This window comes from Gymnoscopelus microlampas (genome assembly GCF_963454915.1).
Source record: "Gymnoscopelus microlampas genome assembly, chromosome: 5".
Lineage (NCBI taxonomy): Eukaryota > Metazoa > Chordata > Actinopteri > Myctophiformes > Myctophidae > Gymnoscopelus > Gymnoscopelus microlampas.
The window spans coordinates 10386245-10523306 of NC_139942.1; the positions used below are offsets into that span (position 1 = coordinate 10386245).

General features: G+C 42.0%; 3 protein-coding genes across 5 annotated transcripts in view; 2 read left to right on the top strand and 1 right to left on the bottom strand.

Moving 5' to 3' along the window:
- Positions 1–5786: 5786 nt before the first annotated feature.
- LOC311044898 (uncharacterized protein) lies at positions 5787–24707 on the bottom strand (the record flags this gene model as incomplete). Its single annotated transcript, XM_084056708.1, has 6 exons — positions 5787–6908; positions 6996–7248; positions 7830–7875; positions 21808–21847; positions 21979–22407; positions 23949–24707. 6 exons carry the CDS (start codon positions 24705–24707, stop codon positions 5787–5789), a joined length of 2649 nt encoding a protein of 882 aa, XP_083912834.1.
- Positions 24708–40783: 16076 nt separating this feature from the next.
- Positions 40784–120871, top strand: lamc1 (laminin, gamma 1). Its single transcript, XM_084056511.1, has 28 exons — positions 40784–41595; positions 81426–81730; positions 87963–88093; positions 89514–89680; positions 91392–91595; positions 92167–92284; positions 92412–92510; positions 96635–96771; positions 98937–99059; positions 99565–99754; positions 100320–100432; positions 101113–101340; positions 102633–102821; positions 103822–104067; positions 104703–104856; positions 105048–105190; positions 105577–105755; positions 106173–106329; positions 106616–106821; positions 108021–108100; positions 108539–108676; positions 111324–111468; positions 112341–112490; positions 112630–112744; positions 113233–113432; positions 114561–114719; positions 115992–116091; positions 116652–120871. Exons 1-28 carry the CDS (start codon positions 41214–41216, stop codon positions 116906–116908), a joined length of 4815 nt encoding a protein of 1604 aa, XP_083912637.1. The 5' UTR covers positions 40784–41213; the 3' UTR covers positions 116909–120871.
- A 5132-nt stretch (positions 120872–126003) lies between these two features.
- The window catches only part of lamc2 (laminin, gamma 2), a 26099-nt gene continuing 15040 nt past the window's right edge, over positions 126004–137062 (top strand). The window contains exons 1-10 of one of the 3 annotated variants that reach the window (XM_084056523.1): positions 126004–126202; positions 130219–130395; positions 132148–132268; positions 132951–133069; positions 133233–133364; positions 133651–133840; positions 134494–134606; positions 134763–134975; positions 135751–135921; positions 136221–136439. In XM_084056523.1, coding sequence (XP_083912649.1) covers positions 126127–126202; positions 130219–130395; positions 132148–132268; positions 132951–133069; positions 133233–133364; positions 133651–133840; positions 134494–134606; positions 134763–134975; positions 135751–135921; positions 136221–136439 — 1531 coding nt within the window. In that variant the 5' untranslated portion in view covers positions 126004–126126. The remainder of the gene's footprint in view (positions 126203–130218; positions 130396–132147; positions 132269–132950; positions 133070–133232; positions 133365–133650; positions 133841–134493; positions 134607–134762; positions 134976–135750; positions 135922–136220; positions 136440–137062) is intronic. The other 2 variants (XM_084056524.1, XM_084056525.1) reach the window with 2 other exon arrangements.

Below are 137062 nucleotides of genomic sequence, written 5' to 3' on the forward strand. Positions count from 1 at the left end.
GGCATAAGTCATGCCTCGTTTGGCCGAAAGTCGTGAAACTTGCTTACACTTGTGCCTTGACTCATGAGGAACACATGTATCGCTTTGACCAGTAAGCTCCGCCCTTAGATTGTCCGCAATTTTGAGCAGTTTGAAAAATACTTGTTTTTGGCAATTCTGGCTTAACCGTGCATACGCTTTTTACGAAACTCGGCCATATGGTAGATGCTCATGAAAAACTATCAAGAAATAATTCTCACACTCATTCGTCAAAGGGTGGCGCTATAGCACTCAATTGAAAGTGACAACTTTGAACAGGTACAACTCATGCCCTGTTTGACCTACAACCATGAAACTTTGATACACACATGCGTCTCTTCATGCCCGACAACTTTCGTGGTCTTACTTTTGACCTCTGACCTTTAGATCGCCCACCATTTTGAATTATATGAAAAACAGCCATTGGCTCATAACTTCTGCATTTTTTCACTTATGGAAAATCCGCCGCTTTTGTTTTGTCGGCAAAGGTCCTAAGTTCATGTGTAAAATGTTTCGTGCAGATTACTCAAAAATCCCGGGAGGAAATAGATTTTAACTATTGCAGTTTTATGAAAATTATTCATCTGCCCCTAACACATACATGCAAGACTCACATTTCTTTGAAACGTTGCAGTAATGTAGAGAGTCATTCCAAATATCACTGAAACCAATCTCACTCCAATTGGCCAAAGGGGGGCGCTATAGCAATTTTTTGAAAATGCAAACTTTAAACAGGCAAAAGTCATGCCTCGTTTGGCCGAAAGTCGTGAAACTTGCTTACACTTGTGCCTTGACTCATGAGGAACACATCTATCGCTTTGACCAGTAAGCTCCGCCCTTAGATTGTCCGCAATTTTGAGCAGTTTGAAAAACACTTAAACCCAGGATTTTTCAGCTATTTGCGTGAAACTGTATCATCTGTGTGGTCTCCTTTTTCACAGTTCCTTGTCTGTTGGTCCAATGGCGTCTCCCTTAAATGAGTGCCTCACAATCTCAAGGTCGCCAGTTCAAGCCTCACTTGATGCAGACTTCATTTAAGTTGAATTGCAAACAACATGACTGTATCAATGAATACATGTGCAAATGGTAAAGATAACCTGAAATGCTTATTTGAGAGTACGCTTTTTCAATGTATGACATACTTCATTCTGAAAATAGCCGATCTACAATCTCAAAACTTTTCAGATAGCAACGTGTTTCTGAGCTTGTAGATCAGCTGCTTTTCGGTTGCGAGGAGACATACAATTTCTCTATTGGTAAATGGTTTGTGAACGAGTGATCTTAGTGTTGGCTTGGTTCATGACAGAAGGCAAGAGTTTATGATCTTCAACAGACAACATCAGCCTGGACAAAGCTATAGCACTATAGGTAATGTTGAAGCCTATTAGTCCGAAGGTTGAGAATTCGATTCCTGTCAATGGCAATAGGTTGAGATGTCCAATCAATCCATTCTGTTTCCATCTCTCTCTCTCTCTGTCTCTCTCTCTCTCTCTCTCTCTCTCTCTCTCTCTCTCTCTCTCTCTCTCTCTCTCTCTCTCCAGTTTCCATCTCTCTCTCTCCCCAGTTTCCATCTCTCTCTCTCTCTCTCTCTCTCTCTCTCTCTCTCTCTCTCTCCAGTTTCCACGTCTCTCTCTCTCTCCAGTTTCCATCTCTCTCTCTCTCTCTCTCTCTCTCTCTCTCTCTCTCTCTCTCTCTCTCTCTCTCTCTCTCTCTCTCTCCTCTCTCTCTGTCTCTTTCCCTCCCTCTCTCTCCAGTTTCCATCTCTCTCTCTCTCTCTCTCTCTCTCTCTCTCTCTCTCTCTCTCCAGTTTCCACGTCTCTCTCTCTCTCCAGTTTCCATCTCTCTCTCTCTCTCTCTCTCTCTCTCTCTCTCTCTCTCTCTCTCTCTCTCTCTCTCTCTCTCTCTCTCTCTCCCCCTCTCTCTCCAGTTTCCATCTCTCTCTCTCTCTCTCTCTCTCTCTCTCTCTCTCTCTCTCTCTCTCTCTCTCTCTCTCTCTCTCTCTCTCTCTCCCAGTTTCCATTACTCTCTCTCTCTCTCCAGTTTCCATGTCTGTCTGTCTCTCTCTCACTGGCCCTGTATTATCGCTGCTTGCAGCTATATTTATTTTTGCTATTTTATCATTTTCCCAATTTGTTCTATTTTTAACCGTACTTCTATTTTAGGCAAATACACTCTCATATTGTACTTTGGAACTATAATGTAATTTTGACCTGAGTACTATTTTGTCAAATAAACAGTGCTCTCTCCTGATTGGCTTAAATTGGACCGAACAAACGCTCTGTAGCAATGATGATCAGAATATAGTACTTTAACCTTTTTAATAAAAAGAAGAATATATATATATATATATATATATATATATATATATATATATATATATATATATATATATATATATATATATATATATATATATATATATATATATATATACACCTTTTTAACCCAGAACCAGTTTGATGACTGAATATTGCAATGCAACTAATTATATCTCCTCTTGTAAAAAAATGACAAACGCAGCAATAACACCCTGGTAACTAGCAACACTGGCGCATGTGTGGAACACTTTGTCCTGTTTAGTGAGCATACACTGTATTTATATGGGTTTGGTCTACCCATATGGATGTATCCTTCTGTTGGTTAATCATGTGACTTAAATGTGCAAACACAGGCTTTAGCACTGCAGTAGCCACGTACTTCATCTGACCTAATCAATCAACAGGCCCTCATGTGACACTCAGGTGACATCTCTAAAGTCCACTGCTCTGCTGTGGCTTTTAGAATTTGTATATTTGTACCTTCAGATTATAACTTCAGTTTATAACTCCAACCTTCATATAAGCATGTATCAACTCCTAGAATAATAACTTGGCCTATCACTCCGGTATAAGATCCTAAATAAGCAGGAAATACACAAATAATAATAATCACAATAATAACCCCAAACTTCAGGCGCTGGAAGGCCCTGGATAATTCTACAAATATTGCCATCTTAAAGGGCAAGACCAGTTTGGTAGAGGTTTGGGTTGTGTAGTTAAGCTTGTCATGATGTAACTCCAAAGGTGGACAAGAAATCAAATTCCTCATTGACTTACATTGTACGTGAAACAGCTCTCAAACTATTTTAGCGCGTAAATGAACACAAACAAAGCTGATTCAGACAATATAGAACAGCAAAACAAATGTAAACTTCCTGCTGATTTGACTATTTTTACTATTTAATATTCAAATCCATTCCGGGTTTTCTTCTTAATAAAACTAGCAAAATCAACAGGAAGTTAACATTTTTATTAAAAAAACAAACTGTAATGGGTTTGGCGATGTTCTATAGTATCTGAATCAGCTTTGTTTGTGTTAATTTATGTGCTAAAAGAGTGACTTTGAGAGCTGTTTAACCATACAATGTAAGTCAATGAGGAGCATATTTTGAAATATCAATTTCTAATCAATGGAGCCATTATTTTTTCATGATATTTTGTCATTATTTTGTCATAAAAATGTTTCAAATATGATACAAATGTTATACATTTACATACTACACAATAAGAATAAATTAAAACAATGAGTGCAATTTGTTAAAGTCTTTGCACTACAGTGAGTTCAATCCGTTCACGGGCATTTGCTCATAATTCATTTCTTTATTGAAGAATCACATTTTTTTTAATCTTCTATAATTGTTAACATGTACACAACATGTAGCTACAATAAAGAAGCAATCATTAATCATGAAGAAAAGAATCATTGCATTCCTAATCTCTATTAACTCTCCTGTACAAGACTTATAGGCAGGAATAATGTTGCTTATTTTATTTTGTCATTTAAGTTGACATTGAACTTGACCGACATAAAATAAATCAAGTCATTGCACCAAGAAATAAATCTAGATTAGATATCAACACTCTCACATACAAGAAAAACATTTTAACCACTTTAACTCTGGTGTTTTGGGAATGTCATTATAGCAAACATTTTCTTTTCTTTTTTCAAAAACAAAAAATCATTCAAAATCTTTTGCCATTTTTCTCCGAATTATATACAAATTGAGAGCTTGTACATCAGCTATTTTTTCAGAATGTTCAACCCAGAATAAGGACGCTATGTTTCATGTGAAGATGAGGATTCAATTAGTCTAATCTGTGTGATTGACAGGAGAGATGATCAGAGGAGCAGAGTTTTTACCTCATTTTTTCAACCCCACAAAGATCATTTATCAGCTTGTGTTTCAGTTCAAGCTTTGCTCGTGTATTTGTTCCATCAATATCAATTTCACATGTTTATCCTGTAGGCCTATCATGTTTGATGTTTGGATGAGAGATGGGGAGACCCCTGTAACTAAACAAACTGGAGGAGGTGGAGGTGGTCTTCAGTAAGTGAGAGCTGCTTAAGCTAAACAATATATCACTTTATTATGGTACCTTTAAAATATTGCAGTTGCACATTGCTCTACAACGTGAGTCAAAAGAAGCAGTTCACAGGCATTTGCACATAATTACAATTAGTGATTTGTATTTAACAATCACATGTTCATATTATAATTGTTAGCATGCAGCTATATAAAATAACTAATCATAAACATTGGAATTAATACATTCCTATTTTCAATTAAAGCTTCTAAAGTACAAAATATTGTTGTTATTACTGTTAACCCGAACCTCATAGTAAAACCTTCCTGAGGAGAAGCTTTGATTTCCTAAGACAATGTGCTCTTGAGAGAATCTCTCTTTGTTGTCTGGGAGATTTTTCTCTATGTCTCCACTGCTCACTTGTTTTCCATCCTCAGAAAGGAGGAGACAGTGATGTGCTGTATCAGGGTCCAGAGTTACATCCACTGCATAATGCTTGCTTTTCCAAAGCTCATCACACAGCTTCTTCATCTCCTGGCTGAGTGTTTTCTCCAGCTGAGCCACAGCTGTCCTCACAGTCTCCACATATGAAGACAGATGAACATTGACCATGGTCCAGTCCTTGGTGGGTGGAGGGGTGTTGATGGGTGTGAAGTTCTGGAGGAGTTGGAGGTGGTCTTCAGTGTGTGAGAGCTGCTTCAGCTCAGAGCTTCTCTTCTTTAACTCAGTGATTTCCTGTTCCAGCTCTTTAATGAAGCCTTCAGACTTCAGTCTGTTTCTCTGTTGTTTTTTGGGTCCCTCAGGGCTCTAAGGCTTCGTCCACACGTACACGGGTATTTTCATAAACGTAGATATTTCGTTTTCGTTTTTGAAAACCTCCGCGTCTACACGGCCCTGTTTAAAAAAATCTCTCTGTCCACACGACAACGGCTAAGTCAGTCACGACCCATGCAAAAACTCCGTTTACCGTGTCCACACGGGAACACATAGCCGGAGTTTTAAAAAATCTACACTGTGGCAGGAGTTTTCCAAAAGATGCGTTTACATGGAGCAAAAACGCGTTTGCGTGTGGACGAACCCCCCAAAACGCATATAAAAAGCTACGTTTATGAAAATACCCGTGTACGTGTGGACGAAGCCTAAGTATGCTGGTATTTCCTTCTACATCAAATCTCCTCACCGAAAATCTACAAGCTCACAACGCGTCGTGTTGGGAGCGTTGGGAGCTTGTGGGACGACTATTTTCACAGAATATTCTGCCCAGAAAGGGATACTAGGGTTCATGTGGTTAAAAAAAACTAACATTTTCTTGTAAAGCTGAGGAATAAAATAGTCTTATGATTAGACTGTTTTAATCATCTTTACAAGAAAATGTTCGTTTTTTTTAGGAGATCATCTCTCCTGTCAAGACACACAGATTAGAGTCTAATCTGTGTGTCTGACAGGAGAGATGATCAGAGGAGCAGAGTTTTTACCAGCATCATTAAAATGAGGATTAAAGAATGGACAGAGTTTATCAGTGAATGTGCATCCAGTGAAAGAGTAGAGATGATCTCTGGTCTCCACATCATAAAAGGAGACCAGACCCTCCTCATAATCCACAAACACTCCCACTTTCTGGAGCTTCTCTCTTACAGGGATGGAGACATCAGGGTCAGCAGCAGCCCTGTATTCATTTCCGTTACCCATCCATATAGTCCAGTAACCATTGTTGGGGCATGTTGGGATTTGTTCCTTCCTGTTGGTGGACTCTCTGGCCACTCCTATACACCAAGTGGTCTTTGCTTTAACCTGAACCTCATAGTAAAACCTTCCTGAGGAGAAGCTTTGTTTTCCTAAGACATTAGAATATTGAGAGAATCTCTCTTTGTTGTCTGGGAGATTCTTCTTGACACCTCCATCATACACTTGTTTTCCATCCTTAGACAGGATGAGATTGCAGTGTGCTGTATCAAGGTTCAGAGTTACATCCACTGCATATCGCTGGATCCTCCTCAGATCATTATCAAACAGAGTCTCCATCTCTTTACAAAGTACCTTCTTCAGCTCAACCACAGCTATCCTCACAGTCTCCACATATGAAGGCTGATGTACTTTGACCTTTGTCCAGTCCTTGGTGGGTGGAGGGGTGTTGATGGATGTGAAGTTCTGGAGGAGGTGGAGGTGGTCTTCAGTGTGTGAGAGCTGCTTCAGCTCAAAGCTTCTCTTCTTTAACTCAGTGATTTCCTGTTCCAGCTCTTTAATAAAGCCATCAGCCTGTTTCTCTGTTGTTTTCTGTTTCTCTTCAATCACATCAATGAGTACAGCCTGGGTTCTCTCAATACAGCCTATGAGAGCAGTGAAGACCTGCACACTGTCTGCTATCTCTCTGTCTGCATCTTTCCTGCTGAGATCTACTGAGTGTTTGACCCCCTGAATCTTCACTTGTCTCTCCTGGATCATCTTCTGAACTTCAGCCTCTGTCTTTCCCAGCTCAGCCTTCTTTCCTTCACATTCTTCTTTCACAGATACAACTTTATGTGACTTGTGGTCTGACTCAGTGCAGCACTGACAAACACACATGTGGTCAGTCTTACAGAACAGCTCCAGAGGTCTGTCATGTTTTTCACATATATAGTCTGTCAGGTTCTTTACAGGGTTGATTAGTTTGTGAGGTTTTAACGCTGTGACTCTCTGATGAAGTTCCAGGTGAGTCACACAGTAGGAGGTCATACACATCAGGCAGGACTTCAGGGCTTTGACCTTGATCTCAGTACAGACGTCACAGGAGACTTCATGTGGTTTAGCAGGGTCTTGGTTTGTGCTGGAAGTTTGTTTCAGCTGCTTTGACTTCCTGAACTGATCGGCCATCTCTGAGAGAACTTTATTAACAGAGAATTCTGGTCTCCTGTAGAAGGTTTTATTACATACTGGACACCTACACACATCATTAGTGTCCCAGTGATGTGTGATACAGGTGTTGCAGTAGTTGTGTCCACATGGAGTGGTGATTGGATCAGTGAACACATCCAGACAGATAGAACACATTAACTCCTCTTCAGACAGATGAATGCTGGCGGACGCCATTTCTACACACTGGGAATAAAATTTATGTGATTTTTTAGTATCAAATGTTGTTCTTGAATTACATTAAACCTACAAAATGATTGCATATTGCATATACAGTGCATACATGGTATTGAGAAACGTAATGCAGATGATCCAAGAACAGTAACTTAGACGATAACTGTGTAAATATGTTTTAAAAGTTGTTGTAGTAGATAGCAAAGTTCAGACCACAACTGTAATGACAGTGGTGATATTGTTAGGATCACCTTCAGAATATTGGTGAAAAATAAACATTGACAGCCATGGACGGCCTTTATTCTAATGTTAATTCACACTTCATTCATATAAATAGAAGAACCGTGTAGTTTCATATAAATAGAAGAACGTGTAGTTTCAGTCAGTTAAATCATATGTACTCACCTGTCTATGTCCTTAAAGTCTTCTCTGTTGATGTTGGTTTTGGTATCTGAAATGAAGTAAAACATATACACAAAGGAATATTAGGAAAATGAATAAATTAGATACATAATGGATGCCAAGGACCTCAATGGAAACAAAACTGCAAGGACTTTTTTGTCAAAATGTTATTAACCGTATTTGTGCTTTTTTACATTATGCCTAATAAATATTCAATACAGCCTACTAATTGGAATATAACTTGGCTTTACATTCGGCAATAAACCAGTTTTAATGTTTACCACAGTATTTAAAAAATAATACGGGTGACATAAAAAATACCGTCCATACAGTACCGTCATATATGAATTAATATGTCATAATAAACGCCTATTTTGTGAAGCACTGTCTGTCTGTGTGATCAATCTACGACTTTATTTCAGCTTTACCTCTGAACTCCTTCGATTGAATATATATCCTCCTAAACATTCAAATATAACTTGTGTCGTTGCACCGTCCGTCCCGCAGTTTCTGTGGAAAGTGAAACTGAAAGCTTTCTGTTTACTTTCTGTGTGGAAACCTTGGTGATGCGAGGTTGTCATTTATTGCTATGTAGTTAGATCCGGTCTACAGCCCGCCTTTGTATCCGGTCATTTCCACAACCAACATACATATACACACAAACCGATTCCGTATCCTCTCTAAAAGGGATGGGTGTATAATATTGGCTGGTTCCAGCCGAAATTATAAGCTTGACTGTGTGTGCAAGCTTTGCATGAAAAAGGTGAAAGAAAAAGGAGGAAATACCAGTGAGTAATACATGTTGTTACGTTGGTACATCGTATATTTTGTCCTTAATTGTGTTTGATTATTTTAAAATGTTTTTCTACCGCTTATTGTGCTGCCTGGTGGTTCCTACAATGCCCGCTGCTGCCATCTAGTGGCGTTAAGAAATATAGGCTTACTGTTATAGGCTTACGGTTTCTGTGCTTCTTTTTTAAATAGGACGGTAGAATAAAAGGAACCATACCAGCGTTAAAACTAATCTATACCCAAACAATCAACTCACTTTGTCAAGAACACATTCTGCATGTACAGGTTGTCTGTGTGAAGCTACCATAAAGTTATATGCTGTACATTCATTCACTGGAGTGGGGTCCATTAAACTGGGAACTGCCAAACAGAAGCCAAAACTTTAATCAGGAAAAAAGTTGGTCCTCAGAATGACTAGAGACAGTGCCTGAAATAAGCCTGTACAAAATACAATTAAGCCAGAGCCTGCAGTACTTGGGAATTGTGTACAACGTTTATATTCCGTTTTTATTTAATTATTATTATGTCTTGCAGACACACCCAGAACAATGGGCCTCATTCACCAATATTCATTGTAAGTTCAGCACCAAACATTAATAATTAGCTATCCTTGTCTTAGGTATCCCGGTTAAGAACGCGTTTGTCGACACAGTTTTCATTGACGGGCCTATCAAAGGAATCCCTGCAACATGCTCATGTACTGTAATGAATTACAGGAGCTATAATATACAGTAAAGCCGTGTGTAATGGTTGCACCATACGCGTAATGACAGCGGGCTTATTGCAGGTGTAACAAAAAATAATCATGTTTAAACAAGAGGGAGAGACCGAGAGACATAGATATGGCCTTTACAGCACCACAGACAGAAACAGCTAGGCTTACTACTTGTAAGTAGATTTAAATAGATGCATTTTGTACTTTTGGGAACATTAATTGTTTCAAAATTACGTTCTCCTCTGCATTCAGCCATAAGATAAATGTGTTCATACTGTATCAAGCACAGCCAGATGTTCCAGGTGTGCACCAATATCTGGTTTATTGCAGGACGGCGTAGGTTTTTGTTTGTTTGTTTTTTTGACCGGCCATTCTCGCCCGCATGTTATTTAAAACTGCCAGATGCAAGATTTGCATCGACAAGGGGCGAGGCTGTGTGCTTGAGTCATTGGTGGCTCCCCCCAACACAACAAGATATAAGATAAGCTACGACTACTCCGAGTGCAACCAGAACTTATGACCCGAAACGCATGCGTCCCAAGAGTATTGCCATTTTATTTATTTTTTAAATACCCGGAGGTTGGCTGAGTCCTTCAGACAAACAGAAGAATTATGCAGCCTACTCACCTGTTTATTTCGTTAAGTCTTCTGTGTCAATAATAAAATCATTAATCATGTGAGGTTTATATACACAGTATGTATGATCTCTCACTGCTGTGGGTGGGTTTTATTTTTAAGTGTGATACATCACTGAGATGTCAGTCGACATTGTAAAAGTTAATCTTTCACTGGACTCATTTCATGTTGTCTGCATGTTCAAAGGTGCAGAATAAAATTATTACATTTAGGCCTACATTTATTTATTCTATTTTTATTTAATTATTGTCTATATGAGATGGTTAGACAATTGTCAAACTGTCATTTCCTGTGTGGTCATACTTTCATACCACTTTAAACATTAGTTTTAATTTTTCAGTGTGTTATCATCAACCATGTTTTTGATCAAAGTCCTTCAGATATTGTTTTATAACACGCTTGTTGTTAAGTGAATGGCCACCCCTCCCCCAACACCTCTGAAGTGCCCTTGAGCAAGGCACTGAACCCCCAAACTGCTTCAGTGGGGCTGCTCAGTGGCCAACAGTGAAAGACTTCCAGGTTTCAATTTCCAGGTTTTAATGTGTGTCTGTGTGAATGTGAAGCAAGGTTTTACTGAAAAGCCAACCTCCCCTGGGTAAATAAAGGTTAAAACATGTAGCCTATCTAGAGTGAATGGTTCTCAAAGTGTGGTCCGGGGACCTCCAGGGGTCCTTGAAGGGATTCCAGGGGTCCCCAGCAAAATGAATCACTATAGCATCAAAATCAGTTTAACCACTTTAACCCTAGTATATTATACATCGGCTATTTGAACATAGCCGATCTACAAATTACGTGTTGTGAGCTTGTAGCATTTCACTCTCCCTGTACCCCCTTGCTTCCTGCCACATTAAGTAAAACAAATACACAAAGGAATATTAGGAAAATGATTAAATGAGATAACTAATGGATACCAAGGACCTCAATGGAAACAAGACCTCAATGACTTTTTTGGTCGGACCTTTTAGTCAAAATGTTATTAACTGTACTTGTGCTGTTTTTAGTTTTTACATTATACCTAATAAATATTCACTACAGCCTTTATACTTATTGGAATATAACTTGGCTTCAGCAATAAACCAGTTTTAAGGGTTACCCCACAGTATCTAAAAATAATAGGGGGTGACTTAAAAAATACCGTCCATACAGTACCGTCATTATAATAATTCATAATAAATGCCTAAATTACTTTATTTTGTCAAGCACTACTGTCTGCGTGATAATCCTAGGACTTTATTTCAGCTTTACCTCTGAACTCTGTTGATTGAATATATATCCTAAACATTAAAGTATAACTTGTGTCGCACGTGCCCGTCCGTCCAGCAGTTTCTGTGGAAAGTGAAACTAAAGCTTTCTGTTTACTTTCTGTGTGGAAAGCCTGGTGATGTGAGGTGGCTATACTGGTCTGTGCTCAGATCCGGTCTAGAGCCCGCCTCTGTATCCGGTCATTTCCACAACAAACATATAAGCACACACAAACCGATTCCGTATCCTTTCTAATACGGATGGGTATGTAATATCGGCTGGTTCCAGACGATATTATAACTTATTGATTGATTGATTGATGTACTTTATTTAGTAAGACATGAGAACAGTACATGACAGTACATAACAGTACATGGAAGTACAAATTCACAATACAAGGTCTACTAAACTGGAAAGCTCATAAAGCACTAAGCTTGTTTAAAATGAGATCCCCATGCACACAAATCATGATGACATATAAGAGACAGCCAGATATACACACTACTATACAGAATGTATAGTAGTGTGTATAGTAGTGTGTAGTAAAAAGAAGAAAGAGAGAGGGGGGGGGGGGGGGGGGTAGGTTAGGTTAGGACATGGGGTAGGTTAGGACTTGGACAGGGGCCATTTTTCAATTGCAGCCTCCTGAAGGTGTATCTTTAGGGCAGTTTTGAAAGTGAGTAGGGTTTTACACTCCTTTACTCCTTTTGGTAGGGCATTCCACATTTTTGATGAATAGCATGAGAACGAGTTCATTCCCTTTGTTGAGCCAAATCTGGGTTGAACATGATTTGTGGAGCTGCCTCTGGTGTTATGGTCATGATTCACGTTTTGGAAGTATTTTGACAAATACAGGGGATCCCAATGTTGTGGCGTATCTTGAAGACCAGGCCCATAGCAAGTTGCTGTACTCTGTACTCGCGTTTTTGTTACCGGAGTAATCTCTCAAGAACAGATTCTGACCTGCGGTGGAATCTGTCGGAGCGGTTCGTCATAGTGTGTGGGCATTGGCTACAAGTGGGCGTGCCTTCAGATCAGGAAGCAGGCCGCGCTTTACCCAATCAAATGTAGTGGGCGGGATTCACGTGTCCATCCACCCTCCCCCCCTCGAAACTAGCCGAAACTAATTTAACAATAGCGTCCTCGGAGCGGACAAAACCACGGAAAGATATTCACATTTTAAATTACTCTTTCATCATAGAAACAAGTGGGCTTATAACCAAAACCATCCATGTTCTCTGGGAGAAGTGGTGTTAGTGTTCCGTGTAGAAATATTGTTAGTGGGAATGAAAACGTAGTCGCACCAACCGGAAGTGATGCGCTGAAGGCAGACATGAAACCGGCGTTTCCCTGCGCACTAGGCTTCCATTTGCCTCCGGCCAGATCCCACAGACAATATCAGAAACAGAGGTCGCTGTTTTTCATTTTCTGTGGGGTCTGGCTACGCGAGACTATTACCGGAGAGGTTTGCCTCCAAGATGGAACCCAGGTAGGTAATTTCCTCCTTTCTTGTGATAACATCATCACCCACTTTGATCGTGAAACTCTCAGCCTTGCTAAGGTTAGGACTGGACCCAAAGAGGATGGATTCAGTTTTACCCAGGTGTAAGGAAAGTTTGTTGTCGGAGAGCCAGATGCAGATCTTGTTGAGTTCAGTGCTGAGAGTTTTCTCAACCTGCAGCCTGTCCCTGTCCGAGACCTGCAGAGCCGAGTCATCTGCGAACAGGAACAATTTGCAGTCGCAAGCTGAAGACATATCATTCACATATATCAGGAACAGTAAAGGTCCTAGTATACTTCCTTGAGGAACTCCACAAGTCACTGGGAGGGGAGGGGACTGGGTGCCGTTTACTTCCACGACTTGCTCCCTCCCTTCCAGGTAGGATCTCATCCAGTTTACCGACGTATCATCAAAACCTATTGCTTAGAGCTTATCCTACTATAATTCTAGTAACCTCTGTCCGTCTGTAGTGGTGAGTAGGTGAGTACGTGAAGCTACCCGGTTCTCCTCAGTGGCTGGACCAATTGCTCTGATTTTGCACACAGCCATTGACCATTACCATCTGAACTTAACTGTGAAGCCCGTTTTTCAATTTCATCAAATCTCAGCTTCTTATTAGCGTTTTTGTGTAAAACACTGTCGCCATGGTTACGGGGCTGCCCAGCTATGGGACGAACTGCCTCCCGGGTTGCCAGATCATGTGCGTATATCCCCCCACGGATGCGTCGACCGGGTATGGTCTAGTTGATCATAATTGGGTGATTAACGGTGTCAAAGGCCTTCTGGAGGTCCAGCATGACCATGCCGCAATATTTGCCCTTGTTGACATCTTGTTTGATAGAGTCGTTCAAATAGAGAAGGCATGTGTCAGTGGAGTGGTTTGTTCTGAAACCAGATTGGAATTTGTAAATTAGATTGTTCTCGGCAAGGTACTTATCGACCTGTTCATAGACTATTTTTTCCATGACTTTCAAGATGGAGCTTAGAATAGAAATAGGGTGGTAGTTGCCTGGGTCTAATTGGTTCCCTTTTTTGTACAGAGGGGTCAGCCTTGCTTTTTTGAAGTCGTTAGGGACCCGTCCCTGTATGATGGAGAGGTTTATTATGTGAGTAATGATTGGAGCAATGGAGGCGGCTGAGTCTTTTCGAAATTTGGCGGGGATGTTGTCGAGTCCAGTGGCTCTGTGTTGTTGGAGTGCACTCAATTTTTTAAACACCTCATCTGTTGTCACAGGGGAAAGTTTAAAATCATCTTTGCGTACACCCTGTTTTTCGTAAAATGAGTCAACATACTCTCCACCATAGCTCCCAGAGTGCTCCAACTAAATCTGAGGCTACGGTTGTGAAGAATATGTTGAGGATTTTACTCACTTCCTGTTTGGTTGTAGTGAGAGAGCCATTAACCATGAGGTTTATGTTTGTAAACCTAGTTTTCAATTTCTTGCTGCAGCCTAGTAGGTTGTTGAATAGCTTCCAAAGCTCTCACACACACAAGGAGAAGCGTTTACAGCTGGTGTTATTGTTTTGCTCTGCAGGCCGAGGCTCTTAACTAACGCTGGTTATTCTATTAATGTTACACTGCGCGCGCGTGCATGTGTCCCGTGCATGTGCCCTTTTGAAATTCCAGCCCCTGCCTCTCCAAATCTCTCTGCACGTCTCTGCTCTCGTGGTTTGCTTTGATTTTCCTCAATTTTGTCATCGAGGTAACTTTTTTCTGCTAACGGCTTCTGGCTGTTACTGTGAATCTTCTTTTTTTAATTGGACGGTAAAATAAAAGGAACCATGCCGGCATTAAAAATAATCTGTACCCTTGCAACTCACTTTGTCAAGAACACGTTCGGCATGTAGGGCCTACAGGTTGTCTGTGTGAAGCTGCCATAAAGTTATAATAAACTGAACACTCTAAAATGGGAAAAAAATGGGCCCTCAGAATGACTAGAGTGCCTGAAATAAGCCTGTACTAAATAAAATTAAGCAAGAGCCTGCAGCGCCTGCAGTTACCCACATATGGGAATTCTGTACAACTTAGTGAGTGCCCAGGGCAAGAGGAGTCTTCAAGACCAGTATGTGTTGACATTTAAGTCATAATAGCGACTGGTTAAAGATAAAGCAATACAAAGAGAAGGGTCATTTGTATGTGTTTGGTCATTTTACATTAATTCTACATTTGCAAAAAAAAGATCACCAAAACATAACGTTTATATCCGTTTTTATTTCATTATTGTCTAGTATGAGTTGGATAGAATATTGTCTGAGAAGACCTGAAGAGTTCATATAGGCTAAGGTTCATTTCCTGTGTGGTCATAAGCTACTTTCATACCACTTTAAACATGTCATTGTCATTTTTCAGTTAGTTATCAAGCACATCTTCAATCAAAGTCTTTCAGATATTGTTTTATATCACACTTGCTGTTTACTCGGGAGACTGTCCTGTAACTGTGTAGTTTCACATGAAATAGTTGTGACAGGCAGGCCTCTAGCAGGCTTGTTTATCAGCAGCATCGTTGATGGGTTTGACACATCAAGTGTTGTTAACTTTTTAACATGTGACAGCTATGTTTTTAAAGTTGTTTGTCTGTTTTATTATTATTGTATTTGTATTTTTCTCTGTTATTTGTTGTTTTAAACTTTGTTCTGTACAGCACGTTGTAACTTTGTTTCAAAAAGCACTGTACAAATAAAGTAATTTGCATTACCTAAGTGCTAAAGATGTAGGGAAAAAAATAAAGAAAAAAAAAGTAGTGCTAGCAGGATAACACCAAAAAGCCCCAGGGGCTTGTTTCCATTGTGGTGTATTGTAACCATTTAGATTTTCATTATCCCCCATGTGTCCCCAGATCTCACATTGAGAAGCAGTACTCTATTATTTTAATACGTTAGAGCAGAGATTAGACACATCATTAGTAGGGGCTGCGAGTTATTGACAAATTTTAAAATGACCGCCTACAGTGTTATCGATTGACTCAAAAGACAACTAAAGAATCTCATAAAAGCATACAATTTGGCACACATGTCCCTTGGGTCATCCCAAGACATCCCAGAAGGGGTGCCCAAAAAAATCTTAAACAGGAAGTGAGTTATTGACAAAATTGAAAATGACCGCCTACAGTGTTGTCGATTGACTCAACAGACAACTAAAGAATCTCTTAAAAGCATACAATTTGGCATACATGTCCCTTGGGTCATCCTAAGACATCCTAGAAGGGGTGCCTGAAATGATCTGAAACAGGAAGTGAGTTATTGACTAAATTGAAAATGGCCGTGTACAGATGATGCAAAAGACACTCATGAAAAATAATCTCATAAAAGCATGACATTTGGTACAAATGTCCCTTGGGTGATCTGAATGCATCTTAAGGGGTGCCAAAAAAAAGTTTTAATAGTCTGTCAATGGAAAAGACTCCTCCCCCACGGGCTGCACTGCTACAACATTCAAATCAAGCAGTTTGCCAATCTGCACACCTTTATGGACACTCTTGCCAGAGGCTGCCAAAGTTTGTAGAGAACTCAAGTGTGGCTGCAAAGCTGAGCCCTTCTGTTCGAGAAAGTGTAGATGCCGGGATAATGGGTTACCTTGCAGAGCATTATGCCAATGTGCTGGTAATTGCGAAATGGCACACATGAATACATGTAGTTACTAAACAGTAATGATCAAGAAGAAAATACATAAGATAGAGTGTAAAACCAGCAAGAAGATGTAGAGTGCAAAATAAATAAGGTGCAGAGAGTAAAATAAGAATATGCAGAGTAAGATTAGATGCAGAGTAAAATAAATAAGAATATGCAGAGAGTTAGATAAATAAAGAAGATTCAAAGAGTAAAATAAAAAAATAATGCAGAAAGTAAAATAAATAAGATGACGTAGAAATGAAAACAGAAGGTAGACTACAAAATACGGCAGGTTATGCACTGCATAACCTGTCGTATTGAGTCTGCATAATATGCAGACTGCCGTGGTCAACTGTTTAAACAGCCATTTAGAATTTCTTCAACACGGTCCCTTCCTAAAAAGTTTAATAAACAAGCAAACAAACAAATAAATAACCCCTTCTAAGATATATTAAGAAGCACTCAATGTACGTACCAAATGGTACACTTTTATGACGTCCCTTTATGTTTTCTTTTGTGTCAACTGTTTAGGCGGTCACTTCCTGTTTAAAACCTCTTTGGGCACCCCTTGTAGGATGCGTTCAGATCACCCAAGGGACATTTGTACCACATTTCATGCTTTTATGAGATTCTTTAGTATCTTGCATCATCTTTCACACTGTAGGCGGCCATTTTCAATTTAGTCAATAACTCACTTCCTGTTTCAGATTATTTTGAGCACCCCTTCTAGGATGTGTTAGGATGACCCAAGGGACATATGTGCCAAATTGTATGCTTTTTGGAGATTCTATAGGCTTTTTGAGCCAATCGCCAACACTGTAGGTGGCCATTTTCAATTTTGTCAATAACTCACTTCCTGTTGAAGACTTTTTGGGCACCCCTTCTAGGATGTCTTATGATGACCCAAGGGACATGTGTGGCAAATTTTATGCTTTTTGGAGAATATTTAGTTGTCTTTTGAGTCAATCGACAACACTAGGCGGCCATTTTCAATTTGGTCAATAGCTCACTTCCTGTTTCAGATTTTTTTGGGCACCCCTTCTAGGATGTCTTAGGATGACCTAAGGGATATGTGTGCCAAATGTTATGCTTTTTGGAGATTCTTTTGGTGTCTTTTGAGTCAACGGTCAACAGTTTAGGTGGCCATTTTGGAATTTGTCCATAACTCACTTCCTGTTTAAGATTTTTTTGGGCACCCCTTCTAGGATGTTTTGGGATGACCCAAGGGACATCTGTAGCAAATGTCATGCTTTTATCCGCCGCGTAACGATTTTTCACTTAGCAGCCCCTACTAATAGGGGGGCCCACAGTGAACCTTTGTTCCCAGGGCCCAGAATTTGGTGCTACGCCCCTGGGTGAGTCACACAGGTGGAACCATGCAGTCTCTCATCAAGGGCAACAGGGGGAGGGGAGAGAGTGAGTGGCTTTTCCATAGCTTTTAAGTTATGTTGATAAGACAAAATCAGCAGGAATCACAGTGTTGTAAATGTATTTTCTGATAGATATTTCTATTCAAGGCTACCAATGTATGACTTTATTTTAAATGATGCTTTATTTTAACTTCAATCAATCAATTGTGTGGTCACCAAAAATGTTCGAGAACCCCTGGTCTAATGAGAAAAAAATGGATTTTGTTCCATTTGATTTCTCCCACTTGTTTTGTTTTTCCATCCAGTCTATGTATCCATCCATCCTACATAAAGGTGCAGAGAAATGTAATATTTGTTTACTGATTGTCTTGTAAACATGTGTATTAGTCGCAACTTGACCATTGTACACTTTGGGTGGAAGAATGGTGGCTATTTAGCTTGACAAGCCTTGCATCTAACAAGATATCAGCCCAGTGGGATAGATATCAGTCCAGTATGGTAGATATCAGACCAATAGGGTAGATATCAGTCCAGTATGGTAGATATCAGTCCAGTATGGTAGATATCAGACCAGTAGGGTAGATATCAGTCCAGTATGGTAGATATCAGACCAGAAGGGTAGATATCAGACCAGTATGGTAGATATCAGACCAGAAGGGTAGATATCAGTCTAGTTTACCAGTTTACTGACCTCAAACTAGACCATGGCATGGTATCATATTGCATGTATATTTTCCAGTGATGCAGTTTAACCAGGTGTAACAAAAAGTGTTTACAAGATGATGAAAGTATTTACATACAACCTAAGAATTTAAAAGAGAAAACAGCCGATCTACAAGCTCACAATGCCTCACTTCTTGTGAGCATAAACATCGGCTGTTTTCGCTATTTTTGAACGTTTTAGAAAAAACATTCAGATAAATGTAACAGGGAGACCTGCCTCCATTCAGGCTTCTGGGTCCACACCCCAATTACACATGTGTAGGTAATCGCTGATTAACCCCTCCCCTATAAATTCTAGTGCTCATGCACTCATTCTAGCTTGGCTCTCTGACTCTGTAGGTAGGCACTGGCTTGTCTGAGCAAGGTAGGCAATGGAGTGTTGTTTTGCTTTTAAACTGTTTACTGTTGTTTTGTATTTATTAATGGTATTAATGTTCCTCAGGCGCCCTCCTCTCTGCCTCACTGTTGAGTGCAGAGCAAAGGCCAAGAGGTGGTTTCTAGGCCAAGTAGGGCCCAAACCTCACTTAATCTGAGGTACGTTGTGTAAAGTTGCCTTTGTATTGATTGTGCCCTCCTACAGTATGGTGGTTATAACATTATTCTGTACTTATAGGCCCCTGTATTCTCCCGCCAGTATAGTGCTGCTTTGGTGCCCCTGTATGCTGCCATGCCCCTGCCCTAGACACAGACCTTGACTGTTGAGGTATTTAATGCTCTGTATTTTGATTTGAAAGTATTTTGATTTATAATTATAATGCCTGGTGGGGGCTAACTGTTGTCTTTTGTTTTATAGGCGCTCCTTAGCTCCATTGCTGCCTTTGCCCCTTTTCTTAGTTATTTATTTATTGTATTTTACTTTTGCATCGATCACCAACTGCCACTGATTATGCCACTGTTTATATATAATTATCTAATTGCCATTTCTGTACCCCATTAGTTGTTTTTTATATAAGTGGTGGCAACATTTTTGGACACCACACGGGTCTTCCCAACAATAGCGAAGATTGAAGTCAGTGTGAACATGGCCAAATAATAACTTAATAGCTGAACTAGGTCTAATGAAGCACGCTAGCATTTAGGCTAACCCTCCTGCCTGAGGCTGCAGTAAAACTTGCACTGTCAGCAACAACTGTTGCAGTGTGAATGAGGGGAGCGGAGCAGAGCACGGTTACTGTGGGGGGCGGGCCGTCTCCCCATTCGTGTCGCCATTGGCTTAAAGGAGTGAAGGACAGCCAGGACAGCCAATGACACTTAGGTGTCACTTAGGTGTCGGACTATGTCCCAGCCTGTCTGTAGACACGGCGCTCTTCGAGCACCTGGTAAAAACCTTAATGTTTACTTTATTTTCTCTTATTCTTTATAGACGTGTTTCCTAGGGACCCATTGTTAGGTCATAGAACCATTTTCGTGGGTCAAGGAAATTATATATATTTTTTACATTGGCTATTATTTGTTTTTTTTCTTCAGATTTTTGAAAATAAATATTAAATAATAATCAAAAATCGGTCCCCAAAATCACAAGACAAATCCATACATTTAAAATAATAATAATAATAATAATAAATAGTTAAAATACCATACCACGTCCATATTGGCGGTCATCAAGTATAATGGGCTTAATTGGTTAATATATGTTTTGTAATAATAAACAAAATCTGCAAAGTAACAATATTTGGCTCATGTATCTCAACATTGTACTTAAGAACGGTACTTGAGTAAATGTACATAGTTACTTTACACCACTGATTTTTTTTGCTCACATTTTAACCCTGAACCCTTTACATAAAACACCCTATAGGAATACAACATGAGAGTTATTCTTCAAAGGTTTATTTTTGTACGAAAGTGAGTAAAGTTCAAGCAGCATACAAGCATTTGCGAATAATTGAAATTTGTGATTTCTAGTAAAGAATTACATTTTCATCTATTATAATTGATAACATGCAGCTTACATAAAGAACCAATCATTAACATCAGTGTGACATGTTGTGAACTTATCTGCTATTTGCGAATAGCTAAGTAGGATAAGTGGTTGATAAAAAAATGTGGTGCCTTTGGGGCGGGGCTTAACTCATTTCAGTTCGTCCCTATTGGTGGTCTGAGTCCACTTACCAAATTTGTACTTGGTAGCATGCTGCAAACTGGAATAATGGCTGTTTAAAGCCCAGCCAATGGGCAGACAGAGGGGGCGGGGCTTAAGTAATTACAGTTCGTCCCTATTGGTGGTCTAAGTCCACATGCCAAATTTGGACTTGGTGGCATGCTGCAAACTGGACTTACGGCTGTTTAAAGCCCAGCCAATAGGAAGACAGAGGGGGCGGGTCTTAATTAATTTCAGTTCGTCCCTATTGGTGGTTTTAGTCCATGTACAAAATGTGTACTCCGTAGCATGCTGCGAACTGGAGTTATAGCTGTTTAAATGCCGTGCTCAAACGGACAGACATAACATACGGCGGCTGTGGCTCAGGAGGTAGAGCAGGTCGTCCAATGATCCGTGTGTCGGAGGTTCGAATCCCGGCTCCTCCTCCTGTCCACATGTCGAAGTGTCCTTGGGCAAGACACTGAACCCTACACTGCCTCCAATGATTCGGTCGGCGCTAGCTTGCCACCATTGGTGTGTGAATGTGGGAAAAGTGGGGACGCTGGCGTCGACTGTTCGCCGCTCCACCTCCCAATGTCCCCTCCCTGTATGAATGAATGAACCATTGTAAAGCGCTTTGAGTAAGTTTGAGTACTTAGAAAAGCGCCATGCAATTCATTATACGGACGGACATACGGATGTCAAGTGCGTGTGTGTGTGTGTGTGTGCGTGTGTTCGTGTGTGCGCATGTGTGCAGTATTGGCTTGTGTGTGTGTGTGTGTGTGTGTGTGTGTGTGTGTTGAAGTGGCGCGTGTGTTGCTACTTTGCCGTGTTCAAACATACGGACGGACGGACGGACGGACACGCAGACATAGTCAAATGTAGAGCGGCTGGCACCGCTAATAAATGCTTCAATAGAGATCTAATTTACCATATTAGACTCACGTTGTACTTCACATGTCAAATGAATGTGTTGTGTTTCAATAGAATATATTGGTTAGGAATAATAGTTAAATGTCTTAATTTGAAATGACAGTTAAATTAACCTTGCTTTATACACATTTGTTGTCTTAATCACTTATAAACTAGATATATTTAGATAACCGGGTTCCCTGAGGGCTCTGTACTAGGTCTGTTAGTATGTCCTTCTATACAAAATATCTTTACAGAAAATAGCCACAATAAACTTGTAGATCATCTATTATCGCCGAATGTTAGTAACAGAATAGGGACTCTAGGGTTCATATGGTTAAATTAAAACTAACATGTTCATGTAAAGCTGAAATTAAATTAATCTAAATTGTGTGACTGACAGGAGAGATGATCAGAGGAGCAGCGTTTGTACCACAAACGCTGCCACATGGATTAAAGAATGGATAGAGTTTCTCAGTGAAGGTGCATCCAGTGAAAGAGTAGAGATTAACTCTGGTCTCCACATGATAAAAGGAGACCAGACCCTCCTCATAATCCACAAACACTCCTACTTTCTGCAGCTTCTCTCTGACAGGGAGGAGTACCTCCGGTTCAGCATGAGCCATGTACTCATTTCCAAACTTCAACATTATTGTCCAGTAACCGTTGTTTGGTCTCCGTGTGATTGATTCCATCCTGTCGCAGGACTCTCTGGCCACTCCTAAACTCCACCAGGTCTTCCCTTTAACTTTAACCTCATAGTAAAACCTTCCCGAGGAGAAGCTTTGTCTTCCTAAGACACTGGGAGAATTTGAGAATCTCTCTTTGTTTTCTGGGAGATTCTTATTTGAGCCTCCATATTTCACTTGTTTTCCGTCCTCAGACAGGAGGATGTAGGGATTTGCTGTATCAGGGTCTAGAGTTACATCCACTGCATATCGTTGGATCCACCACAGCTCATCACACAGCTTCTTCATCTTCTGACTGAGTTTCTTCTCCAGCTGAGCCACAGCTGTCCTCACAGTCTCCACATATGAAGACTGATGGACATTGACCTTTGTCCAGTCCTTGGTGGGTGGAGGGGTGTTGATGGATGTGAAGTTCTGGAGGAGGTGGAGGTGGTCTTCAGTGGCCACAGTTACATGGACCATCATGTATTCATTCAGAATGAATTCATTCCGAATGAACTCATTCTGAATAGAGGAATCTGATCCACTCACCTGTTTACATGGGACCTGAATAAAAGTATTCCTCGTTTACATGACCAAAGCATTCATTCAGAATATAACTTTTGACATACGCAAAGTGGTTCCCGCCTACGCCCGGGCATGGACCAGGGGCCACTACCCGGAGCAGAGCTTCCCCTGGTGGGCATGGGAGGAGGCAATAGCCCCCTTGTGCCTCCGCGGCGGAGGTCTATCGGTCGTACCAGGCAGCGTTGTATGCGGTGCAAGCCTGTGTTCCTTTGTCATCGCCGTTTTAATGCAAAAGTAGCAGATCTACAAGTTCAGACCAGTTTCTTTTTTTGTATTGGTACCAGACACGGTAAAACGTAGGCTAGCCTATAGTATTTGTCACATTTCTCATGTAGGTACCGTACGATGATGTCATCGCGCATTCGCACATGGGCATTATAATAATAAATGGAGAGAGAGAGAGAGAGAGAGAGAGAGAGAGAGAGAGAGAGAGAGAGAGAGAGAGAGAGAGAGAGAGAGAGAGAGAGAGAGAGAGAGAGAGAGAGAGAGAGAGAGAGAGAGAGAGAGAGAGAGAGAGAGAGAGAGAGAGAGAGAGAGAGAGAGAGAGAGAGAGAGAGAGAGAGAGAGCAACACTACAGTCTATGATCAATGCGTTTACGTGTGGATAGGGATTTAAAAAAAAAATCTTTGTCATGTGGCCAGGGATTCTTTTTAAAAACTGAGGACTAAAATACCTGTTTAGAAAAATATCCCAGCAATCCTCGGAGCGTCCGTTCTCCTGGACAAGTCTGGGCTTAACCATTACAGGCTTATTAAATGACGCTATTAGAATCATTAATTTCATCCCGCAGGAGCGAGCGCTTCTCAGCACCAACCGTGGCTGAATTAGAGATTTGATAGGTCATTTTTGGACAATTCTGACAGCCCTACTGCACAGACATGCGCAAAGGAATGCATGTATTCCAAACGGACAGGAGCGTTTGGAATAAAGTGTTTACATGGTCAATTCCGATTGATTTAACCCGATTCAAACGGTCTATACCACCCCTCCTATTCCGAATGAAAATGCATTCGGGTCAGACTGGAATGGAATATTCTATTCCAATTGGGGTGTTTACATGAGCAAATCTATTCGGAATGAATTCATCCATTCATCCATTCCGAATAGAAGTGTATTCATTCCGAATACAACTGTCCATGTAACTGTGGCCACTGTGTGAGAGCTGCTTCAGCTCAGAGCTTCTCTTCTTTAACTCAGTGATTTCCTGTTCCAGCTCTTTAATGAAGCCTTCAGCCTGTTTCTCTGTTGTTTTATTCTTCTTTTCAATCACATCAATGAGCTCAGCCTGGCTTCTCTTAATACAGCTGATCATAGCAGTGAAGACCTGCACACTGTCTGCTTTCTCTCTGTCTGCATCTTTCTTGCTGAGCTGTACTGAGTGTTTGACCCCCTGAATCTTCACTTGTCTCTCCTGGATCATCTGCTGAACTTCAGCCTCTGTCTTTCCCAGCTCAGCCTTCTTTCCTTCACATTCTTCTTTCAAAGATACAATCTGATGTGACTTGTGGTCTAATTCAGTGCAGAACTGACAAACACACATGTGGTCAGTCTTACAGAACAGCTCCAGAGGTTTGTCATGTTTCTTACATATAAAGTCTTCCAGGTTCTTTACAGGGTCGATGAGTTTGTGTCTTTTAAACTGTTCGACTGTATAATGAGGCTCCAGGTGAGTCTCACAGTAAGAGATCTTACACATCAGGCAGGTCTTCAAGGCTTTGAATTTAGTCTCAGTACAGACGTCACAGGAGACTTCATCTGGTTTAGCAGGTTCTTGATTTGTGCTGGAAGTTTGTTTCAGCTGCTTTGACTTCCTGAACTGATCAGCCATCTCTGAGAGAACTTTATTAACAGAGAATTCTGGTTTCGTATAGAAGGTTTTGTTACATAGTGGACACTTACAGACATCAGTGTCCCAGTGATGTATGATACAGGTGTTGCAGTAGTTGTGTCCACATGGAGTGGTGATTGGATCAGTGAACACATCCAGACAGATAGAACACATCAACTCCTCTTCAGACAGGCGAATGCTGCAGGCAGATGCCATTTCTACACACTGAGAATAAAGTTGATACATTTTTAAGCATCAAATTGTTGTTCTTGAATGATTACATTAAACCTACAACCTTAAATTATATCATATTGCCTATACAGTATACATACAGACGCACCAAGAACAATAACAATAACTGTATATGTGTTGTTTTAAAAGTCGTGTGAAAAACTGAAGTGGATAGCAGAGTTCACAGTCACACCACAACTATAATGATAATACAAACGATATTGTTAGGATCACCTTCAGAATTAGTTGGTAAACAATAAACACTGCCAGCCAATCAAAATCTGATACTGAATTTACAAGGCATAAAGATCATTATGTTTACAGAACACTATAGTCTATCAGTGTGTGTGCTTACATCATACTTTAGGCCATTTAGACTCTAACGTTAATTCATTGAAACTTTCATTTAGACATAGAAGAACAGTGGAATTTCATGCATTCATTTTTAGCGTTGTTTATTAAAGAATATCTATAGCGTACTCACCTATGTCCTTGAGTCTTCTGTGTAAATGATAAAATCTTGTTGATGTGAGGTTTTTATATGTAGCCTACATAGATCTCAGCTGTCACACTACTGTGGGTGTGTTTTACTTGGTGTGATACATCATTAAAATGTCAGTCAGCATTGTCTCACTCCTTGTAAAAGTTAATAATTCACTGCACTCATTTCATGCTGTGAGCAGGTTCAAAGTCCGTAAAAGGAGCACTTCACCCATTTTCAACCTTATCTTCATATAATTGGTCCTCACTATGCTCATTATACATAAACCTACCAAAGACATAATCGATGGGTATTCCAAGCTATAGACTACAGCCTTTTTCTTCCTGGAAAGTTAGCATGCTGAAATTAAAGTTGTTGTTTTACTAATACAAATAAAAGAGTGTTTCAAATCTTGTTGGAAATGACTAAACCTGCCTACCAATGATGTTGCTGGTTGGCAGGATTGGGGGGTGTGGGGTGCTATGGGGATGTCTTTCAGGTTGGAAGGGGCCAAAAGCCTGAAAAGACACACACACACACACACACACACACACACACACACACACACACACACACACACACACACAGTTGTAAATATAAATGTAGTCCAAGTGCAATAAAGTATATTAACGGTATTCGTTAATAAATATAGTCAGCGTATGCCTACATAGACATTCACTTCCAAGTTAGCTTGGCTTTCACACCCTTCCCATACCTTTATTTGTACTCTCTTTTACTTAGGTGTCATTGTGTAAATATTTAGGCATCTCTACACTGGCAGGAAATGTGAGCCTATACGAAAGAGATTTCCATTTGTAACCAAACTAAATCTATTCAGCTCATAATATTACACCGTATACATATAACTCCTGCTCACAAAAATAAAATGGATGCAAAGTGCGTCCCCACTTTGCTTTAAATGCAACACAGAGATTGGTAATTACATTCACTGTCTTATAGGTCCTGTGTGAAGCTTCGGAACTATTGGTCTGATTTTGTAACTGAACATTCTGTCATCTTTGGTGTTCCTATCAAGTTAAATCCCATATGTGTCTTCTTCTTGGTCTCCCAGATGGTCACATTGTAAATGTCTAACATGAAAGGTTATCCAAATTGTTAACGTTTGCTGCCAGAAAGAATATTCTTCTGTTCGGATCAAAGGCCGTTGCTCCATCAAAAAGATTGAGGCATAATATTATAATGGACTGTATCCCCTGTGAATACATTACATGCATGTTGCATTCCAAGTTGGACACTTTCTATAAGATCTGGGATCCATATTTAGTTTATATTGGACCTACGGTGTCCGCCACTGTGCCTGGGGCTCCCTGTATGCCAGCATTCTGTCTTATTAAAGGGGCTACACCATGAATTTCATTTTTTTTTAGGTTTGTAGTATTTTTTGGGCTCCCCAGTGTCTCTTGTACCCAAAAAAAATATTTTTTTAACATTCAGTCATTCATGCTCATTTCATGGATTTCCTGAATGGGCGTGTCTGAACAGGCCATTTCAGAATGGCTGTGCAAGTGATGTCACTTGCACTGATTTTGCATTGAGGATGGCCAGACAGAATTGCTCAGTAGCTCCCCCCTGCCCAATAGGACGTTTTGGTATTGCAGCTGAAAAAGCTTGGAATGACAGACAGTCAGATTGTGAGAAAAAATATCTGGATGTTTTTTAGGCTTACAACCTGTTTAAAACGTATTAGGGGGCAATATTCATATATAATATATTTTTTTTTAATTCATGGTGTAGCCCCTTTAATGTCTTCGTGCTATTACTGGTAACTAGTGTTTTTTTTTTACATGGTGCCTATCCTTTTTTGTTAAAGAGGCTATCGATAGCCAGGAGGTGATTCCTTTGTTCGTAATCTTACTATGTCTTTGTACACTTAATTTATAATGTTGTGTCAGAGCTGTTTTCTTGTTGTTTGTTTTTATGCTTATATTTTGTATGTTTATTAAAATCAATACACATATTTTGCACAACAACAAAAAAGTCATTGTGTCTGAAAACATCCTTTAATTGAGACATTTACGGTGCATTGAGACTACATTTACAGAAAGGTTGTTGCTTTCCTCCTTTCTAAAACGTTGTATTATGTCGTAGTACTGTGGTTGGCCAATAGGAGGTGCTGCAACATAACATAATTCTGCTCTGTATATATTTGCAGTGTTCTACAAGCCTTCTCTTCATTGAGACCAGTACAGCACATAAAGCATGTTGTCAAAATCCATCTTAAATGTAGGGTAAGCGATTTTCTTTGTGTTAAATAGCTCTATATTCTGATAGTACTCATTGCTATAGAGTGTTTGTTCAGTAAAAGGAGTCTCGTCTCCAGCTCTTTATAAAACAGAAAATGCATTTTCGTTTCAGTTTCAGTTTCATTTCCAATTTTATCCAATCAGGATAGAGAACTCAATCAGGATATAGATTAAAGAAGTGAAATTGGAATTGACGACACTAAGAAATTAGCAGAAAATTTTGGAACTGGAACACTATAGAAATGAAGCTTAAAAATGGGTACTTTCTCCTGATTGGCTGAGATTTTGACACCTACTGGAAAATGTATTTTCTGTTTATTAAAGAGCTGGAGAGACAGGGAGACTCCTGTTACTGAACAAACATTCTATAGCAATGATTACTATCACAATATAGTGCTTTAACCTTTTAACAAAATTATTTTTGTTTTAACTAAAAAATATCACTTACCCTACCTTTAACTTTGAATCACTGCTATCTCTATTTTTGGCACGTCATAAAAGGCATAGCCTACAAACCCCCCACCACCACCCACAGATCTACAAGCTTGTGTTTTTTTTATCTGTCTAACCTGGAGCAACATTCAGCCGTTTAAACATAGAGACGTTACATCAAGGTGTATGGTTAACGTATTGGAATGAGGCCTTCCCTAGCCCATTTAAACTAATGTATGGCTACTAGTTTAATATCTATTGGAATGAAGTCTATCCTACCCCCATTAAACTGTGTGGCTTTTAATATCTGTGCTTTCTTTATTGTTTCTGTTGTGTTGGGAAAATCTACACTATGATTCACATAATTTGTGTCTGGTTGTCACACAAAACGTGTCAGTGTCCAATATCCGGTCTCAAACTTGGCATGTGTGTCTCATTTAACCCAGAGGTGTGTAGAGCCAAAAGGCAATTGGGACGGAACAACCGTTTCAGAGAACCAAAAATCACAAATGTCTGCATCTGTTGGCCCGTGGGTCTCAGAAAGAGCCAAAAATTCTCTGTGTTCTTGAGATTGAGTGCGTCGGCGTCCCTGATTGGACTACCTAAACCGTCGGCTTAACTGATTGGCCGTCAGCTTCGCCGACATGAATGACCCCAAATAGGCCGGTGCCCTTTTGCCATGTCCAAGTAATGGTTAATTCTGATGTTTCTGGCTGAACAAAAGGAGAAAGAACATTTTCTTCGTAGTTTGAAGTCATTGGACTATTTAGACTTTTTCGTGAAGTTTAAACTTGCCCCAATTACTCCCAGAATGTAATGACGTAACCTATACAAGCCAATATCGGACGGACAGACGTACGGATGGACAGACAGACAGACGGACTGAGAGAGAAATGTGAAGAAATTCCCTCTAGGTGTTCGCGTTCCTGAGATATCGTGTTCCACGTATTACATCATACTATACATACTATATGGGTCAGCAGACCATCACAGTATCCTTCAGATAGAAGTGGACCTCGAAATGAATTTGATAGAGCTCTGATCCCATGGTACGGATGGGCGATCACATATGATTGGCTAGTTACTGTAGTTGTCATGGAGTCAAGAGGTGCGAGCTCCTTATAGCTATTAATATCAATCAAACTATAGTTTGACAGTATCTGCGAATTTACTACACACGCCCAATCATTAAACCGTAGTTTAATAGAGCTGTTGTTCACACACACACACACACACACACACACACACACACACACACACACACACACACACACACACACACACACACACACACACACACACACACACACACACACACACAAAGACTGACAGACACAGACACACGTGTGTAACATGATCTAAAACTAGTTTTAGACTGCAGCCTGTGACATGCGTACAAGCTGTCAGGGTGTGTTCTGTCGCTCTGTTCCCAGTCCAGATTCTCTCCATGGTGGTGGACATGAAGCTCTGAGGGAACACTGAGGTACACAGAAGGACCAAAAGAAAGAAAGAAAAGAAGATCTGCAAGGAGGAGAAGAGAAGGAGGAAGTTGTTTTGGGGGGAAAGGCCGGACTACGATAGGGAGGAGAGGGTTTCCGCATGGTTTGACTTGATTTGTCAGAGTCGAGGTAACTGCCCCAGTTACCAACCAAGAAGGTCTGGGGAGCTATTCTAAGGGGCTGCCGTTTTGCCTTGTAGTTAGGGTTTCTTAAAGGAGAACGTGTGGGTCTCAGAATGCATTCTTTTATCACCAAACTTCTCGTCACGTTGGCCTGCTTGGCCGGCTGCGGCCACGGTGTCATGGACGAATGCGGCGACGAGCAGAACCGAGTCCAGCGCTGCATGCCGGAGTTCGAGAACGCCGCCTTCAATGGGACTGTGGTGGCAACCAACACCTGCGGCGCCCCGCCGGAGCAGTACTGCGTCCAGACCGGCGTCACCGGGGTCACCAAGTCCTGCCACATCTGCGACACCCGGGACCCGATGCTGCACCACAACGCCTCTTTCCTGACCGACTACAACACCCACCAGGACACAACCTGGTGGCAGAGCCAGACCATGCTGGCCGGGATCCAGTACCCCAACATCATCAACCTCACCCTGCACCTAGGTAAATGCTTAAAATACACCAAGCCTCACCTAAATTACAATAAAAGTCACCCGGCACCTATAGGGAAACTACCAATATAGTACAACAAAACCCACCCTGCACCAGTGTACAGTACCAGTACGCAACTTCCCCTGTAGCTTGTTCTGGGAGACCCTGTGCATAAGGCTGCTTTATTCTACTAGATGCATGAAAAATCTAATGTTGTGATTTATTATTTCTCTCTTAATTCTCTGTGAAACCAAATGCACAAGACACAAAACAGGTGTTGCACAGCAAAATGTGTTCGTTTAACACATCCTACACCCGTACATTTCTATACATAGGTCCTATATCACCTTGCATGTGTATTCAGCTGTGTGTTGTTGTGTCCTAACCTGGCTCTGGTTTTGTGGATACTAGAACAGGCCTTTCTTTATTGGTTGCCCTTCTTTAACCTAACTATAGGTTTATTGTATAGCATTAAATCTTACATTAAAACATAAGTGGAGTGAAATGGTTGGGCTACTGCTCCAGTTTTTGAGTGCCTCACAACTTCTGTTACAGAAAAGGCCTCATTGAATCAAGCAAAGTAGATTGGCATGGCTGTATATGTAACATCACGCCTGTGGCACTTAAATTAGTTCATATACAGGATATAAATATATAAGAGCTACTTTGTGTGCAAAACCGGTTTAAGTCTATCCACCCAGCAGCACCAGTGTCTTTAATAGTGCCTGACATTCCTGAGTGGTTTAGTCATGCAGTTCTCTGTAGCCAGCAAACCTATCTTTGTAGCCTTAGGTAACAAAGTCTGATATTAGGGCTGTGCTGAGATTCCTGTGTTTGAGGTGGAAACATGTGACATTCATTGACTTGTGTTCTGTTTGTTGTCGCTTTATTTAGATTTGTTGCAAGCCCTTTTCCTAATTACAGCCCCTTTGTTTTTCCTGCTTGCCTCCCAACTCAGCCTTAGGCCATGGGATTGTGGCAGTCATGACAAAGACCTGTGACATTCATTCATTCATTGTGAAACATGTTGATAAAAGTCAGCGAATGAAAGAGATTTTCATTTGACTGCTAATTTAAAGGGATAATTCACCCACAAAAAAAAAAAAATTCTATCGACTAGTCACCCCATGGAGACTTTTTTTTTTTTTGCATTCCTAAGCCAATAATTTGAAGACCAGCGGATCGGTAGGCTGTGGTTCCGGTAGGAGACACAAAGGAGACTCTTTGTGTCTTCTACCGGAACCGCTGTCGGTCATCAAATTATTGGCTTAGGAATGAGACAAAAACAAAAAAATAACCATGAATTCAAGTCTCGATGTCATTTTGGGGGTGAACTATCCCTTTAACGGATGGTTGTGAAATGAGGTGTTTGAGTGGCACATGATGAAGGCTTGAAACACATGGCTCACTGGCTGGAATCTTCATATTAAATGTCTGAATGGTTTTCACATTCACTGCTAAAAGTTACTGAGTTCCAGACCAGCAGAATGTCTGAAGATAAAGTTTGAAACAATTATTTTTCTCTTTTTCATTTACTCATTTTCAGGATATATTCAGATGAATGGCTTCATGCCAGTCCATTTTCATTTCAAATGTTCACTCTCTTCTGTGAATTTAACCCATTAAAAGAATCTGTGTCATTTTAAGATGTCTTTGGCTATTCAAAAATAGCAGATATACAAGCTCATAGCTAAATCTGCTATTTTTTTTTAAATCTTGAATCTTTTTTCAAATCTGTGAATGTATATATTTTTTTAAGCGAACATTTTTAACTCAAATCTTTGCTTCTGGGGGTCCCTGGAACAAAATATTTTGAAATGGGGGTCCACGGCCAAATACATATAAGTTTGGGGGTCCTTGACATGAAACAGTTTGAGAACCACTGATTTTATAGCAACATAAGTTTTTTCAAAAAAACTGTTAGGATTTAGAAGCAAAGATTTTAGTTAAAATGTTCACTTTAAAAAAATATATATATATATTCAAAGATTTGCACAAAGGTTCAAGATTTTTCAAAAAATAGCAGATCTACAAGGTCATGAGTTCATATGAGTTTGAAGATCTGCTGTTTTTGAATAGCCCAAAGAAATCTAAAGTGACACGGATGGGTTAACCAAATGGAAACACACCGAGAACAGAACGGTGCAAACAGGTCTGGTTCTGACTAATGAACTGATTCACATAAACACAGTTGGGATTTAAGCTCTAATTTAAAGAGGCTCTAATTATCTGCGGTGTGATCAACGGGAACGGCCCCCCAACAATGGTGCCCTGAGGGTCCCTGAAGCTGCTCATTACTGAGTCACTAAACAACGGAGGGACTTTTAATTTAAGGAGTTTCTAATCTGTGTTTTGGGCGTAGCTGCTGCTCCTCAGGGCATCGTGGGACATATTATCTCAGCCGTCGGGTGGAAACCGTTGTTCAGCAAATTCTGATGCAGTTTTAGTCATAGTCTTTTGAATTGTCTGAAATGTTTTAGTTTTAGTCAAGTTTTTTTTTTTTTTTCTATCTCTCGATTTTGTAAACCTTTTTTCACCCGGTGCCAATTTGCTAAGTGATCCTGGGCACTACACTCCCCCCACCAGCCTAGGGAGGCCAGGGCCGAGCTCATGCCTCCTTCAATGCATGAGAGCCAACTGACCTTCTTGTCACCTGACAGGGGGGAGTTTCCCTGGTTGGACGTAGCGCGTGGAAGGAACACGTTATTCCAACCAGTTCCTTTCCCCTCCATCAGGCGCCCCGGCTGACCAGGGGGAGGCAGTATAGTGACCAGGATTACTACATGTTTTTGTGAGGGGAGAACATGCAAACTCCACACAGAGTAGGCCCTTTCGCCAACCCCACCTAGGGTATGGGCGCTGATGTTTTAGTCAAGTTTTAGTTAACAAATTCAATCCAGGAACGCATCTGTCATTTTAAGATTTCTTTGGCTATTCAAAACGTTGCTGTCCGGCAGAAACCAGCTAACTCCATATTTCCGCTTTTGCTTTTTTTTCTCCATAAATCAGTGCTATTGAACACCCTTTATGTCTGTGTGTTGATTAAAAAAATATTGAACCAATGAAAAGTATTAATAAATGCTTCTGACAAAAGCAGCAAACTCCATTGGATCCTCAAACGTTCTGCTAAACCAGCTAACTCCACCAAAGGGGGGTGGAGTTAGCTGGTTTTGCTGACTCCAGGCTCCACCCCCTTTTGACCTCCAACCTCAATGTGAGCTTGGAGGTCCATTCAGCTGTTCTTATCAATGATGAACAAAACCTCCTAACTCCACTTTTTGTCATTTCCTTAAAAATGAACATTTTGGAGTTAGCTGGTTTCTGCCGGACAGCAGAGATATACAAGCTCACCGAGTGCCGCGCTTTGAGCTTGGAGATCTGCTTTTTTTTTAATACACTTTTTTACTCAAATGTCAGTAAACATAAGTTAAAAAAACAGTTAGGATTTAGAAGACATTGTTATAGAATCCCCAGAAGCAATACGCATTGAGTTACAAATGTTCGCTTAAAAATATAAATATTGAAAGATTTACACAATTTTTCAAAAATAGCAGATCTACAAGCTCATAGCTTGGCACTCGGTGCCGTGCTATGAGCTTGTATATCTGCTATTTTTGAATAGCCAAAATAATCTAAAAATGACACACAGATGCGTTCCCGGTCTTAATGGGTTAACTATATATCATAGGATTTAGTCAACTAAATCTAAAATGTATTTTTGGCAGGCCGTGATGGCATCCTGATGTCTGATTTAACTGACTCAGCTCAGCTGCCTGCCAAAAATAGGCGATCTACGTGTTGTGAGCTTGTAGATCGCCTATTTTCGGTGTGGGACACCTACTGTACTATAAAATAACTTGTCTTATAGTTCTACTGGATCTCTTCTCCGCTAGTCCCTCCTTAACGTTTTAGTCTAGTTTTATTTGTTACAAAATGTCAGTAAATTTTGACCTGATGGTCAAGATTCAATGTATCCTCTGAGCAAGCAGGCAGACTCTATTAACTCAATGGTAAAAAATGTCCGCACTTGCACAGGAAACCGGGATCAAATCCGGGGTAGAAGAGGAAGGTTACATAGTGCAGCTTTAAATACTGTACACACATATACAAGCAGGTCAGATATTCAAAAAATGGCAATGGTATGACTATGAGGCAGTTAAAATAGTAGCAATAACATATAGTAACAGATACAAATTTAAATGACTAAAAATAGCAGCAGATATAGCAGATAGGACTCAGGACTCAGTCCTTGCACATAGTCACCTTAACAAATGGTAATTTTTTGCGGAAAATGATATTTTTTCCTAAGTCAGCCCCTCATGACACACCTCTGGAAAAATCTCCTAATTGAAAAGGATCATGCTGTTCCCTCCCCTTTCACTATAATGGCCTAACTCCCTAGTGTGACTTAGGCCAAAATAGGCTTATTATTTTGGCCTAAGTCACATGGTTTTGTGACTTAGGCTAAAAAAATGGCCAAATAATTTTAACATAGGCCAAAAATCATTGGTCTATGTCATTAATTAAACCTGAATCAAGTCAGGTTTAATCCTATTTAAATCTCTTATGTTACATAACTGACAGACAGTGTTATTTTTATGTTAACAGTCATAATTTATTATAAACATTTTGGGTGAAATGATGTCATATCGTTTTTTTTTCTGAAATTTTTTTTAAAAATTGCTTAGGCCATTAGTTTAGGAAGGTGACGACATGATGGCCATCACTGTTTTATTTGGTCGGCAGAGCAGACATTGAATAGAGCAGCTGTTTCAACATGGGTGCAGTACGTGATGATAGGCTGTTTCCGCTATGACGAGGTCACTTGGCACTTTCTCTAGGTCACTGGTTCTCAATGTGGGGTCCGGGGACCACCAGGGATCCAAATGGACCCTTACGGGTCTGTAACTCTCAGAGTTAAATTAGCATTGAGGATTTTACAGTGTGGATTGGGGTCCCAGGCGTAAAAAAAAACACATCAAATGGGGGTCTGTGGCCTAACGCAGATCAAACTGGGGGTTCTTGAATTTTAAAGAATTTTGAGATTTGAGAATCCCCAGTTTGTGAGCTTTGTGAGCTTGTAGATCGGCTATTTTCAAATAGCCTGTGTATAAAATATTGAAGTGGTTAATGTGTGTTTTATAATATAACAATTCATATCTGCAAAGTAAGTAACAACTAAAGTTTTCAAATAATTGTAGTGAAGTAAAGTACAATATTTGCCTCTGAGATGTAGTGGAGTAGACATAAAAGTAAGTGGCTCTGGGAAAAACTAAAATACTCCTGTAAAGTAAGAAATACCTCAAAATTGTAATTAAGTACAGTACTTGAGTAAATGTACTTAGCTACTTTACACCACTGGTGGACAGTGGTACCAGAGATCCCTGGTACCAGAGGAGGCAGTGGTACCTCGTTTTTGAGGCCTAGGAGAAGCCAGTAACCACCAAGATGAAGTATTTCCCCAGCAGTGAGGAGGCTAGAAGTCGATGGTACAGAGTGGGCTGTACAGATGCCTTCTGGCCAGTAGGATAAGCCGGCATATTCAGTGGTATAACCCAGTAGCCCAAATTGATGCTGACTTGTTCTTTACTTTAATTTCTCTCCCCCACAGCCATACAAATACAATATAAATGAGAACACAACATGACACAACACAGACATTCTCCTCAACACACTCACACATGCATGGCAAATAATGATTTTAATAGGGGGTACACTATCTATCTGTAAGTGACAGACAGACAGACAGACAGACAGACAGACAGACAGCTAGATAGATAGAATAATGTTTAATAAGTTATTTTATATTTTTAGTGTCCATTTATTGCTGACAGCTGCGTTAAACAGTCATGGCGCAGTTGTGCACCATGACAGCCAGGGGGCGAAGTGTTTTTATTTACAAAGCCTTGCAGCAAGTAATACCCTATGGTAATACCTTGGCTCATACAGGATGGATTTTATGAACCTAAAGTATACATCAACAAAATAGTTTACTGCATTATTATTTTACAATAGTAGGTGTTACTCTTCACTTTAACAACTGAACTGTACTTTCATGTGATTTTTTCTGCAAACTTCTAAATAAAGTATTCAATCAATCAATCAACTTTAGTTTTCCTTTAGACTGTGTGGTTTAACCACATGAGCCCTAGTCAAAGCGTCCGTAGGCTTATGGGCTTATGTTATGGGGAAGTCATAATAGGCATTGCTACGTGTTCTGACCTTGTAGATCTGCTGTTTTAGGCAAAGACATTTGGTGTCAGGGAAAACAGGAGGGGGCCGCGCATAGAGCCCTGGGCTGGGAGACCCCAATCTACAACGTAAAGGGTCTAAGTGTTTAATGTACTGTAATTACAGAGGTTCAGCAGGGTTGAACAACGTACACAATATTAGAGTTAAACGCAGATGTCTCAGGGTTCCATCAGACCAGGCCAGTTGAAAGACAGACAGACAGACAGACAGACAGACAGACAGACAGACAGACAGACAGACAAGTCCAGGTTTTCAGCTCCACTCTGCAGAGATCAGCCTGGCCTTCAGAAATCAGAAGATCATCTCTGTTGATCAGATTCTTATCTTGTATAATAATAATAATAGCTTAATGTTTTGTAATAATAGCTGCTCCTTCTTTGGCAGATCTTTGATTTAATCAGCAATGATAGAAAATACCTCACTCTCCTTCACTTCCTTCAGAATCATGTGCTCTACTTGACAAGCAGTGCAGAATTCAGTGTGGTACTGCTTGTGTTTTTGCATTGTCCTGTTTTATTATTTTGCTACTTACTGAAGCTCATAAGCGCAATATCTCCCTAGGCTAAGAGGGTATTCTGTCTTCTGTATTTTGTTTCTCCCACACTGGAGACTGCAGGGGTTTGAATCCTGGGTATAGGAATATCAACATAGTGACAGTATGTTTATTCTATATATTATGCCTCCCAGCTTTCATATTTATGTGCTCAAAGATGTTCACATTCATTTGGGTCGGGGGAACAATTAAAGGTTACATTTTGCGAGGTTTGAATGAATGGAAGATTTCCTACAACATGTAAATTGCTGGTAAGTTGTAAGTTGATATTCTACATGAGAACCCCACTACTGTATGCTGCATATTATAATTGTTATATTTGCAGCCCTATTGTAATCACGATTAGCAAAACTTAGAAAGGTTAGCCTATACTTCAAAGAACCTGAGGGGTATGTTTGCTTCGCTGATTGTATTTGTCATGATATAGATAAAAACGGATAGTTTGCAGCCTTGCTGCGTTGTCTTAGTCTTTTAATGAGTTCTTATCCTGTCTATTGGTTTGTGAAAGTGACTTGGGCAAGTGACATGATTGTCTTGTCAATGCAAAGCCGCTAATCAAGATGAAATCAAGTTGTTTTTGTGTGGTAATGAACCCTGATAGATAGACCCTATAATCAGTTGAATCTGTCACAGCTAAAACACCTCAGTGTTAGCACTTCATCTCAACATAGAATGTAGATTATCACATAATCGTGTCTGTCAGTGTTTGAGTGAAGGTTCAAGGTGCAAATTGACCTTTCTTCAGGCTTTCAAGGAATTCTGTATCAATCAGTAATAGTCGGAGACACTCATTTCTAAAGTGGTCGTTTAATACATTATATCATAGGAGAAGTACAGTAACCACTTAAACTCTAGATACTTCATTGACCAGAGTTTCCCAAGGGTCAGTGGTGTAAAGTAAGTACATTTACTCAAGTACTGTACTTGAGTAAAATTTGGAGGTACTTTTACTTTACTGGAGTATTTCCAATTGTCTATACTTTTACTTTTACTCCACTACAATTATTTGAAAACTTTAGTTACTTTGCAGTTATAAATGATCACATTATGAAACATACATGAACCACTTTAGCCTTTTCTCTAGGCTGTTTGAAAATAGCAGATCTACAAGCTCACAACGCGTCGCGACGCGTTGTGAGCTTGTAGATCTGCTATTTTCAAACATTTTAGTACTTACTTTTGGTACTTTAAGTACGTTTTGATACCAATACTTTTGTACTTTTACTCAAGTAAATCCTGAATTCCGGACTTCCGAATACTTGTAACAGAGTGCTTCTACATTGCTGTATTGATACTTTTACTTAAGTAAAACATTTGAGTACTTTTTCCATCACTGCCAAGGGTCTATTCTATAGGGCCTATAGGCCCCCTCCTTTTTTCCCTCTACACCAAATATATTTGCCGAAAATAGCCCCAGAAAAAGGATGGTAGGGTTCAAGTAGCTCTCAGTGGAAAGCAGGGAGAGAGCAGAGCTATACACAAAGATAAGAGAGGAACTTGCTTGTGTCACAGGACCAAGCTGTACCCTAAACACAGTACATACCAGGCCAGGGTCATGACATCTTGACTCTATGATATTCACATGGTACAACATATCCCGAGGCCAAAGGTGAACAGCATAGTAACAATAGAAGGTGTAATTCTACCATGATTTCTCCACTGGATCATACACTGTATTAGTGGTATCTCAAAGTGGGGTCTGGTGGGCTCCTTGGAGGGACCAAGGGGTACCCATCCAAATCAGTGTATACTTTGGCTATTTGAAAATAGCCGAGCTACAAGCTCACAACGCGTCACACCTTGTGAGCTTGTAGATCTACTATTTTCCTTTAATAAAATGACACAAATTTGTAATTTTATTCAATTTGTCAGATTGAATAATCTTGAACATTTTAACAGCACAAATGTTATGGGGGTCCCTGGCACAAAATGAGAAAAACAAAAGCTGAGAAACAGCTAAAAGACATGCACGCACATCCCTGACCCTGACCTACTAAGCTGGGTGCTGGACCAAAAAGGTTGAAAAGTGTAAAAATATGCACACCGGCATTATGCTCCCATATATGCAATTCTTTAACGGTATTGTTTCAGCCGCAAGGCTCTTCCTCAGACCTTCACGGTTGTTTTTTAACACAAATGTTATGGGGGTCTCTGGCACAACACCATTTCAGAGGGGGTTCAAATACATATTAATTTGGGGGTCCTTGACATGAAAAAGTAAATAAGAACTACTGCTTTATACTGTTGACAAGCATGCTAAATGACTGGTCCACTGTGTGTCTGCGTGTGTCTGCTGGGTGTCTGCTCATCCAGACAGTTTGGCAGAGAACCAGCCATGGTTGCTGCTTCCTTTTTGTTCCAGACTTCACTCTGGCTGGCAGGCTGTGGCACTGCCATGGAAGCTCACTGCATGCTGGAAAGTAACTGAGCAGTGATGGAAGAAGTATAAACATTTCTTACTTGAGTACAAGTATCAATGCTGCAATGCAGAAATGCTCTTGTTAAAAGTAAGTGAGTAAAAGTATGAAAGTATTGGCATCAAAATATACTTAAAGTACCAAAAGTAAAAGTACTCATTAGGCAGAATGTCCTATTTCAAGTTTTCAAACGGATAAAAATCTTTTGAGATCTACTAGTAAGTAAACATTCCTCAAAAGTGTACTTAACTTAAGTACAGTACTTCAGTACATGTACTTAGTTACTTTACACCATGCTGTAACTAAATACATCATTTACTCAAGTACTTAACTGCACTTAAGTACAGATTTGCAAGCTCCATTATTTCATTCTTTCCAGGAAAGAAAGAAAGATAAAGAGGGGGGAGAGCAAGGAGAAAAAAACTGAAAAAGAAACATGTCAAAGAAAAACAAATCACTGCTGCTTTTGCCTTTGGGCAGAACAATTTAATTTCCTGTCATGATAATAGTGAATACATATTTGTTGGATATGTAAGGAGGAATATAGCTACCTTTCACAATGTTTATTGTAGCAACACATTGATTCCTAGAAGGGAGAGTCTTTACCATGGGTGTTTAGGGTTGGGAGAAAGTTAGGACAACATGATTGTAGAGAAACAGCTCTCATTATTACAGTAATGTTTATTGACTAAATACCTTAACAAATCTCATGCCCAGCTCTGTTTGGCTGTAAAACACGGAGCTTGGATTGACTTTAGTTTATTTAAGTGTTGAGAAAACACCAAAGGAAAACTATTGAATGAAAATAAAAGAAAGATGAGGATCATCCCTTATGTATTCAGGTGAATCATAGAAAAATACATAACAAATAAATAGATGAGTAAGTAAATAAATAATGTTTTTAAATAATACAAAAAATGATATGTTGATGAATTGAATACCTAAGACCCCAATGGAAACAAGACCGCAAGGACTTTTTTGGTGTTACTGTACTTGAGTGCGTGGGGATCTCATTTTAAATAAGCCATTGTGCTTTTATGAGGGATCCAGTTTGGACCTTGTATTGTGAATTGTACTTCCATGTACTGTTTCCATGTCTTTTCTAAATAAATTATTCAACCAATCAATCAATCAATCAATCAATGCTGTTTTTACATTTCTGTCTAATAAAATATTCTATCAATAAATACATAAATAAATACATAAATATGTCATGTTTGATAATGAATGTTTTATACATGGGTCAGTAGATCAATCAAATCATCCTTCAAACGGAAGTGGACCTTGGAATTTATTTTCTGTGAAAGAGTTTCAGATCCCATGGCCCGTGGGGGTGGGGGGGGGGCGATCACTTGTGATTGGATTATTCGGTTGCCAAGGGGACACAGCTTTTGGCTTTGAACAAGGGCAGGTTAGTTACCCAGCAAGTTTGAGCCAATCGCAGCGCGAGCGCATCTCCGGCCTATGGGACGGGGACGTCGTCAGACTCAGAACATGCGCAGTGCGCCGCTCGCAGGGTGTAGTCGTTTGTGTCGGTTTTGTGTCCATGGCGGTGCAGAGCACAAAGAGCTGAGAGGAGGAGGAGAAACACACAACACTGAACACGACGAGGAGAGAGAGACAAAAGTAGGGGAAAAGTTAGAAAGAAAGAAAGAAGGAGAGACAGAAAGAAGGGCTGCAAAGGAGGAGGAGGAGAAAAGAAAGAAGAAGTAGTTGCTCGGGGAAGGGAAAAGGAGACGAGGGAAGAGCGTTCGTTTTGTTTGTTTGTTTGTTTCGGAGGAGAGAGAGAGAGAGAGAGAGAAAAAAGTTTTGAGGAGGAGAAAACTTTGGGAGCAGCAAGAGAGGAGGAGAACGTTCTCCGCATGGTTTTTACTGAGGAGGTAACTGTGGCGTTTTAACAAACCCAACACTGGTTACCTGCGTGGTTTCATTCGCAGTAGTTTAATATACAAACACAAAAGGATAACGTTACATTCGGAAAGAAACAAGATTTAATGATGTATAGTCCAAACAGTCCGCTGCTGCTGCTGCTCGTGTCGCTGCGGAGCGTCGTGGTGTTCGGAGCCATGAACGACTGCTCGGACGAGCAGAACCGAGTGCAGCGCTGCATGCCCGAGTTCGAGAACGCCGCCTTCGACGTCAAGGTGGTGGCGACCAACACCTGTGGCGCCCCGCCGGAGCAGTACTGCGTCCAGACCGGCGTCACCGGGGTCACCAAGTCCTGCCACATCTGCGACGCCGCGGACCCGCGGCTGCACCACAACGCCTCGTACCTGACCGACTACAACACGCACCAGGACTCGACCTGGTGGCAGAGCCAGACCATGCTGGCCGGGATCCAGTACCCCAACACCATCAACCTCACCCTGCACCTAGGTAAAACAATGATTTTTGTTGTGATCGTACATACGCCAAAAAACCGACACCTTAAATACGCCAGAACTCACCCTGCGCCTAGGTAAATACTTTGTGGTTACGCCAAACCTCACCTGAAATGCACCAAATCTCACTCTGCAGTTCGGTAATAACACTTGAAACACACTAAAACTCACATATCATACACCAAATCTCACCTTGCATCTGGGTAAATACTTTGTGATACGCCAAACCTCACCTGAAATACACCAAATCTCACCTCGCATCTAGGTAAATATTTTGTGATTATGCCAAAACCTCACCTGAAATACACCAGAAGTCACCCTGCACCTGGGTAAATTAATGAAGATAAACCAAACCTGACTCTGCACCTATACATACTTAAAATACACTATAACTCACCTATCATACACCTAAACTCACCCTGCACCTGGGTAAAGTAATTATGATAAACCAAACCTGACTCTGCACCTAGGTAAATACACTTAAACTCACCTATCATACACCTAAACCCACCTTGCACCTAGGTCAAGTACCTATTATAGGCTACACCAAAACTCAACCTGCACCAGTGTACAGGACCAGTATTATATACAACTTCCCTGCAGCTTGCTCAGGCAGAGCCTGTGCCAAAAGGCTGCTTTATTCTACTCGGTGTATGGAAACTTTTGTGATTTCTTGTGCAGACTACTTTCTCTTCCTCAGCTCTCTGTGAGATTAAATGCACAGGACACAAAACTGGTGCTTTGCCATTTCTAACAGGGTGATGTGTTAAACAGCAAATTGTGAGTGTTCGTTTTAACTAAGTGTAACAGCGGATCCCAAACCTGTGTACATTTCTATATACTTCCTAGGCATACTTCCTATATCACCTGGCATGTGTATTCAGCTGTGTGTTGTGTCCTAACCTGGCTCTGGTTTTGTGATGTTGGACATTTTGTGGATACTAGAACAGACCTTTGTTTGTTGGCTTCATAGCATTAAATGTCGTATTAAAACATAAGTGGAGTGAAATGGTTGGGCTACTGTTACTGTTACAGTCTTTGAGTGTTTCACAAGTTATCGTACGTTACAGAAAAGGCCTCATTGAATCAAGCAAAGTAGATTTATTGGCTCTGTATGAAACAGCACGCCTGTGGCAATTAAATTAGTTAATATACAGGATATAAATATACAGTATAAGAGCTACTTGGTGTGCGAGACAGGTTTAAGTCTATCCACCCAGCAGCACCAGTGTCTTTAATAGTGCCTGACATTCCTGAGTGGTTTAGTCATGCAGTTCTCTGTAGCCAGCAAACCTATCTTTGTAGCCTTAGGTAACAAAGTCTGATATTAGGGCTGTGCTGAGATTCCTGTGTTTGAGGTGGAAACATGTGACATTCATTGACTTGTGTTCTGTTTGTTGTCGCTTTATTTAGATTTGTTGCAAGCCCTTTTCCTAATTACAGCCCCTTTGTTTTTCCTGCTTGCCTCCCAACTCAGCCTTAGGCCATGGGATTGTGGCAGTCATGACAAAGACCTGTGACATTCATTCATTCATTGTGAAACATGTTGATAAAAGTCAGCGAATGAAAGAGATTTTCATTTGACTGCTAACTTAAGGGTTGGTTGTGAAATGAGGTGTTTGAGTGGAACACGATGAAGGCTTTAAGTTTAAACACATGGTTCCCTGGCTGGAATCTTCATATTACATGTCTGAATGGTTTTCACATTCACTGCTAAAAGTTACGGAGCTCCTCAACCAGATGTTTTACTGTCATATCACACATGTTCCTAGATGCATGTTCATTGCTAGCCTTATGTTTGGTCGAACGATGTCTTGGCTATTTGATCGTTTTTGATTGTGAGGGTTTATGTTTACAATGGGGAAATTTATGACCCGAAATGCTACTGAGCAACATGCTGTAATGGTTCAACATCAACTTAATTGTCACATCACAGGTTTACAGGTAATAATAATAATGAATGAATTGCATTTTTATAGTGCTTTTCCAAGTGCTCAAAGCACTTTAAAACGGTTCATTCATTCATACGGGGGGAGGGGGGGGGCGGCATCGTGAGGTTTACAGGTGTAATGAAGTGGGTGAAAATCTTTTTCATACAAACTCCCATCATTTGTAGTTTCCAGGGACGTGAAATTGAATACAGATAGAAAGAAAGAACAAGGAAAACCGGTTACATATTCAAAAATTCCTGATATGAGTAGAGTGAAAAAGCGGAGTAGCAGCAGATCTTGACTAACTGCAATAGATCTTTTTCCCCTCATTTACTGTTCGTTGTTTTTTCTCAGGATAGACCAGATAGAGCGTACCAGAGGGTACATTTTAAATCTCATGAACACTTGCCACTTTGCTGTATTTGTTAGGCTTGTTTGTAGTGGTTTTGAGGTGCGCTCAGGGCTGGGGTAGAGACTTTCATCTCTGTAGCCGTGGACGGCTGGTCCGGGCAGGAAGCGGGCAAGTCCCGACAGGACGGGACTCTTTAAGAAGAGGGCTGAGGACGCCCTGCGCTGCACTGGCTGGCAGCTCTGTTGATGTTGAGAACATGAAAGCACACAAAGAGAGACGAGAGAGAGAGATGTGACCCTGCAGCTAGGCAGATGGACGACACACACACAGACACACACACACACAGCAGTGAACAAACTCAAGGTAAAGTTCTCCTTGATGGACGGACGGCAAAAACTACAGACGTTAAAATGACGATTTACTAGAACATGAAATTGTTTTCTTTAGATCTTGACGCTATCTAGGAAATGTTATTATTAAATATACTGAATAATTTTCCCAACCAACCCCATGAGTGCTTCACTGTCCTTCTAAGAAAGACGATCCTAGCAGATGTTTAAGTATCTTTCCGAGAAAACCTTGGTTTTGTTTTCATTTCTCTGAGAGAGGGCGTTTCCTGTCGCTCTTGTTGGAGCCAAACTCTTCTTCACAATCTGCTACTCTCCTCTTCTCCTCTCCTCTCCTCTTCTCCTCTCCGCTGAAGAGGAAATTAATATTCATCAACCGTGTCCTTGTGCTGTGAGACTGAGAAGTGTGTGTGTGTGTGTGTGTCAGTCAGTCGGGCTGAATTAGATTGTGAGGGAGAAGGAGACATTCCCCTGGAAGTGGCCACTCTCTAGCCACTCTGTCTCCGTTTCAAGCTACTTGTAATGCCTAATTTGTATTTGTTTGCGCACCATGTCGAGCAACCAAAAAAAATCTACAAGCTCATGCTGCAACGCATTATGAGCTTGTATTTCGGCTATATTCGGTGCACGACACCGGCGGGCAACTAAATATAAATTTGCCACGGTCATTTGGAGACGGTACTCGTGCTAGAGGCCAAGCTGTTTAGCCACTCTCTCTCCCCCCCCCCCCCCCCCCCCCTCTCTGTTTGCACTAATATCCACCCCACAGGCGTATCAGTGAGTGAATAGTCAGTTATAAACACAGTGAACCCGCTCGCTCCCACACCGTTGAAATGAACACCTGCAGCCCCAACATCCGCTATGTGAAGCCAGATAACAATGGGAATGTTGTTTAATAACACTCTGGATTTGTGTTGGACCGTGCCTCCCCTTCCCATGCCGTGTTCTTGGCTTTTGCGGTAAAGATCGCTCGCTTAAGAGCACCGCAAAACGTGTCCAAAAAGCTTTCATTCATTCAGCACAGCAGCAGCAGTAGTAGTAGTCGTCGTAGTAATAGACTTCTGGATCGAATTAGAAGTCCATCTGTGTGTGTGTGTATGTCAGAGAGCTGCCATGTGGTGCAGCGGGCGCACGGAGCCAACAATCCACTCATCTGCTGTTCCGCTGCTCTGAAACACGACTTCCAGGACGAATCAGCGTTCTGGCCGCGAGACAGGAAGAGATCAGGCCTGTCCCAGGGTGACGTGCAGCAGGGCAGTGTGGGAAACGGTGCCGGAAGGAGTACTCGGATGTATTTCTTTACTTTAAGTAAAAGTTGTAATACCACAATGTAGTTAATATGACATATATAAGTATATAAGATATAAGTAAAAGGTCTGTGTAAAAAAAATCACTTGGCTAAAATTACAAAAGTATTAGCATCATTAAGATTCTTAAAAGTACCAAACGTAAAAGTGCTCATTATGCAGTATGTCTTTCGAAAAGAGCTGATCTATTTAGAACTCTTGTGCATATTAAAAAGTAGTGAAAAATGGCAATACTTTGCCTCTCAGATGTGGTGGAGTAAAAGTGTAAAGCACTGACCTACTGTGTACTGAAGTAGAAGTATCTCAAAATTGGTCATGTAAATTGTGTTGTAACAGTACTTAAGTAAATGCACTTAGTTACTTTCCACCACTGGTGGGAAAGCAAAGAGGACTGTTTCTCTAGCCCCTGGGGTCCCGGTCTGGTCAGCCTCCTCCTCGCAGGCTTTCCCAAACACCATAAAAAAATAAAAAAATAGAGGCCATTACCCCCCCCCCCCCCTCCGTTCTACTTGCAGAGTGGCCAGCTGTTGAAAATTATACCATTCTGAGAGAGAGGGGAGGGTGGGAGCTATCTGCTAACAGCCATTGTTTTGCTTGTTAAGGAGTGATGTGAAGCGTGGGAACTGAACTTACAGTCATGTTAAACATCGTGGTCTCACAGCTGGAGAGGCTGGCCTCAGACCAGCTGATGACACACACACACATTGAATGAATGACATTTAAAACCTCCTTAGGAAGAGGGGATGGATGGGAGTTGGCTCTGTCGCTCCGTTCGAATCAGGTGTGAAATCAAACCCGTTCATCACTGCCTTCAAGGTTAATCATCATATATATATATATAGGCCTGTCACAATTATTATAATCGTCTAATCGAAGTTATTTGAGATAATCGCAATTATTTTTGCATAATCGTCATAATAGTTTCCATGATCAAAAATACATTTTCAAATATAAAAAAAACTGATGTGGCAGATCTACACGCTGAAAGTGACGCAAAAAAATTTAAAGTATTAAATATGTCAGTTATTTATTTGTAAATTCAAGTTATTTGTCATAACTGCCCTGTGCAATTCTTTTATTACAAAGCCTAAAAACGAAACGGAAATAAAAAATGTTTTCATACTGTATGTTCCAATGCTCAATGCCAAAGACACAATTAAATCGTTAATCGCAATTATTTGTGTAACAATTAATCATCAACTTAGATTTGTAATGTGACAGCCCTAATCATTGTTTATTTTTTTTTTTATTTTTTTTTTACACACCTAATAACCACTTAAGACCTGTATGATGACTAACATATCCATTCATTAATTCATTGATCTGATCTTGATTCAATCTTCACCTATAATGATGACATGCCCCAAATAGAGACTCCCGGTTGAAAGTTGTTAACAATGCTTTGTATGTTGGCCTGTCAACACTCAATAATAATCTATAGATGTTGCCATAATTACACATCAGTTGCCTCTACATGTGCCATGATGCCATCTCCAAGTATAAAATAGATATTACACGGACACTGGAGAGACTCCTACTTTGTGCTATAATGTCTAACTTAATTATCTCGTTGACCCTTTAAGATACAGGGCTTGGATGTGTGCTACATGATGCACGTCAAGTATGAAATGAAAGGTTGTCTTGTGCGAAAGACTTCAAAGTTCTGTCGGTAGTGAACTAAGTGAAGTGTGTAACTGATGCTTGTCCTACTCGTGCGTTGTGTCCACGTGGCGACACGTGACTCTGTGTCAGAAATTACTGACCTGGATCTTCTCCCCTGAAGTGGGGCTTGGATGATATTGGCAAAAACAAAATTCATTCTAGTTGACATTATTTTATAGAATATTGCAGTTGCGAGTTTGCAATTCATCGCAAGACGTTTGTCAGTTTTTCAAACTTAAACATGGTTTCAGTCTGAAAAGGTATCCTGGCACCAGTGTAACACAGGCATCTGAAAACAGAAGGCGGACACGACTTCTTGTTCTCTCATTGAAGCAAAACTCATTGCTCGTTTGAATAAATGTAGTCCCTTTGGGCAACTGTATTTTTGTCCTTTTTGAAGGGCTGAGTAGACCTTTACCAATAACCAACAAGAAAGGATAGTGTAGAATGTTATTAGAATGTCTATTGTTACGTCTTGTGTACAAGTACATACATATCAAATGTATTTTTGTTTATTTGTTGAAGAATGTTGGGCTCTAGGAGCTGTAAGTGGGACTCAGGGGTGGATGTGACCTTGTAGTTTGTCGTGGCCTCTTGGATGGTCACATGACTGGGGGTGGCGTCCCGGCTGCTGCTTCATCACAAGGTTAAACGACGGCCTGCCTCCTCAGGGACAGATAAGACAGGTTCTGTCTGCAGTTTGTTCAAACGCTAAGCTCTGCTATTGTTCTCATCTAAAAGAAGATTCAAGCTGAACATCCTGTACTGTTGTTGGTTTATGTGTATCATTCACCTTGACAGTGACTGTCAGGCTTTTCTTTAGGGGAACAGTCCAGACTGTTTGTATGTTGTCTGGTCACTCTGTCAGACATGAAAACAAACTGTACACCATCTGATCGTGATTATCAGCCTGTTTGAGTCTCAAGCCATGGAATATCTAGGGGTGCAATACTTAATTGATTTAATGGGTTATTATAAAAAAAGAAATATATCGGTTTTGGTGGAAACAATATTTATTTATCACTATTTTTGTTAACCACGAAAATATCTGATCTAAAAGCTCAAATAAAGCACCGTGGTGCGCACTGAGCTTGTAGATTGTTTTGTTTTTTCCACAATTGAATTCTTAACGTTGATTTGTTGATAATCGAAAGAATAATTGATAGTTGCAGCGCTATGCATAACATGCTCATTTCTATTGATAATCATCAATTGGGGACCTGACCTGGTCTTGATGTGAAAGGATTTGCGCGTTGAGGCCAGGCCAGAGCAGCCGATCCAGGAGTGTTGTGAGGTTATTGGCCTTTGGCTCAGCTCGTCGTCTTAACAAACACTGTCTCTTCCTGTGAAATGACCAGGTCACTTCTACAATGTGTTGTTACATCCAGAGGGTCTCGTTTGGACCCCCGCTGTAGGCCTGTGGGTCAGCTGTTACCCCTGAAACAGACACAGACACTCACTCTGTCTTCACACAGAACTCTCACTCTGTCTTCAAATAGAACCATAGTGGTGATTGTCAACCTTTTTTAATTTCAAGGACCACCCATTTGATTATGCAATAATCCACAGACACCCATTTGAGATTATGTTATCTCTGGGACCCCAATCTACTCTTCTGTGTAGATTTCACTCGGAGTGTACAAATGGAACCAAATGGACCCGTGAAGGGGACTCTGTGTCCCTAAAGCTCGAACTGAACTTGGCAAACAAGCCTTCATGTGCACTGCCCCCGCAGCTTGGAATCCCTTGCAGACAAATCTGTATCATCACGCTTAGGTCTTCTTTTTCTAAGTCTAGAGAGGGTTTAAGTGGTTCAAAGTTTACTGTCCAGTCTGATGGCAGCTTTCCTTACTTAAATGTTGGTTTTAATTAATTCCTAAAGTGTATTATTTGTCTCATGACTGTTTGCACTCAACTTATTTTAAATGTTTCTGTTTCATGTAAATGCTCATTTTATGTTTGAAGTTGTAACGTTTTTGTACTGCTGCTACCCTAAACGGGGCTCCCTCGAAAAAGAGATCTTGTTTATCAATGGGACTTAATAGCCTGTATAAATAAAAGTCAACTCAAAAATAAAATTAGTTCCATTTTATCCTAAGTATCAATCAGTTCTCAATCACTTCATGTTTGCTTAAATCCTCCTGTGAGTGTGACTAATGTAATAAGTTGTGGAAACCTGTCCACCTGCACAGCCACGGTGTGACTCATGTAATAAGCTGTGGAAAACCCTGTCCACCGCCAGCCAGCTATCTGGAAGCCAGCGACATGACGTTTTTTAGAAGCTTTGTGAAAGTATGAAATATGGCTTAAGTGGTGAACGAGGCTATTTAGTTACTTTGCACAGATATGAATACAGGTGTGCCTTGAGATTTTGACTTGTTCTTTGGTGTCTTGGGCACAAAACGTTTGTCAACCACGGTCGTAGATAGCCCATTAGAAATGGGAGTATGAGAGACAGCAGGGTCGGAGAGGCTTATTTTCCGTTTCAGCTTAGAACGTGGGAGTCCAGTCTATCCCTGTTTCAATGCGCTAGACCCCTGGGAGATGGACTGCGGAGGTGGAGCGCAAACACCTACCATCAGCTCCCAGTACGTACCGCGCCCAAGCCGTGCTACTCATATGCTGAGTTGGCAGGTGCCCTGGATCGAACCCATGGCCTTGTTGACCAAGTGCTCTCCTACCGACACAGTATACCCGGACACAGTATGACCGATAGAACCACAACCAACATGGTTCCTGTGAGTGTAGGAAGTGTGGGACGCAGCCTGCATCCTGTTAGAAGAATCATGTAAGTGCAGAATGGGATTTCAGTATTTTCACGTTTGCCAAAAGCTGCTCAAGTCATTTACATTCCTTCTTGGACTGTGAATCAAACCCTGACTGTCCAGTGTCCACCTCCACAGCCAAGCCACATGACTCACTCTCTCCTGGGGAATCAACGGCCGTTGGCTGCTGATTGCATTAGTCTGTGATTAATGTTGTTTACATTTTAATTAACAATTAGAATCAGAAAGCCATTAATGACGAGTATGAGGTTACAACCGAGCTCACACATTTACATATTGAACTGGAGCCATGCAACACGGGACTCTAGTTGGACTCGAGCCGGGCGGGTGTTCTTGTCATTATGTGGTTGACTCACTATCCGGTCATCCACCGGTGTGTCTCAAATGTAAATGAACCCTCAGCGTTCACTATCCACTTGAAGGAGCACTTCGCCCATTTTCAACTTGATCTTCACATAATTGGCCCTCACTAATGCTCATTATAAGATGGCACCGTTTCTGTCTATTCACTCTGTCTCATAGGTGGGCTGTGGAGTGTGGACAGGTCAGAAACCTGCCTACCAGTGACCTCATCGATGGGGATTCCACTATAAAAAAAAGTTTGAAATTTTCTTTTGAAATGACCAAATGAAACCTTATATACTATGCCCTGAATAGGGACACTATGGTTCATGTGGTTTGTGTGGAGGACTTCGTTGTGTGTGTGTGTGTGGGTGGGGGTCATTCCAGGAGTCGTGGTAGAGGTACCTCTGTGACCCCCCCCCCCCCCCATCAAAGGTCCTCAGGCAGAGGCGTGGACAGCGGCCATCTTTCCCCCCCTCACCCCTACCCACCCCCAACCAAAGACAAAGACTTTAGTGAGAGGTTGTAGGATTTTGGGGGGGTGGGGGTGAGGCTTTGTGCTCATTCATTCCTTAACGTCTGAACCCCCCCTCTCATCCTCTCTTTCTCTCTCTCCCTCTCTCTTTCTTTCTTGCCGTTTCTTTACATCTTGTCCTCTCCCCCTCTCTCCTTTGCTTTTCTTCGCCCTCTCTCTTTCATTCCGTCTTGCTCTTCCTTCCTCCTCATACTTTATCTTTCGTCCTTCTCCGACTTCGACTCTCCTCTTTCTCAGAATCTCTCCGTTCCTCTCACTTACCTGCCTTTCTTTCTCTTTAAAAGGTATCCAGTCTGTTCCGTCACACGCACACAGCTGTCTCTCTCAGTTCATTTCATTTCAAACTCAAAGGGGTTTTGTTGGCATGAGACAACACGTTTATATTGCCGACGCAAGTGTGAAGATTAATAAAACAAATCAAAGCTAAGAAAAGTATGCAGACTTGAAAGGGAATAAAGTAATGTGTAAACAGAGCCGGTGGCACATTGCAACGGTTCTCAAACTTATACATTTCAAGGTCTCCCCTTAACTCTGACGGGGTCCATTTGGTTCCATTTGTACACTGAGTTACAGGCCTTGTAAGGGTACATTTAGACCCCCCTAAAGGACCCCTTAGAGTCCCTGAAATCAACTTTGAGAACCACTGACTTAGAGGAACTAGCTTACAAAACCACAAAGAAAAAAATAGCATTTGTTAGAAACAGTCGTCATTATATAGTTCTCTCTCTCTTTGCGTCTCTCTCATCTCTCTTTCTCCACTGTTTGCCGTTCCATTCATCAGTGTTTACTTTGAAGTCCAACCTTCACATTCTTTGTCTCATGGTGCTAATTAAAAAGCCCTCGTTTGCCGTGGCAGCAGTTTAGAATCAAAGTAACTCGTCTCATGGCTGTCATCAGCAAGGGCCAGCAGTTCCAAAGAACAATACGGTTTGTCTTGTCTGGAAGCAGTGACTTTTAGTAAAAAGAGAAAAGGTTGGACAAGTGATGCTAATTGGAGCCCAGGCAGGAAGCACATCGTTAAGCTAGGCTGTCATCTATAAGCTCATTAGGCTGTTTGGCCACCCAGGAGTTATTACACTGTTCTTACTGCGTGACCCTGCTCAGGAGCTGCACGTCGTCGCTGTCGGAACAGAAACCTCTTATCTCTGGCATACTTTATACTTTTGTATGTTTTTTTTCTCTGTGGATTAATGACACTGCTGTGTCACACAAAAGGAGCACAAATAGCAGATCTACAAGATCTGCTATTTTTGCTATTTTGAATCCAGAACAGTAACAGTTTTGGACATGTGAGGTTTCCACCCGACACCAACAGCATGTATTAAGTTGGGGCCTCAACGGTGCCCGACGTTTGCGTCTGATCCGGATTTTGGAGAGTCCCTAGACCACCGATTTACTGAGGTTTTGACAAATGTTTTATAAATTGGATAAATTGAAGTTTATCTAACTACGTAAGCCCTATTCAAAATGTTTCAAATTTAGCACAAGTACGAGCTTGTAGATTTCTGACAACATTTGAAAACCTTTTTAAAAGGTTCTGCTATATAATGACATGCCAAAAATAGGGACGACAGGTTGAAAGTTGTTCGGGACACATTGGTGGCTTAATTGCAGATTCCAGTGTCATCAAATAATGCAAACGGACGTATAGGTCGCGCTGTAGTTTGAGTTGAAATGTTGCTTTGAACCACGTTGGAGAGGATGTGGAATATTTTTATATTTACCGCGTGGAAACTCTGCTCTTTGTTCCTTCCCTTATAAACATTTGAAATGAAGGTGCATTGTTGTCCCTAACATCTGGATTCCTGTCGGCAGCATTACTTAAACCCTGCTTCTGGCTATTCAGGAACTACAACCACACCATGAAGTAATTGACACCATTCATACAAGACGTCTCGGAGTTGTAACTCATGTTTCTCAGGCGAATGACTGTAATTACCAGCTCATCTCTGCAAATAAAATAAGAAAAACCCTCGCCGTGGAACAACGGTGTGCTCTCTGCCGGATGCGCTCTGTATGTTGACATGGATTTATAGTATGACTGCAGAGCAGGGGAGCGAGAGAGAGAGAGAGAACATGCTTAAGGCAGTGCAGAGAGGAGACACATGTTCCTCTAGACCTGCACAGGGTGGAAATTACCTTCAGATAGAAGCTACAGTTACGTACTGTCTGTACCAGCCAGGTCGCCCAGGCTTTGTTCGATGCCGAAGGCAACCCTGATTTGTTTCTCAAATATGGTCTTTAGGACAGACCTGTCCACGTTATTTGCAAGAAGTGATCAGATCGGATTTGTGTAGTCGATTTGTGTAGTCTGACGTCGAAAATAGCCGATCTATGAGCTCACAAGGTGTTGCATCACGCCCTGATTCACATTTCTAACCATCTATGAATGAGGTTTAAATCAGACTCAGAAAAAAAGGTTTCCATGTGTTTAATTTGCTGTTCAGACTTGATCACACCAATCTGATTCCAATCCGCACAGGCCGGGTTGTGCCGTCCCTTTTAGGTGGTGAGCAGCATTTTAATCCATTCAATCCGGGAACGCATCTTGTGTCATTTAGATCTTTGGCTGTTAAAAAATAAAATATATACACCACCGAGTGCTGCGCTATGAGCCTGTAGATCTGCTATTTTTGTAAAATCTAGAAAATGTGTAGAAATCTTTGAATATATATATATTTTTTAAAACAAACATTTGCTTCTGGGGGGTCCCCGGAACTAAATATTTTACAAATGTTTGCTTTAAAAATATATATATATTCAAAGATTTGCACACATTTTCAAGATTTTACAAAAATGGCAGATCAGACAGGACAGCTGTGCTCACACACAGAAAGTTTGTCTGTCTGTCTGTATCAACTGATGAACTAGACTGCTATGACTGGTGAACGAGACTGTTTGTTTTACTGGTGAACTAATCTGTTTATTTGACTGGTGAACTAGGCTATAAGCTTAACTACTTGAACCCTATAGCATCCCTATTCTTATTGGGAACACAAATAGCAGATCCACAAGCTTGTGGATTGGCTACGTTCGGCAAACATTTGGTGTAGAGGGGAACAAAGTACAGACCACAAAGTACAGAGCCGACAGGCAACAACGTTTTAGAATAGAGGGTTTAAGTGGTTAAAGAACGCAGGCTGGCCTTTGTTGAGAGTTGTTTCATAACATCCAAGAACAATTCCACTGAGTGGGTTTAATTTATGGGATCTGCATCGTGTCCAGTTACGTGTGCGTAAATCATGGCATGGAAAAGTTTAATAGTTGAGCGGGTCCCCACACTTTTCCACGGCGGGCCCTCTTATATGAGCCCTGTGGGTGTGCTCACGCTGGATGCTGCCAGTTCAACCGTTAAATCTCGGACATCCTCGACTCCACCACAGTCTTGAGTCTTTTATTTTATAGACTAGGTGTCATTTCTTTGGGAGTTTATTCCCGACTGACCACATTTTCAAAACCCCCCAAAGCGGGGGGCCCTTAGCGCCTGATTTAATACTTGGTGCCGCGCCGGTGTCGGCCACCGAAAATAGATTATCTACGAGCTCACAGGGACGTGGTGATTGGCAAGTTTCACCGAATGTTTGCCCCAGAATAGGGACACCAGGGTTCAAGTTATAATCTCTTAAACCTTATACTTACATGTAGTTAAACGAATACGTGACCGGGGTCGGCACTGTACTCGGCGCACTATTTCCCCCCTCTACACAACATTTCTTTGCCAAAAATATCCCAGCTACATCCTACATGCCCAGAATAGTGACGCTAGGCTTCAGGTGGCTAAGTAATAATGAGTGTGACAGAACATGAGAAACGTCTATCTAAGCGCTGGAAACAAGTATAATATTGAAAACCGGGACATTTTAACCCATTAAGACCGGGAACGCATCTGTGTGTCATTTATAGATTTGAGCTAAAAAGCATTATTTTACACTTGCAATTCAAAAATAGCAGATATACAAGCTCATAGCGCGGCACCGAGTGCCGCGCTATGAGCTTGTAGATCTGCTATTTTTGGAAAATGTTGAAAATGTGTGCAAATCTTTGAATATATATTTTGAGATTTGGGGTCCGTGGCCAAATACATATCATTTTGGGGGTCCTTCACAAGAAAAAGTTGGAGCACCACTGATATAGCAACATTACGTTTTTCAGAAAGACATTAGAAGACATTTGCATTATCGGCCTCAGGTCTACTCTAAATGGGTCATTTTTTTGCAGATATTTGTCCGTACTCAGGCACACCAGTCCCAGCTAACTGGACAGTTAGCTGGGACAAACCTGGGTGTCTGATCACCGTAGTTTATCCACAAGACATTTTGAGTCATTTCCTCATTGTCGTCTTGGTATAAATCACGGTGTGTTCTTCTTCAGAACACGTGGACGAGCTGTGATGTGGCTGTTTTCATCCTGTGATAAAATGACTGCTGCTCTTCCGCGCTCATCATCATGCTGGTTGAGACTAAACACGTTCACATTGAAAAGCTGTGCAGACAGATACGATCTGTCTTCAAAACAGTCAAACGGACCAAAAAAAACAAAAACGTGTCGTCCTGCTGCTGCTCAGAGTCTGGGGCTTAAGGCGTCTGATTTGTCTGCTAGAAAGATGCTGTCTTCCCCGCTTATCTCGCTTAAACCAGGCTTTGCAGCCAACAGTTCCACAGCCTTTGCAAACTACGACTGTTGAAGGCTTTGCTGTGTAAATGTAGCTGAATTAGTTGTTAGGGGATCGACGCTTTGATCTTTGGTTTCGTCGCTGTTAAACGGGTGCAGGCTGTATTTTTTTTCTCCGATGTTTCTGATAAGCTCAGAGGTCGATGCGTCGTTGATGATATCTTGTGTGTGTGTGTGTCTGCTGTGTGTGTGTGTGTGTGTGTGTGTGTGCGTTCCTACTTCATTTGTACTTCAAAGCAGACAGACATGTCAGAGCTGCAGCTCTATGAATGGACTGTTAAACTAAATCAAATGGAATCATTTCTCACCGTAGCAATGCACATTTATGTACAGTTCTGTTCCATCTGCAGTTTGCAGCTGCCATCTTTTCAAGAGCTCTGTGAATGGACTTTGTATGCATTTCAATCACTGAAGCGGCAAAAATAACCCGTCTACTCTACACGCTCACAAGCGATGCGTTGTGAGCTTGTAGATCGGCTATTATTGCTCTTATTTACAGCATAGCTGCTGTGTTTTGTTTGTGTGTGTGTGTCCAAAGCTAATCTTGCGAACATCATATCATGTGTTTGACTTTTTGAAACATTGAACTTTGATGTCATAAGGGAAGTCAATGAGGGAGTGATTTGGCCGAAGACTTGCCCAAAAATGTAGAGTCATACATCATACATTATGTCGCTAGAAGATGAGTGATGTCACAGGCTGGTCACTGGTCACATGACCACTGACCAGTCCCAGATCTGCATTAGACTCCCCATTCGCATGTGGATCCTGAGGTCCACATGATTAGATGTCTGAACACCATGCTCAAAAATATTGACACCATATTGACACCAGCTTGATTCAAGTGGTTCATAGTGCAAACTTTATCCAAAAACATTATGTATTTCTGAGTGGTGCCAGCCACTCCTACACTTGACCGTGTGTGTGGGTCTATCCGTCCGTATGTTTTCGGACGGCCTCAACATGTTTGTGTCTGGCCTGATTGTAACACAAAGATGCAACCAGTTACACTAATTAAACGCAAACAGGAGTGCAACACATGAGCATAATGAACTCATCAAAGGCACCACTCACTTCACACTGGGTGTGATTTGTTTTTAAATAATCAATTAAATCTATTGGTTTGATGAACTGTTGCACCCCTAGTTCATGCTGTTAGTGGTGTGAATGAGTCCCTGCAGTGTGATCCTGATCCAGATAGTGTTTCTGTTTGCCAGCCCGGAGACGCCGGCCCAGCATGCATTTCTGTTACAAATAATAACTTCCAGTATTGACATAAGATACGAGCCTCACCACCTAAACCCTGCATGCCGCTGAACCCACTGAGCCACCTGAAACATGTGCCTTTCACCACCCTCCAAACCAGTGTAGGAAAGTAACTAAGTACATTTACTCAAGTACTTTACTTCAGTATTTCCATTTTTCGTTACTTTAAACCTCTACACCACTGCAGAGGCAAACGTTGTACTATTTACTCACTGCAATTAATTGACAGTTTTAGTGGCTAATTACATTGGCAGACTTGTATTATGAATGCAAAACATGCTTAAGCTCAATTTCTTAATGACATGTCATGGTGTCACTAACTTGTGGATGGTGTTTACAAATCTAATCATGTGGATCTTAGGATCGGCATGGGAATGGTGTGTGAGTCTAATGTGGATCTCGGGCTATTTGGAAATCACGATCTGCAAGCTGACAACGTGTCGCATCGCAACGCGTTGTAAGCTTGTAAATCGGCTAATTTCGGAAAAGTTAGGTTTACTTGCACTTCTAATTATTGTATTGTTACTTTTTTACTTAACCCATTCACTCCGGGAACGCATCTGTGTCACTTTAGATTTCTTTGGCTATTCAAAAATAGCAGATCTACAAGCTCATAGCGCGGCACCGAGTGCCGCGCTATGAGCTTGTAGATCTGCTATTTTTGAAAAATCAAGAACATTTGTACAAATCTTTATATAAATATTTATATATTTAAAGGAAAAAAATGTTAACTCCTTGGAACAACATATTTTGAGATGGGTTCCGTGGCCAAATACATATAATTTTGGGTGGCCAGTAAAAAAAAACCTGAGTACTCCTTCCATGACTGCTATGAACCCACCCAAAGCAACCCCTTCCTTCCTCCCTTCCTTCCGTCCGTCCGTCCATCCTTCCTGGCAGAGGAGAGGGAAAACGTGGGAACTTTCTCACAGCAGATCCACTTTACAAGGGAAGAAGAAGCCCCTCTGACCCTCCCAAGAAAAGCCAATCGGAAGTGTTTCCCGGCTCGGTGGGTGGGGCCGTGGGGCGGGGGGCACATCTTTGTCTGTGTGTCTGCTTAGGAGAGTGTGAGTGTGTGTGTGTGTGTGTGTCTGTGTCGGCTGAGAAGTGGTGATTTGCTTTTTAGCCCAGGAAGTGATGAAACGCCCCAGGGAGAGCGAGAGAGAGAGAGAGAGAGAGGGGTTCTATTATTACAGGCTGTGTGTGTGTACTTGCATTACTATACTTGTGAGGGCCCAAGTGTCCCCACAAGTATAGTAGAATCCGAGACAGAATGGACATAATGAGGGCATTTTTTTTCCCCCCTTGGTCCTCACATTAGAAATGGTTGTGTTATGATGAAACATTTCTTTTTAAAGTTAGTCTTATAATTGGGAAACGATTCAGGGTTAGGATTAGACATTTCGAGGTTAGGTTTAGAGTTAAGCTCACAGCGGCTTTAGGTTTAAGGTTAACCCTATTTAAGACCTGAGGCCGATTCTACAAAATGTCTTCTAAATTCTACACTTTTTTTTTAAAAAGAATATGTTGCTACATCAGTGGTTCTCAAACTTTTTCATGTGAAGGACCCCCAAAATGATATGTATTTGGCCACCGACCCCCATCTCGAAATATGTTGTTCCAGGGACCCCCCCCAGAAGCAAAGATTTGAGTTACAAATGTTCACTTTAAAAACCTATATATTCAAAGATTCGCAAAAATGTTCAAGATTTTAAAAAAATACCAGATATACAAGCTCATAGCGCGGCACTCGGTGCCGCGCTATGAGCTTGTATATCTGCTATTTTTGAATAGCCAAAGAAATCTAAAATGACACATGGCGCGTTCCCGGTCTTAATCGGCTAAAATGGCAAAAGAATTGTAAACGTGCCATTCATAAAAATCGCTGTCCTAAAATGTTGACGTCCTCTGAAGTATAGTAACACAAACGTGTGTGTGTGTGTGTGTGTGTGTGTGTGTGTGTGTGTGTGTGAAACAGGAGAGAGGCAGTCTTGCACAAAGACATGCAGATGCACGCTGGTGGTAATTTTAGCCCTGGTACCTCTCGGGCTGGAATGATCCTCTTGCGGTTGGAGGAGAAAAGACGGGGCTAAAAAAGTGACTTGCTTTTCAAAGCCGACGCGCTCAGAGCGGTAAACAGATAATTATGGGGAATGCGGCAGACATGCCGACTGATTTACGTCGCGACGGGTTTGAAATGCGATCGTCAGGACACCTTTGTTTCATCTTTTTTTTCCACCTGAGTTTGATAATTGCATAGTTGATAGACGCTGTTGCTTGATTAAACCTCCAATTTCCTCTGCTGGATCAACTGTTGTTGTTTTTTTTTAATTGGCGTTAAATCGTAATTAAATGTTTGAAGTTAATCAAAACCCTGTTAGATGAAGGCTGTGATTTTAATGATGCTGTGTATCCACGCACTTCTGAAGTGGCCTATAATACCTAAAAATAGCATCAGTATCAGGATTCAGGAATATGGCAATACAACGTGTGCATGTGAGCGGAGTCGTTACATTCTTCAGTCGTTCGATTCTTATTAAATATCACGTTGCGTTTATTGTGTGGTTGTCATTCTGGGAAAGTTTTGGTGTCAACAGTGTTCCAAAACGGTCAACGTCTAATTTTGGAACCAAATTCACCGGCTCTTCCATTTGTTGTGCTGCTAACACATGGACAGACAGACAGACTTAACACATTGTAAGTGACATGGCTCTGTACAGTAGAACAGTGTTTCTAAAGGAACCCCCAAATAAATATGTATTTTGGCTACAGACCCCCCATCTGAAAATATTCTGTGCCAGGGACCCCCATACAAGATTTTTGTTTGTTAAAATGGGGGGATGGGGGAGGGGTACCAGATATATACACGGACCCCGTGGAACCCCCTCAAGGACCCCCGTGGAGGTCCTTGAGGGGGGACCTCACTTTGAGAACCACCGCTGTAGAGAATGAACCCGGCCCCAACACACACACACACACTGAGAGAGATTGGGTAACAACACATATCATTCCTCAGTACACTTTAGTGACCTGTCACTCCGTTGGACAGCAGCAGACTCATGTCTCCTTGACTGCAGCTAACTGGAGAGAGAGATAAGATGGTGTCCTCCTTTCCGCTCTGCGGGGGGGAGGAGGAGGTGTGCTATTTGAGGAGGAGCATCCGGACATGACTTGAGTAACTGTTTATGCAGCTGTTGTGTGTGTGTGTCTCCCATCTTTCCCCATCAAGTCTGGTGTCAGAGAGACAGACAGAGACCTGCTCGAATATTACTCTTTGTAATTGAGTTATTGAGTTGATTTTTCTATTTTCTTTAAAACCTTGGAGTATAAGTAACTGTGATACTGATAAATAGGAACTTTGAGTATGCTATATTAGTTCCATTGATCCTAGCTGGAATACGTTGATTGGTCCATCATTAAATAAGACCTGAGGTCCGCTTCTAAACATTTTTTAAATCCTAACAGTTTTTCGGAAAAAAATATAAAAAAATGTTTTTTCACGATTTTTCAAAAATAGCAGATATACAAGCTCATAGCGCGGCACCGAGTGCCGCGCTATGAGCTTGTAGATCTGCTATTTTTGAAAATAGCAGATATACCGAGCACCGAGTGCCGCGCTATGAGCTTGTATATCTGCTATTTTTGAAAATAGCAGATATACCGAGCACCGAGTGCCGCGCTATGAGCTTGTATATCTGCTATTTTTGAACAGCCAAAGAAATCTAAAGTGACACAGATGCGTTCCAGGTCTTAATGGGTTAAAATGAAAATGCATGTAACCACTGAACACGGCAGCCCATGTTCAGTGGTCAGATGGGTGGGCCACAAAACGCTTTGAAAATATGCGAGTGGGAAAAGATACTTAAATACAGTACTCGGGTAAATGTACTTAGTTACTCTCCACCACTTCTGGCTTGGAACGTTCCGGTGTGATTACGTTGAAGAACTTGGTTTTGACACATTTGTTGATGCTGATGTTTTTCCCAAGTCAACACTGAACGGGTTTCACTTGGACCTTTTTTTCTGTAAACAACCTGGGGCGCTGAGGCGCCTTAAGCCACAGTTATACTTATACCGGAAACAGCTGATCTCCAAGCTCGCAGCGCTTTGGCAGCGCGTCGCGCCGTAAGCTTGTAGATTTGCTATTTTCAGTGCGTGACAGCGGAACGCACTGATGCGAAAGTATAAATCCGGCGTTAGGCTTCAGCCCCCTGTGTTAAATAGAAAGCTCTCATGTCCAAATAACACTCCTTGTGTTGGTGAATTGCTTTGAGCTTCCGTGGGTTCTATGTGTGAGATATTTAGACGTTTATTTTGCATCGAAAGTATTCGTGTCATTGATGCCTCATTCGTTAACGGTATACGTGCCGTTATCCCGGTCAGCCTCCTGCCTATATTTGTGATCATTTAACTCCCTATGGCAGGGGTCTTCAACGTTTTTTTCAGGCCAAGGAGGACCCCCTAGCTGAGCGAGAGAGATGAAGCAGGGACCCCCCTCTATATTGTATAAAATTGTGTTCTAGATTAAGCTTCTTTTTTTTAATACTTTTTTCCCCCTCTACACCAAACCTCTTTGCCAAAAAATAGCCGATCTACAAGCTCACAACGCCTCGCAGCGCGAGGCGTTGTGAGCTTGTAGATCGGCTATTTTTGGCTTTAAGTTGTCCTCAGAAAAGGGATGCTAGGGTTCAAGTGGCTAATGTAAAGAAAAATCACATTAAACAAAGATTTGTCGCCCCCCCTGTAGTAACTCTGAGGACCCCCCTAGGGGTCCCGGACCCCCTGTCGAAGACCCCTACCCTATGGGCGTGACCGCTGCCAGCAGTGCCTGACCGATCTCACTAAAGGGTGACTGTCTGGGGGCTTTTGCTGTTGCGAAGCCCCTCAGCTTGTGGCACTCCTTGCCTGCATGGGGATCTCACGCAGATCAACTCTCTCTGTGTCCTCTTTTAAATCTCTTCTTAAAACAAACTTCTATCGTACAGCTTTTTTCTTAATTGATGGTATCGTCGTTTCATCTTGTTTATCATAACTTTGGATTTGTACTCACTTTTATTATACGTTTTTTTTTTTACTTTAAAAGCACTTTGTAACTTGTTTTTGAAAGGTACCATACACATACAGATGTCATTATTTATTCGCAGTTGAAAAATTCCAGCGTAATATTCACATTTCTGTATATTTTCAGGCAAATTCCTCGCATGAAAACGACGCCACAATCAAGGAGTGTAAAGACTGTAGCATGTCGTTGCTGTAGGGCGGATAACTCATACAGTGTCATGTCCAAAACTGTTGCTTTTCAGGGTTCAAATTCAAAAGCATCAAAAATAGCAGATCTACCAGATCTTCTAGATCTGCTATTTTTGGTACTTTTGTATGACACCGTAGGGCATTCATTCATGATGGAGATAAGAGCAACGACCCATATGTACTTTTGTACACAACATGATCGTTTAAATCACTAGAACGATGCTGATTTCATAAATAAAAGAGTAGAAGATAATAAATATCCTCGCTAAAGAGTCGTACCAGCATGATCCACATTATTCTAAAGAGGAATTTATCTCCTTTTGCAATCAAAACTTTGTTTCATAATTTCTCTCTCTCCTACACACACACACACACAGACACAGACACAGACACACGCACACACAGACACACAGACACACACACGGGCCCTGAACATCAAACGTTGGTGAGCCAGACGTGTTTAGCTCAGATCTCCATAGATATATATTTTTCCTTCATGTATATCAGGTGACGGCAAGATAGCAGGAGTAATGAAGCAGCTCATTGTTGGAATCCTACATGTTCTGTGACTGCCAGCATGCTGCCGCTCTCGCTTTACCCCTCATTTAGACTTTATATACCTAGAAATATGATAAAAATCACCCTTTTTTTCCCCCTTTGCAAACGACAGAAAAGCTTTCCTCATGAGCTCTCGTCATCCAGTGTTTTATAACTGTGTGTGTGTGTGTGTGTGTGTGTGTGTGTGTGAGATTACTACCGTCTTGTGTTCCTGTGACAATGAACAGGGTTAAACCCAGTGGTGGAAAAGGTATTCCGATATTTTACTTAAGTGAAAGTATCAATACTGCAATATAGAAATACTCCGTTACAAGTAAAAGTCCGGAAATTCAAAATTTACATGAGTAAAAGTGCAAAAGTGTTGGTATCAAAATGTACTTAAAGTACCAAAAGTAAAAGCACTAAAATGTTTGAAAATGGCAGATCTACAAGCACGATGCGACGCATTGTGAGCTTGTAGATCGGCTATTTTCAAATAGCCTAGGTATAGAATTGGGCTAAAATGGTTAATGTATGTTTTATAATATAATAATTACTAAGTAACTAGTAACTAAAGTTTTCAAATAATTGTAGTGGAGTAAAAGTACAACATGTTCCTCAGATGTAGTGGAGTAGCAGTAAAAGTATTGAAAATTGGCAATACTCCACTAAAGTAAAAAAAAAAAAACTCAAAATTGTTAAGTACAGTACTTGAGTAAATGTACTTGGTTACTTTACAACACTGCCTGTGGGACTAGTGCCAAACAAACCTTCTTGATGTTTGGCCCAGATTATGGACACTAGGGTTCAAGTGGGCATTAAAAGGTGAGCTTCAATGAAGAACGCTGACTTGGCTTTGTCTTGACTTGACCAAGATAGAGGGAGAGAGAGAGAGAAAGGCATGCTGGGGAGGGCTATCGTAGCGCTAGACTCCCACTGGGTCTCATTGTTAGCGTTAACGTGTGCTCGCTGGGGGGGTGGGGGTGTTGGTGGGGGGGGGGGGGTCTGTTTGTTCCTGACAGTTGTGTGTGTTCTAACACCTGTGGGCCGGCCCGGCTGCATCTCTGGTGGCCCTAGGCAATTAAAACTTAGCCAAACACAACCATTGTTTTGGGGACTCTCCAAGGTCTGTATGCATGATAACAAAGAACAGGGAGAACTTAGTGGCCCTTTTTCTTTTGGCTGATTTGTTCTGGCTTGTTGGCTCAGCGATTCTCATTTTCATGTCGAGACGGACGCCCGGAGTGAAACCTATTTGGCTGCGGACCACCTTTTGACATAAGTGTTGTTCCATGGACCCCCATAAAAGCAGATTTTTGTCAACCGTTCTAGACTTTTGAAAATGGCCAAAATATTTGTGACAGATTAGCTCTTGTTTCATGTCAGCATAGCGATCTGTGCTGGCTCTGATGTGTGCATGTGAACGCTGGTGTTGTAGATTTACAGTGGGATGTCATTCCATGAAGGGACTGACCTTAAAGCTCTTTTTTTGTGTCTATATTTTCCAGGGCAGCGTAAATCTGTGCCGCAATTTGCGAATTAAATGTGTTTTTTTGTTTTGTTTACTGAAATGGATTAATTGTAATCGAAATAATCAAGTGGAATCGTGATGAAATGAGAGAATTCACGATGCATCGAATCGCTTCCCAAAGAATTGTAATGGAATCATGAGGATGCATATTCACACCCCTAGTGCTTGTGTAAATGGATGTGTTTTGTGTGTGTGTGTAATAAGTGTGTGTCAGATGTTCTCAGGTTACATGTCGTGTCATATGGTTGGAGACTGGTTGCTTCATTCTTGTACATTTTCTCCTCATCTGAACTCCCAGGCCCCCTCATGAATATTAATGAGGAACACAATCGTTACCTCTCTTCCTCTGCCCACTTATCAACAGCAGTGGAAAACGGCAGATCTACAAGCTCTGCGAGTGTATAGTTCGGCTATAACTTAAAGTATGAAATCGGGCTGAAGTTGTTGAGCTTTTTATTCAGCATTAGTAAATAAAAAATAAAGGATTACACATACAATATCCCATACAATATTTGTGTTGTTTGTGTTGTATGTAGATCAGCTGCTAATGTGTACAGGTATAAAGTGGTTAAACAGAATTTGCCGTTATATTAACAAATTTAGCTGGGGACCCCCTGGAACCCCCTCAAAGACCCCTGGGGGACCACAAACCCCACTTTAAAAACCATTGTTATAAGGATATTTCAGACGGATACGAATACTTGTGTGACTTGAGATATCTACGTGCTCACTGGCACAAAAAGTTTGAAAACCCACTGATCTACACCCCCCCCCCCCCCCCCCCCCCCCCCTCTCTCAAACACAATCGCCTAGGGGTTTTACTACTATTAGTTTTATTATGATTATAATTAAGATGCATTCCATTATTATCTTATCAGTTCAGCTCCACCCGCAACATTGTGAGGTCAGGAAGGATTCGTTGTGGAATGTTTTATAAATACCTCCAACCAACCTCCTCCACCCTGTCTGCCTGTCTGTCTGCATGTCTGCCTGTCTGTCTGTCTGTCTGTCTGTCTGTCTGTCTTCCACCCTCCATCATACTGTGTTGATGAGGATGATTCAGCTAATAATCAGCTGAATCATGCTTATCCACACTGTGATGAGTCATCGTCTATGATTTAATATGTGGTGGGAAAAGTACTTGCATGTTTTACTTAAGTAAAAGTATCAATACTGCAATGTAGAAGTATTCTGTTACAAGTGAAATTCCGGAATTTGAAATGCACTTGAGTAAAAGTACAAAAGTATTGGCATTAGGGCATTCACGAATAGTGATTTTTAGTATTCGAATTATTCGACCTATAAGTATTCGAATATTCGATTAATCGATTTGATTATAAAAAATAAAATAATAAAAAAATAAAAAATAAAAAAAATAAAAAGTTTTTTTTTTTTTTTTTTTTTCAATGACATTGATGACTGGACTCAAGGAATGCGAGTTGACGTCACACCAGAGCTCACAGCTGCGTGTCTGCTGCAGGAAAGCCACTAAAAAAAAAAAAATCTAGAAAAAAAAAACAAAAAACTTTTTTTTTTTTTTTTTTTTTTTATCGAATAATCGAATAGTGGTTTGATAGTCGAATAGTCGGTTTGATAGTCGAATATTCGAATATTCGATTATTCTGTTAATGCCCTAATTGGCATCATAATGTGCTTAAAGTACCAAAAGTACTCATTATGCAGACTGTCCCATTTCAGTCTTCAAATGTATACAAATCTTAGCAGATCTAGCTCACAATGCGTCGATGCGACGCATTGTGAGCGTGTAGATCGGCTATTTTCAAATGGCCGAAATGTATATAGGGCTGAAGTTGTTGAAGTTTGTTTTGTAATAATAATCAATCTACAAAGTAACTACTAACTAAAGTTTTCAAATACATGTAGTGGAAAAAAAGTACAATATTTGGATCCGAGATGTAGTGGAGTAGAAGTAAAGGTATTGGAAATTGGAATTACTCAAGTAAAGTTCAAATAACCCAAAATTGTACTCAAGTACAGTACTTAAGTAAATGTACTTTGTTACTTTCCACTACTGGATTTGATTTAATGAAAACTACACCACTTAATCGGTGTCGTGCCATCCACGTCTGTCTGGAGACGACTAGCTGACGTTTTCTAGACTGATTCAGGGATGAGGTTAACAGTTTAGCACACTTGTCAACATAACAAGCAAACAACAGTACGGACAATGCGGATTTCCCTCAGATAACGCGTCCTTCCTGAAACCTGGTAGCTTTCATGTCAAGCTATAAGCTAACAAAAGATCTGTATGGCTTTCTATCAGGCTATAAGCTATCAAAAGACGTGTGAGCTACTGAATTCTATCAGCTGTGTGTGTGTGTGTGTGTGTGTGTGTGAAAAACAAACAGGACCATTAAGCAGAGGCATTCCTACAGCGTAGAATGTAGTTATCCATTCACAGTGCTTTTAATGTATAACTTCTGACCGCCTTACCTGTCGTTACTCTCAGGCCTTAAGCCTGAGAGAGTCTTAGGGACACAGGGATTTTTACCGTGTGAAGTTTTGATTTAGAATAAGCGAATAACAGAATATGGTGATGGTTGCGGTTGTGGTCATGTACGTATGTTCTAATATAGTGGTTTTCAACCCTTTTCATGCCAAGGACCCCTAAATTGATTTACATTTGGCCGCGGACCCCCATCTGAAAATGTTTCGTGCCAGGGACCCCCCAGAAGCAAAGATTTGAGTTCAAAATGCTCGCTTTAAAAAATATATGTATTCAAAGATATGCGCGCATTTTCAAGATTTTTCAAAAATAGCAGATCTACAAGCTCATAGCGTGGCACTCGGTGCCACGCTATGAGCTTGCATATCTGCTATTTTTGAATAGCCAAAGCTAAGTGGTTAAAATTATGGTGAGCTAATTTTGCTGGGGACCCCCTGGTACCCCCCCAAGGACCACCGGTGGTCCCCTGACCACTTGTTGAGAACCACTGTTCTAATAGTTGCACTGGTGGAGGTGTTGGCAGTATTGGGGATACCGTACTGAGAGTACTGGTAATGTGTCCGTGTTGGTAAGGTTTTTAGGTGTGATTAAAAGAACAGAGTTGTAGCAGACCTGCGGTTTTCTGGGATTTCGTTCCAGATTTGTTGTGCATAAAAACCAAAGACTGCTTCTCCACATTTGGTTCTGATTCTAGGGACAGAGAACAGACCGTTCCCAAATTACTTCAGAGGTCTGGGGTTTTCATGGAAGTCGCACAAGTTCAGAAATGTATTTTTTGGCCCTAAACCAATCAAAGCTTTAAAGACCAACGGTAGTGTTTTGAAGAAAAAAAAAAGATTCTTTGACAGACAGGGAGCCAGTGTAAAGATTTAAGGACTGGAGCGATATGCTTCACTATCTTTCTTCTTGGTGATGGTTGTTGGGTTAATGTTAGTTGTTTGATGAGGGTAGGTTGATAGTTGAGTGTGAGTTTGTGATGTGAGTTTTGACTGAAGCTCAGAGTAATAGGGCTTGGCAATTAATAGGGCTTGGCAGTTTTGATATAGTAAATATATCATAACGGATGTTTGAACCAATAATCGTCAATTATTTATTTTATAGCAAGGGTTTTTGGATACTTTTTTCTTCATATATCAACAGATTGACATGAAAATATTCCAATACATTTTTCATATTTGTTATACAATGGTGGTGTACAAAAATAGCGATGTACAAGCTCACAACACATCGCAGCACCGTTGTGAGCTTGTAGATCTGCTATTTTAACAAAAAATAAACGTTAATCGTAACCCATTAAGACCTGGAACGCATCTGTGTCACTGTAGATTTCTTTGGCTATTCAAAAATAGCAGATCTACAAGGTGTAGCAGATCTACAACTCAGGTCTTAATGGGTTAATAGAATCATATTGCCCAGCCCTATGAAGCGGGTGGGAGTAGAACGAGGACCACCCTCCGCTCCCAACTGTGGACTCTGAGACCTGGCTCAGTAGCAGCTGGACACAACCATCAGTTACAGTAGTTGAGTTGTAACAAATCCCTTTTACAGGACTGTGTCTTTCTTTTCCATTTTAGATCCATTTTAGGTCTTATCTTTTAATACGTGGAACTAAAGCGGTCTACATTCCTCAGTTGCCATCCAACTACTTCAACTACATTAAGTTAATAGGTGTAAAAAGTGGGTGCAATTATTATATTGTTATTACGGGAACAGAGAAAGAAAGGATAAAACAAAAGTCAAATCACAAGAAGACACACCGTCAAATTAGGGCTGTTAACATTCCTCAGAAATGAAATTAGAATATATTTGTTTTTATGTTTATTTGACAGGGACAATACAAAAAAAACAATGTATCAGGTGCTCGGATCAATAAGATTTTTTGTTTTGTTTTTATAACTTGATACATTGTTTTTTGTATTGTCCCTGTCAAATAAACATTACAAAAAATAACTTTTTTAAAATTGGATATTCGTTTTTATATTCGAATATTCATTTCCCCCCCATATTTGAGGAATATTGAATATTCATTTACCAGCCCTACGTCAAATATACATCATTTGGATGATGGTCAGAACAGAAATAAAAATGGGGGCTGAAATGCTTCTACATTCCTTATGTCGGTCTCAGGGGAAAGGCTGATATTTTTCCAGATGATATTTAGTTGGAAGTTTTGATACGTGTGACTGATGGCTTCCAGACTTCATGTCTTAATGTATGATGTAAGTTCAAGCTGAACATGGTGTCCGTGTGTGTGTGTGTGTGTGTGTGTGTGTGTGTGTGTGTGTGTGTGTGTGTGTGTGTGTGTGTGTGTGTGTGTGTGTGTGTGTGTGTGTGTGTGTGTGTGTGTGTGTGTGTGTGTGTGTGTGTGTGTGTGTGTGTGTGGGAGTCACACAACACTGCAGATGTTTTACATATCTTCCTCTCTCTGCAGATGGAAGAGACGATTATGGGGGGGACAAATGTAGAGAGAGGGAGGGAGGGCGAGAGAGACCAGAGAGAGAGACAGAGAGAGAGCGAGTGAGCGGTCATGCCCACACGTTAAAAGTCAAAGCGGTCATTGTTCATTTCTCCGTGGAAGAATGTGATGATGTCATGGGAGGAAATTTAATTGGACCGGGCCCTGCGCCGTCCCCTAGCTGGACATTCCCTAACCCCAACCCCTAGCCCGTACCCTAACCCGCTGTCATCCTCTGACGGAGGCCTGGGCTTCAAAACCACAACGTTGTCATGTCGAACGACTCCGAAATTAACCCGTTCAATCCGGGAACGCTTCCGTGTGTCATTTTAGATTTGAGCTATATAACCATCATTTTATACTTTGGCGTTTCAAAAACAGCAGATCTACAAGCTTATAGCGGCACCGAGTACATATATTACATAACATTTTTAACTCAAATCTTTGCTTCTGGGGGGTCCCTGGAACAACATAATTTGATAGGGGTCTGCAGCCAAAAACATAGATTTAAAAAAAAACGTCCATGTCAAGGACCACCCCAAATGATGTGTTTGGCCGCAGACCCCCATCTCGAAATACTTTGTGTCATGGACCCTCATACAAGATATGTGTTGTTAAAATGTTTCACAACTTTTTCACATTTCTTCCAAGATGTTGAGAAAATGGCTGATTTACAAGCTCACAACGTGTCCCACCGCGACGCGTTTTGAGCTTGTAGATCTGCTATTTTTTAGATAGCCGTTGCATATGGTTTAAGTGGTACTCATTTAGCTGGGGACCCCCTTGACACCCCTCCAGGACCCCTGAGGGTTGCTTAATCACTGTCGACCTAGCCTCCCTATTTTGGGTATTTCTCGTCATTATAGGCGAAGATTCTATAATGGGCGTGGATCTACAAGCTTGTAGATCTGCTATTTTTGCCGAATGTTTGCCGCAGAATAGGGTTACCCTAGCTTTGAAATGGTTAATGGTTTACGCTCATTCATCGGCAGTGTTTGGGCTGCTGTTTAGATACCTTGAGGTCTTGTGGTTTCGTTGTATTCTTAAAGGTCTGAACTGGTCCTGTGTTTTCAATAGCGGCAGACTAAACAGGTTACGCTCAGTCTAAATAAATACGTGTGCAATCAAGCTTTGCATGTGTAAAGGCCGAGGTTTGATCATTGGTAGAAGTAGTCACATTCTTTACTTAAGGAAAAGTAGTTATACCACAAGGTAGAAATACTGTTACAACAAATAAAAGAGCCTGTATTAAAAAGAAAATCAATACAAGAGCATAATTACATTATTGGCATGAAAATATACAGAAGTATGCAAAAGAATAGCAGATCTACAGCAGCTTATTTTGGAATATCCGAAGTATAAAAAAGGACTTAAGTGGTTAATATATGTGTTGTAATAATAATCTAAATCTACAAAGTAACTAGCTAAAACGGTCAAATAGTTTTAGTATAAAGTACAGTATATGTCTGAGATCTAGTGTATTCACTGCGTTCAGGTGGTCACGGAGCAACGCCCTTGAAGCAATCAGCTTTGTTTGTTGATGCTCCGTCTCCACGGATGGAAATGAGTCCTTATCTGCTTCTCTGTCTGATGCTACGCTGAGCTTTATTGGCACGACGATGACGCACAGAAAGAAGAAAACTAAAGAACATCTCCCATCAGATGATACAAGAATGAAAATTCAATATATACGGTAACAAACGGCATGTGATGCTATTAAAACTCTTCTCTTCCAAATGTGCACACAGGCGGATAGATCAGTGATTCTCATACGTTTTAATTTCAAGGACCCCCATAACTCTTTGAGAGTGGACTACAGATGGAACCAAATGTACCCATAAGGGTCCATTTGGTTAACACCACTGTAGGGGTTCATTTGTGTTGTGTGTGCCACCAGGATGTGTGCTGTTGTGGCGTTTGTGCGGTTCCCTCGTCCTCTCAGAGGGACTTGCTTGTAGCACTAGGTCAGTGCATTTGTTGCTCACTGTGACTCTGTGTGGGTTCTTGTTACTGGCTCAGTTTGGTCAAGTGGTCGAAGTGAGCTTGTAGATCAGCTATTGTCAGTATGTTTGTGCAACACCACCGCACGACAAACTGATTAATTAACCAAAAAAAAACAAAAATAGCAGATATACAAGCGCATAGCGTGGCACTCGGTGCCACGCTATGAGCTTGTAGATCTGCTATTTTTGAATAGCCAAGGAAACCTTAAAACGACAGAGATGCTTTCCCGGATTGAATGGGGTGAACATAGAAATGTATGACGAAGTCTTTACCATAGAAATGCATGACTGAGACATGCTGGCAGCTCAGACACGTTCTATAGAGTGCGGACACGGCCCCTTTAACTGGTTCTTTGTCTTCAAACATCCCATTGAAATGAGCAGAGAGAGAGACATACAGTACAGAGAGAGAGAGAGAGATGCACAGAGTTTTCCTTGAATCCAACATGGTGAGAATGTCAAGGACGGTACAGACGTGTCAGCCTGTCCCCCTCTCCAGGGTTAGTTTGTCCTGCCGTGTCTTCCTGTTTTGTCCAGGAGGTCTTTCTGTGTTCAGTTGCATTCCACTCTACTCGCATGTCTTCAGTGGTGTAAAGTAACTAAGTGCATTTACTCAAGTATTGTACTTAAGTAAAATTTTGAGGCACTTTTACTTTACTGGAGTATTTCCAATTGTCTATACCTTTACTTCTACTCCACTACATCTCAGAGACAAATATTGTACTTTTACTCCATTAAAATTATTTGAAAACTTTACAGATATAAAATTATTACATTATAAAGCATACATTAACCACTTTAGCCCTATTTTATACCTAGGCTATTTGAAAAGCCGATTTACAAGACGTCTTGCACTTGCTCAGGCAGATAGACCAGCGGCCGGGAGGCTGAACCGGTGACCTTTGACCTGACCCAAACCTCAACCAAAGTGTCGTGCTTGAACATGAACCCATAGCAGATAATAAACATCTCCATAGAGTGTAAATCAAGCCTGAGGTTAATGAAAGCCAGGGCAGATTTTGGTAGGACAGGGACAGACAATGGAGACACCCTGTTTTATCGCCCTACGTTTAGCACAGACAATGACCTCATCCTCTGGGGAAAATGAACATCTGTTTATTAATCCCCATCATCGTCTCGGCACCGGGCAGCCGGCCCGTGTCTAAAAACTGTACACGTCACGTCACGGTCCCCAAATGTTCTAGAACCTGTGCAGTGTGCACGTGACGACGGGATTGGTCCCAGGCGCGCTCCGCTCGTTTCATCCAGAGTGCCAGGGCGTTGTGAGCTATATGTCGGCCATCTTTGAAATGTTTTGAATAGGGCTTAATTGCTTGTATAAAGTTCAGTTAGAGTTTATTTTAGCATCTATCAAAAACTAATTTGTTTATTTGCTTATAAGTACAAGTTTTCTCTATTAGAAACTTATATCAAATCGAATTTAATTCATCAAAGTTTTTCTACAGAAACTCTACCAGGAACGGCATCGATCGGACCCAAAAAATGTGTCCTGGGTCGAGGTCTAGTTGTGGAAAAGGCTGTTGGTCCCGTTGTTTGAATAACTGTGTTCCTGTGAGGTTTCAGACGAGCTGGGACATGTTGTAACGTCCTGCTGGCTGTGTGTGTGTGTGTGTGTGTGTGTGTGTGTGTGTGTGGAAACTGTGCTGTAATGTCAGGACACAACATACTGCTGTCTGATGCTCACACACACACACACACACACACACACACACACACACACACACACACACACACACACACACACACACACACACACACACACACACACACACACACACACACACACACACACACACCACTGGTTTCATAATTCAGTGTTTCTCAAAGTGGGGTCCGGGGACCCCCAGGGGTCCTTGAGGGGGTTCCCCAGCTAAATTGGTTAACGTAGCATCAAAAGCAGTTTAACCACTTTAACCCCTATCAGCTATTTGAAAACAGCCTGTAGAGTTTGTAGATACTTACCTATTAGCCAGTGGTGGAAAAAGTATATTACATTTTTTTTAACTTAACCCATTAAGACCTGAGGCGATTCTTAAAAATGTTTTCTAAATCCTAACCGTTAAAAAATATATATTTTTTTTTTCAAAAATAGCAGATCTACAAGCTCATAGCGCGGCACTCGGTGCCGCGCTATGAGCTTGTATATCTGCTATTTTTGAATAGCCATAGAAATCTAAAGTGACACAGATGCGTTCCAGTTCTTAATGGGAAATACAACATTAATATTTATGGATGCATAATGGATGAATGTAATGCACATAGTAAAGCGCTTTGGATTAATGCACTGTATAAATGCTTCATTTACCATTTTTATATTCATGTGTGTCGTAGAGGACATTGTAGACTGTGTACGGTACAGAAGGTCGTGTACTAGTACTTAAGCTTCAAGATAAAGATGTCGTCTTGAACTCTGCTGTACGTTTTAGACGTTCAAGTTTGTGCGTAAATTGACTTTAATTTATAGAAAGTTCATGTCTCAACTGGACGACCTTGACCTCCCACCTCCTACATCTCACAGGAAAAAACTCCCAAACACGCACACGCACACGCACACACACACACACGCACACACACACTCCTGTCTTGACATGGCCTGGCTGTCTCCTCTCCACCACCCCCGTCCCTCTCTCTCTCCATCTCTCTCTCCCTCCCCTCCCTCCCTCCCTCTCTTCCTCCCTATGTCTCTCTCTCTCTCTCTGTGTCAACCAGCCCAGAGGAAGCACATTCCATCCAGTCCTGTCTGACTCCCCTCCCCCTCCTCACACTAGTGTCTTCACTGCTATTTTACTACTATCACCACTACTACTACTACTCTTATAGTACAACCATCTATCACTACTATTTAGCACAACTATCTACTACTATCACTGCTGCTACTACTACTAGGGCTTTTAGATTATCATTATTTTTTCAAAAATAACTGTGTACATTCTTTTTTTAAATCAAAGAAAAAACTTTGAAGAAGTAGTGAAAATAGCAGATCTACAAGCTCACAGTGCGTCGCATCGCGGCACATTGTGAGCTTGTAGATCTGCTATTTTCACTAGTTTGTGTCCCGGGGAGATATTTATCTTTTGGGTCTCACGCTAAAAGTTTGGGAACCACTTTATTTAATATACTACTACTACTACAGGAGGACCTTGACTATACAATACTATTTAAAGTATGCAGGTGTTCTTTTCATTGGAAAGCCCCTCTGACAGGGTGTGAAGGGGGCTCAGAGCTTCACAATAGCAGATTAGACCTGCCTCAACCACGCTCACTTAATTAAACTGGACCACAGCAGAGTAGAGCTTCTATGAACGTGATTAAATATTTGCCCAAATGCATCACATCTATTCTGAGACAAAGACGCCCCCCCCGCTCTCTCCTATCCAGTGTTATTCGTGCCGTGCGGTGTGTGTCTACGTAGGTGGTGCACCTCCTACTGGCTCTGCTGTCACGCCGCAGTGTGTCTACGTAGGTGGTGCACCCCTGCCGGCTCTGCTGTCACACCGCAGTGTGTCTACATAGGTGGTGCACCTCCTACTGGCTCTGCTGTCACGCCGCAGTGTGTCTACGTAGGTGGTGCACCTCCTACTGGCTCTGCTGTCACGCCACAGTATGTCTACGCAGGTGGTGCACCTCCTACTGGCTCTGCTGTCACGCCACAGTGTGTCTACGTAGGTGGTGCACCTCCTGCTGGCTCTGCTGTCACACCGCAGTGTGTCTACGTAGGTGGTGCACCTCCTGCTGGCTCTGCTGTCACACCGCAATGTGTCTACGCAGGTGGTGCACCTCCTGCTGGCTCTGCTGTCACGCCGCAGTGTGTCTACGTAGGTAGTGCACCTCTTTCTCCTAGCTATGCCTTGGGTTGGCTCTCACAGTCAGTTTGCTTGTTATCAGTTCTGGGCTCTGCCAGCCTCATCCTTCTCTCTCTGAACTTGTCTGTGACCTTTTGGAAGGCCTCCAAGAGGTCCACGGATCTGATGTGGTCCCCACCATGTGACTTAAAGTCACAACTACAGTATATAACCGCTTTAAGAGTCACTAATAACTTATTTAACGTATTAAACGGTTGTTCTATTCTGTAACAATGTAATGTTGTTAGAGCACAATGTGCTGGTTTCATCTCGGAAAAGAACGGTTTGTGTGTTTCCTGCACATCAGTAGGGAATTGCTCCTATTCATGTCATATCCTGTTGTATTCTTGGCTGGAAATCTGTCATCTCATTCTCCACAGTGTATTTTTCTATCATCTTTTACTAATGTATTCAAGAGGGGTTTTGATCCCACACATACAGCTCTTAGAACCAGGAGTTGTTCTTGTTACATGTAGATACATTCATTGTTTCATTCATTACTTACATTCTTTCATACATTTTGATATATTTTGTATTTGATACGTTGCACAATGGACTGTGTACACAGTACTGTCACACCATTTATTTATATTAGATATTTGATCCATTATTTAGCAGCATGGTGATAACACTGATATCACAGTGCCATTCTTATGCACAGTTTATGCATATTTACTGTTGTCACTCCATAAACGTATTCTTTATTATTTGATGTAACTTTGTACGACGCACAAAATTTCACCCCGTCCTTATAATACCTGGTGTAAACTTGTGATGTGACAATAAACTTCATGTTGAACTTGAGCTAGAATATTATGAACTGGGGACTCATTATATAGTCGTCCCGTTTTCGCTGGCAGCAGTGGCACCCTATTACACTATTACTCTGGCAGTTGTTTTGGTTCGGCTCTTGCCACTTGCTCTAGCTGTAGCCTACCTCCAGTGTTTCATTGCTGCTATGACACTTGTCTGACTGACAGCTGTTATTGTTTATACTTATAGAATCACCAGTCTTGGAGGTTAACGGCAGACTAATATGACCCTTTTTACCAGGTGCTCGAAGAGCGCCGGTCTACAGACAGACTGGGTACTAGTCCGACACCTGAGTGACACCTAATTGTCATTGGCTGTCCTGGCTGTCCTTCACTCCTTTAAGCCAATGGCGACACGAATGGGGAGCCGGCACGCCCCCCCCCGCACTAACCGTGCTCCGCTCTGCTCCCCTCATTCACACTGCTGCAGACAGTGTGAATGCTAGTGCTAGCGTGCTTCATTAGACCTAGTTTGGCTATTAAGTTATTATTTGGCCATGTTCACACTGACTTCAATCTTCGCTATTGTTGGGAAGACCCGTGTGGTGTCAAAAAATTTTGCCACCACTTATATAAAAAACATTATAGCGTTTAGCGTCGCAGATTAATGTTGCCAGGATTGGCGAGAGAAACAAGCAATCCAAAAAACAAGTAATCAGGTCTATGAAAACAAACACACACACACACACACACACACACACACACACACACACACACACACACACACACACACACACAGAGAGCACCTGGTAGAATATGACTTTTCAAGTAATTTCTTTCTTGTTTGATTTCAATCGGGTTGTGTTGCCAACTTCCCACATTATTATTGACTGACACGTACCATGCAAATTAATTGAGTGAATGACAACCAACCGGAAGTGATGCCCATAATCTGCGCGCTCTCGGCTCCCCATTGAGCTTCCTAGGAAACTCGTGGATAAGAGAACATGTTTGATATATCCGCGTCCTCCAGAGAACAGAGTCTCTACAGACTGTGTAGTCTTTTGTCTCTGTCTCGGCTCCCATCTGTCAAATTCTTGTGCTTCTCAATAAAGCATTTGTTCTATAAGGAGACGCTGAATTCCCCTTATGAGTGTTCTGATGGAAGGACCGTGTCCATGCTAACCAGGACGGAATAGACTGGTTCCACTGCGGAATAGACTGGTTCCACTGCGGAATAGACTGGTTCCACTGCGGAATAGACTGGTTCCACTGCTGAATAGACTGGTTCCACTGCGGAATAGACTGGTTCCACTGCGGAATAGACTGGTTCCACTGCGGAATAGACTGGTTCCACTGCTGAATAGACTGGTTCCACTGCCGAATAGACTGGTTCCACTGCTGAATAGACTGGTTCCACTGCTGAATAGACTGGTTCCACTACGGAATAGACTGGTTCCACTACTGAATAGACCGGTTCCACTACTGAATAGACTGGTTCCACTGCTGAATAGACTGGTTCCACTGCTGAATAGACTGGTTCCACTGCTGAATAGACTGGTTCCACTGCTGAATAGACTGGTTCCACTGCTGAATAGACTGGTTCCACTGCTGAATAGACTGGTTCCACTACGGAATAGACTGGTTCCACTGCTGAATAGACTGGTTCCACTGCTGAATAGACTGGTTCCACTACTGAATAGACTGGTTCCACTGCTGAATAGACTGGTTCCACTACTGAATAGACTGGTTCCACTGCTGAATAGACTGGTTCCACTACTGAATAGACTGGTTCCACTGCTGAATAGACTGGTTCCACTGCTGAATAGACTGGTTCCACTGCTGAATAGACTGGTTCCACTGCTGAATAGACTGGTTCCACTGCTGAATAGACTGGTTCCACTGCTGAATAGACTGGTTCCACTACTGAATAGACTGGTTCCACTACTGAATAGACTGGTTCCACTGCTGAATAGACTGGTTCCACTGCTGAATAGACTGGTTCCACTACTAAATAGACCGGTTCCACTACTGAATAGACCGGTTCCACTGCTGAATAGACCGGTTCCACTGCTGAATAGACCGGTTCCACTGCTGAATAGACTGGTTCCACTGCTGAATAGACTGGTTCCACTGCTGAATAGACTGGTTCCACTGCTGAATAGACTGGTTCCACTACTGAATAGACTGGTTCCACTGCTGCAGATCCTAAAGTAAATCTGCGGTTGTTTTTGGGTGAACGTCACGGCCAGATGACAAAGTCTATAAACGAGGCTCTTCTCATGGAGAACACCTGCATCCATGACTCCTCCTCTTCCTGTCTGAACGTAAACGCTCTCTGCACTGAACCAACACACGCTGTGTGTACTGTTAATAAGGACGTGTGTGTGTGTGTGTGTGTGTGTGTGTGTGCATGTGTACTCATACATACTTGTATTACTGTACTTGAGAGGGCCAAATGGTTGTTTTAGTGTTGGGCATTAGACATTTAGACAAGTTAGGTTTAGGGGTTGGCGATGGAGTTATGCTTGATTTATACTTGCTTGCAAAAATAGCAGCAAGCTCACAAAGTGTCACGCTTTGATGCATTATGAGCTTGTAGAGCTGCTATTTTCAGCTTTAGGCATGGGGTGTCCAGAAACTGTAAACAAAATTGCATTAATAAAATCACCCGCCTAACATGTTGACGTCCTCGCAAGTAAAGCAATACAAGCGCGTGTGTGTGTGTGTGTGTGTGTGTGTGTGTGTGTGTGTGTGTGTGTGTGTGTGCTAAGACGAGATGAGATGTGAATGACAGACTCTGTCCCCTCTCTTTACACACAGCTCTGTGTGTCGGAGCTTTGATCTCACAAGGCTGGAAGCTTCCGGCCTGAAAAATGACCCCAATGCCAGAGTCTCTTAACCACAGGGCTTTATACTAGGTCCGCTCCTTTTTTTCCCTCTACACCAAAATCAACTTTGCCGAAAATAGCTCATCTACAAGCTTGTAGATCTCGGCTATTTTAGGGGTTTTTGAAAATCGGTTATTTTATCAAAATCTAAAATGTACCTACAGTATAGTCATGTTCAACATATAGAAGGTTCATTTCCATGGATTGATTGATTTGATCGTTTTTTTTTATTGCAGTAATGCACATACATGAGCACATATCTGTACATATATGTAACATAATATGAGTGTTGGTTAAAGATGAGTGCAAAGATGTTTGTCTGCGGAGAAGTTAGTTTCATACCATGTTTTATCAGAATTAAACTGTTCTCAGAACTAGTCCTTTGAAAGATTATAATCCATGACCCACAGACACGGTGTCAGTTTCAACCCAGTGGGACGATCGCCCGTCTTTATAATTCTTTACAAACATGGTTCACGCCCCGCTGTAAAGATAAAACACACCGCTTGATATTAACCTTGACACACACACACACATTTTTATTACACATATGTTTGTATCACTAAACTTGTGAGGACATAAACATTTTACAATGCCATTTTATAATTATTATTTGTTACGTTTATTGTGGGCCCCCTGCAGCAGCGAGCACACCAATGTTCTCCTCACTATCCTACTATAAAGTCTGTCTGGAACCATCTTTTCTCCTCGGTGGGTTGACCAATTGATCTGAACTTGTACACTGGCATTGACCGTTGGTATGAGGAGACAGTGACAAAGGCATTTTGAATGTGTCCCAAATGTAAGCAGTTTTTCTTTCTTTTTTTGCGTTTTTGTGAACGGTCCTCGCAGCCCATAACCAGGTTCTCCAAGGAACTGCACCTTTCTAGTTTTATTTTGTGCCATTTTTAACGTCTTAACCCATTAAGACCTGAGGCTTTAAAAAAATAGAAATCCTAAGTTTTTGGAGAAAAAAAAAACGTTTTTAAGATTTTTCAAAAATAGCAGATCTACAAGCTCATAGCGCGGCACTCGGTGCCGCGCTATGAGCTTGTATATCTGCTATTTTTGAATAGCCAAAGAAATCTAAAGTGACACAGATGCGTTCCAGGTCTTAATGGGTTAAAGTGTGAATTATACTTTTTGCCTGTGTCGCAAACCTAAAATAGCAGACCTACAAGCTCACACAAGTTGAGCTTGCATGTTGTCTTGTACGTGGTGCTGGCACACACAACTAGTGCATGTAAGTCAGACGTGACCCTAACCCACCTAACCTCAACCTGAAGCTTTTTCCTAATTGTGAGCTTAACTAAGCTTAAGGGAAAATTCGACTCTACAAGTATAGAAATGGAAGTACACGCTCGCGCGCACACACACACGCACGTGGAGCTGCAGAGTGTGTGTCATTGTTTCCTGTATGACACGCACACATCAACATGACTTCACCTATATTTGCGTTGGGCACGGATCCATGTCTGGGCCTCTTGTTTTAGCAGCACCTTGTTTACACAGCGAATTCCAAGCCAGTACAAACACCCACCCACCCCACCACCCCCCCTCACCCATACCCCCCCACCCTGTGGAGAGATAGTGTCACGGTGACGATTCTGTCAGGGGTTCTGTACTAGCGCCCCAACCTGCTGAGACACGACAAATATGTTTAACATAACACGAGACCTCACAGAGCCTGGAATCCTATCCTACTACCATATTAATTCCATAACATTGTTACTGTGATTACATTACCTGCTACCATCACGTATTGAATATGCACGATTTAATCGGTCATCATATCTGTATCGGCCCTTTTAAAAACGCAATATCGGTGTCGAGCCGTTATCAAAAGAATCGGTTTCAGCCGATATTTTATTATGATATTTATGTTTGAATGTGAAGCTGAGAAAAAAAAGCTTTTGTGACGATGAAGGCTGCAGATTAAATCAGTGTTTTCTGGGCAGGCTTACAAAGGGTTTTGCTATTAGGTTTGGCGCTATGCGTTCCTTACTGCCTTGGCACCCCTCTCCGCCAAGTGAATCCAATGGTGTTGCTCCCCCAAAAATAGACAATCTAAAAGCATCACGACACATTGTGAGCTTGTAATCTATTTTCGGCAAGCAACGCCGTCTGATTTAATAAATGGAACGTATCATTAGCCTACTGTGTTGATGTGTGTAACCCAAGTTGATGGAGCTGGTTCAAAAGTTCTGTTTATTTCCAACACCAACAGCTAGAAGGACTCCATGTCTCCGTGTCACGATGTGACGCATCGTGAGCTTGTAGATCTGCTATCTTCAGCGCATGACACCGGCACGCAATTAACCCATGCAATCCGGGAACGCACCTGTCATTTTAGATATTTTTGCCTTTTTTTTTTTTAAAGGGACACTTCACCCAAAAAGACAAAAACAAAAACAAAAGAGACAAAAACAAAAAAATATCCATGAATTCAAGTCTCCATGGGGTGACTAATCCATTGAAACAAAGTTTTTAAAGTTTCCCTTTAAATCTTGAAAATGTGTGCAAATCTTTATAAATATAAATTTTTTTAAAGCGAACATTGTAAAATATTTTGTTCCAGGGACCCCCAGAAGCAAAGATTTGAGTTAAAAATGTTCGCTTTAAAAAATATATATATTCTAAGATTTGCACAAATTTTCACGATTTTTCAAAAATAGCAGATCTACAAGCTCATAGCCGCGCTATGAGCTTGTATAGCTGCTATTTTTGAATAGCCAAAGGAATAAAAAAAAAATGACAGAAATACGTTCCCGGATTGAACGGGTCAAGCATAAATGACCCTTTGGGATCCGATCCAACATGAAAACGTTCAGTCGTTCGTTGTGTGCTAAACATGTTTTTCCGTTACGTTCCTTGCAGGTAAGGCCTTCGACATCACCTACGTGCGCCTCAAGTTCCACACCAGCCGCCCGGAGAGCTTCGCCATCTACAAGCGGACAAGCGAGGACGCCCCCTGGGTGCCCTACCAGTACTACAGCGGCTCCTGCGAGAAGACCTACCAGAAGCAGAACCGCGGCTTCATCCGGACCGGCGAGGACGAGATGCAGGCGCTGTGCACGGACGAGTTCAGCGACATCTCCCCGCTGACCGGGGGCAACGTGGCCTTCTCCACCCTGGAGGGGAGACCCAGCGCCTACAACTTTGACAACAGCCCAGTTCTACAGGTAAATAATGAATAATAATGTGTTAACCCATTTAGACCGGGGAAATAATCTGTGTCATTTTTGAGTGGTGCCAGTCACTCCTACACCGTCCGTTTGAGCACGGCCTCAACAGCTGCAGCTGATTGCAACACAAGGATGCAACCAGTTAGACTAATTCAAAGGCACCACTCTCTTCACACTGGGTGAGATTTTTAGGTTTCTTTGGGCTATTTGAAAAATAGCATATCTACACCGCGCTACGAGCTTGTAGAGCTGCTATTTTTTTTTTTTTTTAAGATTTGTGCAAATCTCATATATTTATATATTTATAAATATTTATATATATATTTTTTAAAGCAAACATTTGTAACTCAAATGTTTGCTTCTGGGGATTCTACAAACGTCTTCTAAATCCTAACAGTTTTCTGAAAAACGTATTTTCCTTGACCCAGCAGCAAAGATTTGAGTTACAAATGTTCCCTTAAAAGAAAAAACATGTATTCAAATATTTGCACAAATGGTCAAGATTTTTGAATAGTGGAATATAATAAATAGCAGATCTACAAGCTCATAGCGCGGCACAGCTTGTATATCTGCTATTTATGAATAGCTAAAGTATGAAATACCTATGAAGTGGTTACACAGATGCGTTCCCGGTTTGAATGGGTTCATTCCGTTTTCAGCTTCACGCAGGATGATTTCTGCCCAAGTGGTCCAGACTTGAGCGCATGGGAGGAGCAGTTAGGGGGTTAGGTGTCAGGGACACCTCGACACATTGCCCGGGGCCGGCAATTGAACCTAGGACCTTTTTTTTCCTTCCAGTTGGCCTCTCTACTCATCCAGCTATGGCCGCCTAATAAGACACATTTCATTGACATCATAGGGGTAAAGAAGTGGTTGAAATAGTTTTTCTCGTGGCTGCTCCTTCATTTGTATTTTATTTATTTTTTTCACGAGAAGGGAGAAGTTGGAGAGAATCATCTTTATTCTCACATTTAGAGGTTTAAAAGAGATTTTTTTTTTGTTCAAGAGAGAGCTCCGTTTGTAGTTTTTGTGAGAAGAGAGAGGATAGACAATAGGGTTGAGCAGGAGAGGGAAGAAGAAAAAAAGAAGTCAAATATTCAAGATACAGGTGGGGTGTGTAGTAGCAGGTATGTACATGATGTTTAGAACATTAGCATTGTATGCAGGTGTGTGCATGTCCCCTTTTAGGAACATTAGCATCAGGTGTGTAGATTAAAGAAAGTGGCTGCAGCAGGTACAGTGTTCCTAAGGTGCAGTTCTGTTCAATAGACCAGTTGGTGCAGCAAGGGAAGGGGCTATAACCACATGTTCACACAGGTATAATTCACTTTGGGTGTATAAAAAAAGAAGAAAAAGCGGGAGAGAAAATGGGCATCCATTGTAGTTAAGTACAGTACTTGGGTAAATGTACTTACTGTACATCATCTGGTTTCTAGTCTGTAGACAGTGTTGAACTCGGTCGTACAATTCAGGTCAACATGGTGTCTTCTCCATCACCGCACGCACGCACGCACGCAGGCAGGCAGGCAGGCAGGCAGGCAGGCAGGCATTGGAAAGTGTTTTTGCAGGGCTGATGTTGTTGGATTATATCTTGTTTCCACGCTGGACACTGACAAATTTTATTTGTGTACGGTAATCTGTGTGTGTGTGTGTGTGTTTGGAAGCTGGGGGAAGGTTATAGGAAAGGAAGGAATGGGCTCTATGCACAGCAGCCATATTGGAAAGAAATTGGGCCTCTTCAAGTTCTTACTTCCTTCACAGGTGTTACCAATGATACTAATGAAGGCTCTGTTCCATTCTGGTCAAACAGAGTCAGGGTGCTGATATTGTGCATGTGGGCTCACTAGAAACACTAGTGGGTCTCAAAGTGTGGTCCAGGGACCCTCATGGTTCCTTGAGAGGGTGTAACTCTGAGATTTGTACACTCTCAGAGTTATGGGGGTCCTTGAAATTAAAAAAGGTTGAGAACCACTGTGCTACACTAAATGGAACAGAGCCTTCATTAGTGTCATTGGTAACACCTGTGAAGGAAGCAAGGAAGGGGCCCAATTTCTGTCCAATATGGCTGCTGTGCATAGAGCCTATTGGGAGGAAAGAAGGGAGAGAGGAAAGGACAGAAGGTGGACAGGAGAGGAAAGAACGGGGAGGAAAGGAGAGAGTACAGAGGTGGAGAGGAGATCAAACTGCAGCTGGTCAGTGTGAGGCTACCAAGTGTTGCAACACGTTGGTAACGCCCCCAGATTTCCCACTACACCACACACACACACACACACACACGCACACACGTACACACACACACACAGTGCTACAACAGCTGGACTACTTGCACTGTTCTTGCACTGTTCCAACTGCTCCTGTCATCCTCCCTCTCCCTCCCTCTCTCTGTGACCCCGCCCCCCCTTCTCTCTGATATTATCCTGGTGTTGGCAGGAGTTTCCAGAACTCATGAAAACAGAATGATGTTCATTGCTTGACCCCAGTGGGCTGGTCAGTGTAATAAACCAGTCACACAGGTTTAACTGTTAATGAGTCCGGTTTTAGATGTGTGAAGACATCCTGACCTTTAATGAACACCTTTAACCCATTTGTCATTTTAGGCTATTAAAAAATAGCAGATCTACAAGCTCATAGTGTGGGCGCCATGAGCTTGTAGCTATTTTGAAAAATCGCTACAAGTTCATAGCGCGGCACTCGGTGCCGCGCTATGAACTTGTGGATCTGCTATTTTTGAATAGCCAAAGAAATCTAAAAATTACATGAGATGCATTCCCGGATTTATTGGGTTAATACCAGCTTCATGTATGTATTTTAATATTTTTTCTCGGGTACGACACCTACTGGTTGTCACTTGCTACTGCCCGAAGCTCATAAGCCCACTATCGTTGCTGGACAAAACGGACATTCCCTCTTGTCTCGAGCGGTAGATATTTGGTCGGACAAGTCGTGGGAGACCCGCGGGTTCAAATCCCGGGTGTTGGCGCTGCAGTTATCCCCTGTCAGTCCGGAGAGGGCGTAAAACGTACGGATAGTGAACCTTCTAAAAAAAGTCCCATTTAGGCCCGGTCGGCTGGCGTAGCCGTCTGGGCACGCGTGTCGCAGGTTCGAATCCTTTGCTGCGTGTCACTCCCCATCTCTCTCTCCCCATTTCCTGTCAGTCTACTGTATCTATCAACAGACAAAAGGCTGAAAAAGCCAAAGAAGATCATAAAAAGTCACAATTAGACACTTTTTGTGCGAGAATCACGTGTTGTGTCTTTAACCACTTAAACCCCAGCATTCGTATTCTGGGGAGAACGTTCAACTCTACAAGCTTACAACGCGACTGTATAGAGACCTGCGGGACTCCGCTCAACAACGTATGGGGTTTCCCAGTCAGCCAGTCAGTGGGCCGTGTTGTGTAGTGTAGTGACATCAGTGAATCTCTCCTCTCTCTCAAACGAACACTTTTAGCCCCCTCGGCCCCCACACTGCCTTATTTGACTAGTTGGAACACTGCTATTTATACCTCTCTGACCCCAAACCAGCGTCACACGGCCTGGGATGGCTGGGTTTGATGCTCTCTGGCATTCTGTCTGTCTGTCTGTGTCTGGCTTGGATAAGGAGCTGGCCAGACTCCTGGGTGATGACGGGTCTAATAGGCTCTATGCACAGCAGCCATATTGGACAGAAATTGGGCCTCTTCCTTCACAGGTGTTACCAATGATTCTAATGAAGGCTCTGTTCCATTCTGGTCGAACAGAGTCAGGGTGCTGATATTGTGCATGTTGGCTCACTGGAAACACTCTGCTACACCAGTGGGTCTCAAAGTGTGGTCCAGGGACCCTCATGGTTCCTTGAGGGGGTTCCAAATAGAACCCTTACGGGTGTGTAACTCTGAGAGTATACAAATGGAACCAAATGGAAAGGGTCCATTTGGTTCCATTTGTACACTCTCAGAGTTATGGGAGTCCTTGAAATTAAAAAGTTTGAGAACCACTCTGCCACACTAAATGGAACAGAGCCTTCATTAGAGTCATTGGTAACACCTGTGAAGGAAGTAAGGCAGAGGCCAAATTTCTTTCCGATATGGCTGCTGTGCATAGAGCCTATCTTTGAGATGTTTTTAAGCAGTGGTTCCCAAGCCTTTTTTTTTGGTTCGAAACCAATAAGAGAAATTTGACTCCCCCGGGGACCCCACACTGGGCAAGAAAGACCTAGCCGGTTGAGTGTCTACTCGGAAGTGCTTGAATTTGGCCGGAAGTACCGCCCAAGGAAATGACGCCGACCCTTTACAAATCTGTTTGCATTCTCCGTGAATGAAACGAGAAAAAGGTACCCCAGAAAAAAGATTGTTTCCGGGGGATGTGCGTGCGACGAAAGTTCCGCCCCTATACACACACTCTGCATTATGTCGTGACCAGGCTTTTCTCCTCGCAGATGAGTAAGGCTGGAAACAAAGAGGCTACTGGGACCCAAACTAGTGAAAGTAACCAATCTACAAGTTCACTGTACTTTGCATCGTGACACGTTGTGTGCTTGCAGATCTGCCATTGCCGCTATTGTTTGGAAAATGTTTGAAAATGTAATTTTCATGACTATTATACAAAATAATTGTGATTATCTGAGATATTTGTGATTAGGCGATTATTATATAATAATTGTGCCAGGCCTATAACTGTGATATAACAGTTACAGTAACGGCTATGTGTTACTCTTGACAGGCTGCTGCTATACATATGTCAGGGCAGATTATCAGGCATACCCTGGACCCTGCCTGGCTGGCAGTTACATTTTTTGTATTTGTATTTTTATATTCATCTACTGGCCACTTTGTCTGCTATTAGCCAAAACGTTAAGTTTGTTCCTTGGAGTAACCGCTGCAATGTGGGCCTTGAAGCAGTGGTTCTCAAACTGTGGGTCAGAGACCCCAGATGGTCAGCTTAATGTGCAACATTGTTTTCTCACTCAACAGTAAACATACAGTATAAGTGTGTACTGGGTATCTGCACATTTCTAAAGTGACAATTTAACCTTTTTAATACCTCTAAAAGGAAAACAATAGCCTATTTGTCAAATATTAGAAAGAAAGAGGCAATAATTGTGAAAATAGCCGAACTACAAGCTCACAACGCCTCGCAACAACATTCTCAGTGGAACGGAGTCAAACTAAATGTAATGCCTCAACTCCTACAATAGGCTCTATGCACAGCAGCCATATTGGAAAGAAATTGGGCCTCTTCCTTACTTCCTTCACAGGTGTTACCTATGATACTAATGAAGGCTCTGTTCCATTCTGGTCAAACAGAGTCGGGGTGAAACACTCTACGCTACACCAGTGGGTCTCAAATTGTGGTCCAGGGAAATGGCCCTTTATGGGTGTGAAACTGAGAGTGTACAAATGGAACCAAATGGACCCGTGAGGGTCCATTTGGTTCCATTTGTACACTCTGAGTTATGGGGGTCCTTGAAATAAAAGGTTTGAGAACCACTGTGCTATACTAAATGGAACAGAACCTTCATTAGTATAATTGGTAAGACCTGTGAAGTAAGGAAGAGGCCCAATTTCTTTACAATATGGCTGCTGTGCATAGAGCCTATTCTGAGTGCTTGTCAGGGTGGGGGGTCCCCAGTTCAAATATATTTTGAGGGGGTCGCTGCCTTGAAGTACAGCTGAGTGACAACAGGCAGACTCTTGTATGACTAGACCTGTCAACAATAAGACAGACCCCACTATATCTACATGCTAATACCTGATCATGAATGATCACTACATGATAATATCTTCTTTTTTCTTTTCTTTGTTGAGAAAGGCTTCTTTGCAACTTTGCGACCCATTTACACCAGAGAATTTTGGCACATATACGCACACGCGCACTTTTAGAGCCAGTTCTATTTTAAAGCCTGTGTATGCGGGACTCGCGTATCCGCACGCCTGGTGTAGCCGGTATCAATGATATCAATTGGATCTAAACAAACCGCGCTGTACGCGCCGCTGTAGCTCGGCCGTAATGAGTATATTGAGCTGATTGTCTCATCAATGTGTGTTGACTGTTGAGACCAGCTTGGAAGTATTCTGCAGGTTTTTCCTGCAGAATACAGGTGCAGGCCCCCCCCCCCCCCCGTAGTACCTCTGCGGACCCCCTGTTGATGGGTTTAAATTGCCTTCATAAAATCAATGTCCTAAAATGTTGATGTCCTCACAGGTATAGTAATACAACCGTGTGTGTGTGTGTGTGTGTGTGTGTTTCAGGAATGGGTGACAGCCACTGACATCAGGGTGACTCTGAACAGACTGAACACGTTTGGAGACGAGGTGTTCAACGACCCCAAGGTCCTCCAGTCCTACTACTACGCTATCTCTGACTTCGCCGTGGGAGGGAGGTGAGACACCTGTCTGTCTGTCTGTCTGTCTGTCTGTCAGTCCTACTACTATGCTATCTCTGACTTCGCTGTGGGAGGGAGGTGAGACACACACCTACACAAACCACTGGAACCATTCTGTCCATCTCTTTCTCTCTCTCTCTCTCTCTCTCTCTCTCTCTTAGGAGTGCATCATTGTAGATCTTTTAATTTTTTTGCATGATGTATGACAAAGTATAGAATAGGGCTTAGGTGTTTAATCAGACTAATCGAATAGTCAATTATGAAAAATCTATTCGACTTTTTACACGCTTAGAAAGACAAATATTCGTTGATAAATAATCCCAGAAAACACGCCTGTCGATTATATAAAGTAATCGATAGAATAAGATATATAATAGAATAAGAATAATCCCTAAAAAGATAATTGATAGTTGCTGCCCTACTGTCTCTCTCTCTCTGTTTCTGTCTCTCTCTAACATGGAGCAGATTTCCATTACAGCCCTACATTCCTAACATTCCTGTCAGAGTTACACCCCCCCCCCCCTCCACACGCCTCCCAGCTGTTAGACTGCCCCCATGGAGAGTTCAGGGTTCACTCCTGGAGGACCAGTACAACCGTAGTCTGTTACTGTTGTACTGGAAGCTGACCAGTAACGCCCGCAGTCCGATACTGTTTGGATATCGTCGCTGTCTGGTGAAATGTCCAAAATGGACATAAAAAAAAGAACTATTGATTCAATATTTATAAAACCCCCACACACACTTCACCACTGTCAGTATCTCAACATTTTTCAAAAGTAAGACGAATGAGAAGCTCACAAAGTGTCGAATAGGCTCTATGCACAGCAGCCATATTGGAAAGAAATTGGGCCTCTTCTTACTTCCTTCACAGGTGTTACCAATGATACTAATGAAGGCTCTGTTCCATTTTGGTCAGGGTGCTGATATCGTGCATGTTGGCTCACTAGAAACACTCCATTTTGGTTCCCAAATGGCCCCTTATGGTGGGTGTGTAACTCTGAGAGTGTACAAATGGAACCAAATGGACCCGTAAGGGTCCATTTGGTTCCATTTGTACACTCTCAGAGTTATGGGGGTCCTTGAAAATAAGACAACCACTATGCCACACTAAATGGAACAGAGCCAATAATTAGTATTATTGGTGACACCTGTGAAGGAAGTAAGGAAGGGGCCCAATTCATTCCCAATATGGCTGCTGTGCATATAGCCTATTGAGGGCTTGTAGATCGACTATTGATCGACTACACTGTCATAAGACGAAAAAACACAAACAGTTGAACTATGAAGATTTGAGGTTTCTCCCCGAAAGAGACGATATGTTATTATGCAACCCTATTATACCTCAATACTCATCCTAGCCTGATGACTCTCTCTCTCTCTCTCTCTCTCTCTGTTCTCTGTTTGTGTGTGTGTGCAGGTGTAAGTGTAACGGCCATGCCAGTGAGTGTTTGAAGAACGACGCCGGTGTAAAGAAGTGCAACTGTAAACACAACACGGAGGGAGACGACTGCAGCCGCTGTCAACCGTTTTACAACGACCGACCATGGAGGAGAGCCACCGCCGAGAACCCCAACGAATGTTTACGTAAGTATGCGCACACACGACAACACACTAGTGGTTCTCAAAGTGGGGTTCCAGGGACTCAGGGTTCCTTGAGGGGGTTCTAAATTGACCCTTACAGGTCTGTAACTCTTGACAGTATACAAATGGAACCAAATGGACCCTATTTGTATACTCTCAGAGTTATGGGGGTCCTTGAAATTAAAACGTTTGAGAACCACTGTGCTACACTAAATGGAACAGAGTCTTCATTAGAATCATTGGTAACACCTGTGAAGGAAGTAAGGCAGAGGCCGAGTTAAGGGGGGGGTCTGTGAAATGTTTACGTTTGAGAACCACTGCTCTACACAAATACACAATACACTACACAACCGCTTTATAACAACCCTAACGACTGTTTAAGTACGTACAACTACACAACCCTAACGAATGTTTAGGTATGTACTAGTGATTGGAACTATCGTTCATTTCAGTGACTCGAGCAATTTCGTTCCTGTTCGCAAAAAAAAAAAGATCAGTTCCAAATGATTCGTTCGCCGTTCAGTGCTTCCGGTTCAGTCCAACCTAGGTCGAAGCTTTGGTATTCATTTAATACATTATCCTGCATTGTTGCTATGAGTGTGAGGCCTTTTTTTCACTTTTACGCAACAACTACACAACACAACAGCACAATACAACCACACAATCCCCATATCTCTCTTTAGCTGGAGAGACAGAGAGAGAAGGGGGGAGGAGAGAGAGACGGAGAGAGAGGGAGACAGATTGATAGAGAGAGACGGAGAGAGAGGGAGACGGATTGATAGAGAGAAGCCGTGGAAGTTGAAGACAGATATCAGTGGAAAGAATGTGATTTTGAAATATCTGTCAGTGTGAGATACAGTTTATACTGTTGCACAATATAAACCGATGCACTATAAACTGATGTAAGATCAGTTTACTGTTGCACCATGCAAATGTAACCGGATCAGTCAAACAAACAGCATGAGATAGTTGTAACGTGTATATCGTGGCTGACCCTGGAGGACGCTGGCTTTTTCAAACAGACATTTGAAAAATGTGGTTCCTGGCAGGTCAGACATCCACAGCCGAGCGCAGATGCATGACTAACTGGATCGAGAGGCCAACTCCCACAGTCCTCTCTCACTGCTAATCCTCCTCCTAAGACCAACGTCTGGAAACATTACACCGGGACCGCACATAGACACGCTCTTATCAGCGGCGGCTATTATTCTAGCCATTATTGTCCCCATTAATCGAGAACATTTTCCAACGTGGGAAGGAGCATGTATTCGATCACTTGAGTCCCATTTTTTTCACAGTGTCGCGTGAAAATAGCTGTTCTACAAGCTCACGTTATGCGATGGATTTTGAGCTTACTGATGCCGTTTTAACTTTAAACTTAACATTTTATTTTCTTCATAATTTCATTTTTTTAAGTTCTTTTGTTCAAATTGATGACTTTTTCCATAAGCGATTAGTTGGATGAACTTGTTGCGCCTGTGTTCTGGGGTGCATGGTATGTGAGGGTTATTGTGTCAGCGTTGTCAGTTCCACACACTAAACAACATTCCTGCTGTGAACCACCGGGGAATTTCTGATCGTGAAATATACTCAAACAATAATATTTCAACAAGTCGATATTCATAACAAACTAATGTGTCAATATTGTGTTTGTTTGTGTGTGTCTGCGTGCCTGCGTGTATGAATGTGTGTGTGTGTGTGTGTGTGCGTACAGCCTGTGAGTGCAGCGGGAAGAGTCTGGACTGTTACTTCGACGCGGAGCTGTACCGGGCCACAGGTCACGGAGGTCACTGCCGGAACTGTGCCGACAACACCGACGGACCCAACTGCGCGCGCTGCCTCGACAACTACTACAGAGAGCAGAGCCGAGCGGAGCAGACAGGGGGGCGATGCCTGCCGTGTGGATGCAACCCTGTCGGTAAGGACCCCCACTTAATGATTATTATACGTTACACCACGGGACCCCCCAGTTTGATCTATGGACCCCGTAGTTTAGTGTGCATTCGGACGGCCATTTTATATTTTTAACTCTGAAAGTGTACATTTGTACACTCTCAGAGTTGCCAATTATTTAGCTCGAGACCCCCTGGACCCCCCTTAAATTTTAGACCAGGGAAGCATCTGTGTCATTTTAGGCTATTCAAAAATAGCAGATATACAAGCTCATAGCACGGCACCGAGTGCCGCGCTACGAGCTTGTAGATCTGCTATTTTTGAAAAATCGTGAAAATGTGTGCATATCTTTGAATATATATATTGTTTTAAGACATTTTTAGAATCGCCCTCAGGTCTTAATGGGTTAAGGACCCCTGGGCGTTCCCAGACCCCACTTTGAGAACCACTGTATTTGACCATGGACCATTGGTGTATTTATTTAATTCTATCTGGGACTAGGGACCCTAATCTAAGCTGTAAAATCAACAGTGTCAAACGGGATCAGTAAAGGACTATCTCTCTAGATCTGTGGTTGTAACCTCTCCTCTCCTCAGGGTCTCAGAGTACGCAGTGTGACAGCACTGGGAGGTGTAGCTGTAAACCAGGAGTGACGGGAGATAAATGTGACCGCTGTCAGCCAGGATATCACACTCTGACCGAGGCCGGGTGCAGGTAATTGCTTCAAATCAATCTAACTCGGAGAGTGTGTTCAGATGCATCATTTGTGCAATGTACTGTATGGTTTGCAACCAATCTCACTCTTTGATCTCTCTCTCTCGCTCTCTCTCTCTCTCTCTAGAGCGTGTTCATGTAATCCATCAGGAAGTACTCAGGAATGTGACGTTCAGACTGGAAGATGTCAATGTAAAGACAACGTGGAAGGTTTCAGCTGTGACAGGTATGCACATGCACGCCACGCACGCACACTCGCTCACTCACTCACACAGACACTCACTCACTCACTCACTCACTCACACACACACACACGGGTACCTACTCATGGCTGTGCGCAGAACACTCAGAGCTGTCAGCTGATACCAAGTGGTGTGTAGACTGTGTATTGCAAATGAACGGGTAGCTTGGTGTCTTCATGTCGCCGACTTCCTTTGAAAAACGAATGGCAGCCTGATAGTTGGATAGCTGTCAGTATGAACGCAGCAGTGTTCCACTCGACACAAACCGATGCACCAGCAGCAACGCTCAGAAAAGAACCCTGGACTTCTCCATGACACAGATTAGTGGAATGCACACACATCCAAGCTGTTCCAACAGCTGCATGATAAGAAAGCATAAGTCAGAAGACAGGATATACCGTATCTGCACTCTCCAGGAGTTTTTTTTTTTTCCTCCCAGGAGTTTTTTCTTCTTCTCCCAAATGGATTTAATGATAAAATGTTTCAACCTCAAAGGTCTTAAAGCTCCATTGTTAACTTGTTATGTCCTCCATAAAGAGCTGTCTGAATAGCAGCTGAACCTAATTATAACCTATCTATTAGCTGAGTTCCTTTTACAGTACCCGTGTTGTACTTTGGTATTTTACTTGTCTGTACATGGCAGACACATGGCGCTCAGTTTACACACACACATTTACACTCCCAAGGATCACAATGGAAATAAGCTCTCAAACCTTTTTTTGTGCGTTGTATCCTTTTGAAAGCTGTGTACAAATGGTCATATATGCGTTTGTATCAATAAAAAAAACATCAATTGATCAGGCACATCAACCAGAGCATGTGACTGGGTAGATATTTATAGACCAAGTAGGGGGGGCACGTTCTACGTCATCACATAGAGCCACACTGGGAGGCAAACTGGAGCCGGAAATGTGATGGAATGCATTGATGTCGATGAGAGCCGGCTGGACAAACAAATAAACAATATATTTTGAACGATGGCAGCCTAATAATCGTTCGGGAAAATATCATGTTGTTTTCTGGTCTCTTCTGTTTTGATATGGACACTAGATCAGGGGTCTTCAACGTTTTCAGGCCAGGGACCCCCTAGCTGAGAGAGATACCTATACCTCTCACTGTCAAAAATAGCAGACCTACAAGCTCACAACAGCTTGTAGATCTGCTATTTTTGGCTATAGTTCTCCTCAGAAAAGGGATGCTAGGGTTCAAGTGGTTAATGTAAAAAAACAAAAAAATCCTATCACACAAAGATTTGGCGGACCCCCTGTAGTAACCCCCCCTAGGTGTCCCGGACCCCTGCACTAGATTATTAATGTATTAGTATTTTTATGCTGGGTAGTATTTGCTCTGGCATATTTGGCAGGTTTGTAAGCTAGAAACCTACTCTGTGCCCTTTGTGTGATAAGTCTTCTTTTAGTTTCCCGAAACTATTAATAAACAAAGGTATTAGTCTCTTCATAATCTCTCCTCCACTCTGCTCTCATTGGCGTCAATGAATTCCATCAACCGCTGGGCTCCAGTTCGCCTCCACGTGTGACGAATGTCCATCTCATCAAAGTCAATGGATGTCAGCTGAACTATGAGAAGTGATGTTGTCTTCAGTTAGAAATCTCAATATTCATAACATTACGGGAACTCCCATCTGCTGGATGGACCTGATTAATTAACTGCTGTTTAGTGCTAATTATGTAGCTCACGGCAGTGGAGCCAGCCTCATGTTTCACTGTCGGTAAACACAGACACACACACACACACACACACACACACACACACACACACACTAGAATTCCCCTACACTATCTTTCGCTCTGTCTATTTGTGTCCGTCTTGATCAGCTGTCTTTCTCTTCCTGTCAGTGACGCTCACCACCTCTATTTTCTCCTCTCCTCTTTTCTCCTCTTCTATTTTCTCTCTACCCCCCCCCCCCCCCCCACACACACACACACACACACAAGCTCACTCTCTCATTCATTGCTATTAGTGTAAATTGTGTAGCTCACAGCAGTGGCGACAGTTATATTTCACTGTCAGTACACACACACACACACACACACACACACACACACACACACACACCTCTTTCCAAACGGTGTCATTCATCTTTAAATTCAGACCGCAGCGCTGTGATGTATCATTATAACATTATAATGCTTTACATTTATGCTCCGGTGTCACGCGATGAAAATAGCCGCTCTAAAGCCACTCACAAGGCGTTGCGTCCGCATCCCTCCCGGGTATGGGAAACGAAAACCACTTATGCGTGCGTGAAAAAAACGAACAGATATTTCTAGAGGGAGAAGTTCAGTCACCCGGGAGAGACTGGGAGTAGAACCTCAGGTCGAACCTGGAACGCATCTGTGTCACTTTAGATTTCTTTGGCTATTCAAAAATAGCAGATATACAAGCTCATAGCGCGGCACCGAGTGCCGCGCTATGAGCTTGTAGATCTGCTATTTTTGAAAAATCTTGAAAATGCTTTTTTTATATTTTTTTCCGAAAAACTGTTAGGATTTCGATTTTTTTTAGAAGCGGACTCGGGTCTTAATGGGTTACGGTGGTTCAAGCATCTTGTACGGGTGTTCCAGAGGGAGGTTCTGTGGACATGTCCCACAGGGGGCGGGGGGAGTCCCAACGGGCCTTGAATTTTTTGCTTTGGGATTCCCCAGTTACAAGTAGCTAACGCGGCCCGGAAAGGGAAGTTTGCAATTTCTCCGTTGGAACTGTTAACCTGACCCCCGGATAAGCAGATGGATGGATGTGTGGATGGATGAGGTGTGTGTGTGTGTGTGTGTGGGTGTGTGGGTGGATTGGATGGATGATGAAACTTCTCATCGTCTCTTGAGACTCGAATCAGCCGGTTCCAGCCGACCTGCAGCAGGCTGATCCTTCTCTGCAGTCAGTGTTCTGAAACGCTTTCGCCTCGTTGCAAATCTTTGATCTGAATTGGGCTTTTAGGCTTCCTGCTGGAAAAGCACATGGTGGGAATGAACATAACACGCAAACACACACATGCACGCGCACTCTACAGGGGCCTCAACTGTGTGTGAGAGCGCGCGCGCACACACACACACCAGGGGCCTGGATCACATGCAATTGCATGTCTCTGTCTGTCTGTCAGTACCATCTGTTATTATGTCTATAGGATCTGTATATTATCTGTCAGCACACTTTAATTAACCCTGAAACCATGTGCTCTCTCTCACACACACACACACGCACACAGAAACCTCATCGGACATCAAACACGTCGCCCATCGTGGACGTGGAGTCAAAGAGTCAACCTAACATGAAGCATTAAAAACATCAGTACTTATACTTTCATTAAAGAATATATTGCCTCTGTCACTGGGTGGAAACTGTTACCTTACAGGAAATGGAAAAGAGAACCTGTGTTCCAATGTACTTATTATTTAGTCACAGGCTCCTGTTAATACTATACATTTGTTCAATATGTATAAAAAACCCACACGCTTAGCCACTTTCAGTTTCAACCTGGTGTCACCATTTTAGGCATAACATTATAGCCCAAACATTTAAGGTTTTGACAAAAACAACATTTTTATACTCATACTTTGTACTTTTTTTTCTGTCTCAACCACCCAACAATCATATTAGACTGTAATATCGTTTCTGTCCGGCAGAAACCAGCCAACTCAATTTTTGACGCTTTTGCATTTTTATCCATAAATCAGGAAAACGGCATTAAAAAGCGCTTCTGACAAAACCAGCTAACTCCATTGGCTCCTCAAACTCTCTGCTAAAGTTAGCTGACTCCAGGCTCCACCCCCTTTTGACCTCCAACCTCATTGTGAGCTTGGAGGTCCATTAAGCTGTTCTTATCAATGACGAACAAAACCTCCTAACTTCTTTTCATTTCCTGAAAAATGAACATTTTGGAGTTAGCTGGTTTCTGCCGGGCAGCAGAGATATGTATAGTTCTAGGGCCATAAACACTTCATTCGCCCTGTATAATTCAGCAGGTGATGAATGGGGAAATTAGCCCTTCATTTGTTGTTGCTGCTGTTCGTTAAGGTTTACAGGTGTGTATTATGTTGCGCGTCTGTTGTTGACGGGTGTTTTATCGTGTTGTGTTGTGGTGTTTTTCCAGGTGTAAGCTGGGTTTCTTCAACCTGGACCCCCTGAACCCTCAGGGGTGTACTCCGTGCTTCTGTTTCCAACACTCGTCGGTGTGCGACAGCGCAGAGGGCTACAGCATGCACACCATCTCCACACACTTTAATGCAGGTAACGGTAACCTTCACAGCACCTGTACACTGGAGGAAAATGGTCAGTTACGGGGGCAGTGGTGGAAAAAGTACTTGCATTGTTTTACTGAAGTAAAAGTATCAATACTGCAATCTAGAAATACTGTTTACAAGTAAAAATCCGGAATTCAAAATGTACTTGAGTAAAAGTGCAAAAGTATTGGCATCAAAATGTACTTAAAGTACCAAAAGTGAAAGTACTCATTATGCAGATTATCCCATTTCAAGTTTTCAAATGTATAAAAAGCTTTTGAAAATAGCAGATCTACAAGCTCACAATGCGTCGCATCGCGACGCATTGTGAGCTTGTAGATCTGCTATTTTCAAATGGCCGAAATGTATACAGGGCTGAAGTGGTTAATGTATGATTTGTAATAATAATCAAAATCTACGATGTAACTAGTAACTTAAGTCTTCAAATAAATGTAGTGGAGTAGCAGTAAAACTATTGTACTAAGTTGGAATTACTCGAGTAAAGTACAAATACCTCACAATTGTACTTAAGTAAATGTACTTAGTTACTTTCCACCACTGATTCCGGGTCATTTATATACACCCCCAGTAAGTGTACTCTGTAGTGTCCATGGAGAGCATGACCCACGTGGTGCCAGTAAACTCACAGCTTCACACACCTTCACCTTTATGCAGGGTGTAAAGGTGTGTGTGTGGGAACACTACTTAAGCACCGGACACACCAAAAAAGCGTCCACACATGCGTTTTTTTTTGGTGCACGACTGTTCTCGCTATCCCTGTCCCAAACCGGGCCGTCTGGTTGTCCTATATACAATGTATGTCTAGGAGAATACGTGCCTGGACAAGCTTTGTTTCCCCGCCCAGAGCAGAAAAGTCATCTTAGCACGTGCCAGTGAGAACGGCTGCATTCATTAACATGTAGCGCATACATGGGGAACTGGCGGCCCCCCGGCCCCCACCTCGACTTAATGCGGCCCGCAGGTTAATATCGGAATACTGATATATTATTGATTTCAGCTGTTAGAATTCCAAACATGCAATCATGACCCACTTTAATTACTTCAGTCTATTTTAGTAGCTTAATGACTAGTATTACAATTCTAATATTCTATTCTCTTTTTTATGTCCAATGTATTTGTATTTATTTAAGTTCATAAAGTTCACATAAGTATAACTAAATGCATTTGAAATTTATTACAAGATTTTACTTTTCAGGATTGTAATTCAAAAATAGCATAAATAGCCGATCTACAAGCTAAAACGCGTCGCATTGCGACGCGTTTTGAGCTATTTTTGCTACTTTTGTGTGACTAATAGAGCCATATGAAATCCGTGTTAACGGAATCGCGGACGGAATCGCGGAAATGACCAATAAAAATGGAATTGGAATAAAACACGGAATATTGCAGAATTTGGAAAATAAAAAAAAATCGCGGTAAAATATTTTTTTTTACCGCAAATTTTTACAAATCCACGGGACACCACCATTTTGCATGGCCACATCCTACTTTATAAACAGTAAAATCCACGTAGAAATAGTCTTAGAAAGACGATAGAAACAATAATACATGGGCGACGCCATTTTGCGCATGCTCAGACCGAATTAGACCGAATTATTTTGGGAACATTTTTGCGTATAACACAACAAGGGCCATGTATGGACTGTTATATCTTGAACATTTATTCATTTCCACTTACCAGACACTTTTTTTATGGTAAAGATGAGCATAAAAAGCAAAATACAGAATTCAGAAATATTAAAATGGAAAAAACAGAATTTGGGAAAAAATAAAACGGAATTGGGAAAAAAATAAAACGGATTTCATATGGCTCTAGTGACTAACGGCGAAGTACGGCATTAATTTACGAAAAAAAGTTAAAATACAGAGATAAGAGGTGTCTGCCCGATGGTATATGCAATGTGGCCCTCTGGAGTGAGTGTGGGAATATAGTGGCCCTCTCCATCATCAAAGTTGCCCACCCCTGATGGAGCGAAAGAAAAGCAGTGCCCGTGCGCTTAATGCTGGCCTGTGGGTTTTGTGCGTTACTGGGGATATAAATTTACCCGTAATTGACCATTTTCATGCAGTGGTACACACTTTAAACTATCTGTCTGTCTGACTTCTACTGAGGTATATTAACACTAAACATAACTGTGTGTGTGTGTGCAGATGACGAGCAGTGGAGTGGTCAGCAGCGGGATGGTTCCAGTGTTCCGGTCCAGTATTCTCCCAGTGGTCAGGAGATCTCCCTCATCTCTGACGACTACTTCCCTATGTACTTCATAGCTCCAGGTACACACTCTCTCTCGCAGAGCAACACACACACACACACACCATATCATTTATGTTTATACTGGTCAGGTCAATGGTTCTGGCCCGATGGGTTCAACTTGATGGTTCGATCCAACATTGAGGAGCCGGAATCAGTTCCATCATATTTGGAACCGTTTCCGGAACCGGTTTATCACACTTGTGAGCTGCTATGAGGGACGTCTGCTATACCTTTACAATGCCGTTGTCATATCAAGGATCACCATAACCATTTGGAACCCCCTCAAGTAACACAAAGGGTCCCTGGACCTCACTTTGAGAACCACTACAATAATATGTATGCAATACTGTATGTAGGATTGAATTTGTGTCCATCAAACGGTTAAGGAATCGGAATTGTAAAAATCCTAAAGGATCCCAAATCTAGATGCGATATCTTGTTTGCTCCGACAACATGCGTAATAACCTGTCTCACCCGTTGTCATGACAACATAATAAGCCGTCTCATCTGTTCTCGTGGATACAGAGAAGTTCCTGGGCGACCAGTTGCTAAGCTACGGTCAGAACCTGACGCTGAGTTTCCGCGTGGACCGACGAGACACTCGCCTGTCGGCCGAGGACCTGATCCTGGAGGGAGCCAATCACAGGGTGGCCGTCCCCCTCATCGCGCAGGGCAACGCCTACCCCAGCGAGAACATGCAGACATACGTCTTCAGGTGCGTTTGGTTTGGTTTGGGGTTTGTTTGGGTGAGGGGTTAAAAAAAATGTTTTTGTGGTGTGTTAACCAATTGAACCCCAGCATCTTAGAAGGGGGTTAGCCAAAAATAGCCGATCTGCAAGCTCATTGCAGCGCGTTGTGTGCTTGCAGAGCGGCTATTGTTGGTGTAGACGGAAAAAAGTGGTGTAAGTACAGTTCCAACTTAAAGGGATAGTTCACCCAAAAAATTTTTTTTTTTCCTATGGAATAGTTTCCCCATGGAGATTTTCTTTAGTTTCATACTTTTGTTTTTGTGTCTCCCGGTAGGAGACACAAAGAAGACTCTTTGTGTCTCCTACCGGAACCGCTGCCGATCATCAAATTATTGGCTTAGGAATGCAACAAAAACTAAAAAAATGTATCCATGAATTCAAGTCTCCATGGGGTGACTAATCGATAGAAAAAAAGTCATTGTAGGGGTGAACTATCCCTTTAAAAGTTTATTTTCTGGTGTGTTCAGCTGCTTTTTGTTGTAGTGTGTGTGTGTTAACAGTTGTTGTGGTGTGTGTGTGTGCCCCCTGCAGGCTTCATGACAGTACTGACTACCCCTGGAGACCGACCATCAGCCACTCTGACTTCCAGAAGCTTCTCCACAACCTGACCTCCATCAAGATCAGAGGAACTTACAGCGAGAAAAGTAAGGGATCCCCTCAAATAATACCAACCATTACACTAAGTAGAAGATCACAGACCTCTGTCAAGGTGTCAGGTTGTCTATAAGGGGTTTCTTTTGGCCAATAGAACTTGAATGAAATCGTGCCTGTCTGCCATGCATGTGTATGCAGTGGTGGGAAAAGTACTCACAATTTTGACTTGGGTAAAAGTATCAATTCTGCAAATATAGAAATACTCTGTCCGGAATTCAAAATGTACTTGAGTTAAAAGTACAAAAGTATTGCCATCAAAATGCACTTAAAGTACCGAAAGTAAAAGTACTCATTATGCAGACTGTCCCATTTCACAAGTTTTCAAATGCAAAAAATGTATACGAATCTTTTGAAAATAGCAGATCTACAAGCTCACAATGCGTCGCATCGCGACGCATTGTGAGCTTGTAGATCGGCTATTTTCAAATGGCCGAATTGTGGTTAAATATTAATCTACAAAGTAACTAGTAACAAAAGTTTTCAAATAATTGCTGTATTTGCCTCTGAGATGTAGTGGAGTAGAAGTAAAAGTACTGAAAATTGGGAAATACTCCTGTGAATGACACAATGTTCGAGATTGTGTTTCTGGAACATTCCAAGTGGTTTTAACGGTGATTTCGGAGGGGGTTGTAGAAACTAAAATGGAATCTCTCACCGTGTCCAATCCAAGGTGCCGGTTACCTTGACGACGTGACCCTGATCACCGCGCGCCGGGGCCAGGGCGGGACCCCCCCCGCCCGCTGGGTGGAGCAGTGTGCCTGCCCCGAGGGATACGTGGGACAGCACTGCGAGCAATGCAAGCTGGGATACCGCCGAGCCACGCCCGCGCTGGGGCCCTTCAGCTCCTGCGAGACCTGCAACTGCAACAAACACAGCGAGTCGTGTGACCCCGACTCTGGTACGTAGTCCACCCGCCGCTTTCACTAACGTAGACGATCTGCTTCCGCCTTGAGTTAGTGGTGTTAACGTTTTTACTCCATAGACATATATGGAAGAGAGAGTCCCCACTGTCTTCACTTATAAAGAGGTTTTTATTGAAACGTTTCGGCCGCTTGGACCTTCGTCAGGCATGCCTGACGAAGGTCCAAGCGGCCGAAACGTTTATAAGTGAAGACAGTGTGCGGGACTCTCTTCCATATACTCCGACCCAGCTGTCCGTTTGTAGGTGTGCATAAGGACATTTCCTAAAAGTTTACTCCATAGACATAAATATGTAGTAGGCTACTTTTTGAGTTTCTACATGATAATGTGAATTCATGCAACCGGGATGGTTTACCAGTGTACTATATTGATTAAATACACAGAGAAATGATAACCAACCCCAAAGAAAAATTGTACAGCATTAAACAGACATATGGATATTGCAGATTGTTTATCAAATGCTATTTTCTCTTCTTAGTTGATAAAAAAGGCTATGTATTTGATTATCAAATAATGCACTTTTGCCAGATATGAATATTATTGCTCAGCTTGGGCTATCTATATATTTATATACAGAAGTATACATAGATTTGTTATTGTTAACCTTCACACTTAGTGTGTTCTGTCGGAGCCTGCCCTCTGGTGGCGGGGAGTCAGTTGATTCAGATGTTTTCTGACCGCCTGCTTTAGTGTTCGTTATACCGTTCCTTATTCAGATGAGACGGGACATAATGGGAGAGGAAGGGTTTCCAGCTGCCGTAGGACACATACAAGCAGCTTAAACACCTTAAGCCAAACATAGTCAAAGACGATGAAACATTGTGAAAATCACAGATCATCAGTTGTGTCCATTTTTAGTACAGTGACATATATATGTCACTGTAGTACTTAGTGCGGTACAGTACCCATTGTAATAGTACTTGGAGTTCAGTCAAGGACGTCATATTGATATTATTGATAATAATCATATCTCAGATCTCCATATATGGGCACAAAAGGAACACAGACAGACAGACAGACATATTTGTGGTATTTCTGGACAACCCTGGTCCCACGGCTGAATTCCCACTCGACAAAACACATCCTCTGTGATACACGTGCCAAGTTTGAAGACAAGAATAATATATGGGGGACAGCAAATAGACAGAGATTCAGTGCATTTATAGATGGATAACACATTCCAAAAACTGTGGTTACAAGTGGCCTTGCAGTGGTCTTAAAAAGAAAACAATCATGGTTATTCATTGTAATGTGTTTTTATGTGTAAAGGGGCGTGTCAGTGTGAGCATCACACCGCTGGGCTTAGCTGTGAGAGGTGTAAGGATGGTTACTATGGCGACGCCACCCAGGGCACGGCCAACGACTGCAGGCCGTGTCCCTGCCCCGCCGGAGCTACGTGTGCCGTCGTCCCCAAGACCAGAGAGGTGGTGTGTACCAACTGTCCCGCTGGAACTACAGGTATGCGCGCGCACACACACACACACACACACACACACACACACACACACACACACACACACACACACACACGTCCTGTATTTTGTTGGAATGTCTTTGTAATTTTAACAAGATATGTGCATATTTATATTCTAAGAAAAAACAAGAGTTACCTGGTTACTTCAAAACAGACTACCACAATAAATAGCCACTGTAGTAATCAATTAGGTCTACACGTTTTATTAAACCACAGGGCGTTTCGACAAGCCATATAGAGTCAAACACTCACAACAACTTGGCTGAAGCGTGTTGGACTTTACTTTGCAAGTGCTTTCCTTTGTAAATGATTGTAGTGTTTTACTTTTAACCCATTAAAACCGGGAAAGCAACTGTGTCATTCTTTATTTTAGCCATATTTTATACTTTGGCTCTTCAAAAATAGCAGATATACAAGCTCATAGCGCGTCACTTCGTGCCGTGCTATGAGCTTGTAGATCTGCTATTTTTGAAAGATCGTGCAAATCTTTGATATTATCTAATTATCTATTTTAAATGAAGTCTTTGCTTCTGGGCGTCCTTGGAACCAAAAACAATTGAGATGGCGGGGCCGCGGCCAAATACATATACTTTTGGGGGTCCTTGACATGAACACGTTTTGAGCACCACTGATATAGCAACATACGTTTTTCAGAAAACTATTAGGATTTAGATGGCATTTGTAGAATCGGCCTCGGGTCTAACTCGGTTAACCCATTAAGCCTGGAACGCATCTGTGTCACTTTAGATTTCTTTGGCTATTCAAAAATAGCAGATATACAAGCTCATAGCACGGCACCGAGTGCCGCGCTATGAGCTTGTATATCTGCTATTTTTGAAAAATCTTGAAAAACAATGTTTTAGATTTTTTTTTCCAAAAACTGATTTTCTTTTTTAAAGAATCGTCTCAGTCTTAATGGGTTAAATCCTCTCTCTCTCTCTCGGTCTCTCTCTGTGTGTCTCTCTCTCTCCGTCTCCCCACCAGGAAAGCGCTGTGAGCTGTGCGACGACGGGTTCTTTGGCGACCCGCTGGGTCAGAACGGCCCGGTGAGGACCTGCAGGGCGTGCCAGTGCAGCGACAACATCGACCCCAACGCCGTGGGCAACTGTCACCGGGAGACGGGGGAGTGTCTCAAGTGTGTCTACAACACCGCCGGCTTCTTCTGCGACCGCTGCAAGGAGGGTTTCTACGGCCACGCCCTGGCCGCCAGCCCCGCTGACAAGTGCAAAGGTAAGAAGATAGTAAATACAAACGCTGCTGTCCGGCAGAAACCAGCTAACTCCATTTTTCCGCGTTAGCATTTTGTTTCCCATAAATCAGTGCTATTGAACACCCTTTACGTCTGTGTGTTGATTAACAAACATATTGAACCAATGAAAAGTGTTAAAAAAGTGCTTGTGACAAAACCAGCTAACTCCATTGGATCCTCAAACTTTCTGCTAAACCACCAAAGGAGGGTGGAGTAAGTTGCTTTTGCTGACTCCAGGCTCCACCCTCTTTTGACCTCCAACCTCATTGTGAGCTTGGAGCTCCATTCGGCTGTTCTTATCAATGATGAACAAAACCTCCTAACTCCACTTTTTGTTTTGTTTTAGTCATTTCCTGAAAAATGAACATTTTGGAGTTAGCTGGTTTCTGCCGGACAGCAGGGATATATACTGTATATAATTAAAAATACAATTATGTCAAAATCATTAGGATACTCTACTATTTTCCCAGTAAATAATACTTAGTCTTAGGTAGAGTTAATAGTTAATGTTATATCTGATTTTGACAGAGATTTGGTGAATTATAGAAGGATCTGAATTTTGATGATTTTGAACGTTTGAATTTGAATCATCTCCCAACCTCTCCCCTCTCTCCAGCGTGTTCGTGTTCAGTGTTGGGTACAGTGGACGGTCAGACCACCTGTGCTCAGGTCACAGGACAGTGTGAGTGCTTTCCTCACGTCACCAACAGAGACTGTGGCACCTGTGAGCCGGGATACTACAACCTGCAGAGTGGCAACGGATGTGAACGGTCAGTGGAACACACACACACACACACACGTTGAATCTGATATTTGCCCATTCAATCCGGGGACGCATCTCTGTCATTTTCTTGTCAAACTCCACCCAGCGTTGTGATTGGCTGTTGTTATAGCCGCGCGGACACGATTTCTTGGCTGGCTAACACTACCTCCCTTTATACCGTACTTCCTGTTTTTCCAGGTGCAACTGCAACCCGATTGGCTCCACCAACGGGCAGTGTGACATCACCACGGGTCAGTGTGAGTGTCAGCCAGGGGTCACAGGTCAACAGTGTGAGCGCTGTGAGGTCAACTTCTTTGGATTTGGAGCGTCGGGCTGCAAACGTGAGTCTGACTGTTTCTATGGCAACGGACGTGTTTACTGTTTACCTTGTTTGTCGACTAGAGTTCATGTTTACTCTGCTTACTCACTTATAAGTCATTTTCTTACCAAAACGTCCTTTCAATTCCTAAGACACGTTAGAACTAACAAGCCATTTCCTGTCACTTTTAAAGCTCTCGGTCTGATATCATTCATTTGGATGAAGCCAGCATGTCTTCTATGGAAGCATGTCGCGCACCAAAAATAGCCGATCCACAAGCTCTCACAGAGGCATCTGTTCTGATACGCTATTTTCGGTTATTTTATTGATTTATCCTTTTATATTCCACTTTGTTTCACACGTTACGGCACATTAGGACTTCTTTAATTTAGCTTTATTCCATGACAGCGTGCGACTGCGACGGAGAGGGCTCCGCCAGTGCTCAGTGTCAGGAAGACGGCCGCTGTGAGTGTCGCCCAGGCTTCGTGGGCTCCAGGTGTGACATGTGTGAGGAGAACTACTTCTACAACCGAACCTCACCCGGATGTCAACAGTGTCCGTCCTGTTACACTCTGGTCCGAGACAAGGTAAAACACTACTGTTAACCCGTTAACTAAGACCTGGAACGCGTCTGTGTCACTTAAAATCTCTTTAGCTATTCAAAAATAGCAGATCTACAAGCTCATAGCGCGGCACCGAGTGCCGCGCTATGAGCTTGTAGGTCTGCTATTTTTGAAAAATCTTGAAAAAAAAATGTTTCGATTTTTTTCCCGAAAACTGTTAGGATTTAGATTTTTTTTTAAGAATCGCCTCAGGTCTTAATGGGTTATGACGCGGGGCGACTGTGTTTTGGGGCGAGCGTTTTGGTGTTCCTTCTAAATCCTAGCAGTTTGGGGGAAAAAAAACGTATGTTGCTATAATATCAGTGGTTCTCAAACCCCCATCTCAAAATATTTTGCTCCAAGCTGTATTGGGTATTAAGACATATGTGTCCGGTATTTCAGGTGAATCAGCAGAGGCAGAAGCTCCACGACCTGCAGACTCTCATAGACAACCTGGGCTCCAGCACGGAGACTGTGACCGACAAGGCCTTTGAAGACCGTCTGAAAGAGGCCGAGAGATCCATCATGGACCTTCTGGAGGAGGCCCAGACCAGCAAAGGTATTAATACTGCTCCTACTACTACAATACTGCTATTAATACTAGTAGTAGTAATAGTGGTTCAAGCACTTTTACTCCTATTGATAATGATAGGTACTGTAGGTAGATAGATAGATACTATAGATGATGGGGTCTCCCCTCTCTCTGCCCCCCCCCCCCCTTCTGAAAACGACAAAATATGGAGCTTGCAAAAAATACAAATAATTTTACCCACTTTACACCTGCAAACCTGCGTGTGTGACAGCAAAGCTGATTGTGATGTCTGTTTATGTTTGTGTTGTCGTAGATGTGGATAAGGGTTTGTTGGAGCGTCTGAACAACATCAACGGCACGCTGAGCACCCAGTGGAACCGCCTGCAGAACATCAGGAACACGGTGAACGAGACGGGGTCGCAGGCCGACAAGGCCCGCAGCCGCGTCCGCGACGCCGAGAGCCTGATCGACCGCGCCAGAGAGGAGCTGGACAAAGCCAAGGACGCCATCAGCAAAGTGGTGAGACGCATGGCGGTTAATCAAACTACCGGTAGTCCGTTTAATCAATGATAAAAGATGATCAATTTTACTTTTACTTTTACAGAGTTAATTGATTTAGTCAATTATTAAAAATCTATCGCATATATTATTAGAATTCAAATGTAAACATAATCGATAGATTAATCGCTAAGAACATAATCGACAGTTGCAGCCCTACTTTTATTAAAGTATTAATAAACATGTCGGGCTTGTTGTAAATGTCTCTTTATTAACACATTAACCGCCAAGAACGTAGTCCTACGGTCCGTTAAATCCAACTGTTAAGCGCCGAGACCGTAGTGCTACGGTCCGGGTGTTTTTTCCTTTTTTTTGATTTCTTTTTTTTTTTCAATTTTCTAGGGGGACCATTTTCAGTGTAACACAGTGCGATCCCGTTTTTTGTTTCCCGTCGGCCTCCATTCTAAGGCGCACACTAAAACCCTTGTTTAGTCTGTGTAGTTTTTTCTCCTCGCATTTCCATTTCCCATGTTAACATAAACGGTCAGAACTCAAACATGGCGGCTCCGTTTGACACGTGGTGTGGACTAATAGACGCAGGGACATGTGCACGTTGTTTACAAACAGTCCATCGCGCATTCTAAAGGATTTTAACGGGGCCTATGGCGACGTGAAAAAAACAAAAAACAACAATAAAACCTTGGCACTGGTGAGTACATTATGAGATTAGCCCTTGGCGGTGGATGTGTTAACACATTCACTGCCAGACTTATTTCTGGCTGCGTGCACCCACTGCCAGCGTTTTTTTTTATTTTTCTAACCTTTTCAAGTACCGGTAGTCACTAGTCACAGAATATTTATCTCTAGTATGATCGATTCCCCTGATTGTTGCTAATCACGGAAGGTTGCTCATCACGACCTCCCGTTCGCTTGTTATACCCAGTTGAAAATAGCATGTCTCGCCAAAAATACATAGTAAAACACAGGGAGCCGAGATACAGAATGTTTCCCAAATTCTTTAGCCAGGAAGTGAATGGAGCAGTAAATCTTTGGATCACGTTCACTCCTGGTTCTGCGTGAGAGGAAAAAAATGGCAGTGAATGTGTTTAACAACTTTGATATATATGTGGATACTTGACAGCAGTCAACAAAATGGGTTTGGGACCTCTCTCTCTCTCTCTCTCTCTGTGAGTTTTAAATGGTTAACTTTGTGTTTTCAGGACATTAAAACTCCCAGCAGTTCAGGAGATCCTAACAACATGACTATGTTAGCTGAGGAGGCTCGCAACCTGGCTGACAAGTAAGACATAATACACTGTAAATAAAGTTATCTGAAGCAAACGGCACATCGGATTGGACACTTAATTGTAGCTCAGACGTTGTCAAATGGGCACATACAGTACAGTAGATCTTATGGAATGTAACTTTAACCCATTTGGACCGGGAAGGAATCTGTGTCTTTTTTAGATTTATTTGGCTATTCAAAAATAGCTGATCTACAAGCTCATAGCACGGCACCCGAGTGTCGCGCTACAAGCTTGTAGATCTGCTAAAGATTTGAGTGCAAACACTCAAATCTTTGCTTCTGGGGATTCTACAAATGTCTTCTAAATCCAGTTTTCTGAAGCTATGAGCTTGTATATCTGCTATTTTTGAATAGCCTTAAGTCTTAATGGGTTAAAGTTCACTGGTAAAAAAAAAAAAAAAACATCATATAAACACTCCCTCCCTCCTGCAGGCACAAAATGGACGCCGACCAGGTAGAGAAGATCGCCAAGGACGCCAACGACACGTCCACCAAGGCCTTCAACCTTCTGACGAGCACCCTGGATGGAGAGACCAAGACCAGCCAGGAGATAGATGACCTCAACAAGAAGTATGTCTCCACCACTTCCTTCTAAACTCATGCAGTCACTTGTGATGGCTTTATGTCCAAAGCTACCTGCAACTTAAATCAGGAGATCTAATCCCAACCACTCTAACTAACCAGAGCTTCTGGCTGCATTTATATGTTCATGTACATAAACCTAAAAGTACAGACATTAGTGTTTGGTAGATCATTTTTCCATTCAAGTACTGTACTTAAGTACACAATTATTTTCAGTACTTTTACTTCTACTCCACTACATCTCAGAGGAAAATATTGTACTTTTACTCCACTACAATTATTTAGGAAACTTTAGTTACTTTGTAGATTTTGATTATTATTACAAAACATACATTAAAGGTATAGTAGGGAAGTTCAGAACTAAACAAACACCGCCACTCCAGCAGTTCTTTTCCCCGACCACCAGGGGGTGACGTAGGAGGGAGTTCCATAGAGCAAGGGTACATTTCAAGGAACCGTGCCCCAAACAGGTTGCTTTATTGGGATACAATATGCGGAAATGCCTGCCCTGCTGGTTCTCTGAATTTTTATTTTTAAATAGGCTCTTTCATGATAAATTGACCACATATATGAAGTTAAACAACTACATTCTATCCACACGCTATCTTAAAAGTAAATTCGGTGCCTCAAAAACGAAGTTTGAGAGCGTTTTAAAACCGAAAGTAAAACGTTCATACGGACACGGACGCGCACGGACGCGCACATGCGTGCGTTAATTTACGTACCGGACATAAACATAGAACACATAAACATTAGGGAAAATACGGATTTCAGAAGGAGGACTGTGTTTCAGTGCATTAAAACACCCCAGCATCATTATATAGTGGCTGATAGAGGGGAAAAAATGCAAAATATATATATATATATTTTTTTTTAATTTAGGCTTAATGTTCCCTACAATACCTTTAACCACTTCAGCCTTATATTATATATTTCGGCCATTTGAAAATAGCCGATCTGCAAGATCGTGTGCTTGTAGATCTGCTATTTTCAAAAGTTTTTTATACATTTAAAAACTTGAAATAGGACATTCTGCCTGAAGAGTACTTTTACTTTTGGTACTTTAAGTATATTTTGATGCCAATACTTTGATACTTTTACTCAAGTAAATGTTGAGTACCAGACTTTAACAGAGTATTTCTACATTGCAGTATTGATACTTGTACTTAAGTAACAAATATTTGTTGTACTTCCATCACTGTTTATTTCCTATTTAATGGACCCTTCGCTAAACCCCACCCACTCCACTCTGTGACTGGTGGTGCGGAGTTAGTCACACCCAGGCCTGGCAGCGCCTGGCAAACTTTGCTTCTCACCCATTGACTTAAATGTTAAATGACGGCTTTTCCCCTTAAAAATAATCGATCATTTCAGCAGCAAGAGCTTCAAAATCTCTTCTAAATCTAGTCAACAAGGCCTGCAGTAGGCTATGCACTGGACAAATGTGCATGACATTATTTCAATAAACTAAAAACACGGGAAATGTTAGAGGGAGTAATAGCCATGGATACACAACGGTCGACTGTCTCGACCGTCATGGATGAACTTCAACCTGGTGTTTGCACTGTCTCCATTTACGGCCCGTACATCTACAGAAACGTTCATATTTCAAATATAAAGTGCTTATCCCATGGCCACGGATGTTACATTTATGTACGGGTTCTCAAAAGTACCCGTATAATCCGTGTTTGTTCAATAAAAAGCATTTTAATCTGATCGGTGGCCATTTTCTCCATATGCGTTCAACTAAGCGACCCTATCGGTTGGTAGGTGTATTGCACTCTGATACATTATAACTCTATGATAAAATGGCCACCGATCGGATTAAAATGCTTTTTATTGAACAACACAGAATATACAGGTACTTTTGAGAGTCCCGTGCATACTTTTAACATCCGTGGCCATAGCATAAGCAATTTATATTTTGAAATCTGAACGTTTATATAGATGTACGGACCGTAAATGGAGAAAGTGCAAACACCAGGTTGAAGTTGATCCATGATTGTAACAGGAGTTTTCATGTACCGCAGGGTAAGACTACAGTAGCAGTTAATAAATAGACGAACAAATGAATGAATATACTTTAACGTGCGGAATTCGAAACAGGCAGCGCTGGGATTCTGAATTGTGTTACGATTACGGTGATTCGTATCATTGACACCACCTGGGCGAGTGAGTCGTGTAACTTTCCCAACGTTAAGCTGTGTTCAACAACTCAGGCACAGCCATAGCCTTCCAGTTTAAGCGCAGATTTCAGCTTGGGAAAAGAACCCTCCAATTGTGGATAAGTGGAATCTGTTGCTGGTTCATAGTCACCATAGCGTTATCGTGGTATTCCTGTTCTTGCTATTATGTTGCAAATGATTGTGTGTGTGTGCGGGCGAAATAACATTGACAGCTATGGCAGGTGACGAAAGTTTGCCAGACCTGTGCCAGGCTAACAACGGTTGCTAAGCTGGCATTGGACAATCGCTTTTGGGGTGGGGTTTAGCGAAGGGTCCATTGGCTCTCCATTTGTAAGGAACATGCGTTTGTGGGATGAGCAGCGCAGCCGGCTCGTTTTGCTGTTCACTCTCGTTTTGAGCTTCCCCGGAGACCCCCAGGTGTAAATCGGTGCTGTATCTTCTGTCTTCAGGTATAACGAGGCTAAAGATCTCGCTAAGAACCTGGAGAAACAGGCCAATAAAGTCCACGCAGAGGCAGAGGAGGCCGGTGACAAAGCCCTCAAAATGTTAGGAAACCTCACCAGCCTGCCGCCGTTTGATACCAAGACACTGGAGGTAAGAATAATAGTACTGATGCTACTACTGCAGTAGCCTACTGATAAGTCTGGTGACGTCTACATTCAGTGAATGAGCTAACACTGGGTGGAATCTAATTATTATTATTAACCCATTCAAACCGGGAATGCGTCTGTTTAACCACTTTAACCATTATTTTATACTTTGGCTATTCAAAAATAGCAGATATACAAGCTCATAGTGCGACACCGAGTGCCGCGCTATGAGCTTGTAGATGTGCACTTTTTTTTTAATCTTGAAAATGTGTGCAAATCTTTGAATATATATATATTTTTAAGCGAAAATTTTTAACTCAAATCTTTGTGTCTGGGGGGGTCCCTGGAACAACATATTTTGAGATGGGGGTCCGTGGCCAAATACATATAATTTTGGGTTAAAAGATTTGAGCACCACTGATATTATAGCAACATACGTTTTTCAGAAAACTGTTAGGGTTGAGAAGACATTTGTAGAATCCCCCCAGAAGCAAAGATTTGAGTTAAAAATGTTTGCTTTAAAAAAACATATACATTCAAAGATTTGCACACATTTTCACGATTTTTCAAAAAAATAGCAGATCTACAAGCTCATAGCACGGCACTCGGTGCCGTGCTATGTGCTTGTAGATCTGCTATTTTTGAATAGCCAAAGTATAATATAATGGCCGATGCTTTCCTGGCCTTAATGGGTTAAAATAATAATTGCATCGCAGAACCAATGCAAAGACTGTAGAGGCGTTCCTTCATGTTGGAATAATATCAGGATTGTTTTTTCAAAGCAGTGGGTGTGGATATGTTATGTATCATTATCATTACTACTTCACCCGTCTACTGACTCTCTGGGTTGACAAGCGAATTGATGACGTGTTTCAGGACGAAGCGGGGAAGATCAAGAAGGAGGCCTCAGATTTAGACAAGCTGATCGACAAGACGGAGAAGGAGTACAACGACCTCCGAGACGACCTGAAGGGCAAAGAGCAGGAGGTCAGGAAGCTGCTGGAGAAAGGCCGGACGGAGCAGCAGGTACGAAACGCCCAATCCCTGAAATCAAATGTTAGGTTGTATTTTATAATGCATAGGTTTTTTTTTTCTTCTCTGCATTTTAGAGGAACATTTAAGTGTCTTGTTTTAAGTATTTTTTTTGTTCTGCTATTGTGTGTAGACTGCAGATCAGTTGTTAGCCAGGGCAGATGCTGCCAAGGCGCTGGCTGAAGATGCAGCAAAGAGAGGACAATCCACCTTCCAAGAAGCACAGGACATTCTGACCAACCTGAGAGGTACTGTCTGTCTGTCTGTCTGTCTTATTGTAATCTGATCACATTTATACAAATAGTCATGAATAAATAGATATATCATCCAGGTTTGATCACACATATTTTACATAGATTATTTGATGTGTACCTCACATTTTTGCATGCATTCCTTTATAGACAAAAACTTGTCCTCAAGTATAGAAGCTCTTTTTTTGTTTTTTCAATGTTATTTTTTTGTTTTGTTTTTCATTATCTAAATTTGTTTAGACACCTGACACGTTGTTTTTCAACATTTATCTTCCTCAAATCTCCAGTAATGTACAGTATTCCAACACCATCAGATTATTTCACCCAGCTATGGTTTGATCCCACAGAACACATTAAACATCTAAACGGATAATATTTTCCATCTGGTCTCATTAAGAGACCTGTTGGTTGTACTGGGAGTATAAACGTAATCATAATCATGTTCATTCTCATTTGCTCATAACCTTAATTTCTTCCCGTGGCAGACTTTGACAAGCGCGTGAACGACAACAAGACTGCGGCCGAAGACGCCATGAAGAAGATTCCCGCCATCAACGCCACCATCATGGCCGCCAACGAGAAGACCCGGCAGGCCGAGGCGGCGCTGGGCAACGCAGCCGCTGACGCACGAGAGGCCAAGAAAAAAGCAGAGGAGGCTGAGAAGATCGCTAGTGACGTACAGAAGGTAAATAACCTGCTCTGGATTTCCACAGCTAATGACAAATAATCTGGAGTACCGATTAGCACAGCTATTGACAATAGAATCTGGACTGGATTAACACAAACTAATGTGACATCATCTGGACTAGATTAAAATGACCATGAATCAATGACCAAAATCACTATTAAAAAAAAAAGTGAGCGGTGCCTTTGATGAGTTCATTATGCGCATGTGTTGCACTCCTGTTTGTGTTTAATTAGTGTAACTGGTTGCATCTTTGTGGTGCAATAAGCTGCAGCTGTTGAGGCCAGACACAAACATGTTGAGGCCGTCCGCAAAGATACGGACCGACACACACACACACACACACACACACACACACACACACACACACACACACACACACACACACACACACACACACACACACACACACACACACACACACACACACACACACACACACACACACACACACACACACACACACACACACACACACACACACACACACACGGTCAAATGTAGGAGTGGTTGGTACCACTCAAATAAATATATACAGTATATATATATATATTCAAAGATTTGGAAGTGAAAGCTTGAAAGCTACCGGTATATTCTATTATAAAAGTTACAACATGGTAAAATATTTGATGTGTGTTCTATAATGTTGGATATATAATGTACTGTATATGATATCTCTGCTGTCCGGCAGAAACCAGCTAACTCCAAAATGTTCATTTATCAGGAAATGAAAAAACAAAACAAAAAGTGGAGTTTGGAGGTTTTGTTCATCATTGATAAGAACAGCTGAATGGACCTCCAAGCTCACAATGAGGCTGGAGGTCAAAAGCCTGGAGTCAGCAAAACCAGCTAACTCCACCCCCCTTTGGTGGAGTTTAGCTGGTTTAGCAGCAAGTTTGGGCATCCAATGGAGTTAGCTGGTTTTGTCAGAAGCACTTTTTAATACTTTTCATTGGTTCAATATTTGTTTTATCAACACACGGACGTAAAGGGTGTTCAATAGCAATGATTTATGGGGAAACAAGCATAAAAATGGAGTTAGCTGGTTTCTGCCCGAAAGCAAAGAACTTGTCGGGTGTGGTTGTGTCCTCAGTAAGGTCACGTGTCATGTCTCTGTGGTGTCTCCAGGGTTCAGCAAAGACCAAGGAGGATGCAGAGAAGGCGTTTAAGGACACTAATAAACTGGACAACGAGGTGAACGGCATGATGGAGCAGCTCAGTGACGCTGAACAGGAACTAGCCAAGAAGAAAGCCCAGGCTGACCAGGACATGATGATGGCTGGAATGGTACGACCCGGGACAGGGGGGTGGGGTCGGGGGTTAATAGAATGGTATGACCCTGGTTACAAGTAAAAGTCCGGAATTCAAAATTGACTTGAGTAAAAGTACAAAAGTATTGGTGTCAAAATGTACTTAAAGTACCATATGTAAAAGTACAAAAATGTTTGAAAATAGCAGATCTACAAGCTCACAATCGCGACGCGTTGTGAGCTTGTAGATCAGCAATTTTCAAATAGCCTGGGTATAAAATAAGGCCAAAGTGGTTAATGTAGGTTTTATAATGTAATCATTTATATCTGCAAAGTAACTAGTAACTAAAGTTTTCAAATAATTGTAGTAGAGTAAAAATACTACTTGTAAAAGTAACATTTACCTCCGAGATGTAGTGGGGCAGAAGTAAATGTATAGACAATTGGAAGTACTCCATTAAACTAAAAGTACCTCAAAATTGTATAAGAAAGAAAAACCGGTGTGCTTCCTCTGGATGCCTTCTTAGTTTAGGCAGTGGGTGCACAGCCTTCCTCATATGCTCTGAGGAAGGCTGCGGCCGAAACGCGTTAGCGTTCTCTCAATAAAATGAGAAACCGAGCCACTGTCTTCTTGCAGTATTTATTTTGGAGTGCCGCTCTTTCCACTTAGGTGGTTTTTGATTTACCTCACAATTGTATTCAAGTACGTACAGCATTGGTTCTCAAAGTGGGGTCCGGGGACCCCCAGGGGTACTTGAGGGGCTTCCAGGGGGTCCCCAGCTAAATGATGGATACGATAGGAACCAAATGGACCCTTATGGGTCTGTAACTCTGAGAGCGTACAAATGGAACCAAATGGACCCTAACGCGTCCATTTGGTTCCATTTATACACTCTCAGAGTTAAATTAACATTGATTTTACAATATGAATTGGAGTCCCAGAGATATAAATGCCATTAAATGGGGTCCGTAGCCTAATGCATGTCAAACTGGGGGTCCTTGAAATTAAAATGGTTGAGAATCACTGCTAGAGAGCCGTAAAAATCTTCTCTTATGGGGGTCCCTGGCTTATCTTTTCATATCGGGGTCCGTGGGCTAATAAGTGTCAATTTGGGGGTCCTTGACATGAAAAAGTTTGAGAACCACTGTACTTGAGTAAATGTACTTAGTTACTTTATACCACTGGTGATGGACTGGTATGACCCGGGAGAAGTGGGTGGAGGGGGTGATGTCATGGTATCAGACTTCACATATTGAAACAGCATGACGATGTCTAATAATATTGACGTGTTCTATTTTCCTCATGCAGGCGTCGGACAACGCTAAAGAGGCTGAGGACAACGCCCGCAAGGCCAAGTTTGCGGTGAAGACCGTCCTGGGCACTATCACCGCCCTGCTGGCGCAACTGGGTAAGACGGCTCACACTAATCTATCGTTCTAATGTCCTTTCAACCAGGGTTATTATAGTTGACCGAGACTAAAACTGGTGGGAAATAGGCTCTATGCACAGCAGCCATGTTATCACTTCTTTCACAGGTGTTACCAATGATACTAATGAAGTGGTTTCCACGACCCCCACAACTCTCAGAGTTACACACCTGTAAGGGGTCATTTGGAAGCCCATGAGGGTCCCTGGACCCCAACTGTAGACCCACTGGTGTAACAGTGTGTTTCCAGTGAGCCAACATGCACAATACCAGCACCCTGACTCTGTTTGACCAGAATGGAACAGAGCCTTCATTAGTATCATTGGTAACACCTGTAAATGTCTTCATAATATGGCTGCTGTGAATAGAGCCTATCGTTTTAGTTCACTGAAACTCTAATAAAAGCTAAAATGAGCAATGCAAAAAACGAACTAAAATGGAATTGTATGTAAAGTTATCTTTGTTAATTTAAACTAAAACTAGTGAATATTTCAAAACTATAATAACCTCTAAAACCTGTCTCCTCCTCTCCGCGTCTCCAGGTAACATCGACAAGGTCGACCTGTCCAAGCTCAACCAGATCGACGACTCGCTGAAGAACGCCAAGAGCAAGATGGCCGACAGCGAGCTGGACAGGAAGCTGTCCGAGCTGAGCGAGGTGGCGAAGACCCAGGACTCGCTGATCGGCGAGTACGACCGGCAGATCCGGGAGATCCGCGCCGACATCGACAACCTCAACGACATCAAGAACACGCTACCGGAAGGCTGCTTCAACACGCCCTCCCTGGAGAGGGCTTAGAGCCACCTCCATCCCACCTCCACAACCCCTCCAAAACGTTTTTTTAACACTCCTATACTTCCTCTGACATCATCACGAGAGCCCGACCCGATAAATATCGCTCTGGCCGATGTATCGGTCGTTATTTGACTTCTTTTTGTTTGTTGGCGACATCAGCATCTTTTGGTGACATCGGCAATTATGCAGCCGATGTGACCCGATTTTTTTTAACCACTTTCCAGCCTGGTGCCCAGATTTTATTCATTACAGGTGAAAAGTTTTAAAGGTTTTTTGAAAGTAACCGATCTATAAGCTCACAACGCATCGCGCAGCAATGCTTTGTGAGCTCATAGATTAGCTATTTTGTGGAAAACTTTAGGGCTTAAATGGTTTGACAAAATATGGGTCAAAACATCGGTAAGCGGTGGTCTAGAGGACTCTCCGAAATCGGGGTCGCCATCGGACCCAAAAATCTGGCATCGGTCGGGCTCTTACTCACTCTAGAACCACGACACGTTTTTACCAAAACTGTTTTTAAACCTTTTTTTTTTCGTCTTTTTTTTTTTCTTCGTCTCTTTCGTTCAGCAGAGAGAAGTCAAGTTTCCATATTTTTTTTAAAAACAACGAAGAGAAGCAGCTGTGTTTTTTTTGCTTAATTTATACTCCACGACTCGCCGAAAACATCAGATCTCCAAGCCCACTGCAACGTGTCGCGGGTGTAAATTTGGCTTTTATACGCGTGTGTGTGTGTGTTGCTGGACACGAGGCGGGACAGACATCGGGACAAGGACAGCGCCGTGGGATTGTGGGAAAACTGGGTCCGGATGGTTCGGTCACGACAGTTTGAAAATCACGAGCAGAGAGTTGTGACTGCGACCTCCAGACACACACACACACACACACACACACATACGTTCATGCCGTGAGTTTGAACTCATTTCTTTTTTTTTCTCCCATCATGCCTAAGGACACTCGGTCAGGCTCGGATCGGCGCCGTTAACTACTTCCTGTTGACTTCCTGGTTCTACTTCCTGGTTCTCCTGGCATCCTCGGGGAGAGTTTTTAAATCATTTTCTCCACAGTGAAGGAATCCTCGTTTTATTTCTGTCTTGTGTTTTGTCGCATCTCGCCCCAACGCCTCACCCCTCCTCCTCCACTAGGGGGAGGAATTCCCGCCGTTGACAGTATTTCAGCAGCTGCAGGTTCTGTTGTCCTGCTCCTCCCAAAAAACGGCTGTTGGTTCGAATCCCACCGGCCGAGTCCACGACCCGCGAGTCGCTCCGAGTTCAGCACGGTCACATGATCCACGTCGACTCCTAACACTACAAATGTTTTTTACGCCTTTTATGTTTTTATTTTATCGTTTTATTGTGTCCTGAAGCTGCTGCTTTCTGCCAATCAACCAATAACTTCATCATGTCATTTCTTTTGTTTTTTTTTCTCTCTTTCAAACGGCTAAAATCAAACACTATGCAAGTGTGTACATTTTTGCGTAGCGAAAACCTTTATTCTGATACACTGGTGCTAATAATTATTACAAATGTTATATTTTTGTGTGAATGTTTTTTATTATGACAGAGTGAGGAATTAGTTATTTGTGTAAATATATTCTTAAATGAATCAGGACTGGCTGAGCTTATTGTTTTTTTTTTGTTTTTAAAATAAAAGTTTAAAAAAAAATATCTTCAAACACCCAAACAGCCGCATGGCGTCTATTACAAACAAACATGAACTGAAACCTCCACATAATATATATATAGTATATATATTATATATATAAATGTTTATGATAAAAGTCTGTGGTATATAATATGCTTGCGTGTATACATAGCTCTCCGTGGGGGTCAACTTCAATGACAAATATTTTGTTTTCTTGTTTGTTTGTTGTTTTTTTTTGGTTATTTTTGTAACAAACCATTGACCCAATCAGGAATTGTCTTCACTGTGCGGAAGGAAGCAAGGGGCGGAGCCGTAACATGCCCCTCCCACCCTGCTGTGTGCCTAACACTTCATCTTTTACCTGATTTATTACGCTTGGACTCCAAGGCCATTATCTTGGTCACAAGTTGCTAGTTAACCATTCTTTTTAATTAGTGTTTTGTGCCTTAATTAATAATCTAATGGTTGGTTATAATCACATCACTCCGCCTCGCTGAAGAGGCTTCTTCACGTTTTATCGCACATCGTCTCGTTACGCCTTTTTTTATGTTGTCACGACATTTCAGTAGACCAGCGGGGGTAAAGAATTCTAACATCAGACCAGCAAGGGTTTATTTTTGTACCATCTGGTCCTCAACAGCAGGAAGAACCACTTCTTAAACCACATGAACCCTAACATCGCTATTTTGGGCACATTTTCAAATGAAAAAAGAACATATTTTTTTCCCCCAAATGTTCTGTAATGTTTTACAAATGTTTCAAACATTTTCTGAAATGTTTCCCACAGGGCCTAAATAGCAGACCTAGGAGCTTGCGCTGTGAGCGCCAGATTGTAGAGCTGCAATTTCCTCGAATCATTTTACGGCAACGCTTATATGGCTTACGTGGTTAAAACTTCTGGCCGCTACATGATCGCTGGCACGCAACCTCTGCTCTGTGGTTTAATGAAATGAGTCAAATAAAAACATCTTTTACATCATCTCTGTCTGTACACCTGTCCCTCTAAACCAGCTGTGTCTTTATACCTGTAAGCCAAGGCAATGGAGAGAAGGAAAGGACCGTTCTACGTTATGGCGTGCTCCATTGAATCTGGGAATCAAACTGATAGCCTGGTTCCAGGCTAGCAAACTGAAGCCTGAAGTTCAATGTAATGCATTGAAATCATTGAGAGCTGGTTGAACAAATATGAATAAACAGTGTTTCTGAATGATAGTGACCTTTGTCAAGATAATCAGTTCAGGAAAATATAAGAACGACACACTTTGTTTCCTGGTCTCTTGTTTTTTCTATGTGCGCGCTATATCATTTTGTTGAGGTAGTCAGAAACTTACACTGTGCTCTTTAGAAAGTTTAGATGCCTCAATAAACTAATATAGTGCACACATCGGAAAAACGTGACGAAGGCCACCCTCATTCAAACATGGTGTTAATTCATCATCTTGGCCACTCTGCTCTCATGGACTTCAATGAATAGGCTCTATGCACAGCAGCCATTTTGGAGAAAAATTGGGGCTCTTCTGACTTCCTTCACAGGTCTTACCAATGATACTAATGAAGGCTCTGTTCCATTCTGGTCAAACAGAGTCAGGGTGCTGATATTGTGCATGTTGGCTCACTAGAAATACTAGTGGGTCTCAAAGTGTGGTCCAGGGACCCTCATGGTTCCTTGAGAGGGTGTAACTCTGAGAGTGTACAAATGGAACCAAATGGACCCGGGAGGGTCCATTTGGTTCCATTTGTACACTCTCAGAGTTATGGGGGTCCTTGAAATTAAAAAGTTTGAGAACCACTGTGCTACACTAAATGGAACAGAGCCTTCATTAGTGTCATTGGTAACACCTGTGAAAGTGACGTGTGTGCCTTTTTCTTTCTTAACATAGTCTTGCTGTATGGCCAGGTGTAGCAGGGTTCGGGTGATGTAATGAGGACTTATAGTCAAAGTTGTGTACAAACGACAGATGTTTTGTTAGAAGTTTTATCCGATGTCTTTTTCTACCGTGGCTCCCTGGGAGGTTGTGGTGCTCGTACATTTCATTTCATTTTCCCCCCACTCAGTACATGATGTATAAACTGCAGTATTTCCTATTTATAATGTACCAGATAATGTGTATTCTATCCTTAATGTTTGTTTTGAAACGGTCAGGTATGTGCCGCACCACACAGCCTCTCGGTGGCGCTAGAGCGCATCGCTTTTCATTTCCCCACTTTTTATGGCCCTGCTATCACCCCCCCAACCCCCGTGAGGACCTGAAAGAGGCCTGCTTGTTTCCCCCAGATCTTCCTGTAAACCCAACTGTAACATTTGAATAATAAAGATGATTACAGGAGAAACCCTGTTGTAAGTTCATTATTTATGGAGTGTGCATTTGCTGCGTTCGTGCATAATGTACAGTATGGTGAATGCAATATGTTGTATTTGCCGTTTCTGTGTGTTCTGTACAGTAGAGCAGGGGCCTTGTAACTATACCTTTCAGGACGTTTTTTCAGAAAACTAATGTCTGGATTTAGAAGACGTTTTTTTAGAATCGGCCTCAGGTTTAAATGGGTTAAGACCGGGAAAGCATCGTTTGTGTCATTTTAAGATTTCTTTGGCTATAGCGAGTGCCACGCTATGAGCTTGTAGATCTGCTATTTATTTTTTTAAATGATGAAATTTTTTGCAAATATTTGATTTTCTTTTCTTTTTTTTTACGTTTGTAACTCAAATCTTTGCTTCTGGGAGTCCCTGGAACTAAATATTTTACAAATGTTCGCTTAAAAATATATATATTCCAAGATTTGCACAAATATTCACGATTTAAAAAAAATAGCAGATCTACAAGCTCATAGCGCGGCACTCGGTGCCGTGCTATGAGCTTGTAGATCTGCTATTTTTGAATAGCCAAAGAAATCTTAAAATGACACAAATGATGCTTTCCTGGTCTTAATGGGTTAACTGAGAGAGATGAAGCAGAGACCCCCTGTACATATACTGTATACAATTGTGTTGCATATATCTTTGAGAAAGCCTTTCAACTGCAACTTATAAAGGACGACTTCACCCATTTTCACTAATGCTCAGCATAATATGGTGCCATTTTACCCCGTCTCTGTCACAGAGGAGGCCTGTGGACAGTTCAGATACCCGTCTACCAGTGACATCATCGATGGGGTATCCGAGTCAATGGAAACTGCAGGCTTCTGAAGCGTCCACCACAGCCCTCCCATGAGACGGCCCGGGTAAAAAGAAATCATACCATTTTATCATGAGCATTTGTGCAGGACAATTATATGACGATAGGTTGAAATTGGGTGAAGTCGTCCTTTAAGGGTCTTCGAAAGCTAGATCACCATTTATGATTGTCTCATCAATGTCTGTGGACCGTTGAGAGATGTGAGACTAGCTTGGAAGTATTCTACAGGTTTATTTTTATTTTATGTGACTATGGGTTGTCTGCAAGTGATGCTGCAGATGTGATGACTTCATGTAGTAACACTCATAACTACATGTTTTTGTTTGTTTACACATTATCTTTGCTAATAATATTTGATTCATTTTAATGTGTATTTTCAGACATTTACATGTTTTATTGTTTTCTTATCAGACAAATGTTTGCCGGTCCCCCTGTATTAACTCTTGAGGACCCTCTTGGGGTCTCGGAACCCCGGTTGAAGAACCTTACTAAAAGGATTACAGAGTACAGATTAGTTTCTTCATGGATGTGAAGAAGTCGTTTGTCTGTCCGTCCTAAATGTCGACTCTCGGCTGAGTTCGCTAAACAATGAGAACTTTTATTCTGAAGATTCTATTTTAATGTTTCCAGACTGGACTGTGAATCACTCTGTTGTTCCCTGTCCTCAAGTCAGTGTCCTGTCTGTCTGTCTGTCTGTCTGTCTGTCTGTCTGAGAGGAAGACAGTTTGTCTAATAGACCAAGGTTATTATAGTTAATGAAATGAAATAATGACAAAAAAAAGTTTTAATATTGTTTTATTTGACTGAAAAAAATTACTTGAATGAATACAAAACTAATACAATGCAAAACTTAAACTAACTAAAATAATAAAGAAAACGTTTAGTTATGCTTAGTTTTAGTCTTTGTCATTATACCTAGTATATTGGGGAGATAATAAATATGCCTTTAAAAAGAAGAATACTTTTTGAATCTCACCTCTGACATACAGTATACCCATATATAAAACTAAATCCAATACAAATAAACTAAAACTACACTGAGCCTCTTCAAAAACAAAAAAAATAACTAGCAAACCCACTTACAAAAACTATCCTAAACTGAAATTGAAAAAATATGTCAAAACGCGAACTAAAGATTTAAAACTAACTGTGGACAACACTGGTGTCCCCAGGAGATGGAATGAATGTCTCCAAAAGTTATGACAACTAGACCATACCCGGTCGGCGCAGCGCATCCGTGGGGGGATATGCGCACATGATCTGGCAACCCGGGAGGCAGTTCGTCCCATAGCTGGGCAGCCCCGTAACCATGGCGACAGTGTTTGACACAAAAACGCTAATAAGAAGCTGAGATTTGATGAAATTGAAAAACGGGCTTCACAGTTGCGTTCAGATGGTAATGGTCAATGGCTGTGTGCAAAATCAGAGCAATTGGTCCAGCCAGTGAGGAGAACCGGGTATCTTCACTCACGTACTCACCACCACTACAGAGGTTACTAGAATTATAGTATGATAGTATGATAGTATGATGTGGCATTTATATCAGACGCTCTTAGCCAGAGCAACTTACAAAGTATAAGATCAGATTAAATGTCACAAACCCTAGTCAACAAACGGGGTAAATGCCCACGTTAATGGAGTGCAAAGAAAACGGTAGCACTTCAAAACGACCCGTTATAAAACAGCAATAAACAACACTATCGAAATAACATTCTGTACATTAAACTATTAACTAACAATGAACATAGCATCTGTCTCATTAGCATCGAAAAAACATTCAGGTAAACAATGAACCTAGCATAATTATGTCTAAACAACATGCTATCTAAATAACAATCTGTACATTTGAAACTATAGGATACCAGGTAAACAATTAACCTAGCATCTGTCTAAACAATGCTATCTGAATAGCAATGATACATTTGTGGTCAAGCAAACAGTATAGCTATGTGTGTCTTCTTAAATAACATAACATGTGACCAAGTAACCAACATACATCTGCATAGTAACTAATATCTATCAAAACATACAGTTGGCAAGGAAAGACCTGTGCTAGGGGGTGAGTGTGAAGAGGTAAGTGCTAGGGGGTGAGTCTGAAGAGGTAAGTGCTAGGGGGTGAGTCTGAAGAGGTAAGTGCTAGGGGGTGAGGTGGAGTGTGAAGAGGTGAGTGCTAGGGGGTGAGTCTGAAGAGGTGAGTGCTAGGGGGTGAGGTGGAGTGTGAAGAGGTGAGTGCTAGGGGGTGAGTCTGAAGAGGTGAGTGCTAGGGGGTGAAGTGGAGTGTGAAGAGGTGAGTGCTAGGGGGTGAGTCTGAAGAGGTGAGTGCTAGGGGGTGAAGTGGAGTGTGAAGAGGTGAGTGCTAGGGGGTGAGGTGGAGGCTGAAGAGGTGATTGCTAGGGGTGAGGTGGAGGCTGAAGAGGTGAGTGCTAGGGGGTGAGGTGGAGTCTGAGTGCTAGGGGGTGAGGTGGAGTCTGAAGAGGTGAGTGCTAGGGGGTGAGGTGGAGTCTGAAGAGGTGAGTGCTAGGGGGTGAGGTGGAGGCTGAAGAGGTGAGTGCTAGGGGGGTGAGGTGGAGCCTGGAGGTGGAGCCTGAAGACATGAATTTTCAGACAGTGGTGAAATGGTTTGCGGAACATGTGGTGTTGCCATAGTAACCAGGTAGAGGCAGGGTGTGGCTGTGTGTTTGCATTCAGAGAGAGGGATATAGAGAGAGGGAGAGAGAGAGAGAGAGAGAGAGAGAGAGAGAGTGTTTGTTCTTGGGAACTAATGTCTTTCCAATGGTAGAAACAACACACATACACTCACGTCCTGTCTATACATGCACACACACTCCCGTACCTCAAACCGCTCTCTGTGTGTGTGTGTGTGTGTGTGTGTGTGCGTGTGCGTGTGCGTGTGCGTGTGCGTGTGCGTGTGTGTGTGTGTGTGTGTGTGTGTGTGTGTGTGTGTGCGTGCGTGCGCGCGCGTGCATGTGTGAGAGAGAGAGGGAGAGAGAAAATACTTTCACATGCACGTGTGTGGGAAGGGTGTGGCTGTGTGTGCTCAAGTATGTGCATGTCTGTGTGAGTGTGAGTGTTTGTCAGACCAGGTAAGATAAGGGAGTGGCATAGTGTGTGTGCGTGCGTGCGTGTGTGTGCGCATATGTGTGTGTGTGTGTGTGTGTGTGTGTGTGTGTGTGTGTGTGTGTGTGTGTTGGGGTGTGGCCGCCGTCACCAAATGTCTGAATTGCTTCCCTCAGGGTGTTTCTTTCCCTTCGTCATGTTGTATCAGTCTGTGTGTGTCTCCCAGGGAGTGTCTCGCACCCTACGGATACAGATTTCATAGAACACACACACACACACACACACACACACACACACACACAGTAGTTAAGGTGCACCTTTCTGTTTACCAACAGACACATTTTCTTTCTTTTCTTTATGATTATTGCTACAATTGTGAACAATATTCAGGTCTGTGTGTGTGTGTGTGTGTGTGTGTGTGTGTGTGTGTGTATATATACACACACACACACACACACACACACACACACACACACACACACACACACACACACACACACACACACACACACACACACACACAACCATATGTTTCACTGTCTGTTACTCAACAGTCAATGACAGTGTTGGAAGAAGTAGCAATGCCACAATGTAGAAATACTCTGCTACAAGTAAAAGTCCTAGTATTGTATTGCAATCATTAATGCTTCAATGTGTTCATCACTTTAACGTTGCAGCTGGTGAAGGTAAAGCTGATTGTTGACTGACATCACTGGAAGCTGAAGACTGGCTGGACATGCAGAGTTCTGGACAGGCAGTGTACCAGGACCTTAAGTACTACTGGTTTTATCTCCTACCAGGACCTCTAGTACTGCTGGTTTTATATCCTACCAGGACCTCTAGTACTGCTAGTTTTATCACCTACCAGGACCTCTAGTACTGCTGGTTTTATCACCTACCAGGACCTTTAGTACTGCTGGTTTTATCTGCTACCAGGACCTCTAGTACTGCTGGTTTTATCACCTACCAGGACCTCTAGTACTGCTGGTTTTATCTCCTACCAGGACCTCTCGATTTTTCTCCCAGTAAAATCACCAGCAGTGACCACAGTCTGTATCACACAACACCACCCTGTTCTATCACACACACAACTTCCTGCCTCTGCGTGTGTGTGTGTGTGTGTGTGTGTGTGTGTGTGTGTGTGTGTGTGTGTGTGTGTGTGTGCGTGTGTGTGCCCTGTGTGATTCAGATATGACTAAATGTGTCTCACACAGTACAGTGAGCGGCGTGTGACAACATGCTGGAGGCTACACAGGCGTTATAAAGCAGTGTGCTCTGCTGTTCTTTTCACACTGAACCGCAATCAAAGGATTAAAGTTGATTCTCATTGAAAGGATTTAATCAGCCATCATGAAGACATGTTGGCCATCTCTGTGTGCGTTCTTCACTCTGATCTGTGCCGTACACGCCACCTACCATTTACAATGTAAGTTTTTATTAAGTTATTATTTCAAACTATCTCTGATTTTATTATTCACATTTTTACTGTCTGCCACCTCTTTTTTTGTCAGCCACCAAAAGCATATAACTGCTGTCAGGCAGAAACCGTTACTTTTCAGAATATGGAGGGGAAAAAAACCTGTGTTCCGATGGATCTAATTTAGTTATTTAGTCACAAGTTCTCATTAATACTTTTAATTGGTTCAATATTTATAAAACCCAAACCCACACACACTTAACCATTTTTCACTTAACAATATATTTTAAAATAGCAGTATTTACAAGCTCGAGCTTGTAGATACTGCTATTTTAGCTACTTCTGTGTGACACTGTAGTGTAACAAAGTTGGCCATGAATTCAGGAAAAAAGAAAATTGGAATATGGAGATACAACGTTTCTGCCAGACAGCAGTGATATGCTTTGATGGTAATTATTCTTCAAGAACATATTCCATGTACATTCAAATCACATTTATGTACAATGTAACTTGTAATCTTGGATGTTTTTTTTTGTTTTGTTTTTTCTGTAGAATATGATGTATGTTGACTGTGACTTAAATATGTTTGTACTGGCAGCTATTTGAATGATAATTTCAATAACTGCATGACAAGTCGAATACTTCAATAATATGAGGCTGTTAAAATGTGTTGAAATGCCCCATAATGGTGTGTTGTGTTGGACCAAAATAGACTCACATATAATAAGAAATTATATCTGCTATCTAAAGTGTACATACCATACAAAGTATAAATCCCACAGTGTTCAGTGTTATTTTAGTGTTATTTTATCCATTTCTAAATTTACAACCAGTATATTTCATTGACCGGGGTCCCCCAGGGCTCTATATTGGCCACCTCCTTTTTTTTTTACCTCTACACCGAATTTCTCAGAGTCAGAGCACATTGTTAGCTTGTAGATGAGCTACTGTATGTTTGCCTCCAGAATAGCGACGTTATGGGGTTCATGTGGTTCAAATGAACTGTATAGGTTAAGTTCACTTTGAGTTTAATTAACTTTTTTTGTACTGTGTTGGCTTAAGAGTGGCTGGAAACTAAAAGGAAAGACAGACAGTCAGTCAGACAGACAGACAGACAGACAGACAGACAGACAGACAGACAGACAGACAGACAGACAGACAGACAACTTACTTACTCAGCACTTAATTCTCCCCGTACCGCGAATTCCTGCTTTTGATTGATTGAAGTTTGCAAATAGTACAGTGGTATAATTACACAATGATGCTAAAAGGAAAACACAAAAATCCCTAAGGGCTTGTTTCCATTGTGGTCCTGTGTGTTCAATTCATCAAGATTCATCAAGACCCTCTGTTCATTGATGCTTGCGACTGGCTTAGTTATTATGACAACCATGCAGGCATACAGTACCGTGGTCCATTTGTTCTCATGTTTTTGTCACTTAGGCTTGTTTTTCTTGACCACAATGTTAAAATGTAACAGAATTGTTACTTTAGACTGATGCTAATAGGTTCCTGGTTTACCTGATCCTAGTTTACTGATCGGCACTGTCTCTCTGCATTGTATGTGTTTACCTTGCTTATTGTACAGTAAGTTGCTCTGGATAAGAACATCTGATAAATTCCTACAATGCAAATTGGACAGACAGACAGACAGACAGACAGACAGACAGACAGACAGACAGACAGACATATTATTGAAACAGAAGGTGCGAATAATAACTCTCGCCCAGGGAGGAGCCAGTGTAGTGTTAATGGTCTGTGTCGGCTCTGTCTGTGGTTTGTCTGTGGTGTGACAGACAGACAGGCAGACAGTCAGACAGGCAGACAGTCAGACAGACAGGCAGACAGAGGTCTGTGGTCTCCTAGGCTGTCTCCAGGGTTCCATCGTGGACATACCTGTTGGTTCCATCATCATAAACTCAGCTCTCATGGTTCCATGATAACAAACGTAACGACAAGCGGAGGCTTGTGAGCAGTGGTGGAAAAAGTACTCAAATTCTTTACTTAAGTAAAAGTACCAATACTGCAATATAAAAATACTCTGTTACAAGTAAAAGTCCAGAATAAAAAAAATACTTGAGTAAAAGTACAAAAGTATTGGCATCAAAATGTACTTAAGTACCAAAAGTAAAAGTACTACAGTATATATTTGAAAATAGCCTAGGTATAAAATAGGTTTAAAGTGGTTAATGTATGTTTCATTATATCATAATTTATATCTGAAAAGTAGCTAGTAACTAAAGTTTTCAAGTAAATGTAGTGAAGTAAGTACAAGATTTGCCTCTGAGATTGGAAATACTCAAGTAAAGTAGGCCTACAAATACCTCAAATTGTACTTAAGTACAGTACTTAAGTAAATGTACTTAGTTACTTTCCACCACTGCTTGTGAGCCTCTCTATGTGCTGCTTACTGTGGGAACTGAAGCTTCGAGACAGAGGTTTACCTCACCATCGATGTAATCACTGCACATAATGACTAGATGGGTGTAATTATTACATTAGTGATCCTGAGGCAATTATAATCCTGTTCAGCTGCTGGTTAAGACCATGTCGGCTCGTCAGTCGTCACCATACAATATAGGATTCTTTATGGTTGCGTGCCATTGTACAAATGTTAAGACGTTCTAGCTTTTAGACTCTTTGACGTTTGCAGCAACATGAGTCAATATTGATAACATATCAATACAAATATAGGGTAACCGGAAGACTCGCCCCAAAACACACTCGCCCCCATTTTTTTCCGCGGACCAGCGGTTCTTGTATTCTGTTATTTGTTTTACTGAGGATAAGTTTAGAAATAAGTTTAGGGTTAGACATAGTTTTACTGAGGTTAAGTTTAGGAATTAGGTTAGGTTTAGGCATAGTTTTGCTGAGGTAATTTACGTTTAGGAATAAGGTTGGGTTTGGGCATAGTTTACTGAGGATACGTTTAGGAATAGGCCTACCAGGTGAACACCACCGGATTTCCCCCCGGGAAACTAGTTTTGGGGAGAAAAAAATAAGTATTAAAAATAAGTATGCAAAGATCTATGATTGACCATTTGATTGATCAAATACAACCTGCCTACCATACATAATATATGTATTTATTTACACGATAAAGTAATGTATTGTTATAATTAAAAACACATTTCATCTTGTCATCTGAAATCCCACCCTGGTGTTATTGTGAAAATGGTGCAGTCTATAACTCTTCTTTTAAAGGCGCAGGTTTGTGCATCATGAGAGCTTGTCCTTCCTTTCCCACATCTGAAACTGATTTGACTTGTGTGTGTCACTCATACAATACTATGTTGTGTTAGTGAGCAGGTATTTACAAGTCCATGATAGTTGTTCAAACCTCTGATAGAAAAACTAATCAAAACACACTTGCAGTCAACTATGACTATAAGTGTATGAAACGAACTGGCCCAGATTTCAATTAAGCACCACATCTCTCACTGATTGGATTATTGAAGAGTTTGCTGCAGACAAATTAAGAACAGCTAGACTACTCCTAAGGGGTTGAGGCTGCCTGTTATTCACTTACACTGTACATGGTATAGGTTAGGCTGTTTTATAATTTCAGTGGTATCGAAATTAATATGAAATGTTGGAAATGTTGTCTAAGTCCAGGGTACAGGGTGATGTAGAGCAGTGGTTCTCAAACCTTTTCATGCCAAGGACCCCCCAAATTGATATTTATTTGGCCGTGGATCCCCCATTTGAAATTATTTAGTGCCAGGGATATCCCTGGCCAGAAACAAAGATTTGAGTAAAAAAAATCGCTTTAAACAAACATATTCAAAGATATGCACTCGATGCCGCGCTATGAGCTTGTATATCCGCTATTTTTGAATAGCCAAAGTATAACATTAAGTGGTTAAAATGATTGTGACGCATCAACTAATTTTGCTGGGGTGGTATGGTACCACTTTGAGAACCAATGGTGTAGAGACATTGTATTGTGTTGTGTGCTAGTGCTACATTGAGTATTGTTTTGTATTATTATTGTGTTAATTGTGTGTCAATTTGTGTCATTCCAGCAGCCTACAGGTGTCTTTGTAACGGTAAGGCTCGGTACTGCCGCTCAGACACACTGGGTTTATACTGTGTGGACTGTCAGCACAACACCACAGGGCGACACTGTGAGACCTGCAAGGACGGACACCGCCACCAGAGGGCGGGGGAGAGCTGCTCGCCCTGCCACTGCAACCCAATAGGTGAGAGAGCAGTTTGATGAATATTCTTTAAAAATTGGGCCTCTTCTGACTTCCTTCACAGGTGTTACCAATGATACTAATGAAGGCTCTGTTCCATTCTGGTCAAACAGAGTCAGGGTGCTGATATTGTGCATGTTGGCTCACTAGAAATAAATACTAGTGGGTCTCAAAGTGTGGTCCAGGGACCCTCATGGTTCCTTGTTCCATTTGTACACTCTCAGAGTTATGGGGGTCCTTGAAATTAAAAAAAATTGAGAACCACTGTGCTACACTAAATGGAACAGAGCCTTCATTAGTGTCATTGGTAACACCTGTGAAGGAAGCAAGGAAGGGGCCCAATTTCTGTCCAATATGGCTGCACTCCCAAATGGGGTTTAGTTTTTGTGGCATCACTTCACAGGGAATTAAGAATCCCCCCAAAAAGAAGAGAGTAGGCTAAAGAACACTTGATCATGAATTGAAAAAATCTGTGGTGTAACGTACATTTACTCAAGTACTGTACTTACTGTAGGTACAATTTTGAGGTCTTTTTTTTTTACTTTAGTGGAGTATTGTCAATTTTTAATACTTTTACTTCTACTCCACTACATATCAAAGGCAAATATTGTAGTTTTACTCCACTACAATTATTTGAAAACTTTAGTTACTAGTTACTTTGCAATTATCAATTATTACATTACAAAACTTAACCACTTTAGCCCTAATTTATACATAGGCTATTTGAAAATAGCAGATCTACAAGCTCACAACGCGTCGCATCGTGACACATTGTGGGCTTGTAGATCTGCTATTTTCAAACATTTTTGTACTTTTACTTTTGGTACTTTAAGTACATTTTGATACCAATACTTTTGTACTTTTACTCAAGGACATTTTTTATTCCAGACTTTTACTTGAAACGGAGTATTTCTATATTGCAGTATTGATACTTTTACTTAAAGGACAACTTTGTTTTTTTTACAACCAAGGTTTATGTTTTAGATTGTAATTAAAGTAAATAAAAGATGAGTGTTACATTTTTTTAATTTACTGCTTTCTATAGTGTTAGCAATTTTCACAATCTTTTTTACAGTGGGCGGGGGCATTCTGTCCGGTGGCTAAATATGTATTTCTTTACACAATAACCCGACGTTTTCTTTATTATTATTTACAGTAGCTCTTCTAGCCCCCAATAACTCACATGTGGCCATCAAAGACCACAGGACCTTTTTTTATTGTGTAAAAAATACATATTTAGCCACCGGACAGAATGCCCCCGCCCACTATAAAAAAGATCACGAAAATTGGTTGTAAAAAACTAAAGTTGTCCTTTAAGTAAAATATCTGAGTACTTTTTTCACCACTGGAAAAAATATAATATGAAAGAAATCAAGGATTAACTAACAGCAAAATCAGAAATCCTTTTATAAACTCCAACACAGCTCTCAGCATATAATCATAATAATAAAAGGGTCTTGTATCTAGTTGTATCCATTACTAAATATTTAGTTTAGCTTTGCCATTGTTAATCATGGCCCCCTATCATTTTCAATTCATCAAACATTCTCTACTTTCTTTTCTAGTTTTTTGATTCTTCATTTGCCGTAAAGTAATGCAACTAAAACAAAAATTCTCCCATGTATTCAAGGCTTCACATGGGTTACCGATGGGGGGTGGGGGGTCATTACATATCCCTTTAAATATGGATATGTTTAGACAAAGGATAGAAATAAACTGTGAGATTTAATGAAGTGATGATTTGTATTTCTTCAGGCTCTGCAGGTCCAAGCTGTGACAGCAGGGGACAGTGTAGCTGCAGGTTAGGAGCTGTTGGCTCCAGGTGTGACCTCTGTCCTGATGGAAGAGGTGTCACTGCAGAGGGATGTCACCACAGGTACACACACACACACGCACGCACGCACGCCCACGCACACACACACACACGCTGAATGACACTACAACTACACTACACACACCTACACAAAAATATACTTATAGAGGGATGTTTATACAGGTACACAACTACACTACTATAACAGTAGCCTACATCCCCAGATGATTAGCTTAATGTGTAACATTGTTTTCTCACTCAACAGTAAACAGACCAACATACAGTATGAGTGGATACAGGGTATCTGCACATTTATAAAGTGACAATTTAAGGATTTTTAAGACCTTTTTAATACCAAATTGGCCAAATTGTCAAATGTTACGTAAGAAAGAGGCAAACATTGTGAAAATAGCCAGTTCAAATATGATTATTGTGGGGGGTCACGGCTTGAAAAGGTTGAGAACCACTGATTAGTACACTGTAGATCTGTAAGGCTTTGATTTAGCCACTTGAACCCCAACTGCAGGGGTTGGGGTTGGGGTTTCCAGTTCCACAGATATAAATATTGTGAAAATAGCTGAACTACAAGCTCACAACGTTTGCCTATTTCTTATGTAATATTTGACAATTTGGCCAATTTGGTGTTAAAAAGGTCAGAAACCAGTACAGAGCCAACTCAGGCAGTACAGAGGGTCAGATCAGCACACCGACGTGTCAGTGTGTGTGTGTGTTTATGTTTGTCCAGCAGGGAGCATCAGGCAGACCAGCCATCAGTTCATCAGTGTTTCTGTTACGGTCACTCCAGCAGCTGTTCCCAGACCAGCGGTTACTCTGTCTACAACATCAGCTCCTCTTTTACAAACGGTAACATTTATATTACCGAATCCATAGTAGGCTATACGTCACATGTCTCAAAATATACGAAAACGGATAGTGTGTGTTTGATAGAAAATATTATATATTATGTTTTAATCAAAAGTTGGTATATTTTGAAGCATATAAATGTGAACTAAAACATGTTTTGCAGATCCCGAGGGTTGGCGTGCCGCAGCGCCCCCTGGTGCTTCAACGTCAGACGTTCACTTCCGCTGGTCTCCTAAATACCAAGACCTGGAAGTGATCTCCAAACACAGCCTCCCTGTTTACCTCTATGCTCCCTGTGAGTCTCCTCTCCTCTCCTCTCCTCCCCCCCTCCCCTCCCCTCTCCTCTCCTCTCCTCTCCTCTCCTCTCCTTTCCTTTCCTCTCCTCTCCTCCCCTCCCCTCCCCTCTCCTCTCCTCTCCTCTCCTCTCCTCTCCTCTCCTCTCCTCTCCTCTCCTCTCCTCTCCCCTCTCCTCTCCTCTCCTCTCCTCTCCTCTCCTCTCCTCTCCTCATAAACATGAATTCATTAAAGTATCCCTATAAACTTATATTAATGTATTAATGTAAACCTGTCTTCCTGCCCAGCCCGTTACACGGGGGACCAGGTGCTGAGCTACGGTCAGAACCTGTCTTTCTCTCTGCGTCTGGACCGAGGCGTCCGCTACCCGTCCACCAGCGACGTGGTTCTGGAGGGATCCGGCCTGCGAGTGTCCGCCGCGCTGGGCGAACTGCGCTCTATCGTCCCCAGTGGTCACACAATCACCTACACCTTCAGGTCTGTGTGGTGTTGTTGTCACCAGAGTGTGATTTTTCGGGGCTGATGCCAATCCCGATTTCGTAGAGTCTTAGAGCAGTGGTTCTCAAATCTCAACCTTTTCTGGATCATGGCCCACTTGAAAATATTGACAGCATTCGCGGCCCAATCATCTGACCACTTAACAGGTGGTTAAGTGGTCAGATGAGTGTGCCGCGTGCTTGTTTAACAATTGATTGTTGTGTTCCAACCACCTTGGATCACTTTTTAATATTAATGTTATATTATGATTAAAATCTTACTGATTATTTGGGGGCCCACTTGCAATACCCACTAGACTAGTGGGCCCCAGCCCACAGGTTGAGAACCAGTGTCCTAGAGTGCAGATTACAGATGTTTTGACCCATATTTTGTCCAAAAAGTACTTGGTTTTAAGTGGTAAATAATCGGGACACATGATTGCTGATGCCGATGTTGTCCAAAAGGTCAAATAATGGCCGATATATTGGCCAGAGTGATATCGGTCGGGCTCCAATTATCACTGCTATATTAACCAGTGCTTTTACAAAAACACACTTCTCACAACGCTGAATGTTATTGATCTTTGTGTGTGTGCGTGTGCGTGTGCGTGTGCGTGTGCGTGTGCGTGTGTGTGTGCGTGTGCGTGTGTGCAGGTTGGACGAGCGTGTGGGCAGTAAATGGAGACCTCAGCTGTCCTCCACTCAGTTCCAAACTCTCCTCCACAACCTGACGGCTCTGAAGATCCGCGCATCGTTTGGACAAGATGGTGAGACTCGCCTGTCTGTCTGTCTGTCTGTCTGTCTGTCTGTCTACAGTACATCTCAATAGAATAAGTGAAAAGAGGATTTCTGACTCTTTAGTAAACATGACAGGAAGTAACTATACAGGAAGTAATCAACTGTCCCCCCCCCCATCCCCTTAGGGCGCGGTTACCTGGACAACGTCAACATGGTTTCGGCCCGCCGCGGCGACGGCGTCCCGGCGACGTGGGCGTGGCAGTGCAGCTGTCCAGAAGGTTACTTGGGAGAGCGGTGCGAGCGCTGCGCCGCGGGATTCAAGCGCACCGCGCCCAGCGACGGAGCCTTCAGCCCCTGTCAGCCCTGTCGCTGTGCAGGAGGATGTGACACCGAGACGGGTGAGAGGATGAAGCCGTGGCCTTGAAACTATAGGGCACAGGGTCTTTATGTTTGTGTTTTGTTGGGATCGCAGTGAAATTGGTGAACAGTTAAGGGAAATCCGCTTTATTCATAGAGCACATTTAAAACAACAGCGTTGAACCAAAGTGCTGTGTAATCAGTAATACAAATATACTGAAATACCAAGAGCAAAGCGATACACAATGAAAAATAATACAAAAATAAGCCAATCCCCAAATGAACCCATTAAGACCTGGAACGCATCTGTGTCACTTTAGATTTCTTTGGGCTATTCAAAAATAGCAGATCTACAAGCTCATAGCGCGGCACCGAGTGCCGCGCTATGAGCTTGTAGATCTGCTATTTTTGAAAAATCTTGGGGAAAAAAATGTTTTTGATTTTTTTTCATAAAACTGTTTTTAGAAAATATTTTTAAGAATCGCCTCAGGGTTAAAATGTGAATTGTGGTTGTATTTGGTATCCCTGCTCGTCTATTGAGACATTTAGATTGTGTCAAAGGTCATGTCTCACCTATAGACACAGGATCTGACACAAATTTTGACCTGATGGTCAAGATTCAATGTATCCATCCCCTGAGCAAGCGAGCAGGCTCTATTAGCTAAATGGTAAAAATGTCAGCACTTGCACAGCAAACCGGGTTCAAGAGGAATTAACTCTGATCTATCACTCTGGATAAGAACATCTTGATAAATGACTACGTTGCAATTATAACTATTACTGGTATGAATATCTTTCTTTCTTTCTTTCTTCCAGGTGAATGCTTTTCAGCAGATCAGAGTGACGCCGGGCGGGGCTGCTCTCCTGGTCACTATAGCAACGCAGAGCGACAGTGTATCAAATGTCCTTGTCCCCACGGGGTCACCTGCTCCGTGACCCCGAGGTCACTGAAGGTCACCTGTGACCCCTGCCCACCTGGCACTACTGGTAAGTCACACACGCACACGCACACGCACACGCACACGCACACGCACACGCACACGCACACACACTGGGTACACAGTAGTAGACTGTGGTTGCTCTGGTCAGCAAAGTTTTCAAAATGTGTCAATATCATTCAAAAATAGCCAATGTACAAGCTCTTTTTAGTTCTAACAGAGTATTTTTATATTGCGGTATTGCTACTTTTACTTAAGTAAAACATCTGAGTGCTTCTTCCACCGCTGAGTAAATGTACTGAGTTACTTTCCTCCGCTGATGAAACAACATCCCACAATGTTCTACAGGTTCTCACTGCCACATATGTGAGTCAGGTTTCCACGGCGACCCTCAGGGGATGGGGGGTCAGCCCCGCCCCTGTCAGCCCTGTCACTGCAACGGTCACGTGGACGCCTGCGACCGCGTGACGGGGGCGTGTCTGACGTGCGCGAACAACACTAGAGGGCAGCACTGTGAGAGCTGCGTGGAGGGATACTACCACACACACACCAATGAGAAATGCACACGTAAGTACACACTGCTGCACGCGCGCACGCACGCACGCACGCACGCACGCACGCACGCACGCACGCACACACACACACACACACACACACACACACACACACACACACACACACACACACACACACACACACTACATACATACTCAAATACTTAAGTATTCGAAAGTACAAGTAAGTTTATTGTTGTTTATTTTGTATTTTTTGTATAAATATATTGCTGTTTGCTTTCATAATGCATTTACAGAATGCATTCATTATAATATGAATCCACATGAAGAAAGCACTGACTAGCTTGTAGAACCACTATGCTACACAAAGCCTATAGACGAATCCACAGACACGCTGCCTGTAGGCAGCCATAGCTGCGATGTCCACACCGCGACACCGCAGCTATGGCTGCCTACAGGTCTGTGGATTCGTCTGCATAGAAATGCAATTGAATAAAACAAAATAAGAATTAAAACAGTAAGGTTAGCTGTAGTCTCGCGTGGCCAGACTGTTGCCTCCCACAATTTTCAAATGTTTCCGGTCATACAGTCTGGGACTCGGAAGCTCTGATCATGATTAGAATATAAAGCGGATGTGAAGCCTCCTCCTCACTTCCGTTTCGTCTTTACAGTCGC

What these genes read in the sequence shown, in the direction of transcription:
- lamc1 (XM_084056511.1), top strand. Translation starts at nt 41,214, where the DNA reads ATGATGTATAGTCCAAACAGTCCGCTGCTGCTGCTGCTCGTGTCGCTG. An exon ending in CAACCTCACCCTGCACCTAG is followed by an intron (nt 41,596 to 81,425) that starts GTAAAACAATGA and finishes CGTTCCTTGCAG; the next exon opens with GTAAGGCCTTCGACATCACC. An exon ending in AGTGGCAACGGATGTGAACG is followed by an intron (nt 104,857 to 105,047) that starts GTCAGTGGAACA and finishes CTGTTTTTCCAG; the next exon opens with GTGCAACTGCAACCCGATTG.